The 124,483-nt window shown below is 44.0% G+C and overlaps 2 protein-coding genes across 10 annotated transcripts; both read left to right on the forward strand.

The window, feature by feature from the left end:
- Positions 1 to 9,047: 9,047 nt before the first annotated feature.
- On the forward strand, positions 9,048 to 105,883 carry Sytl2 (synaptotagmin like 2). 9 transcript variants are annotated; one of them, XM_041640126.1, is made up of 20 exons: positions 9,048 to 9,382; positions 47,004 to 47,476; positions 56,777 to 56,928; positions 58,821 to 58,953; positions 67,789 to 67,870; positions 69,105 to 69,219; positions 71,597 to 72,397; positions 75,839 to 79,567; positions 82,137 to 82,238; positions 84,560 to 84,613; positions 85,809 to 85,856; positions 89,436 to 89,530; positions 92,250 to 92,369; positions 93,613 to 93,782; positions 97,285 to 97,387; positions 99,164 to 99,334; positions 101,438 to 101,516; positions 103,044 to 103,143; positions 103,600 to 103,805; positions 104,896 to 105,883. In XM_041640126.1, the coding sequence occupies exons 2-20, from the start codon at positions 47,376 to 47,378 to the stop codon at positions 105,039 to 105,041; spliced, it is 6,507 nt and encodes a 2,168-aa protein (XP_041496060.1). In that variant the 5' UTR covers positions 9,048 to 9,382; positions 47,004 to 47,375; the 3' UTR covers positions 105,042 to 105,883. The 9 variants fall into 9 exon arrangements, with proteins under 9 accessions (XP_041496060.1, XP_041496125.1, XP_041496482.1 ...); XM_041640191.1 differs by lacking the exon at positions 85,809 to 85,856; XM_041640419.1 differs by lacking the exon at positions 9,048 to 9,382 and having other exon boundaries at positions 47,283 to 47,476; positions 75,839 to 75,910.
- Positions 105,884 to 114,198: 8,315 nt separating this feature from the next.
- On the forward strand, positions 114,199 to 115,335 carry Ccdc89 (coiled-coil domain containing 89). The gene has a single exon (XM_041658615.1). The coding sequence runs from the start codon at positions 114,199 to 114,201 to the stop codon at positions 115,309 to 115,311; it is 1,113 nt and encodes a 370-aa protein (XP_041514549.1). The 3' UTR covers positions 115,312 to 115,335.
- The last annotated feature ends 9,148 nt before the right edge of the window (positions 115,336 to 124,483 follow it).

Genomic DNA, 124,483 nt, shown 5'->3' on the forward strand with positions numbered 1-124,483 from the left:
TCCAGGAAGCTCTGAGTATTTCACACCACAGGCAAAGACTCCGGAAGTCCATGACAAAAGCTTTATTATGGTAAGTATGACCTCAGCGAACTTACCTAAGGATCTTCAGGGAGAGGCCTCCTTAAACCACAAATTCTTAAATCTGGGATTTTGAGCTACAAGAGGTATATGAGTATTTGTGGCCTTATTTCTTTTTTTCTTTTTCTTTTTTTTTTAAAGATTTATTTATTAATTATGTATACAGTGTTCTACCTGTGTGCATACCTGCACCCCAGAAGAGGGCACCAGATTTCATTGTAGATGGTTGTGAGCCACCATGTGGTTGCTGGGAATTGAACTCAGGACCTCTGGAAGAACAGTCAGTGTTCTTAACCGCTGAGCCATCTCTCCAGCCCGTGGCCTTATTTCTTAATTTTAGGGATAAGGACACGGAGGCCGAGAGGCTAAACGGCTTCTCAATACCCGCATCCACCGTTGTTAGCAGAGTCCAGGAGCCAAATCTCCCAACGCCAAGCTAGTCTCTTTTAATAAATAGGAAGCAAGACTCTGCTGACCATCATTTTCATAATAGGTAAACAATATTCTCATTCTTTCCAATTTTATAGATGAGCAATCCGAGATGTGGAGAAGAGACATTTTTATTTCACACAAAATCAGGACTAGATCTTTGGCTTTTTAATCCTTAGCCCAGGGCTTTCTCAGTATTTATGCTTCCTGTAGCATTCCTTTAGAAAACAAGGCAACAAATATGTTTTTGACAGACTGTCAACCGTAGATGCAAATCTCATTTGTACTTGAAGTCTTCATATTGGCATAACATACACAAAAGGTCACTCAAGCCGTGTTCGTAATATGAAATGGATACACGAGGACAGATGAGTAGCTGAATAAACAAAGGATGGAATGGAATTATGTTCTGGTCTCAGCAGGGGATCCATTCTGCAAGTGTATGGTTACTCAAGACTCCTTTGTACTGGGGGGTTGACAAAGCGCAAAGACCATCTGGGTAAGAAGGCAGATGGAATACATCTGGATGACCTAGCGAAGAAGCGTCAGGGAGAGAAAACAGACTCTGATCCAAAGAGAGAAGGAAAAGGGGCCCTGCGCACTCGTGAAGGAGTGACGGGACAGCTGGACCTGGCAAGGGAGAGAGGGTAGAGCACTGAGAAGAAGCAGCCAAGCGATGGGAGATGGCTGGCTTTCTGCACAGGCCCTGAGTTTGGGTTCCTAAGAGGTCTAGAGTTCCCAGCACCCACATCGGGTGGCTCACGGTGGCTTGCAACTCCAGTTCCTGGGAATCTGATATCTCTGGCCTCCATGGGCACGTGCGCTCCTGTGCACAAGCCATACACAGACATGTAGGCATGAACCAAAGAGCTATGGATAGGGGATGACATTCGGAGCCGACCATCAAGAAGGAAGAGTTCACCTTTTCCTTTTTTTTTCTTTTAACTTTATGTGCATTGGTGTTTTGCCTGTGCGAGGGAATCTGTTCCCCTGGAACTAGAGTTACATGCAGTTGTGACCTGCCATGTGAGTGCTGGGAATTGAGTCTGGGTCCCAAGGAAGAACTGCCAGTGTTCTTAACCCCTGAGCCATCTCTCCAGCCCCAAGAGACAATTTATTTAAGGATTTGGCTCCCAGTATCTAGCAGATTGCTCTATACCTAGAAGTACATGAGTATATGAACAGTACAATTGGAGTCAATGATGGGGGTGGGGAGAACATGAAGTTGAGGATAGTAGAGAAGCAGGAACAGTTCTGAGAGGAAACAAGGGGAGACATTAGAGGGGACCATGATTAAAATATATTGCATGAAATTCTCAAGGAACTAACAAATATTAAATACATCTTTAAACAAGAAGGAGGAAAGGAATTAGGAATTAAGAAAAAAAGTATTCTTGGCCCTTGGCTTCCACATGGGCGTGTGTGGGCAGTACACTCCCTTCACGTGTGTAAAATCACACACACACATACACACGCAGCGCACGATGCCCGTCTGCGCTCTATGCGCTACCATATAGTTTGTGAGCTTCCGAGCTTTGGGCAAGGGGCTGGAGGTTGAAACGCGCTAACACACACACACACACACACAGAGAGAGAGAGAGAGAGAGAGAGAGAGAGAGAGAGAGAGAGAGAGAGACCTCTATCCACTGGTAAGAAGCCCTTTATTCAATAGTACCACAGAGGCTTATATATACCCAACAGTCAAGTGGGCCAACAGGTGAAAACCTTATCCTCTGATCCTCAAGGCCGAGGCAACACGTGCTTGTGAAGCAGAGCTGGTAAACAACTTTGACACAGCTTTCAGTAACTCAAATCAGAAGGAAAGTAAAGATCTCTAGCAGGGAAGAGCAGCTGGAGGCCAGGACTCCACACACACACATGCACACACACATACACGCATGCACATACATGCTCTCGCATACACGAACACGCACACACACAAATTGGATGCAGTTTTGTGGATCCCTGGCAGAGTGGGGAAGAGCAGCCCCACCCACAGGACGAGTACACACATCTCACAAGTCTCGAATCCAGTGTGGTCTTGCCAAGGAGCTCACTCCTCAGGTGAGTTCCCTGTGCTCAGAGATAGAGCTGTGATCAGGTGCCGCCTTGGGAGGGAACACATTATTTAAGTCAGAACTACCCTGAGGACCCAAGAGCAGGATAGAATCACAGAGACGGTTGTAGAGGGGTGGATACTGGATGCCCGCTGCATGGTGACAAGCTGAAAACAGCAGGTAAGAGGAAGGTTGGACGGGGTACTCTAGTGTGTACGCTAGTGTCTAGGGGCAGACTTCATCTACTGAGGTTAACTCTGGAGTCTCACAGCCGTGTGTCTAGGGTTAGAGGGTCAAGGACCTAAGGATCTACCCACCTGTCACACAGTTCACAGCTACTAAGCTCCGAAGCTCCGGTAGACGAGGCAAACATCCACAGGCGCATCCTTCTGCAGAGCAGTTAATGCTATAGGTTCTGGAAACACAAAGACAGCTCTGACTGCTTCTCAGTCCCCCAGCACTGTTGGGAGACACCCCTACATCTGGAACATCCGCTGCGCCAGGGGTGCAATCCCGAGGAGACTCTGGAGGGTGGGAGATCCTGTTCAGCTCACAGCCTGCAGAGGTTACACATGAAGTGTGCCGGGGCTGTCTGCAGGAACCTGTCCAGTACAGGCGCAGCACCAGCACACGATGGAAAGAGGACCAGAGATTTCAGCTCACCTGACCCCACCCCCACCCCGGCAGTCTGTGTCTTTCAAGAGTCCACACACAAGTTGATTCAGGGTTTTACCTCTTTCTTTCCTCCTTGGTTTCTTTGTAATGTGCTTGGATAGTATTATTACTTTATTAAACATGGAAACCTTAAATTTTTCTACATATATTTATCTAATCTTGTTTATATTTTTTCATTAGGCATTTATATTTTTGTTTCCTCTTCTCCTTTTTAAATTTGTTTTTAGCAGTATTTTGACTTGATCTTACTGATTTTAAAGCTTTTATATTTTTATTTCCTTTCTTATGTTTCTATTTGGTTATAAAATATCTTACTGGGAATTTTTTTCAACTTTTCTTTTTTTAATCTGTTCTTTTCATTTCCCCTTTATAGCATTCTGATCTACTCCCCTTCTTTCCTCCTTTATTGATTTAACCTTGCTTCTATCCTGCTTCTCCCTCTCCTCAACTTCTTATCTATTTACTATCTCCATTTTATTAGAAGTAATTCTTAATTTCATAGGACAGTCTTCAATGTTTTTCCATATTCTGTTTTAGGATTTTTGAAGATATGCTAGTGTTAATTAATAATATTAATTGATTTAAACATATTTTTATGCTTTGTATGGTTTGGTGGTGTTAATCATAATTAAACAGTCATCAAGATTGAAAGAATAATAAAGAATCTCTCCATAGACCAGGTAGACTCGTGGAGGATGTAAGCAAAAATATCAGTGCCCCAGCCTCACGATACCTGACCTCACGTTACACTGCGGAGCTGTGCTAACAAAGGCAGCAGGGTGCCGGCAGAGGAACAGACATATACACCAATTGAACAGTGGACTCAGAAACACACTCTCACAGGTACAGCCTCTTAATCTTTGACAAAGCAGTCAAAAGCACATATCAGAATGAAAGACACTGTCTTCATCAAACGATGCTGGAAAATCTGAATTTTCACAGGAATAAGAATAAAACTAAATCCACCACTCTCACCCTATTCTAAACGAGCTCTAAGTGGTCTAAAGATTGTAATGTGAGATCTAAAACTTGGAAAGTGCTGGACCAAGCAGGTGGACTACCTGAAGGCAGAAGCAAAGGTTTTCTGAATAGAGTTTTAACAGCAAGGGATATAACTCTTCGAATTGACTAAACTTAAAAATTTCTATACAGTGAAGGCTCCATTTTGGAAGCTTATACCCTGAAATAACAACACACAAATTGTATTCATTTAAACACTGCCTGGCCCCTTAGTTCTAGCCTCTTATTGGCTAACTCTTACATCTCGATTCAACCCATTTCTAATAATCTGTATGTCACCACGAGCTCGTGGCTTACCGGGAAAGATTCAGCATGTCTGACCTGGCAGCTTCATGGCGGGCGGCTCTCTGCCTGCCTCCTTCCTCCCATCATCCAGTTCTGTCTACTCTGCCTGCCTAATTTTCTTCCCTATCAAAAGGCCAAGGCAGTCTCTTTATTCAACCAATGAAAGCAACATATAGAAAGAAGATCCTCCTACACCACAGTGGAAGCAGGGACTGTTTCTGCCTCTTTTATTGGCTTTTGGGACCCTACTCCTCATACTGGGTCACCTTGCCCAGCCTTAATCCATGGGAGGTGCAAAGGTTGGTCCAGTTGTATGAAGCCTATTTTCTTCCACTGGACTTGTAGAGGGCCAGGTAAGTAAGATGAATTCCAAAAATTAATAAAGATGTTGTGAATTATGATATAGCTAATATGCTAGAAAAATGTTTAAACAAGATGGTCTTTCATTTTTTTTATTATTAGAATGAAATATATAAGCCATACGCTCTTCTAGTTTAACTCCTTTTTAGTGTACCATTCCATGGCATTAACATCTGTCTTGCCCTGCAGCTGTTGCCACCAACCATTTTCAGAGATTTTCCATTGTTCCACTCTGAAGCTCTGAGCATCCTCAGCAGCTGTCTTTTGTGCCCTGCCCCCACCATAACTACAATTCATTTTCCATTCGTGTCTGACCATTTCAGCTGCCTCGTAAGGACAGAAGTGTAGTAATTGGAGCGGCGGGGCTGCGTCCCCAGCACCCCGCTGCCCGCAATAATTACCCGAAATAATTACACGGACACTGTATTCTTTTAAACACTGCTTGGTCCATTTCTATCTAGCCTCTTCTAGGCTAATTCTCACATATTAATTTAGCCCATTTCTAATCATCTGTGTGTAGCACCCCAAGGTGCGCTTACCGGGAACATTCTAGCCTACATCCATCCTGGGTTGGAGCTTCATCGCGTGCGTCCACCCAGGAGAGGGTAGCATGGCGTCTCTCTGAGGCATCTGCTCCGGAAAGGAGAGCTGTTGAGTCTGAGCTCACTTCCTCTTCCTCCCAGCATTCTGTTCTGTTTTCTCCACCCACCTGTGTTCTAACCTATGAGGGCCAGCCAAGCAGTTTATTTTTTTAACCAATGACCTTCCTCCATCACAGAAGTCTTCTAATTTTTTTTTCAAAGTGACATTTTTTTCTTTACCCATACAACTAAGAAAAATCTTGCTTTAAATTGTTAGAGGAGCCGGAGTGATGGCTATGCAGTTAAAAGCATTTGCGGCTCCTGCAGAGGAGGCCAGTTTGGTTCCTAACACCCACAGACTTACAGCTGCATGGAACTCCAGCTCCAGGGAATTCTTCTGGCCTCCATAGGCACCACACACACTCACGCACGCATGCATACACGCATACACGCACAACGCACACACATCTATTAATAAAATGACAGACAGTAAATCTAGAGACTTAAAAACATGCAATTAATGTTAGAAGGAAGTTGACGTGCACAGATGAGGATCACTGGAGTCATAAGTAATGGCTGTACACACACACCTTCGAGAGGTATAATTATGAAGGTGTGAGAAACATATATGCAATATAAACTGATTCACATCTGCATATGTTCATTGTTCGCAAAGATGATAATAATGATGCCACAATCTTCACGGATATCAGAAGCTTCTCCTGAGTTTTAGGTCCCTGGGAGCTTGTACCTTCTTTGTATTTGGCTGAGGCCAAAGGCTTGGTCCTTTCAAGGCCTTCTTATCTTCATCCGTAACATGCGGAGAGCAGTGTCTTATGTTAGCGCTTCTCAGGGTTGATGTGAAGACAGAACATCATAACAAAAGTGAGAGGCCTTTGAAAAACACAAAGGCCCGTAGCAGTGGATGCCAAGCCTTGTTAGAGGCCGCCGAGAGGTCGCCAGCAGTGTGATTCAAGGTCAAGTTTTGCATTTTGAAAAGATGTGCAGTATTTACAAATTATTCAGAAAACCAGATTCTTGCTTTGGTGACCCAGAACCATGACTAAATTGTCTCCGAAGCGCCGCACATTTGATAACCCCTGCTCTTAGTAATCACACCACATTCGGACCAGATGGTCATGCAGCTTCTCAGCAGAATCTAAAGTTTTTAGTGGGGGAGAAATTGTAAATTCACATAGCACAAAGGCAAAAATCACATCTCTTATCAGCAGGCTTTTTTACTTTTATATAGTGGTAAAAATGCTGCCCTCTGTAACCCATCCACTAAGAGAACCCTGTTTGTCAATGCAATTTAATGAGCATTTATTGAGTACTCATGCTGTACAAGGTAGTTCAGTTTTGGTAGAGATGGAGAAATGGAAAGGATAAAAGTGGTGGGGGAAAAATGAGAGATTGTTTCTAAAGTGGCTGAGCTTTAAAAAAATATCTTTGTATATGTACAATGTGTGTGTACATATTTGTGTGTGTATCTGCAGGTATGTGTGTGCCACACATGTGTGTGAAGCTAGGGTGAACATCAAGTCTCAGGCCTCGTCTTCTACCTTCTTTGAAGCAGGACTTTTTGTTGTTTTTCTGCAGCATATGGTAGATTGGCTGGCCAAGAGGTTCTGGGGATTGTCTGTGTCTCTGTCTCTCATATCCCTTGAGTACTGGGATTGGAGACATGAGCTCCACTCCTTCACAGGGTGCTGGGGATTTGAACCAGGTATTCACACTTGTGTAGCACTTGTTTTACCCACGGAGCCATCTATCGTCCCATCCCAGAAGTGAGGAAGCTTTAAAACGGAAGGGAAGCGGCAGATCCTCTGACCGCCAATTATAGAAACACAAGGAAACCAATGACAAGAAAATGATTGGGGAATATGCCTTGGAGTTGGAGAGGTTGCAAGAACGGAACCCATTCCATGTTGGAGACCAAAATCTGGTGACATTTTCCCCAGGCCTTGGCGATTCCTTGTGTTGGGATTAGAGGCAAGACTGTTTAAGTCTGAAGAAACCTAGCCCATCCCATCAGTAAGTGTTTATCTACACTATGTGATAAAGCTCATGCTGTCACTGTGGTACTATGACAAGCACCACCATGTTTAACCAGTGGTTTTCATCCCTTCTAGCTGACCTAACTGTGGGCCCTCTTTTAAGAACTACCTTGGTCACATGTGTATTTCAGCTTTTATTATGACAGTCCTCCTTGTGTGGGTGTTACTTTTGCATACCCAGTTGCATCATTTATCCAAAATTGAAATTATTTGCAAAGTAGCCTCTTTAAAGGTAAAGGGAGTAGCCTAGTCAGTTCTCTTTTGTACCCTAATGCTCTCTCACAGGACCCATGAAACTGTTCAGTGTTGAGAAAAAGCCAGAAGATGCTCCTTAAAACCTAGTTCAAGGACTCCTAGGCCTGTTCGTAGGCCACAGCAGAGCTGAGGCAGGACAGAAATACAGGGAAAATTATGGGGATGGAAGGAAGAGGAGACCCCACCCTAGGTTCGGGTTTGACGCTTCTTTCCGGCGGAGAGTCAAGGATCGCTTCCAGGCCTTCTCCTTTCCCCACCAGGAACCTGCATTTTCTAGGACTCTTCCCAGCACCCACACATGAAGGCCTAGTGGCTCAGGGTTCATCAGATTGCAAGCCCATCTCGGGCACCTCCAGAGTCACCCTGTAATCTCATTTATAGAAGGAGCATGGAGAGAGAGTCCCGGAGGGTCCCTTGGAGATCGGTCAGACAGTGAAATTCCAAAGGCTTCCACCATCCTGGAACTAGTACACTTCTGTCCTTAAAGGTGTGCCTGCCTTGGCCAGGGCCTTCAGGAGCAGGGACCCTTCAGTGCTTCGGGGCCTGCGTGACCCTTTCACTACACATCACAGTCACTGTGTATCCAGTTCTACACTGGTGTGTGTGTGTGTGTGTGGGGGGGGGGGGGGGGGAGAGAGAGAGAGAGAGAGAGAGAGAGAAATTCTCCTTCCATGGTGGAACGAGGAATTACACTCAGGGTTTTCGGATTATGTGGAAGCTGCTTTTACCGCCAAGCCATCTCACTGGTCCTGTATTAGTACATATTTTTTAATATACTTTTTAAAAAAAGAGTCTCACTCTCTAGTAAGGCTAGTCTCGAACTCAAGGCAATCCTCCTGCCACCCCCCTCCCCGTCTCCCAACTGCTACCTTTAACCATCATAATTATTTCATCCCGACTATCCCCATAAAGAAACTGACCTACTGCAAGACATCCCTTCTCCCCGCGCGATGGTGACAGTCTCTACTTTTCAGATGGAGCGTCCCCGCGCTCCTTATTCTTTGGATTTTTTTTTTTTTAAGTACCGTTTCCTTTATTTGTATCAAAAACTGATTATTTCCCGGACAAGTAGAGAAGGAGGCCTGGAAGGGAGCGCAGGGACTGGCGCTCAGCAGGCGGCGCGGCAGGCGGGGCGGCCGGGGCGTGCCCTGTGCTCCGGGGAGGGTCCCGCGCTGCCCTCGCCCTCGGCCCGCCCCGGACAGCAGCGGGCGACACCTGGGCGGTGCAATTTGCTGCCAGCCCCGGTCGCGGAGGGCAGGCAGCTCGCAGGCAGAGGAGGTATCGCGGGCAGCCGGGGGCGCCCACTCCAAGAAGCGGCCAGGGAGATTGTGGCGGAGACGGAGCTCGCGCTCTGGGTCTGACTTTTCTGCCCACTGGCCGTACCACCTGGACTAGTTTCTGGGTCCCCCCCGGCCCGGGTCTTGGTGTAGCTGGAGGGAGTTGGTGTAGAGAGGTTTTTGTTGTCCTTTCTATTCTGACCTCGCAAACGTGAACGGTGCCGGCCACCCGCAAGCTTCATTCCTGAGTTTCTCCAGTAGAAACTCTTCTGCTGTCCTCGCAGCGTCCGCGAAGCTGGGGACCCCAGGTAGGTGGGACTATGCTGGGCGGTCGCGATGAGGAGGGGAGGGGGGGGAGGACTTTGAAGGACTGATCCCAGACCCGGGGCTGGAGGCCAGCAGACCTGGCTGCAGAGCAATCGCCCCAAGGTGCTCAGGTGAGGACCAGCAGAGGGTATATCTTTGCACAGGTGCTGCGAAGGGACCCGCGAACTCGAATCTGAAAATTAGCAGATTTGTTTTGGGGCAGTTTCCCCTGCACCCAACCAGATCTCTTCTCTTAGCGAGTTAAGTCACAGGGGTGGGATTTGCCCGCTTCAAACTGCAAAACCGAGGGTAACAGCGTGTGAGGCTCTATCCAGCAGTGGGGTAGGAAGTGGGTCTCTGCTCTCCTCTCATCGCGCCTCCTCCCTTTCCCCTCTCCCCTTTCCTCTCTTTATAAGTCGCCGTTGCCTATGAGGGGCTCCATTTCCGGCATCATTGAAAAGTTCTTATTTTTACCAGGGGGCTAGTATGTGACCAGCAGCCCCCGGGACTCCAGGCTGTGGGCTCCCCGTTCAGAAGGGACTCTAGACAGACACATGCTTTGAATCACAGCCTTCTAACGCTACAGCGTAGGAACAGTGTGCAGAGGAAGGCTGATGGGATCATACAGACGCTGGCGGGTAGAAGGGGTCCAAACTGTTGTCCAGCCTTCCCTTCCCCTTTGGACAGCCCTTCGGGGCGAGCTAGCATGCTGGTCTCTGTTGTCTGAAGGATGGAACAAGGAGTCAAAACAGGCTCGCTGAAAGTAGCTGAGGGCTTGAATCCGTTTCTGTAGCACATGCCCCACCCGCCCCACAAACAACTTCCTGCACCTCTGTGGCTCTGCCCCCCATCACCCCCTCATCACCTCTGGAGTGACATTCATTTGAAAGCAGATTCTAGGACCCCACTGTGTCCAGAAAGAAGAGAAGGTCTGGTGAGGAGGGAGGAGCGATGCTGAGGCTCTTTACTGGACGTTTCCTGTGAGTCAGACTCACCGCTCTCTGTATAACTTCTCACAAAGCCTCTCCAGGTTGGTACATTGTATCTCATTCTGCAGTTGAGATGTGGAGGCTGATGAAGATTGTTCCTCTTATTCTAAGATAGCTCATCGTTGGCACAGCTGGGATTGCAATCTAGTCTCTAATTCTAAAAACTTTTTACTTCGTTCTCTTCTGTAAAGATAAGCTGGAGCAGGTAAAAACCAAACAAACAAGCAACCAGCTCACCCACCCACCAACCTCATTATGGAGCTCTCGCTAAGTGCCAGGTACCGCTAAAGCATCTCAGAGGACTCATTGGCATCTTTGGTCAGGGATGTCTATCGTTCTGGGGGAAACAGCGACTGACCTTGCCCCTCACAGAAGCCCTGTTCCAGAAGGCTGTTCAGATCCACTGAGCTGCTACTGTTTAGGTGGGGCTGGAGTTCTGTTTGCTTTATCCTAGAAGTGGTTTGGGGTCTAATGAAAGATCGATTGTCCGAACCTGATCCGTTAGACCTGACCGTTGGCTTGTGAATGATCCCTCTGTCCCCTAAGAGGCCCGTTCCAGGCTTTTGCTCAATAAACACTTGCGGGCGGAATGAATGAATGAATGAATTAGCACCTTGTATGGAGTGATCTGCGACCCCAAAGCCCATGACGCCAGCCATAGGGTGCTGCTTCTTGGGCAAGGGAGGTTAGGGTAGCCTGTGCCTTTGTGGACTTCCAAAATTCCTCAGCTAAAAAGTTCACACCCGTTTTTTAGAATTTTAAAAGATATGGCTCAAAAATAAATATCTGACTTAAAAAAAAAACTTACCTGAAAAGTGATTTGGTATTTAGTCAGGTTGTGATATGCTTTCAGAAAGCAAGGGGCATGTAAGATGCTACTGTTTGCTTTAGAACATCCAATTTTTTCTCATAGAAGGATCCCTAATGGGAAAGAAGGCCAAGTGCTCTTGGGAGATGGCACAGGTCAATTCCAGCAGGCTTGGTCATTGCCTCAATGACTTAGAATGTTTTCATCATATATGAACCCCAGCTTAACTGTATATTACACGTTTCCCTGGGCCAGTGAGATGACTTAGCCTGTAAATGAGCTTGTCATCAAGTGTGAGTTTGAGCCCCGGAACCCGCATGGGGGAAGGGAAGAGCTGACTCCTGCAAGCTGTCTTCTGACCTTCACAGGCATACTGTGGCACATGTGTACACATGGACACACACACACACACACACACAAATGCAGCAAACCAAATGAATTTCAAAGACTTTTTTCCTCCAAAGAATATTTGAATAAAATTAATATTTAGGTAGAGCAGGGCTTAGGAGAACCCAAAGAATCAGGCAATCTCTGGTCTGGTGGCTTAGAGAACAGTTTTCCACTCTCTGTCTATAGAATTGAACTTTTTAACTCCCCGAAAGAGGCAATTCCCTTTTCCCATTTTCCAGAATGAAGAATATGTGTTAAGGCCGGGCGATGGTGGTGCACACCTTTAATCCCAGCACTCGGGAGGCAGAGGCAGGCAGATCTCTGTAAGTTCAAGACCAGCCTGGTCTACAGAGCTAGTTCTAGGACAGGCTCCAAAAAGCCACAGAGAAACCCTGTCTCAAAAAAAACCAAAAAAAAAAAATATGTGTTAAAAATACTTTTTTAATTGTTTGCTTTTTATTACCTAAACTATACATATTAATTGCAGAAAAGATAAACACAGAATACTACTATAAATAATAAAGAAAATATGTATCTAGGCTTGGAAGTAGCAAATGTAAAACTTGGCATATAGTTTTCTAAATCTTTTCTCCACATCTATGAATAAGTTAGAACACACACACAGACACACACACACAGATAAACCTTAGTTTTGGTTGAATTCCTTTCAGAGTTTAGAGCCACCTGAATGCTTCTAAAGAAGACAGAGAATGAATGGTAAACACTTGAAGAATCACAAAAAAAAAAAAGTGCAGTGTGAGCCCCAGTGTATATCACCCCACTGTATAATTAATTCTCCTCCTTCATTCAGTTCCTAGCAGAGAGTCCGGCAGTGGGGCTGCTGGAGAAGTCACAGGGTCAAGCTATGCTCCTCCTCGCTCAGTGTCTCAAATGCAGCAGGAAAGCTCGCTCTTCTCTGCCTCAACGTGAAGATCAGGGCAGAAATTCAAAAGCTCATTTGCAAAGCTAGAAGGAAGCCTCTCCCCCACCAAAGGTCACTGCCAGCCAGGGCATTTTCTCACCTGCCTGACCTCAGACAAGGCAGGTTACTTCTGTGCGGTTGCCCTTTGGGAAAAGGAGATAAGGATCCTCCTTACTTGAGTCAGGGTTTGTCAGGGTTTCCTCACCCTGACAAAGCACCTAGGACGATCTGCTGTTAAAGAGGTAAGGGTGTGTTTGGCTGTGGCGTCAGCCCAGGTGGGCTCTGTTGCTTCCAGGCGCACGCTAGGGCGGTGGGAGTGTGTGGCAGAGGGGAAGGAACCGGGGCCTCAGTTTCCTTTGTGAGTGAACGCCTTCAAGGCCTTACATTCCATCTACTGCCGTCTGCTTCCTTTTTAAAATAAAGATTTATTTACTTTATTTTATGTGTGGGTGTTTTGCCTGCATGTATGTTTGTGCACCACGGGCATGAAGAGGGGGTTGGGCCTTCTGGGAGAGGACTTACAGAGGTTGTGAGCCACCATGTAGGTGCTGGGAGCCAAACCGTGCCAGCTGGAAGAGGAGAACTCTTCCTGATTTTCTAAAATTAATGTAATGTGTATGAATGTTTTTGCATGAAGTATGTCCATGTGCCACATTAGTGCCCTTGGAGTTCCCAAGAGGCTGTCAGAGCTCCTGGAACTAGAGTTACAGATGGTTGTAAACTGACCTTTTTTAAAATTTTAATTTAAAATTTTTTATTAACATTTTTTTCTTTATTTTGCACTCTGCCCATGGTTTCCTCATCCTCCTCTTCTAGATCCTGTGGAAGAGCAGCCAGTGCCCCTTAGCAGCTCAGGGCTTAGCCACTGAGCCATCTCTCTAGCTCCTCTGAGGGCTCTTATCCATAGAACCATCTTAATAGTCCCCTTGTCCTTCTTAAAGGTTCCAATACATCCCAGGGGTGTCACCAAACATCAGGTCCTCCAGGGGACAGCTAGGGACCAAACTGCACCACTGCTCCACTTTCCTCCGTCCATCACCCTGAGAACCAAATGTGGGGCGTTATTTGTTATTTATCACTTGAGTTGTACACAAGGGTGTATGCTAGTAACACGTTTAAATGCAGAAAGTTTAGAAGCTTTGGCAGACCTAATGTAGCGGTGGGTCCTAGCTTTTGACCGAATAGACTTAACTATAATAGAAATGTTTTGTGGAATCCGAGTCCACGTTTCATTTTGTTCCTTTTCCTTTCTCTTTCCTTCTCTCTTTTCCTCGCTTCCTTTTTGTTTTAAAATTAAGAATCCAGGAATACTCGGTGGCTAATAGTTCTCCCTCTTAATCACAGTTCTGAGTAGAAGAGGCGGGTGGACCATTTTACAGTGTGAAGGCAGACTTGACCTTCTAGGGAGCTGTGCACTTGCGTGGGTCATTCTGGGCGCTGTCTCAGGCAGGCGGGAGCATGCTAGGCAGACGCAGTACGTGTGGCTCGAAAGGCGGGGGCACACAGGTGAGGACCGGGAACCGGGAGTCACGATTCAAGGGGGCTTCTCGGGCATGCGCCTGACTGCCCTTCACACACTGTCTGGAGGGCAGTTGTTTTTAGTCATTGAACTGTAAATTATTAATCTAGAACCTCCTACAGGGTTGGGAGAAGAAAACAGTTTGGGGGTAATTTGGGAATGGTAGGGTATAGAAATACAATAAAAAAAACCAGGGTTTTTAAAAATCATAATGAAGTCATATGGTTCATTAAGTACTTGCCGCTTAAGTTACTCAGTGTGGCGTTTTTCCGTAGCGGCCCCTTGGGCACTTGGTCATGTGCTAGAACTTTTGCAGAGTATGAGCCAGGCACATGACCCCACTTGACAAGCGCAGCACTGGAGGGGTGAAAACAGAATACAGAGGACAAGAGAGAGGGGGGCGCACAGCTGTGGTCAGAATAGGAATGCAATGAAAAGACCAGTGTAGGGAAAGATGGAGGCCCCGAGGGCTCAGACTGGGCTGTTCCACTCTGTATCCCAAGGCTGGTACTCCATAGAGGTTTAGTGAAGTATTTCCAAATAGACTAAATGAACAAGTGAAAGAATGGATGAACTACTCTGTTGGCGAGAAGTCTGCCAAAGCGGGTGCTGAGCCCCTCTGACGCTTACAATAACTTCTCTGTGCATCTAGACCTCCAAAAACACATCCGTAGGTGTTATAGGGTTGGGTCTCAGAGGTGAAGGGATTGCTTAGTACTCCCAAGACCCCAGCATGTCCAGAAGGCCCACGTGCATCCACGGAAAGACCTTGTAAGCTAGAGGAGAAAGAAAGGCATCAAATGGCCTCTGGGTGAACAGGCTCTTCTTTTCCTTATGGAAGCATTGTTTCACTGTGAGGTTTTCACAGCACCAAGCTGACACCATCGGCTTCTGATCAGACAGATGTGTTTTATGCTGCCATTACTCATGGCCACAGGCGCCTGGGCTTTGCTGCCGCTGCCTGAGTCACTTGGTTAAAACACAGGGCTGCGAGGCTGAGGGCATGAGCTGGAGCCCAGGCCAGAAAGAGCTGTTCAGTCAGAGCTGTGCTCTGGCTCTTTCTGCCAGGGATCTTCTGGGGAAGAAGGTAGATGTGGCGAGCTGGATTCCTTGAGGCAGATTCATTACCACTGTGGTTTCTAGACTAGTCATTTGAATTTTCGAAGTAAAGGGTTCGGATTTTCAGTGTGTTGTTTCCCATATGTAGGCTAAGGTTGGCTCGGTTTTGTCATTGTGGAAATGTTCAGGGATTGCATCTCAAGAACCCTGTTATCCCCAAATCCTAACTTGTTACCACATCCTATAGTCTTTATGTGTCCCTAAGATGGCTACGGTCCTATCTGCCTCACCACGTGGCAAAGAGACTTGGATAAGCTTGTATATTTAATGAAAATCAGTCAAAACAGACACTGTTGCTGAGTGGTTGGCCAAGAGTCATCATTTAAAGACTTGCTGGTTCATACCTATCCCGAGCCATTCTGATTTAACTAGTTTCCACGTGACGTATTCAAGGCAACTAATGAGCAGTTAAAACCACAGACATTCTATTGGCAAATGCAATAAGTCTTTTGCGTCAGTGTTTTCGTTGGTTATATGGGGTTCATCTTCCTCAGTTCCTTTAAGAGCATTTGATCTGAGCTGGGGTGCGTTTGGTTGCTAATGCCGCATTGACTCTGATCTCTCCTGGATCCCCTTCTCAACCCTGTGATGCAAGCAAATGATGAGAGTGGCGTCTGACATTTATTTAACACTTATTATGTATCAGGTATTATTCCAAACACTGTACCTACAGAAATTTGTTAATTATTGAAACAGTTTGTTACTGATGCTAGTTTTGGTTCCTCTCAGGAAACTGAAGCACAGATGCATCATACAAAGTCAACTGGCTTACAAGAGAGCAAGCAGAGATTTGAACTCTGGTATCTTGACATCAGAGCCCATGGTCCAGACCATCAGAATGCCTTTCAAAGTGCCTGTTACCTGCCAGTATCAACTGGCATCCTGTCCTCTTGCTTGTGAATGCAGGATACAAGCTGTAACAGACATTACAAAATGAGTTCTAGGGGCAGAGGGAGGGCTCATAGCTTGGACAGTGTTGAGACGATACAAAGGAACATTTGAAAATGGGTGTATTGTAAAACTTTGGAAAATTTTCCTATAGAGAGATAATAATAATGGGAATAAATAGTTCAGGGAATATCTAGGGTGACAATAAATCACAAATTATGAGTCAGTAGCCTACCAATACAGCGCCCCGAGAGATGCCTCAGCAGGTAAAGTTTGTGCCAGTTCTGATGATCTGAGTTCAATGCTAGGGACCGCATGGTAAAAGGAGGGTGCTCACTCCCAGTAATTGTCCTCTGACCTACATATGTGTGCTGCGGCACGTGCCCGATCTCAAACCAAACAGACTCTTAGAAAAGGATCAATAGTGCTGTAATGTAAGGTAATTCACATGCAGTGCTTACAGCACGAAAAACCAGTGCTGCCTACGTTAAATAAATCATGACATTTTTGGTCTTTAGAAGAGGAGACATTGTTTCTTCTTTCCCCCTTTCATTTGGGTGAGCTATAAATAATGACCGGAAGAAGGTGATAGGCAGGATATTTCTTTAAGATTTATTTATTTTTATTTGTGAATGTGAGTGTTCTGTCTGTCTGTCTGTCTGTCTGCACCACAGGTGTGCCTGATAACCATGGCAGTCAGAACACGGCCTTGGATCCCCTGGAGTGGGAGTGACAGATAGTTGGAAGCTGCCATGTGGGTGCTGGGAGTAAAACTTGGGTCCCCTGCAGGAGCACAAGTGCTCTTAACTGCTTAGTCACACTCTGGTCTCAAGAAGAGCTATTATTTACCGAGTGCGGTATTTACTCCTTATCAGCCTTCTGCTTATCTAATTGGAAGGGGAGCGCTCAGAAATTATATACACCACTTTCATGAGAATGTAGTCATTGTCTTGTTAGAATCCTGGGACACTTTGTCAACTGATGGTTCATGACAGACATCTTTTTGAGGCTCACCCATAGATAGTTTAGAAGCTGGTATCCAGCGACATGATAGGAGAAAGGTTCCAGTAAAGAAGGCATTTGTGGTTAGGTCTTGGTCAAGTACGGGTCTGGAAGCCGGTGTTTCCCACAAAACCAACTGGCAAAAGAGTAAACTTGGCTCTGGAGTCAGGTTACCTTTTGGATCCACTTAGTAGTTGGTTAAATTGAGCAGTAACTGAGTCTCTCCAAGTCTGTTTCCTTTCTGAAGAGCCACTTCATGAGCTCTCGGTGTAAGACACAGTAAAGTAGCTCTGCACCTTCCTTGTAGAGTGCGCATGGGTGGTGCTTTTCTGTCATCACCCCGAAAAGCCAAAAGAAGCCAAGAGAAAGGGGAGAAGATCGGACAGAGAAGAGAGAAAAGGATCAGGAGAGGGGTGGAAAGGTAGCAATGTCGGCGAGTGTCAGTTCCCTTCTGTTTTCTCATGTGCATGTATGTTCATATGTGTACATGCATGTGGAAGGACATGCAATGTGAAGCCAGAGGCCAACAGCAGGGCTTCCTCTATCACTGGTCACTTTATTTCTGGACAGGCTCTCTCACTGACCCTGGGGCCCATTGGCTGTTCAGCAAACACCCGAATCCTCCTGCCTCCACATCCTCAGCCCTGGGGTTATAGGTGCGTGTTGCCACACCCAGCTTTTTTATGCGGGTGCCCAGACTCTGAGCTCAGGTCTAGGTCCCCATGTTGCCGTGACGCTCTACTGATGGCTTTTCCCATTCCTTTCACCTCTGCCCTCCTTCATTCCTCTTGGCTTCTCTTTTGGTTCTTTTGGGTGACAAACATAGAGGAACAGTCATGGTGCAGGTGGTGAGCGTTTTGGTAAAAATAAACATGGCTAGCTTACTGTGATTGCCGAGAAAGCAGCTACCAAGGAAAGTTGGAGTGTGACGGGTGAAGCAGAGCTACAGGAGTGGCATTTTGCTAGGTTGGGAAGGGGACAAAGTGGGGGGACAGGTAGAAAGACATGTGACCTTCAAAAGCATAGAGACAGAAAGGCCTGAAGACGGGACCATGGAGAAACTCCTATGTTAGACCAGCACTCCACCACTGAACCCTTATTTGCTATTTCAAATAAAGAGCAAGGTGTCCTTTTGGCAAAACTGCTGAGGCTTAAACCCAGAAAGAGTAGGCAAGGACCCTTTTTATACCTCCCAAATCGAGTTTAAGATTCCAGGATTAGATACCCACTGCGTGAATTTGGCCGGTGCACTGTTTGGTTCCTTGTGCTTAGTAGGCACTGTTGAGGCTAGCAGCGTCTCTCTTCTTGGCAGGAGGAACAGAGAGACTCAGACTCTCACTCGTGGGAAGTTATAAGAACCTGCGTGGCTCTTCTCCGCAGGCAGTTAGGACCACACTCAAGGACATACAAGTGTATGTTTGTGTGTTTCTAGGACCGTGTTTATATTTTCCAGAGTGTTGTCTGCTCTTTTCAGACCCTGGGGAAAATCTGACCTATACCTGGAGCTCCTTAGGGAAAGCAACTGGGGAGTTGGCCTTGGTTACTTGAGGCCTGGGGAAAGAGAATCGCTTGCCTCCTTACAGGAACCAAAGTATGGCCAGGAGCCAAGGGTGTGGAGGAAGTGTACCGCCACCTGTCAGATCCTGCCAGAGTCAGATGCCCTGCCACGGAATTGAGCACAGCTGTTTGCTCGGGGAGTGAGGAAGCGAGGGATGGGCGGAGCCGTTTGTTTTTTACCTTTTTCTCTCATTCTCTTCCCCAAGACGGCTCTCAGAGCAGGCAGGAACTAAAAGCAAGCAAGCTTTAGGCTGATATTCAGTACACAGGGGATATAAGGCATCCACTTTAAGCTTCTAGAGGCACCCAAAAATTTAACTGCTGGGACACTCAACCTTTTAACCCGACCTCTTTCTTGGGCCGAGGTCCATGATCTAACGGTGAATCAAGCATAGGCTTGGTCTGTGATAGATTCTGTGTTGGTCTCTTTCCTTGGAGATCAACGCATTATGAATGATGAAATTCCAGTAGGAACACTCAGGTCCTTGAGGGTGTGTGGCAACTATGCATACAATTCTAGTTTATTTATTTATTTATTTATTTATTTTTACTGAGCTATACATTTTTCTCCGCTCCTTTCCCTTCCTTCCCTCTCCCATTACCCCCATGCCCCCAATTTAACTCAAGAGAGCTTGTTTTTTTCTATTTCCTATGTAGATCCATGTGTGTCTCTCTCTTAGGGTCCTCTTTGTTGTCTAGTTCTCTGGGATTGTGATTTGTAGGCTGTTTTTTCTTTGCTTTATGTCTAAAAGCCACTTATGAGTGAGTACATACTGTATTTACTTTTCTGGGTTTGGGTTACCTCACTCAATATGATGTTTTCTAGATTCTTCCATTTGCCCGCAAATTTTAAGATCTGATTTTTTTTTTAACCGCTGGGTGGTACTCCAATTGTGTAAATGTACCACATTTTCTTTATCCATTCTTCGGTCGAGGGGCGTCTAGTTTGTTTCTAGGTCCTGGCTATTAAGAATAATGCTGCTATCTATGTAGTTGACCACATGTTCTTGAGAATGCTCAAAATTCTAGTTTTACATACATTGGTAATATTGGTCGTTCTTCACTGAAAAAAAAGTGGCATCTCATTGAAGCTGCTATTAAACTATAAAGATGTGTGATAAAAGGGTATGCCTTAGCCTAGTGGGATAAATATCAGATTAAGGGATCTACTAATTCACACAACAAATACTGTTTTATAATTGTTTGAGGTCAGAGTCCAGTGGGGAAGACAGATGTCCATCATTATTGTGCAGAAGCTAGCAGTGGTCAGGTGGCCAGATGGAAGAGAGAATCAGCGGTAAGGTAAGGGTCTCTGGAAGAGAAGACTCTTGAGGAAGAGAGACTTGGATGCACAGCACACAGATATTTCACATATTCTGTCCCCATTCGCCCTGTGCCCTACATGTCTCCTTGGTGAGGACCTTGGAAGCTCAGACCTGTTTGTTCCTCCAACTTTACCGAATGTGCTTTGTCTTTGGCTGACTCAGCTGTGTCTCTGTTCACTGTGAGAAATTCATAGCAGTGACTGTGACTTCATGTTGAAACCTGAGACTGCACTTGGCCATTCCTTCAAAATAACACAGATTGCCACACAGTGCAGATCCCAACCATTTACTAGGTTTCAATTTTATTAGTTATTTAGTATTCATTTTCCAACCAGGGCTTTGTGGATACACAGTGTCAGAGAGGTTACTGGTCCTTCTATAGAGATTAACTCATGGGAAGAGACATGCTTTCAAAGCTTTCATGGCATCCTGGCATTTTATGAGCCAAATCAGATTTCATCCTTTGGAAATAAATGTCAGGCTTTGAAACACCAAACTCTGAGAACATTGGGGTCTCTGATAACTTTTTGTTTGTTTGGAAGCAGAGCGAGAATGGGAGGGTTCACAGACACAACACCCACCACCAAAGCCGGCCTGGAGTCAGCGTGTATAGGTTACAGTGTGGTTTGAGGTTGGGGGCCTGAACAAGTAGAGAGTAGCCACTGGGGAGACTTACACATCAGCTCAGGAGCCTTAACTTTTGGGGAACCAACACAAAGACTAGCATCTTCTAACATAATATTTGTATGGAAATATACAGCTTTCAAAATGCCTTTGCAAGTTCTATCATCTGATGCCAAATTATCTTTATGTGTGTGGGGGGGAACATTATTAGTTCAAAGATGAGGGGACTGAGAAAACAAAACCGAGTGTCTTGTCCAGATGAACAGGGTTAGCTTCAGACAGAACAATCCAGCTTTTCTATTTTAAATTTAGATCCAGAGAAGCTTCAGCTCTGCGACGTCTCCTGGAATACTGATGGAGTCCATCTCTAATGTATCAGCCAAGCTTCAGAAATGAAGGGCCAGTGAGTAAGTGAAAGCTTTAAGGCTAGGTTTCCACTCTTGCTGGGCACCATCTTGGATACAGTTTACTTTTAGGGAGAGAATACAGAATGCAGGTAGCCTTTCTGGTTTAGTACCTGGGTAGAGAATTGGACAGAAAGAGAAAGAGACAGAGGACCTGGGAGGATGTGAGCTACGGTTCTGTGCTCGTGGTAATTTGTGGGAAAAGGTGGAAGCCTTCCTTACCTCTGGTTCCCTACAGATCTAGATGAGAAGGGAGAGGGTTTGGTTGTCTATTTCACAGCATCTCAGAGGTTAAAAAATGACAGTAGAATTAAGATATTAGACAAATTAGGGTCAATAATTGCTTTCAACTTCTCATTATTTCTGTATTTCTACAACAGTGAACCCCTTGGGGACAATCATTAATTATATTGAGTTTTTACTGTGTGTCAGGTGTCTAACATAAAGCATTTCTTTAATTCTCATGAAGATCCTCAAGACAGGAAATTTAAATCATATAAGAGATAAGCAAGCTGAGACTCAGTGAAGTTTAAATATTTGCCAAGGGTGACACAGCAAATTCGTGGCCGTCAAGGAATTCAAACTTGGGCCTCACATCCACGTTGGTGCTCTTTCTTTCCTTTGTTCCCTGAGAACAGTAGCGCGACTTCATGCAATAAAAGCTATTTTTTCATGTTGTTTACAAGTAGCTAAACCTTGTGTTGTTTTTATTTTTCGAGACAGCCTTTCTGGTATGTCTAGGCTGTCCTGTTCCAATTCCCTCAGCAACTGCTTCTTCTTCTTCTTCTTCTTCTTCTTCTTCTTCTTCTTCTTCTTCTTCTTCTCCTCCTCCTCCTCCTCCTTCTCCTCCTTCTCCTCCTCCTCCTCTCTTTCTTCCTTCCTTCCCTCTTCTTCCTCTTCTTTTGCCTCCTCTTTCTCCCCCACCCAGTGTGTGTGTGTCTGTGTGTGTGTGTGTATGCATCTATGTGTGCAGGGACACTTACCAATATGTAAAAAGTCAGAGGTCAATATGGGTATCCCTATTTTTTGAAACAGGGCCTCTGACTGAATTGGACCTCACTGTTTTGGCTATATGAACCAGTGAGCTTTGGGGAATTCTTCTGTCTTTGCCACCCCCCACAATATTGTGGTTACACATAGGTGCCACCATGTCTGGCTTTCTGTGGGTGCTGGGGACCCAAGCTCAGGTCCTCCACTGAGCCATCTTTCCAGCTCCTGCCTCAGTTTCTTGAGCACTGGAGTGGCAGGCAGGTGCCACCATGCCTTCGGGTACAATGGAAAAGCTGACCATGGGCAGATAAATTCTAGGATGGTTTACTTCCACACACTGACTAGGGACACAGTAGTGAATGACTGCCACCAAGACTCCTGGGCACGAGCAACTCTTCCAAGAGCAAGGAAGCTCAGGGCCTGCTAGGGTGCTCTGGCCGCAGGTGACAAGGTTCAGCTTTTCTCAATTAGATGGTGAACCAGGGGCCAGGTCACCACCATTTCAGGAACGGAAATGCAAACATTCTTTTGAGGGTAGGGTGTGATTTTATTTGGGGTACTGAGAACACAGCACCGTGAGGAGTCAGATCAGCTAATAATTACACAGTGAGCCCGTGTTTGACTAAGGTCTCTATGCATAGACGCTCATCTGACTTTCACGCCATGATTTCAGGTAGATGTTCTACCGATGAAAATGCTATCTTGTGGTTTCTGTTGCAGTGATTAAAAACACCATGACCAAACCAGCTTGGGGAGGAAAGGGTTTATTTCAGCTTACAGTTCCATATCACAGTCTACCCCTGAGGGAAGTAAGGGCAAGAACTCAAGCAGGGCAGGAACCTGGAGGCAGAAGTTGATGCAGACAGAGGCCGTGGAGGGTGTGGCTTATTGGCTTGCTCTTCTTGCCTTCTTACAGAACCCAGGACCAAAGGCTCCCCTGCCCACCTAATCCACACAACGACCTGGGTCTTCCCACATCAATTCAGAAAACGTATTATAGGCTTGCCCACAGGTCAATCTGGGGTGGGGCGTTTCCTTAAGTGAGGTTCCCAAAACGACTCCGGCTGGTGTCAAGTCGAAATGAAACTAATCACCACAGGTGTTAAGTAATTTGCCTAGAGTCGCTCAGAAAGTGGTTGTTCTTAGATGGACGTGTCAAGCCCACAGTGCAGCTCGTTACTATTTTAGAGACACTGCTAAGGAATTAGGACCACGATATTTAAAAGGCACAGCTATTTCTTGTGTTGTTATTAGTAGAAGAAGCGGTGTGAAATGGCTCCACTTTCCGCAAACTCACGGAGTGATTCCTAGGAACCCAGCTTTTCTCTCATCTCCTTGGGAACAAATGAGAATCAGGGTTTGAGTTGATTAATTAATGACAGATGTTCTTCTACATCATCCTCAATCTACTGATACACATACATGCTCACCAGAGTCCTGTCGCGGACCCTCTAACCTTTCATTTAGTAGTGCAGTCTTTCACTTGTGCGGAACTAAGTTGTGTGACAGCTGGGAGACCTTCATCGTGGAAATGCCAATTTCTTTGCCTGTTGAAGCAATTTCCATGACAGGAAGTGTTGAGACCGTGGCCTTGATTTCTAAGGACAGATGTATAAAAGCTTGGTATGAAATCTAGCAGTTTAGATTTCATGGATAGGACAAAAGTTTGAGATGGCTGAAAATTTTCTCTGTGCGTGTTTCTGAGAAGTCCCCAAGGAAGAAAAAGAAAAGTGACTTTATAACACAATACTTGGCAGTAAGCATGCTCAAGTCTTTTTCCTTGTGAGTATTTGTGTTTTGTAATGAAAAAAGCATAATAAAATACAAAAGTAGGGTTCTTAGGGCAGGGAGATCACTAGCAAATAGTTTGCTTTGGGATTTCTCTTATAGAATTATTTTTAGCTTTTGGTTGTTTTTAGACCATGCTTGTTTGAAGAAGACAAAAAGATCTCCAGGAGACTGCAAGGCCCTTAATGTGACGCATCCCACAGGATTTAGAGATATTTTGCATTAATCAAGCTAAAAAGGTTACATGTGGAGAGACAAATGTTTGGCCATGCCATGAAATAGAGCAGAGAAAGATAAATGAGATTTGACACTCTTTGCGCCCACCGCTCTGCGGTCTGTTCTGAGCTGTTCCTGGCAGTTAGGTTTGAGGAGCTAGATGGTTTGAGGCCAGACTTACCCCTAACTTGAAGTTCCATGGCCACTTGCTAGCGGCTACATTGGTGTCATGGCTTCCCCGTGAGTTCTACTATGTTGAGTAACTTAAGAGTCTAACCTTCTAGAGAGCAGCGGGCATTCTCTGGGCCAGACTCTATTCCTCATCTAACCTTTCTGCCCGATTTCCTATGACTCATGCTGGGTATACATTGTAAACTTAACACACAACAATAACCTGTCCTGCAGAATCCGCCGGTTACATACTGTGTTTAGTTTTAATTTCCCTCCCTGTATTGCTGATATACAATATCAAGGTTACTAATTCCTCTCTCTTGCAGCTTTTGTATCCTCAGAGCAGCTGGTAGATTTTCCTGAGAGTGGGGTTGAGAATCACGTGTGACTCTCAGTTACAAGAAGTTCAGAGGCTAGAGGATGGCTTAGTGGCAAAGCGATTTTCTCTCCTGTGGTCCCGTGTTGGATCCCCAGGCTTTCTCCCACAGCAAAGAAAAGAATTTGAGAAAGCCAAAGGCTCTTTACTGTGTGCATTCCCTAACTCATGATTTCACTGTTTAGACACGAGTCCATAGGAATTAGTTACCACACCCTGCTAAAGACACAACTCCATTCAGGATTTGGATTTAGGCTACAGCAGAGAGAGCGTGGTGGACATGGGGAAGGATCTCCCAGGACGTCTCTGAAGAGCTACTGTTGGCGCTTCGGAAAGCAGCTGTTATCTGCGTGCACAATGGACAGGGCAGCAGGGAACCACAGGTGGCCAATTAAACCATCAAAACGTGGCCATTCGAGGACTGGTCTTTCTTTCAAACAGGAAGGGTACTTAGAGATCACCTCTCCCAGGAGGGAAAGTTTTGGCATGGCTGCCTGTGGAGCCGGCATCTTGGGGGGCTTGCACTTTGGTGGTTGCTTGTATTCCTTGGCCCCAAGTCCTTAATCATCAGCCTCTAGTAAATGGTCACATGATCTGCCAAGGACAGTTTGAGGGCTCTTGCTTTCTGTTATTTGTGTTTCAAGGCTACATAATGTCCTACTGGAGAAGGATAAGCAAAGGAGATTATCTGGGAATTCACGACAAGAATATTTATGGAGACCTCTTTTGCTGAAACACACACATTTGTTTCTTTGAGTGTTTTCTCTGCTGGAGGCTGTTTTCTCACCCTAAAGTGACTTCTAGGTACCTTGGTCCTTTTCAGCTGTAGCAAGAATGCTAGGGTGCATCTTAGATTCTTTAGAAGGGAGGTGGGGGCAGGGGCGTGGTGGGAAGGGGATCTTTAAAACTTGTTCTTTATCTGCAGCATCACAGGAGCGCAGAGAACACAGGAAGCTCTTGGGATGGAAACAAATGCAGATGAGCTTAGCATGGCAGAGAAGGCCCAGGTTTCTGCAGAGCCTAGTTACTTAGCAAAGGGTTGAGGAAATAAGCCGTAGTTCTCATGTTGTTATAGAGCTGGAAGGGGGCTAAAGACAAATTCTAGTCAACCTTCTTGGTGAAGCAAGCAAGACAGAGATGCTAAGTGACCTGCTGAAAGGATACAGTTACTCAGAAGTGGTGCCGGGTCTAGGGTCAGGTGCGTTTGCTCTGTGGCCTAGAAAACTGAATTGAGGAAAATGGCCAGTTTGGTGAATAAAAACCATTACATTACATCGACAGCTTCTATGATGGCTCAGCCTAATTCAACATCGTATGTTTTAAGGATCTATACTATATATATTTATTCTAGGAATGGCTATAATGACATTGTCTTCCTTCCATAATCAAGTAAGAAGACAGTAATGTAGAAGTGATTTTTGGAAGACTAATTCTGAATCCGTAGCTCCTAGGTTCACATCCTTGTTTTTTCTAAGCTGACTATATATATAAATATAATTATTAATACATTTATTATATAAATACATGTTATTTATATAATAAATAGATGATATATAATAAATATATTATTTATATGATAAATATAATTATGAATATATGCATCCCTCTCAATTTATTAAATTGTATCACTTTGTGTATATACATGTATGTATCATGTGCGTGTACATGTGTGATGGGCATGCAAATGCCATGGTGTGCATGTGAATGACAGAGGACACCCTTAGGGAGGTCGGTTCTCTCCCTCCACCTCATGTGGGTTCCCAGTATTGAACTTGGGTTGTCAGGCCTGCATTGCAAGTGCCTTTTCCTCCCGAGACAGCTTGGTGGCCCTATAACTTTGCTCCTATCTCCCTATTACTTTGAGTTTTCTTTCTAATTAACTGATACGATTCTTTGAGGGTTTAGTATATGTAGGGCCTGGCTCGTAGTGAGTCTTAATATGATTATTCAGTCCCTAACTGTACTAGTGAGGAAGAGAGCAAACCCATCAGCTTACTACAGATTATGAGGCATCTACAAAGCGTGTCCACCTTTCTTGATAGCGGAAGCATGGACCACACCTACAGGGACAGCGTGGACCCATCCTTCTGTTATTTCCTGTGCTAATCCTACATGGAGGGAACATACTTGGGGAGGTATTCTGAATTCTGAGTCTGCTGCTTCTCTGCACATCTGCGTGCCGTGCAAGCTCACGAAACAGGAGCAAAGCAAACAATTGGGGAATGTGCAGAGAAAAGCCACCCGTTCCTTGTGGGAGGGGCCTGGTGCGTGGCAGTCACGGATGGCTCGTTCTCCATTATGAGCAAAGGTCAGGTGCATCGCTGTGGCCCAGATGTTGTTGCTTGGCCACATGACTTAATGTATTCTTTAAAAACTGGACCCAGGATCATGCCCCATGTTTGTCTATTCCTGCCTCACGGATCAGCTAACGTCTCCACTGCTTGGGCTCAGAGATACCCATGTGTAAAGTGTCAGAGAATTCCTCATGACCCATAACACATCAAGAGCAAATATACTGCCAGGCATTTCTACACTTTGGGGAAGAGTTACCACCCTGGGGTAAGGATAGGTTAAGGCACTCCCAGTCCTAAGAACAAACAACGTCCCTAGCAGGAAACACTGGAGTTCCCCCTCCTCTCTTTCGGTATCTCCCGTTTGCCTCCTTTCAACTTGGTAAGTGTCTCTAATTCTCACTTGTTGTCAGTGGTCTCTGCATGAATCTCTCTATGGAGGAGACGAACGAGTCCCGGACAGGGTCTCTTGTGGCATGGCTTGCGGGGAGCCGATTTCACAGTGTCATCCTGAGTGCCCTCCCGTTTATTTCGTCATATTTCTTGACGTTTTGGTTGTGAGCCTAGACTTTAATGACAGCCACCTCTCCAGCACTTCTTCCGCGTTGTACATTCAGTTTATCCAATGGCTTGTGTGTTATGGATGGGAGCAAATTTTAATCTTTAGGAGAGAGTACTAGCCTCCATTTATAGCTATGGTTTCTATGGGAGGGTAAAGATGTTTACGGAGAATAGGGTGAGATTGCATCAGTCACAGGCTTTTACAAACCCCATACCATAACCTTCACCCAGCAGCTTTGCAAAGTATTGTCCTCCATTTAAAAGGAAGCGCGGAGATTCGAAGATATTAGTCAGCACGAGATCACACAACAAATGACTGATGTAGCTCCCTGTCTTTTATTAAAGTGATTTGTGCTTCCTCTACTGCACATGCTCAGATGAGACGGCCCTCAGCTCCTTGGGGCCCTGTGAGAAAGATGGGCACAGCTATGATTGGCCTTGGGAAGCAAAGAAAAGCAGCACAGGCATTTTGACTTCATAATTTATCGAGTTTGTGGTTGGGGAAGGGGTGCATTTATCCGTCCAACACTTTCTCCAAGGTTTTGCTCAAGGCTCAGCTGTGGCATCCAGAGAAAGGACGTGAAAGGGCTTGACCCTGGGTTGGGGCTTCTCACATATTTTCTGCCCATGAGTTATTTTTGCCAGCAATTTTTTTATGAGACCCCAAATATATAAGCTATATAAAGTAGGTATAAAAATCAAATACTTACTGCTAATAAATTATAAGGAAATTTATGAAGCAAATTTTTGTTATACATATAATCTTATCATTTATTAAAGAATAGCATAGGCTTAGATACATGTGAGATGGATATGCTTGCTTATTTTTTATAGAGGATTAAATCTTGGCTAATATTTGATACTAAAGGATGTAAAAACCTTCAACCCTATTCAGGATTGACTGGCATTTTAATTTTGTAAGAATCGATGATATCACTGCCTCTTTGCATGCATACATTGCTACAAGATGGCAGAAGTCTGTCTAGGACCCTCTCAGAAGCAGTTGGAAATTCAGTCGTCATCCCAAAGCAAAGTTCACTGGACGATGTTTTAAAATGAAGCTGAGGTCCGCAACTGAAACATCAAATGTGCTAACACACTACAACCCAGAGACATGCTAATGCATACTTATGTGTAGAGAAGAGATGGTATCTGGAAATCTTTGTGTTCTGTAAATTATGACAATAACATTACTGCCTGGGAGGAAACCATTATGTTTCTATAAGATCGGGAAGTTGCTCACATTACAGTGAAAACACCGTGGTTGGTGACATACAGTCTTGAGTCAGAGTGGAAGTGTTTAAGACTGCCTTTGCTGGTCTTTGGTGGCACGGCAGGATGAGCAATGCAGACTGCATATTAAACACATAGCTGCAGTGACATCACAGGGTACTGTGTAAATATAAGCACTACCAGAAACGCATGGATTCTGTGCACATTTGTTCTGAATTTCTGGTTGTTGTGTATTTAAAAATCTTTACAGTTGCTGAATTTTTTTTGCAGCCCCCCTATTCATCCGTTTACATCGTCCTATATGGGTCACAACACACAGTCTAAGAAGCCATGCTCTGAATGAGGAGAGGCAAGTGCCCCAGTGTTTGTTTTTCGTGTTAGAGCAGGAGAGAGATTACATGAGACAAGTCATTGGTCCACTGGTGAGCTTAGAGCTGGGGGAGACTTGTGGAGACAGAAGAGGCGTTGTGTGTGCTAAACACTGCCTCCTCCACACTCCATGAAATGAAGGCACTAGCAGCGGCATGGAATTGCTTTAGGGGGTTTTAAAGTTAATTTTTCCATTTTGGGTTAACTATAGATTTGCATGAGGTTAAAGGAAACAACGCAGGGAAATCCATGGACCCTTCGCTTAGCTGTGAGGTGAACAGGTGAAGATTCCCAGAGCTGATCGAAACTGGTCTGTAAACCTAGATGATGGAGGTGCGTTTTTGTCACCAGCTCTGTGGATCTGTGGAATTATGGAAAGTAAAATAAGATCCAAGGTGACATAGAAATGCCACCGCTTCTGCTCCTCATCTTCCGCCGTCTCGTTCTTCCTCTCTCCTCTCCCACCTTCATTATTCTGTCTCTAATGGCTTTCTGAGCAGCTTAGCAATTATCCAACCCAGTCCCTCTCTCTCCTGTCTTTTGGTTAATTTTTAAAGATACACAAAGCGATAGGTTTCACTGTGGTATTTCTATACGCTTAGTGCCATTCATTACACTTTGTTCTAGTTGGTTCTCCTCTCTTTCACTGTCCTCCCCTAGTCCCCACCCTTGCTGGTCTTTCCACCACCCACAGAGTATATAATTCTGGCTTTCCCGTCATGTATATTCTATTATCCCTTCCCTTTCCCATCTCCTGTAAGGTGTCTTCCTTACCCTCCTGGACTGGTTTTTATGTTAGGATGGTACAGACACACACACACACACACGCACACACACACACGCACGCAGAGGAGGGTTCCACTGGGTCAAATAGGAGCTCTCCTTTCAGTTTGTTGAAAAGATAGCTGTACCAATTCAGAACCCTACCAACAGGGGACAAGGATTCTTCGTTCCCCACCTACTCACTGCCATTTTCTGTCATTTGTTTTATTAATAATAGCTACTCTGACTTGGGTGAGATGAAATCTCAAAATAGTTTTAATATGCATCTTCCATATAGCTAAAAGTATTGAACACTTTAACGTATTTATTGGACATCTGAGAACTATTTATTCGTGTATTTATTGATTTGATGTAAGTTTGTGTGTGTGTTAAATATTTGGAATTCATTCTGTGTCTTAGACATTAATCCCCTGTCTGATATACAGTTGGCAGCATTTTCTCCCATCCTGTGCCTTGTCTCCTCACCCTACCAATCCCATTTATCAGTATTTGAGGCTATTTCTACCAGAGTCCTTTTAAGAAAGACTCTGCCTATGTCCATATATTGAAATGTTTTCCTTATTTTTTTTCTTGTAGTTCAAATACACTGAGGTATTTGATTTATTTTTAATTAAGTTTTGTACATTGTACAGGATGAGAGACACAGCTTTACTTTCATGCTTCGACCTGTGAATATCCAGTTTGACCAGCAATGTTTTTTGAAGGATCTGATTTTCCCCCCAAGTGTATATGTTTGAGAACTTTGTTGAACATTAGATGGCTGTACCTGTAGGGTTTATTTCTGGGTTTTGGTCTCCATGCCTGTTTTTGTGCTAATACCACACCTTCTTTGTCACTGTCTTGGTTAGAGTTCATATTGCTGCAATGTGATACCATGATGAAATCAGCTTGGGGAGGAAGAGCTTTATTATATCACAGTTCATTGTCAAAGGAAGTCAGAACAGGAACTCAAGCAGTGCAGGAGCCTGGAGGCAGAAGCTGATGCAGAGGCCATGGAGGGTGCTGCTTTCTGGCTTCCTCATCATGGCTTGTTAAACCTGCTTTCTACAGAACCCAGGGCTGATGATTATAATTGCAGTCCCTAAATTAGAGATGAAAAAGCATTATAGCCTCAATAGTTATTCTTGACTTTTTTTTGGTCATCTGCTTTTTTCTTAAATATAGGACAGAAAATCAGTGGAACATAGAATTTATGACTTTAGACAAAATTTCTCTTCAAGTCGCTCTCAATTTACTTATTCCATTGTGCAAGTTGGTCATGGGCTTTCTTTCCTCTTGGTGGCTTTGGCTCTCTAACGGAGAATCAGGCTGGAGGAATCTGAGGCATTCCGTGGTTCAGCAGCCCTGAACACTCAAGCTGTTTCCATACCGTTGTGTTGCTCCATCTCCACTGTCCAGCTTCTGCAATCTGCTGTCTCTGTTTATGAGTTCGTCAAGGTCTTTCAACTAGGAAAGGGTCTTCCCTCCCAGAGTTGGTCCCTAGACAAAGGTGAGAAGTCTCCTTGGGTTTATGAAGGGAATTTCCAACTTGGAAAAAATAACAAACCACTGCAGTTACCTTGTAAAGGTGTCTGCAATTAACACATAGATCTTGTGGCTATGTAGTGTCCATTTGTAGTCAGTAGGGGTGCGGGGGGGGGGGGGTCCTAGGGACTCCATTCTTTGGGGTTTTTGAGGATTTCAGTCATATTAAGGAAAAGACTCTGAGCTAGACATTAGACAATGAATCAAGCAATGTATGGAGTCCTTGAAGGTCATCTCTAAGATGAAGTGCTTCAAACAGTGTCTGGCATATTCTGAGCGCTACGCAAGCCTCATCGTTCTTAATTAAATTAACTATTATTGTTATCAGTTAATATTAATGCCTTAGTTATCGTCAAGAACAATGTTTTAAGGATAGCAGTGTACTTTCCTAGTCTCCTCTCAGCACAGCACAGAACAGTTTTGTGGCCCCAGATTTTGTGTTTGCCACATAGAAGCCGAGCAATTGATTCTCTCAGACATTATTTGGGTATCATCACCTTCATGCTTTGTCTACAGCATCAGCTCCCACAGCTTGAAGGACCCTGTTCCACAAGACCGCCTTTGCTTCAGATGATGTTTGCAAATAATAGGTTGCCACTTACACTTCTGATTGTAAGGTGGGGTCCCTACTCCTTTCTACTTGGTCTTGACTGAAGTGTTAGAGGGCCTCGTAGAACTCCAACAGGCCTGTGCGTCAAGGGGACAGCAAACACATGGGATCATTTAATTTACTCAAAATAGTCCCACTTTATGGAAGACTATCAAAAGAAAGACTATGGAAATTCCTACAGATTTAGGGGTGGCTTTCCTCTCGCATTTGAAATGGAATGAGTGTTAAGCTTGCAAGTTGCTGTGGCATGGCTTGTTGTAGCCCAAATTCTGCTGTAGCTTGAATTGTGTGTCATCCCCCCACCCCCAATCCCAGCAAGAGCGCCTGCTGCTGGCAGGTCGCTCTGAGAGAGGTCATCTTTTTCAATGACTTCGTTTTTGAATGAGGAGGTAGATGCTTTAGAAGGTTAAAATTGACTTTGGTTTCGTATCGCACACCCGTCTTCTGTGAGAACTAAGGAGAAAGCAGGGGAGAGGGAAAGAGGAAGAGGGAGGAGAGAAGGAGAAGGAAGAGGAGAGAATTATGTCACTCTTCAGAGAAACTAGAGGAAGATTGGTTGAAACTTATCATACTTATTAGAGAAACATAAGCACTGCTGAACGAACATACACACTGCACACAGACACATGCCCCACACACACTACACGTGCACATACATCACTACACGCACTCAGTACACACACAATACACACATACTACACAATACACTACACATACATCAGACATACAATACACACAATACATACACCCACACACAATATACATACACTACACACACATACACAAAGAGTATAGTTAATATAGTATAGTACTGTGTGTACATCTTGCTTCTTAAGTAACATTATAATTATTATATTTATAATAATATTATTATTATTTTACCAAGACAACCCTTCGTGCCTTCATCGATGTCTCCATGAAGCTCGATACCTTCACATGAGGTCAAGATGCCAGAAAACCCTGAGGGATGTTCTAGCAGTGGCCCCTGCTCTAGAACTCCCTTGCTCCTTGCATCTGCTTCTCTGTTCGCTTCACAGCTGATGTGGAGGAGGAGAAACTTCCTTTGTCAGAGTCGCTTTCCAAGATTAGTTTTTGGGTAACGCAGTCACATAACACCGGTCCCCACACTGGCCACCCTGCTTGCTAGCTGCTTAGGGATGAGAGAATGAAGAAAGAGTTTCTTTTTAATTTCATCATGCTCTATATTGTATGAATTATACCTGTGAATTTCACCCAATGATTCCTGACGAAATAGATATTATTTTAGGGTTCCTATGTGAAATAAAATGATGAGAATTCTGTAGGGTTGACTCAGCACTCTCTGTAACCTAGACCTGTCATTCTGCTAAGAGTACATACTAGGATTGTTTTTTAGGTTCCCTTCCAAACACGGGTCTGCAGTTAACAAAGGTCTTGCTCTCCTTTGTGTATGAGGCTTTTTCCTTCAGCATCTCCAGTTATTCTACAGCACCCCACAACAGCAGTTTGGATGATATTCAGAACGCTGTCTGTTTTATAGAACCGAGCCTGCTTGATTAAACCTCCCTGTGACTTCGAGGCTCTATCACCACCTTGAAATCTTTCCAGCCATTTACCTCCACTCCCTTCCACCCTCAGAAACAGTCAAGGTTGCTCATTAATTGCATTCTTGAGGCTTGGTAACAGCAAATGCAGTCTGGGAAGGCAGGCTTGCTGTTCAGCCATGTGACTGGTCACATTCTCAGATGGGAGCATTTTGATGGGCAGGGCTGGCTACCTCAGGTAGTTACACAACAATCAGCAATGCCAAGGCCAGATAATTTTATCCTCAGGAAGGGGTTTAGATCCCACCCCCTTAGCCCTCCGTAAGTCCTCTCACAAAACCCACTGTGAGAGCCAGGGGAAAAACCAAGCCTCAAGGATGCCTGTTTCTATTCTTGGGAAAGATATGTATGCCGATTACTTATGGTGGCAAAGAAATGCCCACTTCTTAAGTAAAGGGCAATGTGCTTTTCTGTATATAGAGACCTAGGCATCTCCTTTTCTGTACTCCAGCCTCTCCAAAGTAGTTCCAGGGTCTTGTCTTCTTCCATGAATTTCATGAGTTGACTCAGGTTAGTCTTAAGCCCATCTCTGCTCAAACCCACCCTCAGCTCTTTCTAGTCTTTGCCCTCACCCCTCTTCCTCCTCTAACTACACAACTGACCCTTAAATACACCCTGATGTCTTTAGTTATTTATTCCCCTCCTTCCCAAATGCAAATGCATTTTATTCTCAGTTCTTTCACCGAACACCTGTATAACCTTGAATGAGCCAGCTGAGAGCCAATATCCTCGGGTTTCACATTGTGACACCTGGTCTCCCTCCACATTGTGACACCTGGTCTCCCTCCAGCATGCTTGTTCTCAAAGCCATGCAAGCCCTCAACACTGTGCCAATGGGAGCACGCAGTACAGCTCTGAATCAGAGTCTTCTGCATGACTAAAACTGGCTCTTCCTGTTTAGGACTTATATCAGTTGTGTGTTGTCCAATCCCAGCGAGAGGGCATTCTCTGTAAAAAAAGGAAAAAGGGAAGGGATGCATAGAGAAAAGGAAAGGGGGTCTGGGCTGTAGCTCTGTGGGAAACGCATGTGCAGGGTGTTTGAGGTCCTGGCTTTAAACTTTAGCAACACCCCTTCCCCCCCCCCCCCTCTCTCTCTCTCTCTCTCACACACACACACACACACACACACACACACACTTATGCACATACACTCGTGCATATCCACACACTCAACACACACAAATACACTGAAAACTGTTGTTCATTTTTGGGTCCTGTTTTCCTAATTACTCTTCTCTCCTTCGCTATCACCATATCATATGCTTAAATTATTTTTTTTCATGATACAGAAGGAGGATGTTTTGTTTTTCTTGAGAAGTTTAAATAGTCTGCCTCTGTAGTTATTTCTTCTCTCAGCTAACTCGAAGGCCGAGGTAGCATCTGATTTGTTGTTTGATTTTACATGTGTAAGAACAAGTAACATTGGTAGGTACACCTCATTTCACAAGAGTGGTCAGCCAGCCAAGTGTGTAAGCGCAAGGTCGTTAGTAGTCAAGCAAGGATGAGAACCCAGATCTTTATTCTTCTAGGCAGGGCGTAGCTGACCCTGTAGATACAGTGTCAGTAATCAGTTACTTCTTCCTGCCTTTCAGGGTGCTTTAGAATTGACTAATACCATCAAGTTCTTTCCTAGGTCAGTGCAAAGGAAGTTTTGTTTTTTTATAAAGATTTAGGGAAAATGCTGCTGTGGCAACCTCACCACCACCCCCCTGGACCCCAGACTCGGCGTTTCTTTACAGACATTGCTACATTGGAGCCACATGCAGAATGAAACTGACTACATCACGTGGCAAGTTTAGCAGGTGTGTGTGTTAGGCATTCCGAGAGGCTGGGTAGGGAAGTCCAGCCCTACAGGCATTCTGCAGGGTTCCATGGGAGTTCCTGTGCAGAGCCCCACACCCCTACCCCTTCTTCTATCTTTATTTCTTCTCTCCCTGATGTATCATATAGAACTTTGGCGCTCCAGCGATCTGGGTGCAAGTTCTGACTTTATTGCTAGAAGTGTATGGATGCAAATTAAGTTCCTTAATCTCTCCAAACTTCAGGGACTTCCCTGGAATATGAATGATGGTGATCTGTTTTTTTTTTTTAATCTATAGAGCATGATCTATATACTATAAGATAGGACTCGGGAAGGGATTTGAAGAAGATGAAATGGCTATTTCTTTTTAGACTCTTCCACCGAATGCACATCTTGCCAATGGACTGCCTTAATTAACTGTTTCTCTTCTATAGCACACACATACTTCGGTGTTATTAGTGGTTAATAAGGCGCTTCGATTTTCCTGTAGAAGATTGCATGCCATTTGTTATTTAAGTTTCCAGCATCTGGTTGAGAAATCTTTCGAAAAGGAAGTGTATAATTATTCCCTCGGGCTCAGCAAAAGAAGAAGAAACCCACCAAGCTGGACCTCATTTTTAGCTTCGTGTTGCCTTTTTGAGAACTGTGGTTCAGTTGGTTTCAAACCAGTGGAAGGTTCTCGGGGATAAATGTAATGTATATTTTCAACCCTGGCAAAGATTATGTCATAGTTCTGAGCAACCATATACGTTTTTTTCCTAATAGGGCAAAAGCTTGGAGAAAAGTTTCTCACTTTTTGAGTAGAGAAAACATTTCTTGGGAAAAAAAAAAAAGAAGAAAGTGCTGATCTTTTGGAATAACATGGAATGTGTGTGGTACTTTGGTGGAATTTGGTGCAAAGTCACAGAATATGGAGTGGCAGACACGGGTCTGGCGCTGGGGGATTCTGGGGAGTCAAACCTGATATCTCCACTTGCAGGGGAGCTTGGGCGAATGGAGACAGTAAGTAAACAGACAATCACTCTATAATAAAAGCTCTAGGGACCACAGCAGAAGAGATGCTAACGTAATTTGTGAGACGGGCTAGCCTCATCTTTCCAAAGAAGGCAGGCATGCTGAAAGATACATAGGCATTTAAGGAAGTCTGGATGGGCCTTGCAGTAGAGGGAGCTAGATATCTCAAAGGAACAGAAGTAGAGAGGTAGGTTTAAGGAACTTCACAGAATCACATAAGGAAAACGCAGAGGAAGGCTCAGGGGCAGAGGCGGGGTCCCAGGGTACCACTGGAGGCTGGACTGCCGTTTTGAAGCAGTGAAGAGTCATCAAATGTACCTCCTAGGAAGGAGCCTTAAACTGAGAGAGGACCCTAGGCCCGAGCCCACCCCTTTATTAGATAAAGATGGAGAAGAGGTTTCTCATGGCTACCCAGGTCATGAAGGGTTGATGGTATCCACATGTCTTTATATAGTGGAGTGTCGGGCTGGGTGGGGGAGGGTGGCTAACACAATGAAATGCAACGTTGACCCTTGGAAGGCAGATTCTCATAGGAACGCTTGGCCAGAGATTTATCACGGGGACTGTACTGTTTGCGCTAATGACCCCAGCATGCCTCTTTGCATATTATTGCCTTTAAAGGAAAGGCCATCACTCTGTAGAACATGCTCTTTGGTTATTTTTAAACTGTGTGGTAGGGGGAATTAGTGGAATTCCTAAGGTCATCTCCAGCTGTTTTTCTCCAAAAGACCAGCTGAATATTTCATGAGATTTGCTCATTAGGACTTTCATCCTTCTGTGAAGGATCTTACTGGGTCTGAGTCAGGGGAGACTGGGGAACAGGCAAAGGGAGGGAGTTTGAGGGATCTGAGCTGCTGCTGCTGCTGCTGCTGCTGCTTTTGGCATTCAATATTAACCTTAAATGCAGTTCTGCATAAAGGCGGCTATTTCTCTTACCTTCTCATACGCAGGGGGTATCTTTCTGGCAAATGACCTCTTCCTTGAAGGATGGCTGGAATTTTGAAGGGTCAGGGACCAGCTCAGTATGATGCCAGAGCACAAGTCCTGACCAAATCACCAGATAGTTCACATCACGCAACAGTTACCATTAACGCAATTGCACTTCTGACTCAAGAATGTTCCTCAGATATTCCTTAAGACTTCTAGGAGGTTTCCAAGTCGTGTTTGAGAAGATCTATGGCTATAACACTACTCCTTTTGGGAGCTAGTTGAAGGCAGATGAAGAAGGTGGTCTTCATTTCCTCTACAGGGCACTGTGAACCCTTCTGTTAGCCAAACTCAAGGGCATCTGCTTGATGCTCAAGCTGCATTCGTTAGGAAATGAATAGGTACATATAATTGTGCAGCCTTTTGTTTACAAAATGTCTTCCGATCTGGGCTGTTGGCTTCCTGCAGTGTTTCAGCAGGGGAGCCTGGCAATGGTTTATCTCAGCTTTGCAGCGGAACAAATGGAACCTTAATCCTGGTCAGAAAGCTCGTTAAGTGAGTGACCACATTTCAAACAATATGCTGTGGATTTAAATCTCACGGTTTTCCTTCGTGACACAGCCAAATAGATTGGGGAAGTGGAGGGGCGTTTTCTTTTTCACCGTAGGAGTGGTTTAAGGTTATGGTTAAAGGAAGGAAATTCTGCTGCTCATATGCCTGAGCATCCATGGAGAATTCATCTCATGGCTTTTTAAACATGACCAATCAAAACATCTTTGTCTTCCCGCTTCTGGAACAATGGCTATTGTTTGAGGTAGTGTTCAATGATGTCACAATAGCAATGCACAACCATGCTCATGAAAACAATACTTATTTATGGCTCAGCTGAGGTAAAGCTTGGGTTAGTAGCATTAGCTGAAGATGGATTCCGCTAAGCGTCCGTCTTAAAATTTCTGTCAGGGAGAAGGAGGAGTTGGCTCAGTGGGTAGTGGGCTTACCATCCGAGCATGAGGATCTGAGTTTGAATCCTCAGTACCACAGTACAAAAAAACAAAACAAAACAAAGCTAGGTACAGTGGCCCCACCTGTAATTGCTGTGTGGGGAGGGGAAGACAGGCAGCTAGCTGGAGCTCACCTGCCAGCCATTTGACTAAAACAGTAAAGTCAGGAGCAGTGTGTGACTCCATCTCCAAAGAGTAAGGAGGAGGGCGATGGAGGAAGACACTTGGCATTGATGTCTGGCTTTTCCACACACCTCTACACGTATGCATATGTCCATACATGTGTGTCTGTGCATATAGCTACATACATGCAAAAGAATTCTAACACCGAGGCTGAAGAAAGATCCAATTTCCTTATCCTCTGCTCTGAAACATCTGGAGGTGAGGTCATCCTTGTCCAGGTGGGCAGGAAACTTAGAGGAATGTTTCAAAACGTTTAGTACCTTATTTAGCACTTAAACGATGTTTTTTTTTCCCCCACTACCATGAACAAGAAGCGAAGTGGTTTTAAAAAATAAGCTAAAGAGAGCTCGTCCCTTAAAGAGCGTGAGCGTCAGAAGTGCACTTAGAAGTGATGGTACGGCCGATGCAGCCATTAGTGAGCAGCTAGCCTTCTGGACACTGTTGGCTTTATTCTTCTCAGCAACTTAGTAGGATTGTTATGATGTCCATTCTACAGGCAGGTCTGAAGCTCAGGGAAGCTAGGCAGCTTGTGCCCGGAGAGTGCACACGGTTTGTATCCGTCTACCTGACTCCAAAGACTGCCTTCTTTCTCCCTAGATGAGAGGCAGCAACCCAAGGGCTTGGCGAAAGAGTTAATATTGCCGGATTGTGGTGGGGGTGTTGGTGAAAGGAAGTGGGTTGGAGGAGCAGTTTTGTGGGGGAGGTGTCATTCAAGCTGGGACTTGAGAGAGGGAGAGAGAGAGAAGGTTTGACTATATGAAGATGCTCAAGGAAGGTATTCTAGAGGGAGGAAGCCACATAAACAACCACCAGGCGATGACAAGAAGGGAATGAATGAGGAGTGGGTTGGCTGGAATTCAAGGGCTACGAAGAGGCCTATGGGAAAGTTGACTGCCGGCCTTAGAATAAGGATGGCATTAATATTAGGATAAAGAATCTGGCTTTTGCAGCAGGGAAGCTCTGAAGGGGATGTTTAAGTAGTGGTATAGCAGAACCAGAATGATGGCTCGGAATCTACTGGATTACTTAATAATCCAAGACCGATGGAGAAGGAGGCTGGAAGTAGAACTGGAAGGAAACCTCAGAGTTCAGTCTGCACGGGAACTATTGGACATGGAGGAAAAAGTGCTGTTTGCCACCCATAGTTACTTTAGAGACTGCATTTAGTCAGGGTGCTGGGGAGGTGACTTAGTGGTAGAACGCTTGCCTAGAACGTGTGAAGCTCTGGGTTTTATCCCCACTCCTGCAAAACAAAACAAAACAGGACAGAACAACAACCAAACACTAAACACAAAACAAAACAAAAGCACAGGAGCCTAGGCAGCTCTGGGGATCCAGAGATGTGCATGCACGCACATAGTGCTGCCGTGCTCAGCTGGGTGATGTAAAACACCTCCAGCTTGTGAATTACAGGAGTCGTGGAAGCTAAAATCAAGGGGTCAACGGAGTTGAGTTCCTCCTGAGGATTTTGTGGAGAATGTTTCCCCATTTTCCCAGCTTCTGGAGGTAGTGTCCCTGAGTTCTTCCTCCAACTTGACAACCCAGCTTTCCAACTGTGTTCTTCAGGATATCGTGCCCCCCCCCCCCCCGTTGTCCTCTGCCGCCATTTGGAAAGTTCTTTTTGCTACATGTTTACAACATATTTACAGTTTCTTTAAAATAGCATGTGGAAATATTTGAAAGAACATCATTCTGCCTACTGTAGAGTTAACAAATACATATGTGGACGATAACAGGAACATTTTTATATGCCTCTTGTGATCCAACTTGGTGTGTATGTGTGTGTGTCTTTGAATTGACTTGATTTTCCTCTCTACTCTCTTTCCCTTTATCCTTCAATTATACAATGAATGAGGTACCTGCTATGTGTCAAGCAGCATGCTACACCCTGGGGGCACAGCAATGCCAAGTCCTCCGCACACTACTGAAAAATAAAACAAAATGGTAGAATCACAGTGAAGTTTAAAATGTAGAACCATAATCCAAGATATCATATTTTTGACTTATGCAAAAACCTCAGTGGTGGGGTCTGTGTGCGTATGCCCATAGAAACCAGCAAATTACTCCCTAAAATGGGTAGGAGGGTGGGAGAGGGAAGAGCATCCCCTGAGGTCAGAGGAAAAGCAGTGGCAGTCATGTTCCAGCCTCAAGGCAACATGGAAAGGGGAGAGCTAGGAAAATGCCAGAGCCTCCATGCGAAGGGCGGTTGACAGGGCACTCACGTGTTCCGTTTTACCTATGACCAAATGTCAGCATCATGATGACCTTGTCCAGAATGCTGACTAACCTGAAGTACAGACGAGGAAACTAACCCAGAGTCCTTAAACGAGTCTCCAAAGACTCACAAGAGGTCAGTCGTCTTCCAAGAAGAACGAAAGTCAGTATGTTCAGCTATAGCCCAGCAAGGCTTTATGGCAGGCGCATAGAGAATGCTCATGGCTGGATTGCAAAAGCATCTGTTTAGAAAACTAGAGGGCGAAGGGAGACCTTGCACATTCTGGTGTATCTTTGATGGGATGATTCATGGGATGAGCAGAAATAGGAGCTGCTATGGGATGAGGGTGAGGAGCTAGGGCATCATAGCTTTTGAGGCAAGGGTGCTAAGTGTTACTGTTGTACTGGTAACATCTTCAGTGTCTTCTTAAAACTTGTATCCCGGCAGCATCGCTCTTAGGGAGACATTTATTCTCAGGGTGCTAGTGCACGATGCTGGACTCAGGGGCATTGCTTCATGTTTTGTGTCTTGGATACTTTGCTTGCTTTATTCTTTCATACTGGATTCGAGCAGGGTTTAGAGAGAAGAGACAAGTTAGTTCAGTGGTCTGATCTTGCACACTACATCATAGTCATCTGGAACCTGTAACAAAAATCTCCCAGGTGAGGTCCTACGTCTGACCTGTTACAAGAGACTCACTTGGGGGTGGGAAGGAGCAGGGAAAGAGAGTATAAAGAAGCCTGAATGTATTTCTTTCTTAAAAATTGTAAAATTAATATACGGAGTGAAGGGTCTCACAGTTGCAGTCTTGTATGTGGGTCTTATTGATCTTTGTTCCCGATTTAGCCATTTCTCCGTTGCCCGTGTCCATGTCTCCCAAGCATTCTTGATAGTGCCTTGCCTTCCCCTGGGATTTTTTTTTTAAAAAAGCTTTTCAGGTGATGTAGTGGCAAGCTTTGGGAACCCCAAGTTAATACATATGGAGAGGGTCCCTCAACTCCCAACCCCGGCCTGGCTGGAAATGGACATAACTCTACCCAAATGAGGCTTTTAAAGTCCCAGCTATTGACAGCTCCATTTGAGTGAACCTGATATTTCTGGGCTAATTCCCGTCTAGTTAAGGAATCAGCTGGCTCCTCCACTCCCTTCCTTTAGCTATGAAACCTTGGAAATAATTAAATCTAGAATGTGTCCGTAGTTCCTGCGTGCTCTCCGTGCGCGGGTTTCAGGAATGCTGTGAAAAGCAGGCCGGCTCATCTACTCAGCCGTGTTTCCGCCGGAAAGGGATACGGCCCTGTAGGAGAAAAGTTTCCTTGGAGAGAGAGGCCTGGCTCTGATGCTAGGCAGCTGTGCGGCCCGAAGCACGTGTCTAACTCATCCTCTTTGTCTCAACTCCCTTGTCTGCACAGAGAACTCGCGAGGAGGCTGTGACGCAGCTGTGACCGCGGGGTGGGCGAGGGCGCACCCTCTGGCCGCAGCTGAAAATCAGTCGACATGTAAAGGGATGTGTTCAGCTTTTAGTAACTGCTGAACTTTTTAGCTGGTAGTCAGCTAAGTTTGACCTCCTGGGGGATCTTTTATAGTGATCCCAGGCCTGGTCAGACAGACACAACATGTGGGGACATCTTAGAAGCTGCGCTTCTCTGGACCTCGGCACCTCCTGTCGAGTCTGATGATCTGATTCTCCCTGGCGGAGGAAGCGAACTGACTTCCCCAGGTTGTCTTCGACTTCTACATACGTGCCTTGCCGTGCTCTTAGGCCCACGCACGCACCCACGCACGCCCACGCACACACACAAAGAGAGGGAGAGAGGGTTTAAATATATAAACTCTGCCAGCTGAGCGACTGAACTGGAAATGCTCGCAGAAGCCGAATCCGAAAGCGATGCTGAGCTCTAAAGGAAAAACCGCTCCCAGGAAAGAGCTCCAGATAAAACCCAAATGAGTACCCAGAACAGGGGCTGCACAAATCTCAACACAGAGACAGAAGAAGCTTGAAGAGACAAGCCGCGTGTCTCCTCCGAAAGAGGAGTTCCTTCACAACAGAATTCAGAGATACGAACGTGGGTTAAATGCCAGATTCAGAATCTAGACGTTTACGTGGGAAAATGGCCCAGAGGTTACAAATAGGCAGATGAATAAAGCTGAGGGAGCCAATCCGGGACCCGCAGAAGAGAGCCAGAGACAGAGGAGAAAAGCAGCAATGTGGATGTGAAGGAACGCTGAGATAAATGTGGTTCCAGATGGCAGGGCGAAATGAAGCCGACATTGTAGAACTGCAGGCTGGCTCCACCTTGGTGCAAGCGTTTGTGTTTATGCCTGGTCGCACACGCCTGCGCTGTAGGATATTCAGGGGGGCCTTTCTGCTGGGAGGGAGGCAGGCAAGGACTCTGAGGGTGCTGACTCATTCCTCAGTGTCCCCTGCAGCACCTTTGGGTTAGTCCATGAACCCTTCAACGCCAGTGCGCTTTAGAAAGGTTATGAGGCTTTTAGCTCTGTGTCCCATGGGGCTTGTATTACTACCAGGAATGAGAGGTGACTGGGCAGAGCTTTTCTTGTTTTTGTTTTATTTATTTTTATCATGTTTTTAGTGAAGTTCCATTCTCTCCTGCTCAGACACGTCTGTTTCTGTTCCTTTTCGATCATCCAGCGGGTTCCCCCCACCCTTCTTTTTAGCTCTCATCCTTAATGTCATGGGACAGCCAGAACTATTTGCTTTTCCTCTGAATAGCTCATCATGTGAGAGTCACTGCTGACGTGAGTTTTCAGCCCCTTGACAGGGCCTTGTTTGATACACCACCGCCAACAGCTCCCTTCTTGTGGCAGAGCATGCTGGGAAAGAGAGTCTTTAGCTACCCAGGCTTTAACAGGAGTCAAATCAGCAAGGCGACTGAGGTTGAGGCCGCAACTCCCCACCCCCATTTCCTCTTTGCTATCAGCAAAAGCAGGTGCTGCTGTGGTCTAGTTTCTCTCTCAGGCTCAGTTTTTTGATTGCTGATGGGAGGGGCATGCCCTTTTACAGATGAGCCACAGCAGAGATGACACACAGAAAATGTCACACAGTCCGCATTCAGAGCTCTCCAGTTCCCCTTCTGTATCGCTGGGCTTCTTTCATTCCTATTTGGGTGGCAGTTGCTGAGGACACAAATCTCTCAGAAATCCAAACCACACCTCCAAGCAGGTGGGTGGCAAATGAGCAGCCCCGAGTTTGAAGTGTCACCGTAGATACTCTGAACCAGATGTTGATAGAGCACGCAGAGGGACGCCAGCCTGGTCTAGAGCTGTTGGAGGTGCCTAGTGCAGGAAGTGGCGTGGAAATCAGGACCGAGAAAGACAGACTAGACTGCGCGAAGACCCAGTGGCCAAAGGAGCTATAGATGCTCATCAGAGCTGGTTCAGAAGGAAAAGAACTCAAGGAAGAAAGAGGTGTGATTTCCCAGGCCACGTTGAGGCCTTTTAGCTTCAGTAATTGGACCATGGAAAGACGGCCAAGGGTTCTCAGCATCACATATGTTTTTGTTGGATCTGAGTCATACACAGAACAATCACTTGGCAGCATGCTGAAGATGAGTGGGAGGCTGAACACAAGGGGAACTCTTTGCTCACCGCTGGGCTACTTCTGGGGATCACGTGAATTAGTGATCCCCATGAATATAGGAATGCTCCTTTTTGGCTTCCCCTCCTTACAGTTATTGCTATCCCCTCTTCACAGGGAGGGTGTGGAAAGAGAGTTAGGCACTTCAGGCAACATAATACTTGCTTATAGTCATGAGCCTTTGTGTTTGAAAGGAATGACAGTCTACAGGCAGATAAAGTTGATTTTTTCATCTCATTTTGATGAGTCTGTGTGGAAGTGGGCACTGAATGAGATGCCAGCAACAGGGTCATCTATCATGATAAAACAATTGGCAAATGCCTGTCTCACTTGATGACGAAAGCCTTATTTTGGGCTCAGGCTCTGTGAAAATACAGGACCAACCTCAGCATCCCTCTATGGAATGGGTACCAGGCATGTTGGAGGCACTCAGCATCATCCTATGAAGAGGCAGAATGGGTACCAGGGATGCTGGAGGCACTCAGCTCCATCCTATGGAGAGGCAGAATGGGTACCAGGTATGCTGGAGGCACCAGGAAACATTCGTTCCCTTCTTCCTTTATCTGCCTTTTCTCAACACTGCTCCATTTCAGACTGCGAGCCGGGACCTACAGTCCTTACAGCACCCAATGCAGTCTGGACTATTTCCTCTCTGACCTGCTCTTCCTGTTATCCTTCCTCACTCTGTGATGCCCAACCCTAGACAATCTGTGGGTTTCCCCTCTCACCTCAGGGCGCTCTGATATCAGCATGGCGTATCTCTTCATCTTTTTCAAGTGTTGTTCAAATGTCATGTCAGTGAGGCCTACTCTAACCAAACCCCCTTCTCTCACGTGGTTACTGGACTTAGTAAAATAGGGGGTGGAGAGCAATTATAGTAGTGTATCTCTCTCTCTCGGTAACATAAAACACTCACTGTTGTAATTATATCTAGATAAAGGACATAAATATCCATATGTATTGATTAAATATATTTATATATGTATATATACACATATGTACACATGTGTATATACACACATATGTACACATGTGTATATACACACATATATTTGTATATGGCAAAGGGGGTGGCTTTTGTATCAGATAGGCTTCTGTTGCGAATGTGAAGCTTTAGCGGCTTCTAGTGATAAGCATTTGTTTCTTTCTTCTGTAGCTGTGGGTCTGCCAGAGTGATCTTGACTCAGGCGGATCAGGCTCAAGTCTATTACAGGGAGGGCGTGAAAAGTTAGGAACAACAATAATTTAATGTATTCTAGGTTTTATTCCTGGCTATGGAAGTTAGTGAAGGCTTCATGGAGGAGATAACTTTGATCTTCCTGAAGGATGAGCAGATTCCAAGGTAGACAGGGAAGGTATAGCCTATGCAAGTATATGAAGATTTTAAAAAGAGACTTTTAAAATAATGTATTTTAGTTTCTGTGGCAAAATAAAAAACTATAGGAAAATGAAACAAAGTTATCAGTTTCTGTTTATGAATCTCAAATTTTATGTTACAAAGACAATTGGAAAACAGAGCCAAGCACAATATTGGTGTGTGTGAACATTTACTTTCTCCTTTAAAAATTTGTATTAAAATTGTTTTCATACCATATGTTTTTATCATATTTTCCCCTCTCCCTATGCCTCACAGATTCTCCCAACCTCCCTTGCTACCCAACGTCATGTTCTCTCTCTCTTTACCAAAGAAGGAAACAAGAAAAACAACAAAAAACAAAAAAATGGAAATCAAAACAAATTAAAAATAATAAGAAGAAAAATACAAAAACAAGCAAAAAGTGGAGTCAGATTTGACCAAGCATGCTCTTATTTAGCAACAAAAGCGTGGGCTCCAAAGGGAGGCAAGAATGTCTTTTTAGTGGCTACTTTTTGTGCCGGGTGCAAGAAGTGTTCTTTTCCTAGCCACCGCTTTGCTTAGCCAGTGCTGTCTGCATAGGACATCCTAATGCTGAGTATAAAGGAGCGTATAAAACCCGGGGTAGAACAACTTGATCAGTGGCTTCTAGCTAGCAAGCCAGTGCTTATGGTAGCTGCCCGGTACTGTTTTGCAAGGCACCTATGCATAAAGTTCATTCTCTTGTGTACACATTTCCTCCTCTTCTTAAGTAGGGGTGCTTTAAGGATGACTTAAGCCCGTGGCTTTGAGTGTCTCTTCTACATAGGCCGCTCTAGACTTGTTAAAAGGAGCCATACCCAAGTAAATCATCTCTAAGATCTTTCCTTGTGGCATTTCTTCAAACTTCAGCCTCTTATTTCACCCATCTTTTGGATGCTTCTAGCAAAACAGGATTCTTCCCTACCTTGTGACTCATGAGTGCTGACCCGGGAGGGTGGGGGTGTATTGGAACTGTATCTCTTTCTTCCTTTCCCCCAGTTTTATATGTGCCTAGCATTAAGTGTTCAGAAATGAAGAAAGGCAAGCTTGGCAGGTTCCTCCAGGCCCTGTGAAGGTCAGGGGAGCAGTTGAGCTGACAGTAACTATAACATGCTGTAGATTTGACCAGGGTGAGCTCTGCTGCACTGCCGAACACAGATCCATGCCAGCGAAATGCTCCCATCTGCAAAGTGGCCAGCCCTCAGACTCTCCATTTCCCATAATTCCTTGGTGCCTGAGGTGGAATCTCCCTGGGCCTGTTGAATGCCAGCATCACGTGTTAGGCAGGAATTTCTAGAGAGGGGATTCCTGCCGCTCAACCATTGACCTTGAGCTCAGGAGGCTAGCAGAACTGGTTTCCTCCTCTCCGAAACCATCACCTCTGGTCATTTTAAAATGTACCACCGAGCGGCGGTTACAGGCAGGCATTTCTTCTCATTGATTGGTGTTTGCTGTCTCGTCATCCTCCAGGTCAGGAATGCCCCAAAGCGTCTGTCACTCAAGATGGTGATGCTCATGGAGCGTTCATATCTAAGACTGGTACAGAGAGGGTGCACTCCAGGAATGTTGACGAAGGCACACACAAGGAGTGCAGCATCTTCTTGAGACCTGCTCGTCATCCCACAGACTGCTACTACCTCGAGGGACCTTATTTTTAGGATTTTGATGTCATCTGTTTAAAACTTTTGTGGAGCACAGACGAGACTTTTTACCACCATAAGACAATATTTCATTTTCGTATCCTGCAATCATCCTGGTTATAGTTTTTCTATAACTGTTTTTCCCCTGAGAATCCCAAGCCACATTCGCTACAATTGTTTCTTTTCCTGTGTGTACTTCAAAATGATTGACTTAAGCTTCCTAACAGAGGAGGAACAAGATGCCATTTTAAAGGTTCTGCAGCGGGATGCGGCCCTGAAGAGGACTGAAGAGGAGAGAGTCAGGTAAGAGTCCACAGAAAATAGGGCTGTTTCCTTTTCAGCTGTAACTGGTAGTTTGTATTGCAACGTAAACGCACCCATTCCAATTTTAGGCTAACTTCCTGGACAGAACTTTTCTTTTTGTTTTGTTTTGTTTTGGTTTGGTTTGTCGAGACAGGGTTTCTCTGTGTAGCTTTGGGGCCTGTCCTGGAACTCACTCTGTAGACCAGGCTGGCCTTGAACTCATTGAGATCCACCTGCCTCTGCCTCCCAAGTGCTGGGATTAAAGGGGTGCCCCACCACCACCCAGCTCCTGCTGTTTCTTAATTTACCTACTATGTGCCTGAAGAAATAGGATCTCTTGAAAACTTTACCCAGGCATGTGGTGTGGACCTGGAGTTCAAGCTACTCAGGATGGTGAGCTGGGATCTCTTCAGCTCACTGTTTGAGATCAGTATGGGCAATGCAGAGAGATCTGACTTCCCCAAAAAGAAATGCGCCACGTATGCCTTTGACTCTGTTTAAAACGAGGCACAGAACCAGGAATGATGGCGTATGTCTGTTCTATAGCCTTATAATTTGAGAGGTTGAGTCAGGAGGATTGCCTGGAGTTCAATGCTAGCCTGGGTTATTATATAAAACCCTATCTCTTAAAAAGCAAACAAATAGCTGGGTGGTGGTGTCTGCCTTAAATCCCAGAACTTGGGAAGAGAGGCAGGCAGATCTCTGTGAGTTTGAGGCCAGCCTGGTCTACAAGAGCTAGTTCCAGGACAGGCTCCAAAGCTACAGAGAAATCCTGTCTCAAAAAATTAAAAACAAGTAAGCAAGCAAAGAGACAAACAAAAAACCAAAAATTAAAACCCAAACCAATAGAAAAAGGTGCTGGAGGGATGGTCAGTCATTCAAGTGCTCGCAACTAAGCATAACGACCTACCAGGCATGGCCACATGTGTTTACAATACCGTTTTGGGGAGGCAGAATTTGACAGTCTCTGAGGCTTACTGGCTACCCCATATAGCTGAATGAGTGGGTTCCAGGTTCAGTGAGAAACTGTACAAAGAAACAAATTGGAGAGCAGTTGAGGACGAAAACCTATTGTCAGTCTCTGGTTTCCACGTGTTTCTGCGTCCGTGCAGGAGCATGAATGCCCCCCCCCCCATACTGCACATACAAAATAAGGGGAAGATTAAAAAGCAGAAAAGGAGAAGAAATGTAGTTGGTAGTTGTGTGTGTGTGTGTGTGTGTGTGTGTGTGTGAGAGAGAGAGAGAGAGAGAGAGAGAGAGAGGGAAATTTGAGATTGAGACAGTGTTGCTATATAATCCAGTCTAGTCTCAAACTCAGGATCTTCCTGTCTCAGACTCATGAACAGGGATTTATGAGCATGTGTTACTACAGTAACTTGGCATGTATTTTTATATCTACTATCTTATTTTTTATTTTTATGTTACCTGAGTTAAATTTTAATTTTTAAAATTTAAAAAAAAATTACGAGAAGTAGTTCATATTTCTGAATCCTTTGCGAATTGCTCGAGCTGGTTCTCAGAGCAAAGTGTAAAGTGCTCTCCAAACAGGTCAGGTTTCCGTTTGACTTGGGTCCTTCAAAGAGAAGTGCCAACTTGACCCACTATCCCTTTCCAATATAACGCACATGCTCCCTGTCTACATCCCTACCACTTTCTCCGCGGTAGAGAGAACCCTAGAGCCTGGTGCTGCATGACGGTTCCTCTCTGTCCCTTCTAGGGTCTGGGTTCAGTCTCCTCCTGTCTCTGTAATCATGGGCTTTGAAAGCAGTGAAAGCGTCCCTGGAATCTAAGTTCGCAGTATTAGCTTAACAGCACCAACCCCGGTCTTCCAGAAAGAAAAATAAGCCGTGCTCTTATTTCCTGAAGGGCTACAAAGGATGATTTATCTGTGTTGACTCTGAACACGAATGCTTTAGAGAACAGCTCAGTTCGGGCACTGCGGCATGTCTGATGACTACTACCGAGGACAGTAAGCGAACGGTGATTGGCCAGTCACAAAGGGCTTCACTTGCTCATCCTTCCTCTTGATCCTGCACTCTTTTGAGCCCTTGAGTGACGGAGCGGGATATGAAAACCCCAGCTGACGACATGTGGAAATTTACTATGTGACAGGCGGGTGATTTGCCCAACTAGGAGGTGAGAGTTGAATCCTGGTGGCTACCGACTTCTCTCCCCGAGACATGCCGGTGGAGAATGGCGTGTCAGTCGTGACACGGAGCTGTAATCCTGCAGATGGGATCTCCCATGTCAGCTGCAGCTCTCCGTGGCATCTCCCCAGAATTGTAGAGGACTGACATCAATTCTGCCGTTAGAACTTTCCAGTAGCATGAATGCTCCACCCATTCACAGTTTCCAAGCCTTTTGCTAAACTTTATCCTTTGTGGTACTCGAAACAGCCCTGAGCTTTGGCAAGGCAGGGACTGTACCATCCACTTAGGGCCAAAGGACAGCTAGGCCACAGTGTCTGCAGGAGTGCCGTGTGTCATGGGAGACCACCCTTGGGGGATGCTGTTCCGAAGGGGCCTGGCAAGTTTCTGGGGGTTCCTGGCACTGATGACTTATTGTTGTTATAAAAAACATGATAGGAAGAAGCCTAGAGGTGACAAAAAGTCTTGTGTCAGCCCTAGTTGCTGACACTTCTTGGGCATCTTTTTTACCTAGGAACCAGGAATTTCTTGTGGACTTGACCACAGGTGGGACCAGGACCTTAGGACTAGTGACAACATTCACTAGAAAGGCCAGACGGTCACAGGACTGGATTCTACTGGAAGAGCCCATTTGATGAAACACACAAGAAGATTCTTGCTCCCCAACCAAGCTGCTTGAGGACCAAAGGGGCTTTTAGGGGTGGTTCTCGGTCTCTGCCCGGACAGGGTCTCCAGTTTCTGAAAATCATCCTCCTAGGGCTTTGGCTCAGCAGCCCCTCTGTAATCTGTCACCGTCTGTCTTCCTTCTTTGGTAGATTATGGCTTGATAGCTCTGGCAAGACATGCTGTTGTTAATCTGCCTCAGTCATTTCATGGACAGGCCGGATGGCAAAGCAGGCGGCGGGGGGTAGTGAATTGCCAGGATCACACAGCTGGTCAGGGACAAAGCCACGATCTTGGTCTAGCGCCTTACGCCCGTCTCATGCTACTCGTTGAAAGTTTTCTTTCGGAACCGAACAATGAGAGTCCAGTCACAACACAGAAACCATGGAGTCAGTCACATCCCAGCGCCGGCAGTTGACCAGCTGTGGCCAATTGGGGCAGGTCTCTGAGCCTTCTTCTGAGCTTCAGCTCGGAGGCTGAGCGTGACCAGATCCTAAGTCCGACTGTAAGGATGCTTCTTAATCTTCCCGGCCTGCAAAGGGTGATGGGGACATTTGAATCCTCCTTCCCAGCACTCAGCTTGTGCCTCTCAAAAGACATAGAGAATGTTGCCTAATAGTTATCAGGGAATTACTCCTCAATGTCTCAACTGCCTTTAATACGGTGACATTTAATTGTTTATCTTATAAGTAAGAGATTGCTCTGGACAGGGCTGTATTGATATTTGAAAATGATTGCAGAAGGCAAGATTCCAGCCCTTAAGGAATTTGCTATCCTATGACCTTTATCCATGTAAAGGATTATGGATTGGAAATTTGAAAATCTAAATTTTGTCCTCCTAACATGATTTTACTGTTTCAGTTATTTTTTCTCTTGTCTAAGCCAAGCTGGTGATATATTAATTATAGTTATTATTAGAAAGGCAAATCTGCCATGAATGTCTCTTCTCCTCTTCTCTCTCTCTCTCTCTCTCTCTGTGTGTGTGTGTGTGTGTGTGTGTGTGTGTGTGTGTGTGTGAATGCAGGCAGGTATGTGTCTCATGGTATACATGAACAGGGCAGAGGGAAACCTTGGGTATTGGCCTCGCACTTCCATAGTTCTGCAAGACAGTCTCTTTTGTTCCCCACTACAGGCATGAGGCTGTGTGACCTGAGTGATTCTCCTGTCTCTGCCTCCCACCTCGCTGCAGGAGTACAGAGATTGTAGATGTGAGCTTCTGTACCCCGCTTCCTGCTGGTTCTGAGGATTGTGGGGAAAGCATTTTTCTCACTGAGTCATCTCTCCATCCCCTTCCCCAACCTCATTGTGTAGCCCAGGCTGGCTTCTAATTGTGCTGTTCCTTCTACCTCAGCTTCCCATGCGCTAGGGTTTCAGTTGGGAATGACTTTCATATGTTAATTGTTTGGGTATTGGGAATAAAGTCCTCCGGTAGCCATGAGGCTGTCAATGGAGGACTCTTGCACTGTTTTCTACAAAGCCCAGCACTGATTCACCATCCTTGTCGGTGGGGCTGTAGGTAAGGTTTATATCTCAGTGAAGCTGGTTTGCCACTTTCTGTACATCTGATGCTTTCAGTTACTCATGTTCAAATCCACGCAAGACACTTTGGGGATGACGTAGGTTGTATGTTGCCTTCCGCCCTGACTTCATGGGTTATAAAAATGAGCATTAAGTAGGAGACTTGTTCACTTCCTAAACCTCCCAAGCTGTCAGTGGTAGCATATGAACATGGACCCAGGGGAATATCTTCGCAAGGTCTCTAGGGTGCACATGGGGAGGCAACAGCCCCAGGCTACCCTTGACGCTGCCTCTGTCTTCTGTGCTACACGCATTGGGCTCAAGTCATCCTGTGTCCCTAACTCTGTCCTGAGTGGAGATGTTTAATAGGTCAACAGAGAAGCAGACATCAAGTTAGATGTTTTCCTCTCTTCTACCCTGGCCCCTTTCCACCCTTGCGGGGAACATCACTACACACACGCGTGTGTAATTTTAGACTTCTATGGTTTGAAAATGACATGCTGCCGAGGTGGCGTTTCCTGGGCTTTGCGTCACCCTGCCAGCAGGAAACTGATGCACACATCTGTCTGCTCACCACACCAGCACCACGTCCCGGCCCCCACATGCATATAACCACATCTGCAGCGATGGGTGTGTTTGCCGGAGATACCATCTCAACCACCACCACATCTGATGATTCTCAGCCGCCTCTTTAGGACGTTGCTCCCTTTTAAGTGAAGGCAGTTTTTACTGAAGGACTGGCTTCCAGGACCTCTGCCGGCATTTTCCATGAAAGCAATGCAAAAAGAAATCGGGGTTCATCCCCAGGACTGCAGCATGCAGGGAGCCTCGCGTGCACTTTCCTTTTGTTCTCAGAGCAGTGCAGTTCAGCCCCCTCCAGTGGGTGGGGAAATAGAGCCTGCAGGGGGACACTTGCTGCTCTACCTCCAAAGCCTCAGGAGATGTGCCCGCATCTCGGAAAAGCATTTCTTATCTTCAGTTCATTTTCTTTCCAGGTCTGGTGGTTTCCCGATTCTCCATCAGTGCTTGAGAGAAAGAATGGTAGAAAGAATGACTCGTGGTAACTGCCTTAGAAACCAAAAGCTTGCTAGGTGTCACCAAGCAGGGTGGAATTGCTGAGGGCCAAGCTAACTTCTGGGTCCGGCTCTGTGTTACCCTGGGCACATCTCTTACGTTCTCTGGGCCCGCATTCTTTCATTAGACAATGAGGCAATTTTTCAAATCACTCAATCTTATCATCTTTCCCAGAAGATACTGGGGGGGGGGGTTTGGGAGCGGGGACGGGACTAACTCTGGAGAATAAAGAGGAACATCTCTTTGGCTGATCTACTGAGATTTCCTACCCACGTCTGAAAAGGTATTATTGATCAGGTCTTGTCTGTGATGTCAGGCCTTTATCGATCACGCCAAGAAGCTGGAAGTTGGAGTGCATGTGTGCAGGCCGTGAGAAGGAGGTTCTGGGGACAACTTTGAGTCCAGTCTGGAAAATGCCTTTTTTTTTTTCTGCTGTAAGTCTGCATATTCCTCACACACTGAAAAAAATGGCCACTGGCCATCAGGGCTGTAGAATGATTTTTTATGCCCAATTCCCAGAATGTGCCTGGCATATGTTAGGAAATTAAAGAGTAAGTGAACAAAAGATCATGAAAGGTTAATCATGGCAGGGCATGATGGCCACCCCTTGCTATGGACTAAATCATCTGTAGTGAAATCAGAAGGATGAAATGCCGGGCACAGGTTGTGTGCTCACTCAAGCAGAGGTTGTGCAGATGTTGATGGACAGAATGGGGGATTGTGCAGCATCATCACTGGGTGCTTGGTCTGGAAGGCTGATGGGACAGTGGCATTTTTGGACTGGGTGATGTCTTGCTGCCCACCAGGGTTGACCCGGTGCTCTCTTTATGCTGTCAAACATAACATGCGTGTATAGGACCAACAGTGTCAGTCCCAAGAAATGTACCATTCTTCACAAGTCAGTGCAACAATGAGAAAATCCAGTGCTAATACGGCTCACTCAATTTTAAGTCTGAAGAAAGGAGAGAACTATTGGAAGAGATTTTAGCACCCACCACGGGGAGATTATTCGAACTATTGATATCTTTACAAACTTGGTCTTCCATGTCACACATCATCTGCAGAATATGACAAGTGACCAAGGTATAAAAATCAGAGGTTAGTAAACCCAGCAGAAATAATCATATTAAGAAATACCCAAATGGCCCTCACTACATTTGAAAGAATTGTCATTCATTTACCGCTTTCAAACAAAAGACTCAGAAACCTGTTCTTGCCACAAGGCTTCCCACCCTCCTCCGGGGCTGTGCCTCTCCACAGGCATGACTCAGTAGCCTGTGCTATTTGTGCGTACACCAGGGCCTTGCAGGCCGTTATTAAGATGAGAGAGGCCAAGAGCTGCAAAGACCTCCAAAGGATCTATTGCACAGTACTTTCCAGCTAACAAAAACAACCTCACGCAGAGAAACCGGGAGTAGCTCGGCTGTGAGGGTTTGTGGTATGCTGACAGGTAACCATATTTCATGATCTGTTTTTTCCTGTTCTGATGAGAGATGAGCAGTCCTGCCTCATCAGAAACCCTCCTACGATGGTGGAGTCTGGTCCCCCTGAAACTTGGCAGTGGTGGGATCTTCATTATCTCTTCTTACTCAGACTAGGGTGGCTGCCGGGCACATAACTGCTGGATGACTTACTCACTCAGCAAACAGTTACTGGGTATCAGCCCTGTGGCAGTCTCTGTGCTTCATGGTAAGACTATAAATGGTGATAAGGATGTAATCCTTGTATTCAAGGAGTCTGTAGAGTCCACAGCTGCCTGGGCAAAACAGATGTCCAAACAGAGCCTTGGGATCTGCGGGAGCGCGAAAGGGAGGTTTAGTGGGAACAAGGACAAGGGAATCACGCCTTTGTGATGCTCAGGCTAGGCCTGCAGCAGCAGGAAGAGGAATGTGCTGGGCAGAGAAGCCAAGGGAAGACATCCAGAGGTCGCTGGTCTCTTTATAAAAGCTGGGCACTGCTAAGTGCTTCCAGGCAAAACACTTCAATGAATTACCTCAGAAGTCTTCAAGGGGAGGTCTTACTTCCTCTATCTTTACAAGCAAGGAGACTAAAGTACAGACTAGTTCACTAACCTTTCCATTATCATGTTTAGGCAGAATTCAGACTAGGCTTTGGCCCTATTTAGGAGAGCCTCCGGAGCCCATAGTCTTTCAGTCAGGATTTCCTACCTCAAAAACCTACAGGTCACAGCAGAGCAGTTTCGAGGGCAACACAAAGTTGAGTGTGCCGGTGAGTGGGGTTTAGGAGCGTCTGCTGGGGAACAACCCCGAAAAGCCAATCTGAAGGCAGGAGGTCAGGGCCTTGTACAGCATCCCTTCACTCTTTGAGCACAGTGTTTTGTACAGCACTAAGCAAATATATATGAAATGAAAACCAACCTTCCTGGAGCCCCATCTGACCAAGGAGAGCAGTTGCCCAGCAAGGACTATCTGCTTGGTCAAAAGCCTTAGGCAATGTGCAACGATTAGCAGCGTTTAATAAGAGTCCCAGTCTCGTGGTGGCCGAGGACTCGGAACCAATGATGCTGGCCCTGCCAGGATTTGGACACAGGACCACGACGAGCACATTGGGGACAAAATCACTTCTTCCCAGGTGACTGGGAGAGGATGGGAGACTGGTGAAGTGTTTGCAAACGACAGACAAAGAAGCTGTCCCCTCCTGCATACTTAGGGAAGAGGAGCGGCCATTGCTGGGCCTGGGAGACTGCCCCTCTGGCTCCTTCTCCATTCCCGGATGTGCCTGTGTTCAGTGCTCATCCCCTGCCTGGCCCATTCACATTCTCTGGCTAATCCAGGCTTGCCACATAGACAAGGAGCATCTCAGCTTGAGTGAAAATCGTAAACCCACTTGGATTTGACCAACATATTATCTGGGGAGAGTTCAAAGTTTCCCAAAGGCTTTTTTTTTTTAAATCAAATTTTACTCTTGAGTGTTATCTCCATGAGTAAGAAAAGATAGTTTTGAGACTCTCATTTTATTGCCTAGGGGATGTGGTGGTTAAAAGACTCATTGGTTAGAACACCATTTTCCCCAACCAGTCTCAACTAGGGATGTTTTAGGAGGGCATCAGTTGGTATGCTCTTTAGGTTTTAGTTTTTCACTAAGCATGAATGATTATGGAATTCTTAAAAGCAGTCTCGGCATTGATGGATCTTGCCTGTACCTCCTTGCTTTAGCCTGCGCTCAGCACACAGAGTGTCATGTCCTCTTCCTGTACAGGCTTCCAGTAAAGTCTCTGATAAACTCATTTCACTGAAAAGAGAAGATCCAAGGAACTGCTTATCTCACAGATCCATTAAATGCCTGATAGGCCCTTGGCATATGCAGAGGGTGGTTTCAGTGGTGTAATCTAATTCTCAGAGAAACCCTCTGAGATGGGGTGTTTAACCCCATTTTAAAGAGGAGGAAGCTGCCAAAGAGACTCTCCGTCGTTCCTCTCTGCTGTGCACATCTGAATGGTGGACATAGAAGACTTCAACCAAGAAGTGAGTCTGCTCTTGAGAAGTTTCAGACAGAGTAGTTAAGAGCACTTGCAGGTCTTGTAGGGGACCTGGTTCAAATCCCCGCACCCACAATTCATGACTGCCTGTAACTTCAATTCTAGGGGATTCTGATACTCTCTTCTATGGGCAATGCACGTTCGTTATGCATTTACTGACAGACAAAATAGTCATACACATAAAATAAAAATAAATAAAACCCTTTAAAAATCATGCTTGGTATCACTTGATTAGCTTTTCAGTCAAAGCAGATCATTTGTTAGACATCTAGGAGGCTTGTGACCATGAATTATTGAGAGCTCCATTTTGCTTGCATCTTTACAAATTTCTTCAGTGTCAAAGTGGACTTGTTTATTTACTGAGGGTTCTTGGCAAGTAAAGCTCTTTTCCTTTTGTAGACATTTGCCTGAAAAAATTAAGGATGACCAACAGCTAAAGAATATGAGCGGCCAATGGTTTTACGAAGCTAAAGCTAAAAGGCACAGGGACAGAATCCATGGCGCTGATATCATCAGAGCATCCATGAGGAAGAAGAGGCTCCCCGTGGCAGGTGAGGTCACAGCCAGCAATTGTTTGGGAAGAAGGGAGGGAAAGGGTGGGAGACTCTTCACTGGACTCTGCTGAAGGACATCATTTGGGGATACGTCACATTGTGTGTGTCCTTCTCTCTCAAAATCCTCTTGCCTTGGATTTGGATGGGTGAAGATTGGGTTAGGCGACTGGCTGTAAATGAACACAACTCTTAGGCACCGGGCGTAAATGTAGTAGTGGTTGTGGTTGGGGATTGTGAGGAATGTGCATATCTTTCTTTGGCTTTCTCGGTGTGTGTATATATATACACACAGGTATATATGGATACACATGCAAGTATATGCACATGTGTAGAGGGCAGAAGTCATCCTCAGGTAGCTCTTTTAGAATAGGTGCTGGCTATCAAACTCAGGTTAGGTCCCTATATTTGCATGGCAAACTCTTTATCAACTGAATCCCCTCCCCGGCTCCTTCTTTGACTTTTAACTCTGGAAATTCAAAGCCTACTGAATAACACAAAGGTTTAGAGAGAAATCAGGTTTCATGTTCAAGGCTCTTAACATGCGCTTCTTCCATTGCCCAGTGCAGTACTTCCTGGACTCTAAGAGTTTATTTACGGTTCTTTTTATTTTACCACTTCGTTTTTGCCTTACAGATTTCTATCTGACTCCTTTCTAATCAACTCATGACTGGTCACTATAAACCTCTAGGTCTAGCTTGCAGATGAAGAAGAAAGACTATCTTTAAAGCATTTAGTATACAGCGAAGGTTAACTATCTATTTTTAACGGTAGCAGCATTTTGTAAGGTAAGTTTACTTTCCCTATAAGCTTTATTGGGCACCCTGAGTTAACTTGCCCAAGGTCCTCTTATTGCTAAGCAGCAAAACTGGGATTGCAAATCTTTGGACTGCATCACACTTTTGCAGATAAAGGTTGACTTCTAAGCATGAATGGTGCATTGCCTCAAGCTCTTTTGGTTTTCAAATGTGCCCAGGCCTTAAGAAATCTTGGGTGATACTGGTTAGTACTATGGACTCCATCTGCAACTGAAGATACTTGACTGATGTGTGCCAAGACCAGGAGGGGATAGGTTCCATTTGGCAATGCATTTAGAAACTGGAAGCCCCCATGTTGCCCATTTAATACCGATGAAAGCATTCTTGGCACTTATCATGTGACCTTAAGCAATTTGCTTGAACTTTTTGGTTCTAAACTTCTAAGTATAAACATAGAAAATATCTCTCACCGCACAAGACAGTGTCCAAAAAGAGCTCAGCGTAGTTCTTGCTTGCTATTCACCACTCAGTTGATGCTAACTGCGATAGAGATGCAGGTAAGGAGAATGCTGGGTATTCAGAGGCAGAAGAGATTTCTGAAGACACAGCACAGAGGCTTTATGGGGGCAATGACACCTGAGCAGTGTGTTGCAGTGAATTTAGAATTTGGCACTGGAGGGGGACCTCCTAAATTAGGATTGTTCCGTTGTACCCCAGAGTTGACCGGTTTTTTTTTTTTTTGCCCATTGTAGGCTTTTAGTAAATGCTTGGTAAGGAACTCAATGCTTACTCCCTCTCCGAACATCTCTTGACTAAATGGTCCTGACTCCAATGTAGGTCAGATTAACCTAGAGGCAGTTAGAACTTGGCTTCAGCCATCTCTAGGGTCACCCGTATCTATAAGGGTACACCTATTCTTTCAGGAAAGTGGAAGGCAGGGATCTGAAATCAAGCAAATCTCCTGTCTTCTCTCACAGCTATAATTTTGATTCTGAGACTCAGTTGTCGGTAACCTTGGTACTTACAAGGCCCAAGGTTCAGATCTAAGCCCTTACTAATGGGAGCCAAGGAGAAGGAAGGGTATAGATTGTAGAAGTGATAGATAACCTTTCTGTCTGTTATTTCCTGTTTCAGCCGAGCAGAGTAAGGACACAGCAATGAGGGCCAAAGAAAGCTGGGTGAATAACGTCAACAAAGATGCTCTCCTCCCCCCAGAGCTGGCTGTTGTGGAAGAGCCGGAAGATGACACAGCTCCAGCAGGCCCAAGGTAAGCCAGAACGGGTGGGTTTGGTGGCCTGCTGTGCTATGTAGGCAGATGTGGGCTTGGGGTACAGATGAAGGACTGGAGTCACCGATGTGGAGATTGGTAATGTTTGGGGGAACTTCTGAGCCCCCGCAAGAATGGAGCCTGAACCAAACTCTTCCCTGGCTTTCAGAATTTCCGACAGATCTCCACTGTGGTATCAAAGTATTAAGTGGTTGTTTCTTCCAGCGCCAGGAGTGGTGGTTTTTCATTGGCGTGTAGGCTTTTCCTAGAGTAGACTGAAGAGGTCTGTGCGGGTTACCGTTCATCTAAGGGGACAGATGAATGGCAATCATACTGTTATGTCTAGTGTGATGGAAGAAGCTCAAAGATGGACGGGAATGATATAGACCGGTCAGAGCTGGTTCTCATGTATGCAGGACAGTGAGCACATCATAGGTAGCAAGTTGCCTCATTAAAACGCAGGGTGTCCTCTGTATTTTCAGTTTTGACCTTTTGATGGCTTAAGCGTCTATTTGTCCATCCTTTTCAAGAAGCAGCCAACTGGGAGGCTGTGTTGTTCCACTTTTGATGCTGAATCAGTTGTTTCGCGTCCTTAAAGATATTCTCGTTAGCGCCACTCTCTTCAAGGGACACTTACTGTCTTTTGGTGGGAGGAGTGCCTCAGTGGAGACAACTCACTTTGGAACCTACTACTGGCGCGAAGTCAGTGTCTTTGACTTCAGACACACTGAGTCTAGATCCAAGACCAAGGCCACATGGGAACAGAGATATTTCCAATGTTTATAGGCAAGGAAGGGTCTATATATAACACAGCTACCGACAGGCATTTCGGAGTCAATTATGAATAAAGTTATGCCAAGGGGTAATGGCATGCTGACTCTAATAAGGTGTCTGCTAACTGCCTACTTCTCATGAGTGGTGGGTGTTGATTTTCCTCCAGGACTATTTGTTGCAGCGTACAAGGCCTGTCTGCGCTCTATGCACTACCATACAGTTCCCAAGCTTCGGGCAAGGGGCTGGAGGTTGGACCACACAAACACACACAGACAGAGACACATACCTCTAGTCACTGGTGAGAAGCCCTTCATTCCATTGCACCATGGAGGCTTATACACCCAACAGTCAGGTGGGCCAACAGGTGAAAACCTTATCCCCTGATCCTCAAGGCAAGGCAACACGTGCTCGGGAAGCAGAGCTGGTAAACAACTTTGACACAGCTTTCAGTTACACAAATCAGAAGGAAAGTGAAGATCTCTAGCAGGGAAGAGCAGCTGGAGGCCAGGACTCCAAATGGTCCAAAATATTTGTAATGTTCTGTTTCATCTACGCTGGTCTGCCATGTTGGCTCGAGGTTGAGGCACCTTGTTAACCGCTGCTGGTTGGTATCGTGACCGTATAGTAATGACCACTTAATTTCTTCAGACTCTACTTCCACAGCTATATGAGACTGATAATCAGCTAGCAGAGTTAGTAGGAAGCCAAACAGCTAGTAAACATAGAATTCTTAACATAGCTCATAGCACTACTAGGTACTAGTAAGCAGAGAGGTGGACTCTTGAATGTAGCATTTCGAGAAACTCAGGACACTCTGTCATTCCTCTTGGTGTCCCCTGCCCCTACCCCCATTGCCTGCTCTGCCCCTGATGGGTAAAGTCCTTATTTTAATAAAAAAAAAATAAAAAGATGAGGCTGAAAATATTAGAAACCCAAGTAGAAAAGTCATAGCCATTAAACAGACATGACCAAGAAACTGGGCATAAATCTTAGAGTCTGTGCGTGATAGGGGCTAAGGAGCACGGGGCATTAACCAGCAGGGGGAACAAACACCTCTGTAGAAGAGGCAAGAAGACACATTGCAGACTCAGAGGCAAACACCTCAGTTCACAGTTTGAGCAAGCCCAGACTTCCCATCTAACCCCCCAGGCTCTCATTCCATCTCAAAGAACTTGAGAGGCAACGGTGCCCGACTCGGCTTCCTCATGCCCGCCCCTCCGCCCCCCAGGCTGGTGGGCATTCCTCAGCCTTCCTTCCTTCCAGGCTAATATAACATCTGGGATTTGAATATGCACTGTCTTCTGTGTGACTCCTTTTGATCATATCTGTAAACCAGACCGGGATTGTCTTACTAGGATGTTGTGAGGTTAACTGAAATTCAGTGTGGGAACTGGTTAGCATTTCTCAGGAAGAACAGAAATGGGCAACTTCCGGGTAGCATTACAATTACACTATTATATTACACGGACTGTGTGGTTGGGAAGGCAAGCACACAGCTGTTCGTCGTATCAAGCAAATGCTTTGCTCAGTGAAGGCCGGTTCTGGGAGGCGTGGCTCGGGTGGTAATCAGTCAGCTGTACAAGGAGTTATTTTTGACTTCCCCCTTTCCGTGTCAGAGGCCGCCATTTCTCTTGGTATCAATCTCCTGCAATGCTTCTCACTTATGCTTTCATAACCTTTGCGAACTGGGTGTGTTAAGTGTGTTTTGGGGCCCGTCCTTCTAGACGAAGTTGTTTGCTATCGAATGACTCAACACCTGTCAATATTTTCTTAGCCAGGAATGAAAACTGGGGGGATATGAGGCTGGATAGTGCAGTTTCTTAGGTAGGCATGGTGGCAAGGTCTTTCATTGGGTTATAGCCATGAGACCGTGGGGGGCTCGCCTATAAATTAAAATGCTATGGGTGATCGGCAAGCAGTCAGACATGGGCAGCCACCGCCGTTCCTTCTGAACTCACCGTTGTTTACAGCTGCAGTGCTGGGAAAGGCAGGAAGGTTTATAAACAGAGAACACTGGTCCCTGAGGGCAGCGGACAGAAATCTGGTAGCCAGCAGCTATAGTCCTGATCACTAGCTTAGCCGGATGGTCTCTGCTGAACTTCATAAACTAAGACAGAGGACCTGCTTCATTTTGCTTTACACTTAGATTTTTAGATGTCTCAGGCTGATGCCTTCTGTGAAACACAGAAATGAATACAGAAGGGAAAAACAGCACACAGATCATTGTCTACTGAGCATCCTGACAAAGGGCTGGAAATGGTCCTTCGCATATGCTCTTAATCCCTGTACTTACATCACCACGGATCAGTGATAAACACTTTATGGATTGCCACTGGTCCATGAACCCCACACTGATAACGTATCGTATACCCTCCTAAAGTCCTCATTGAGCATGTGCACAAAAGGCTGTAGAACGTGGCTTAGTCAATGTGGGGCTTACGGAATGCAGACCAGGGATCTCTTCCCTCTGTGTCAGGTGGCTACCCACAATGAACTGCAGCACATCTTGTCTGGCATGGGAAACCACCCTTTGTTATCTGAGAAGCAAGTATGAAACCCTGGGTACCATGGAGAGTCTAAGAGGCATTTACTGACCAGGCCTTTGATGTCTCTGCTATGGTGCTTCTTTGGCCTGGATGAACCTAAAAAGGATGGACCTTTAATCTGCCTCTGCGTGTCTGTTCCTTTGATAGCACTGTTCGAGACTTACCCTCTGGTAGCCTCTATTGTTTTATCTCTGGAATGGCAGAGAGGGTGGCAGAAACATCTAAAATATCGATACTCACCCGGGTGCATTGTCAGCTTCCAGTCCTTTCTCCATTTTGTCCCTTCTCCTCTTCTCTGTCACACACCGTACAGATGCCTGGGAGTGCCATCTTTTCTCACGAAAGGCTGTAACACGAATTAGATAATAAAGAATACTTTACTATTCCCCAAGGACTTAGCCTATGTACTTGGAAGTTTCAATTCTTTCGTTTGTTTTTTTTTTAACCATCACCTTCCTGAAATGTGGACCCAAAGGTATCTGTGCCATCCTGACAGGTAGGCCAGGTGGTCCCCGGCTGCGATGTAGCACAAAGGAGGTCTAGCCAGGCAGGGATCAGACATTTGTTCCCTGTGTGCTGGGTACTATGTAAGCTCTAGTAGAAAACTTATTAGGACTGATGGCTTCTAAAAGTTATGAGTTACTTTGTGATGAGCATCCTCATAAGGCTCGGAGTCTTCAACCAAACTAGTCAGGAGGGTCCTGGTTACCTCAGTGCCTTGGTAAGAAAGGGACCTAAAAATTAAATGTTATGAATAGAAGTCAGTGACTTCATGAGATCCAGGGAAATACTTCAACAAATCTAGACCACAGAGAAAGAGTTAGAATATATAAGAGTGGGAAGGTGAGCGAATGGAGGAGTAAAAGAGAATAGTTAGTAAGATCATGAATGGATAAATAAAGAATAAATGGTGAGGGAAGAGATGGACAAAAAACAAATCAGGAAATAAATTAATGAACAAATGGATTGGTTTGGACTCCAGGGAGTAAGTAATAAAAAAGAAAAAGAAAGAAAGAAATGGAAAGAAAAAAAGTCAAAATGGAACCAGCAGCCTCCAGATCCCAACACTTTGCTTCAAGAATTTCTTTCTTGAGAAGTGGAATGGAGAGAGGGTCGAACATGAGACCACTCTGAGTCAGCTAGACAGACACTGTGGTGCTGGTAAGGATGCAGAGATGTCCGATAAGACAAAGTGGATGGGTTGTTTGGATGCGTGGGTTCTCAATCACTGGTGACCAGAGAAAGGTGGAGAAGGCTTGGAATGCTCTCCCCAATTAACAGAACCCCGGGATTGGAGCATTGGGGATGGAAATCAGGAAGGCATGGCGCAGGAGGGAGGCTGGCCGCTGTCAGGATGTGTACTGTCCGCTAGCTAAAACCTCTCTGGGGCACCTTTCCAGAAACTAAACTCTTCACCATGCTATTTCATTCCCTGATGCTGCCGTATTTTTTCCTGAAATGGTGGGAAAATGAGGAGGTTAACTTCCCAGCATCCCATTTACTGTTGGTATGGGAGGAATTAGATGCTCTTTTTGTGTATCAGCGTAGGGAACCAAAATGCCACTTCAATACCAGTCAATCACTCATGCTTACTCTATTACCAGCCTCCTTCTTGCCCTCTGTGGAACAAGAACCAATAAATCCCGACTTCATCTTGGCCTCTGAAATAGCATGGCTTTTTATACCAATGACCTCTTTCCCGGAAGGCTTTTGTTATATCTGTCTAGCGTGCTCTACCAGAAGAATCGGCTATTTGCTAGGACCCCCAGTAACAGGGTCAGTGGAAGCTACAAGCTTGCCCTGGAGGAAGATGGGGTTGAGCCAGTAAGTGGGACAACGCATTTGAGAATTGATAGGAAATCCGGTAATAAGGATTAATTTCATTTTTAAGATGTCTGGCTCACAATATCATTTCTGTTGAGCTCTCAAGAGGATATCTAATCTTATCGGATCTTTAGATTTGTTCCAGTCGGTTATGGTAATAAAAATGCTCTAGGCGCTTCCAAGTGCCTCCTGCTTGGATGGGAACACTTGTGCTCAGGGGTCTGTAGTGTCTCAAGAAGTGTGTGTGCTCACGAAAGTACTGCTGACTTGAAAGGCTTAAAGTATGTTTTCTAATTCACCCCGTTTCTTTTTCCTCTGGGTCATTTCTTCCTGTTTATTTGTTGAAGCGCCATGGAATACCGCAACATGCTGAGCCTAGAGCCAGACTATTGGGGAGAGACACAGCGGCAGCCTCCAACAAACTTAACAGCCCTGAAGGAGATCAAAATAATTTTTTAAAAACATAAAAATAATTACTTGGAGAATTTCCTTCTGGTTCTAGAACAGTATTGACATCTAGTGTTTTAGTCATCTTACTCTGCCTTAGTGTGACTTCTGATATCCCAGGTCCTTTTTGGAGAATGTGGGAAAGAAGTTACAGAGCACAGGCTCTTCCCTTTTAAAAAATCTTATCGTGCAACTCGGTGTGGTGGTGCATACCTTTAAATCTAGCACTTGGGAGGCAGAGGCAGGTGGATTGTGAGTGCAAGACCAGCCTGGTCTACACAGAGAGTTCCAGGACAGCCAGGGATACACAGTGAGACACTGTCTCAAACACACACACACACACACACACACACACACACACACACAGTCTTGTCATATAGAATATATTGAGCATCTTTTATTTTTATGATGCAATCTACCTCCCTCTGGAAGGAGTGGGATTCTAAGGACGAAATATCTGGCCATAAAGAACTATTTCCAGAGGAAAGATACTGCTTCTTTGTAAAGATCTGCTGTCGTGATAGCAAGCAGTGCCAGGCAGAAAGCAAATTCTCAATCCAAAGGACTAATAAAAAGTGTCGTGATGGGAGGGGCAGTTTAGATTGGACTTGAATATGACAGTACTGATGTCAGCAGACAATGAGGTGGGGGGTTGAGTGGAAACAGCTAAGAGTCACATGATTAGGCCAACCACTTTGTTCTACTCGAGAACCCTGGAGCAGACTTCTGTAAGGGAGAGACAGGTTTCATCTCTAGTGAGGACAATCACAATGTGCAGTTTGGGCCCCTGGAGCCTGGGGGCATAGGAGCTGAATTTCCAGGTGTGGAGGGCATATAGTATCAAGCTCTGCTTTGGAGTTAGGGAGTGGGAAGGAGCAAGATGGCAGGAAACCATGACTGTCCCTTGAGGAGCCCTAACCTCTGTGATTGGCTCAGGTCCTCTGATTATCCCGCTGCTTTACTTACTAAGGGAGCTCATTTATTCTGAGCCAGGCATCTGCTCTATACAGTTCATCATAGTACCCACTGGCTCTTTTTATAAGTAATTTCAAAACATTTTTCAGATTATAATATAATCACATTTACTTTCCCCTTTCCTCCCTCACAACCCTCCAATGTAACCTCCTTTGCTCTCTTTCAAATTCATGACCTCTTTTTCAATTGTTACATATGTGCCTGTGTTCCTAAACACATAAATACACCTGTTCATACTGTTTAATGTTACCTGTATGTGTAAGTTTTCAGGGCTGACCATTCAGTATCGGATAACTAATTGGTGTACTCTTCCCTGGGGAAGCCTATGCCCCTTGCTCTCAGCATTCCTTGGCTGCCTGTAGTACTTTGTGTAGGGCAGACTTTGTAGGGATGGGCTTTCCCTCGTCCATGCTATCATGTCTATTGGTGCTGTTCTTGTTCAGCACGTGTTTAGGCATCAATGCTGGTGAGACTTCATGGGTATCATATCTGACGTTTCTAGGAGACAGAATCTCATAGCAAGCCCCTCTCAGTCTCTTACAGTCTGTATGCCCCTTCTTCTACAATGATCCCTGATCACTGATGTGGGAGTTGTGTTGTAGACACTAAATTTTGACCTGGTATGGTTTCCTGTAATGGTCAGTGTTGCAAAGAACTTTGCTTCCTGATGGATGAATGCACTTACCTTGGGGTATGAGAACAAATGCTAGGAACACAGTTAGGGATTGATTGACACAGCGGCAGCTGTAGCTTCTCCTCCAAGATCCAGGACTGCACTAGTGCCGGGTAGTTGGCTCCGTTTCCCCTACTGGCCTCCAAAACTGGCACTGGAAAGAAATGGCTTACTGGTTCTGAGCTGTTGGCCTTCACTGTGTGGACACCAGGTTCACTTGGTGGCCATGCTTGTTTTTGATACTTTGCTGCTGCACAACTTGATTTGACTTTGCATTTATCTAGTGCAGGGATAGATTTCCTGTAAGGACTCTCTGTCCAAATTGTGGTTCCATTATAATGTCTTTTCTTGTTTTCTGTTTCATACAACCCTCCCTTCCCTTTTTTTGCATTCATGCGCTCAAGCTGGAAATGACACCTCATCTGCCCTACTTTACCTTTGGATCAGTAGAGAAGGTGATGGAAGGAAGAGAATGGCTTCCTTAAGAGATTAACGGTTTCCGGGGACTTGCTGTGAAAAAAAAAAAAACATAGCAGTTCAAATACAGAAATAAGAACTGGAAAGCATGAAGTATCCAGCCATGGGGTTTAGTGGCAGTAATCTTGGGCGAGGTTCCATGGCTCCAGGGTGAAATGTCTCCTTGCTGGGCTTTCTGTTCCTCGGCCACGTGGTGAGAAGCCATCACCTTCAGAGGATTTTTCCAAGCTCTTGACTCTGATGTCACTTAGAGTTGGTGGAGATTAACAAAGGAACTGTGGTTCCAGCCAACAGTGACTTCATCTTTTATGTCTAAGGCGAGGCTCCTGGAGCGGTCTTTCTCAGCAAGCTGATTTTCTTCCTCTCCCGGGATTCTGCGACCTACTTTTCTTCTTACTTATAGCCAAGGGAATGACCTGATCAACTCACTATTTGCTGTGACTGCATTTGACTTTTACCTTGGGACTGCCCTGCCTCTGGATAGTGCATCAGGCTTTAGAGAATCCTCTGCTCTTTAAACCAGCCACAGACATCTCCTCAGCCACTTCTCAATGCCCTTGCATTTGTCTCTGTGTCTGTGTACGACTGCACCTATTAACATTTGGATTGGAAGGTCATAGGGAATTGCCACAACACATCAGTCTTTGTGTCCAGCTATCTGACCTGGTCATACTGTCTCTTGGCCAGGTTGCTTTGTTCTATTGAGCGTTTGCTTCTGCTATGTCCCATATGCATTAGGGGAAACTCTGCTATGGAATCAGGATTTTGTGACTTTATTTCATCCATCTGTATCTGACCTTAAATTTAAGTGTGAAATGGGTTCATTTTTGCAAGTTTAAATGGCGAACCTCTTGTGTGTTTGTACCTTGGATATCTTCAAGGGTCCTAACAGATGGTCCTTTTTGTCCTTTCTTATGATGCAATCACATCTTTTGCTCCATCATTTCCTTTGTTTTTATACCTTATCATGGCCGGACCCCAGTTTCTTCTCCCTTCCTGGTGGCTGGATCTTATAAACTCCCTTCCTTCTCCTGCTTTAAAAGCCCTTGACAGTGAAGCCATGATCTATGCTTCCTCCGGAGTGAGGTTTTATTCTCTGAACAATTGTTTCTTTTGCAGTTCCAGTGTGGTGGATCCAGCTTCCGTTGTGAGTGATATGTCCCAGCAAAATACAAGGAATCCAGCTGTGTCTCTGCCCAAGGTAGACTGAGCCTAGATGTTTAAAATTCTCATGATTGGCAGGAATGCCATTTTCCTCATCATAGCAAAGCAAAACAAACACAAAGAATTTTGTGATTCATTTTGTGTACTTAATTTGGTTATTTAATGTAAGAAGTCCCTCCTGTGGTGGATAAAGTTGATAATTATGTTGGTGCTGCTAAAGACCCAGATGTCTTTTTGTCCTTGAGAGTTAAGTGTCTAAGGACTGGAGAGATGGCCTAAGTGTTTAAAAGGTTTACTGCTCTTTCACAGGACATGAGTTTCCCAACTCCAGCTACATGGAGATCCAATGCCTCTGGTCTCTGTGGCCACGTGCATGGTCATATACCCCCAAGAACAGACACATAATCAAACCTTAACATTGCTTTCAAAATAGCCAGGTGGTGACCTAACATTTAATCCCAGACTTTGGGATGGAGGAGAGCAGAGACAGTAGGGATCTCTGTGAGTGCCAGGCCGGCGTAGTCCAGAGAGTTAGTTCTAGGCCCGTCAGGGCTAGGCAGGGAGACCCTGTCTCAGACAGTAAAAAGTAGAAAGCCTGTATGGTGCTGCCATTCTTAGGCTACTAAACGCGGCTTGTTAGTTCTACCATAGTCTTTACTTTTCGACATAGCTTCTTGTACGAAATTGCCAATTTGCAAAACAGCAAACAGTAATCATTGCGAATAGGTCTTGCATTAATATGAAAAATCAGTGTCAGGAAACGTGTGAACCCTAAGCCACTCTACAGACTGTGTAGGAAGGCCCTGCTTCAAAACAACAACAAACCCGGTCTGCCTGTACTTATACCTTTGCTGCCATGTTAGGATTGGCCAGAACAACTGCCAAGCACTTCACGATGATGGAGGTCATTGCAGACAGCTGTAATCTAGTATAGCAACGAGTGTGGTGGGAAGAGCCCTGGTGGGTATGTGACCTGATTACGGAAACTTGCCCTTGGCCAAGTCTTTGCTCTTTATCAATGAAATGTGCTTCTGATCCAATTTCAAAGGACTTTGGTAATGTGTATACTTTATATAATTGTATCTCTGCTTTTGTATGACATACACTAATTTTATGCTAACCAAATTAAACAGTTTCCCTGGCCCCAAACATGCCAGATAATAGATTGGGCTGTTTAAAGCTATCAAATATGCGAGATCTTAGGCATTCGCTAGTGCTGGGCTGCTATTATGACATTTAAACCAAGTTTAATAAACATTATTTTTCCCCAGCAAAGGAAGAATCCATTTAACAACTCTGAGCTGCCAGAAGATCACTCACCGCCACAAACCAAAAATGAACAGTCAAAAACTGGAAAAGCTGCTTTATTTCAGAACTCAAAAGAGGGTAAATATTATTTTTCTGGACTAGCTATTTTTATCTTTGTTATCCGTGGACTGGGGGAAATACTCAGAGTTCCTTTCACTAAAATAACTCCCTAGAGAATGCGAGAAGTCCTGATGGCTTTCTTCTGCGGCTGCGTCCTTGGTCTAGATCTTAGGAACTGGATGTGTATGCATTCCAGCCCCGGGGCTGTCAATTGTTTCGTGACCTCTGTGCTCTGAGTTCCCTCATCAGTGACATGGGAAAAATTCAGACCAGAGGCGTGTAGTCTTTTCACAGAACAGGGTTTCTGGCAAGTCTGCCATGTGCTGGTCCAGTTTTCTGTCTGAAATTCAAAGAGGCTGAAAAACAAATTTAAAGTTACCCCCAGGAAGAAATGATAAGGCTTGCTGCTCAGAAGTATTTCATCCAGTGTGTCGTTGGGCGGATTTAAGCTGGTCACTTATGGAATTTTACGGGCCAAGAAGAGGAAATGCCAGATAATTCTGTCCCTTCAAAAGCAGCTCTAAGAAGATGCCACTCACTAAAAATTAGCCTATGATGAGAAGCAGTTGGACAGTGATCCGGGGCCTTCGATTAGCCCACCTTAATAAGTTCCCCTCAGGTACACTTTATAGTACACACAAATGTAGGGAAAACTCACTGGGACCTTTTAGCTGTTCACTTTTCAAACTTTTTTGAGAAGATGTTAATTTGGATATTGGGATTCTAATTTTAAACATAGAATTACTTTTTACTGTTTTAATATATGATTTTGAAAGGCTGTGTTTGTGTTTTGTCTTCAGCCTCCTTTGAGGATTTTTTTGAAGACTGTTTTTAGATTGTTTTATGCATGCTTAGTGCCCTCAGAATTCAGAAGAAGGTATCAGATTCCCTGGGACCTGGAGTTACAGATGGTTCTGAGCCACCATGTGCGTGCTGGGGTTTGAACCCAGATCCTCCGTAAGAGCAGCAAGGGTTCTGAACTGCTGAGTCATCTTTCTAGACCCTGAAAACTCTATTTTAAAAGTTTTTATAATCATTGTAAAATATCTCAAAGCACATAAAGCACAGCAATATTTCCAGTAATTTTTTTCACATACAAAATAATGGATCCTGATGTGACATTTTATACATATATACCATAGTGACTTGCTTGTATTCTTCCCCACTACTATCTCTCATCCCTCCCTCTCTTTGTTAGTCCTCCTACAGATGTAAATAAACCCCTTTCAGTTTCTTGTCACACACACCCCTAGATTCCACATAAAAAAAAAAGTGACATTTTTTTTGCTTTTCTTCCTATTTCTCCGTTGTTTTTTAGCCTTTGTCTGCTTTATCTTTGAACCTCTCCCTATATGCTCTCAGGCAGTGCCCCTTCTATGTTCATATCCTCTGTATGTGCATGTATATGTGTGTGTGCACGCATGCCATGACACACCTGTGGAGATCAGAGGGCAACGCTGTGGACTTGGTTCTCTCTGTCTACTTTTTTATGGGTTTTGTAGGATTGAATTCAGTTTGACAATGAGTGGAAAATGCCTTTACCCTCCGAACCATCTTACCAGCTTTCATGTATCAGTTTTAAAAGATGATAAAACTGTTTTCACAACAATTCTGAACAGCAGTATATAGAGTATCTATACACACCCTATCCTACACATGCAGAGCCTCTGTCATGATTAGCATCTGCCACCAGTGTGGTAGGCTTTTGATGACTATAGAAGTACGTTTACTTTTCTATTGCTGTGAAGAGACACCATGACCAAGGCAACTTATAAAAGAAACCATTTAATTTGGGGGTTTGCTTACAGTTTCAGATGGTGAGTCCATGACCGTCATGGCGGGAACACAGCAGCAGACATGGTGCTGGAATAGTAGCTGAGAGCTTATATCTTATTGGAAAGTAGACAGCAGGGAGAGAGAAAGCTAACTGGGAAGGGGGGGGGGGCTTTGAAACCTCAAAGTCTACTCAGTGACGACACACCTCCTCTAACAAGGCCACACCTCCTAATCCTTCCCAAACAGTTCCACCAAGAGGGAACCAGACATTTAAACTACCGCACAGATGAACTACTTTGTGACATCTCTGTTATCCACAGTCAATAGTTCACATCAAGGGTTCGTTCTTGGTATTCTATATTCCACAGCTTTGGACAGATGTGCAATGCTGTGTTTTCGCCATTGTTGTATCACTAAATAACATTGCTACTGTAAACATCATCTGTGTACCAACTTACGAGCCTGTGCCTGCTCCCCTCATGAGGTCTGCGATTATACAGCTTCTTTTGTTGTCTTTACTGTTTCCATAGTGCTTGCTGAATACAGACTAAACTTAGTGCTGCTTTAAAGTGTAGTTCCTCTCCACTTAATATAGGTCTTAATATGTTTTGATTTTCAGATGAATTGTCAAAATCAAAAGAAAAGACTTATATCCCAGATTCAAGTCAAAAGGTAGAGAAAGCAATACAACCCATGTCCCTGGCACCTGAAAATGGGTCTCAAATCAAACCTCCAATCCCGAAGGCCAGAAAATTGCTCTACAAACCGAAGGACCTCAAGACAGATGATGACCAGTCTTTTCCTAGACAAAGGAGGGACTCCCTGAACGCGAAAGGGGCGCCAAGGGGGATCCTAAAGCGCAACTCCAGCTCCAGCAGTACGGACTCAGAAACTCTCCGCCTAAATTACAGCTTTGATCAAAAGAGCAGAAGCCTATCCCCTGGCCTAACCATCCACGAGAGGATTTCCGAGAAGGAGCCGTCTTTAGAAGATGACTCGCCCACAAACTTGCTGGAGCCATTCAAACATGTGAGATTCTCTGCTGTGAAGGATGAACTTCCTCAGGGTCCTAGACCTGTTCTTGGCCAGGAAGTAGGAGAGTTCACTGTTTTAGAGTCTGACAGTTTGCAAAATGGAACAGAAGATGCTGGGGGCCTAGACAAGTTTCAAGATCACCAAAAGCCCTCCCACAGGAAACCTTTGTCTCCTTATCAGTCAGCGTCAAGCCCAAGTGTTTCAGAAAGGGAAACACACCAGCCAACGTCTTTTGGGTCTCTTCCAAGTGATGGGTTCCCTTGTCACTCCGACTTTCAACCCACAAGACCACAGCCTGTTGAGAATTCACCCATCATCAATGATTACCAAGATAAATCACCATCGCTAACAAGACTGGAATCAGAGTTGTCCAAAAGCCCTGCGGGTAAGGGTTATCGTTGCGGGTTACAAAAGCTGTCCCCATAGCTTGAGATACCCAGACCAGTTATCCCTGTAGAAGACCAAGGTATTCTTTAAGCATCCCAGCTAGAATTAAAAAAGCTGCTGTGGTACATGGATTTGGTGATGTTGCCAAAAGAACCAGAATAGCACAGTGCCTAACTTATATTTAATATGAGTTCCCTTACATTTGATCCAATGATAATGATGATGATGATGATGATGATGAAATCAGCCAGGTGTGGTGACTCAGGCCTTTAGTCACAATACTCAGGAGACTGAAGCAGGAGAATCTCAGTGAGTTGAGGTGAGCCTGGTCTACGTAGAGAGTTCCAGGACATCCACAGCTGCGTAATAGAGAGAGCCTGTGTCGAAAAGACAAAATCAAACCAATCACTTGTACAAATGGCAAAGTTTTGAGTTAAATAAAAGTTATATAGATGGTAAGAACTAAATGAATTCTAGTATGTTTGTGTAGAGTAAATATATTATTATTCACCTGCCATTAGGCTGAAAAACCAGACTCTGAGTCCTTTTGAGGGAATATCCTTCCAACTACCTTCTCAGGTCCCTTCTAAGTAATTACCACTTTCTTGGACCCTGAAAAACAAATTGGAAATATAATGTTGTGCACTTTCTCCCATCTTTTTTTGTTTTGTTTTGTTTTGTTTTTTGAGACAGGATTTCTCTGTGGTTTTGGAGCCTGTCCTGGAATTAGCTCTTGTAGACCAGGCTGGTCTCGAACTCACAGAGATCCGCCTGCCTCTGCCTCCCGAGTGCTGGGATTAAAGGCGTGCGCCACCACCGCCCGGCACTTTCTCCCATCTTAAATAAACCTTCATTCAATCCTAAAATAAGTTTTTAATGCCATAAAATTTTAAAATAGCAATAATCAGGTTTCTAATTCAGTTACCTCTCTCTTAGTATTAGGTTAATTCTGAAGTAGTTCAGCTTAGCTTAGCTTAGCCCTACAGTTCGCTGCTCTTTAGGAGACAAAGCTCTTTGCATGTTTAAATTATTTGAATATTACAGAACTTCTTTTATAAAAAGTAACAAAAGTGCTTCTTCAAGTGATGAGAGAATTCATGTGAAAAGCAGTTACTAACGATAGACCAAACATTAGCAAATAATCAGGTGGCTTTTACTTAAACCAGTGGTTCTCAACCTTCCTAATGTTGCAACCCTTTAATACAGTTTCTCATATTGGAGTAATCCCCCAACCGTCAAGTTGCTACTTCATAATTGTGATTTTGCTTCTGATTGTAATATAAATATCTGATGTGCAGGATATCCGCTATGCAACTCCCATGGTGGTCATGACCTTCAGGTTGAGAACCACTGACTTAAATGTTTATCTTAAGCATGAAAAAAAACTTGGGGGATAATATTTTCCTTTGTTGTAATTTATATGGAGGAAATAATAAGGCTTTCCTTGTTTTCAAACTACATCTGCCTCTTCACAGAATGTCTTTGTAATTTTGTATTTAAGTATCGGTCCTGCCAAATTTTAAAATCGTGATTGATTATTTACGTTTTTGGAAGAAAATACTGTCAGCATAGCTCTTTTGATTGGCTCCTAGCTCTACTAGATTCAGAGAGCGCTTAGTGTGCCCATTCACTAAGAGCTCTTTTTGCCGTTTGATTACTGAAATAACATATACAAGAAGGTTCTGGGGCCATCAAAGAATCCTTCAGACATGTGATTCATAGGGGCTTGGCTTTAGCTGTGAGCTTTGATGCAACCAAGACTCATTGTAATTTTACAATGAAAAACAACACAAAGAAATGAAAGATGGAAATATTTTAAAAGAACTATTCTTAATTCTTGATGTAACAACTTTATATGTAAAATACTTAAGAATCACACACAAAATTTTAAAAATTCTCGTCTGTGATATTGCTGATCAACATCAACTTTTGTTAACTTGTCATTTTATAACCTGCCAAAAATTTTAGGCATGAATATAATTCATAAATTGTATTTATAACACCCTGGCTTTTTAAAATATTTTCTTTTGTTTTATGTATATGAGTGTTTCACCTGTTTCTTTGTCTGTGTACCAGGCTGTGCAGGCCATAAGATAGTATCAAATTTCTGAACTGGAGTCACAGATGGCTTTGAGCCACCATGTGGGTGCTGTGAACTGAACCTAGGTTCTCTGGAAGAACAGTCAGGGCTCTTAATCACTGAGCCATCTCTAACCCTACCCCCAAGACTTTTGTTTTTGTTTTTGTTGTTTAGTTCATTACAAACATTTCCCTCATTATTAAATAGTCTGTACAACAGACACATAAATTTTATGACTTTCCCAAGTATTGACCTATATCTAATGAGACCATATGCATTTAAGTAAGGAAGCTAATATCTACTGTATATCAATATTATGCAAATCTCTTACATTTTCATATTTAGTCAGAGTTGATTAAAATTAAATATTGAATTTTATAAACTGGTATGATTTTATTGGGTCTGAAAATGTGGCTGACTTCATAAAAATTCAGCCCTTCTTGTGTTAAGCATACGCCTCTCCAGGTACTGTGCAGCTTAGCATAAAAACAAAAAGGATCAGAGTCTTCCCTAGTATCTTAAATCAATACCTTATGAGTTTTTATAAAATGCTTGTGTTCTTGTGAGTGAACATTCTATGTACGTTGTGATTCAGGCTTGTAAAGAACGCAAACACACTTCTTTAGACCCCTAGCTGTGGGTTACCTAATAACAGTTTGATTGGCTTGTCTTACAGAAGTAACTCCTGACTCACAGTTGAAACGGTAGAAAGAAAACGGGAAGTGACGGAGGAGGCTATTCTGATTAGATTTCTGAACCTCCAGCATGCAGACTAGTCACCAGGACAGATATTTGAGGAGTCAGGCCCAGGAATGCAGATATTCCCCTTTTCTTATCCAAGTGCTCTGGAAAGAATTCGTTGTTTAGTCTCACTTGAAAGTTGTTTGCCCGACTCCTGAAATGACTTCAGCTTGTGCCCCTCAAAGCCTCCTCTAGTTAACGGCAACCTCCCGTGGATGAAGAAAGCCATAAAGCCAATATGACAGAGCTTTCTCAGTTTTTGGTTCTAGGCAAATATTTGAAAGCTGGAGAAGATTAATACTTAAAATGTAACTTGGAGCAGAATGTAAAACTCACATGGTTTTAAAACCATAAACCATGCACTCCAAAGTAATCACCCCGAGTACTTCTCCACATGACTTTGCGGGTCTACATCTGCCTTCCTGTCCTGTTTCAAGGCACTTTTGACAGAGTAGTCAGTTAGACTATCTTATACCAAACTCCCTGGAAGATGCTGGCGTGAGCTGCTAATATTGTAGAAAGGGCAAACCAAAGTGCCCATTGGAGATGCTAGAATAAAGGATTAAATAAGGGTCCTGTAAGCAATATCTTATTCAGAAGAGCACTTCTGTGTTGCAGATGAACTGACACCTTGCGCTGCGCCTGAGCCTTCTCAGACATCAGATCACAGCTTTAGAGACCATCAGCAAGGTAAGCCCCTTCTCCTGGCTCTCGGTGCCCAGACATCCTCGCGCTTGGGTCCGTGTGCTACTGAGACAAGGAAGACAACCGACGATTCCATATCTAAAGTTCTAGACTGGTTTAACCGAAGTTCTCACACAGAGGGCAGTATGTCGTCCCTCCAGAATCTCCAGGGACTAGATCCCAGACAGCAAACAGACTCAGAACCACAGATTACTGTTCCCTTGATGACGGACAATACCTGTGTAAAAGGCGACTCAAAGATCCTGCCGTCCACTAAAATTAAACGGAAGCCTGTGAGATTGGATTCGACGTTCCAAGAGGAGGGACATGTGGCGGTTTCTGAAGCTTGCCAAGATGCTGATGCACTTCTCAAATCTAACTCTGCAAATAGGTCCCAACAGGGCACCCCAAAGGAGGGTCCGGACACACTGCAACCGTTTGAAAGATACAGAATCCCAAGTCAAAGGAGTGTCAGTATGGTTTGTAGCCAAGGTTCAGAGAGTACTGGAGAAGGATGTGGGACAGTTAGTCCAAACAGTAGCTACCTCCTCAGTGCTCTGAAAAGATCTGAAGCAGAGCCCCAAGTTCCATGGAACCCAAAGCGTACTGGCAGCTTAGGTAAAGAAGAATCCAAATTTCATGTGCCCCAGAAAAGCAAAGGGAACACACATGTGAATGTTGGCACTTCTGCAATTGTTCTAGACTATAACTCGAAAGATGATCTGGAGGGCCAGAGCAAAACCAGGAACACTTCCATCCTAAAACCATCCCTAAAGCCAGAGAATTGTGAGTTGCCACTCGGTGCTGCTGACAGTGGATCTTCTTGGAGGAAGCCTGAAGGCCAGGTGGTAGCAGGTGACGGTACCCAAAACCAAGTGCTGAGAGAGACATACAAGAGCGTGAGTGATAGAATATCCTTCTGGGAAGGAGAAAAGGTTGGAGCTAAGATAAAGACAAAAGAACCCACACCTTCTTGTGGCCAGGAGCCATCTTCTGCTAAAGCACACAAGCCTGCAAAGTCACAGGTCATGTTCACGGGCAGTTCAACTCCAGGCCAGAGTGAATTTGATCAAGTCACTGCTAAAGAAGTGGTCCTTGATGAGAATGACCAAACACCCCACCTCTCCTGTTTTTATCCTTCAAATAAACCTAAAACAACTAGACCCCCAACATCAGGTGCATCCAAAACCTATTCTTCAGCTGACCAGTCAGATAAAGTGTCTCCTCTTCACACTGCTGGTGATGAAATATGTCATTCTTCGGAGAAAGACAGATTTGTATTTGATCAATCAAATGCCAGCTTCAAAGTTCTGTCCCTAAAAGAAAGAATGGGTGAACCCAATATGGAACAAGCCTATCATCATTCTCAGTTTGAGAATTTGAGAAAGTTTTGGGGCCTGGGAGCCAATGTAAATAATACAGATAATGATGAGACTAATAGTTCAGCACATACACAGAAATCCGTGCCATTTGACAGCCAAAAATCCAAGGAGTTTGACAGCATGAAATCATCGAGAGAAAACACCCACGTAGAAGAAGGGAGACATTTAAGACAGAGACATATTACGGCAGCTGAAGAGATGGAGACATCAAATTCAAAGGGCATATTCCAAGCACCGCCAGATGAAACCGCAGTTCCACGAAAACCACCCAGAAAGTTCACCTATCATTCAGCAGGAAATGATCCTTCCAAGGAAAATGTGGGAAAAAACATGGGGTGTTTTGTTGCTCCAGTAATAGAAGAGACAAGGGATTGCTCAGATCAAGAAATTCAAGAATCCATAGTGAAAACAAGCGTTTTGCCTCCTGTCTCTAAAGACACGTTCAATCACAGGCTACAGAAGTTGCTGGCAGAAGGTGCTGTTTCAGCAACCCAGACTTCTGGCAGGAGCGTTCAAGAACAGAAAGCCCTCTATGTAGGTGTTTCTGAAACAGGGTCTCATAAAGCAGGTATTAACGAGGAAAAGGAAGATGTCTCAGGGCCCAAGAAGACCCTTAAGGAGCGTGTAGATGAAGTGGTAGCACTTCCACAGATTCAACAGAGCTCCAGTGTAGACCAACTCCTGAAGGAAGCAGCTAGATCTTCATCCACTCCCTTGCCATCCCCATTGGAACTTGCAACCGCTAGGCCCAACTCCCCATCTAAAGATGACAGGTTGTTTGAAAGGTGGATAGAACGGAAGCATAGTCCTTCAGGAGATCAGAGAGGGCTAATAGGTCCCTCTCCACAGGGTGTTGAAACTTCGGAAGATACAGCTCTCACCCAGAAGGCTGAACGTTGGAACCCAGAAGGCCAGCCTCAGCCGGCTGCAGAAAGGTCTTTTCCCCAGGCTCAGCCTTTCCGTTTTTTTGAGGGCGTTTCCAATTCTTCAGCAGCTGTGTCTTTAACTCGGAATACTCATCTTGTGTCCCAGGATGGCACATTGCCTTCTCAGGGGGAAATTTCAGAGGCTATAGAGCAAGTTGTTCTTCCCTCCAGACCAAAGGAGACGAACATAGATGCTGTCTTACAGAGGCTCCTTAGAGAAGCTGGAGAAGTGAAAACCACACTTCCTGAGAGAGTGCAAACAGCAGATAGACCCTCAAGTTCTCAGAGAGTGAGTCCCCCATGGACTGCTGTGGATGCTGTTGTTCCAGACATGGACTTCCGTTCCTTTTACACAGCTCCTGATACAGTTCATGAAGGTGGATCTTACTTATCTGCTGGAATGTCACGGTCAGAACATCTCGTTAGGTCATCTGTCTCTGCTGTCACTCAGCAAGTCCACGAGCCTCTTCAGGAAGTGGTAAAGACAGTGAGGGAAACCCTTATTCAGCCCAAGTTGGAGTGCCTTGAATTTAGGGCTGGCTTGGAAAAACTACTGAAGGAAACATTAGAAAGTTCCCTGTCGAAAGAAGAGGATACAGAGACTATTTCTCCATCAGCTGTAACAGGCAGGTGTGAGATGTCCCAGCAACTTGCTTCTGAATTCTGTCCTAAAGAAATCCAAGAAACTGTAGAGAAGGCTGAGGCTCCATCAGTAACTCAGAGTGCCTTTGATGATGGTTTTGAGAAACTTCTTAAAGAGATGTCTGAAGGACCTTGTCAGCTCGGGATGTCAGCTAAAGAAGACAGTAAGAAGCAGCCTTCACAGGCAGAGCAAGACAGGTTCTTGGGGAAAATCCCCCATCTTTATCAGAATGCCCCAGGAACCTCTAAGATGGAGGTTAAGTGTAAAGGGTTGGAATCTGAACTCAACCTTGGTGACAAATTATTAGGAGGAGATGAAGCTGTGATTGGTCCATCAGTAGATGTTCGGGGTTACCCACATGGGTTTGGAGTCCCTGAACACTCCCAACTTTATGGAGACTATGAAATAGAGACCATTGAAACGGTCCAATCTGTAGGGGACAGGGGCAGAGAAAGGGCTGTTACAGAAAGCTCATGGGCTCCCCAGGAACCTGACTTTGAAGAAGCTCCTGAGGAAGTTAGCATGTCCAGAAATAAGCAACTCATTGCTCTTCTGGAATCAACAGGAAAACCTACAGCAATGAGTAAAGCTGAATCCATCCTAGCAATACCACATAAGAGACAAGATAAAGAGCAGAGACTAGAAGCAAGCTCTGAATCTGAGTTCTCAGATGGGAACACCAGCTCTGACAGGGAGAGCTGGAGAAATACCAGTGAGTGTCTGGGAATTTTTACTCCATAATGAGTCTGCTTTATGGGATCTGTGCATGAAGGATGAGTTTTTAAAGACTGGGGTCCATTTGGTATTCCACCTTAATGATATTTTTGTTGTTGGTGTTGTTTGGTTGAGTTCTCCTAAACTTTTCTTAATTAGAAAAAGCCTTTTTGCCTATACTCTTTATTTGGGTAGTTTGAAAAACACAGCTTTCTTAGCAGGCTGTGTTTCAGAATCATCTCATTAAATCTATAAAATGTTTAGAGCCCAACAGTATTTTTTAAATAACTTGTTAGGGGATTAGAAGAGTCTTGAAGACACACACGCCATTTGTTTTCTTGGGAATAATCAGGATTTCTCAACTGACACTCCTCCAGGAAGTCTTTGTAGGAGTCGCAGGGGGGAAGTTCCACAAATGGACCCAAACTCACCCTGTAGGATGGGTGTTTTAGCATGGGTGCAGCTAACACCCAGGGCCAGATGCAAGGCCTCAACTTCCCTTTTCTCAGATGCTTTGTGCTGAGGGTCTCCTACCCCATATTTCTTCCTTCTCTCTTCCCGCGTATCTACAGAATCATCTTCCCCTTCTCAAATACGTTTTCAGTCCACTTGAGGGCGTTGCTTGGCCCTGCTGCCTTGGCTAAGCTGTGAAGGCTCTTTACTCAACAGCTACATTCATCTCAGCGCACGGAGGGCTCTGTTTTCAATCAAGCCATAAAACACCAAGCTTGCCTTGATTTGATGTTGATCAACTCTTGGGCATTTTGGCAGAAAAAAAAGAGAGCAAACTGGAATGGGACGTTACCCGATGAGGCAGGGGAGGATGCTCTCTGACTGGAGCGTTTTAACCAAAGCTGCTTAACCGTAGTTGAACATCTTCTTTCTGGTTTGACAGTGGTGGAAATACAGGGACTCTACTGAGTGGCTGGCTTGTGAGATCTGAGTTCTTTGACAAGTAGCTATAGCATCTTCTCTGGACCACCAACCCAAAGATCCGTATGGGATCCCAATCAGTCAAGATTAGTCTCTTTTAACAAATGTTGCTGACTAAAAAACTAAACAAGAAAAGTGAAATGTTTCCTAAAACCAAACATTCATGAGAATAAAACCATCCCACCAACTCTGTTGAGGTGTTCTCTTACTAATCTGCCCTTTGAGTTAGGTGGGTAAACTGGCCTAAAGAGGGTTTGTGAATCTGCACTCCGTATAGAAACTCTTGTGTAATGTGTATAACCATTTTTGTGGTACACTAGCGTCTTACTGACTGAACAGCAATAACCCATCTAAGTAAGAAACAAGTACTGATGACAGGCAGAATCAAAAAGGATATTTTTAAAATTATGAGTCCCTCATGGTTTTTATAGCCTTGAAAACCAACAGGCAGGAAGCAGTGGAATGCATTGGGGAAGAAACTTTCTTCAAGGTTCCTTAGTTTTGATGAACAGCTTAACATGCTGGCCTTGTGGCTAAGTTCTTAACCACGAACCACTTTAATATGTTCCTGATGGTGGCAGGGACGCTTGTCCATGGCCAAATACTTTTGGAAATGCTGGGTAATTATGTACAAGAGGCATCCTGGATTTATTTTGTCTTAGAACCCATTTGCTGAAGGATGCATATTAAGTACATTAGGTAGACTGGGAATGCATTTCAGAAAATTAATGCCTAGAATCACTGATTGATTGATTGATTGATTGATTGATTGATGGAATAATTTGCTGAGTCAGCTCATATTTTTGAAGTCTATATGAGTGTAAATCTTCTAGTCATGGATGTTAATACTCAGGACTTACCCCTGATGGAGTTTTCAGTGTTTAAGTGAAATCCTTAGATGTATGCAAGGACTGTTCTTATTACATGATGACCTCTTTTTTCTCTTAGTTATAAATGTATGCATAAATATAATACACAATGTGTTTTAAATTTAATAATTAAAAATGTCTTTAGATATAATGAAAATCAAATGTTTATAGATCTAGAGGCATTAGTAAATAATGAAATCCTCCCTACCCTTTAAAACGCTTTCGTCAATTAAAGAGTTGATTACTTTTCTTTTCCTTTTTTTTTTTTTTTTTACCATTTAGTTGGTAATTTTTCTGAATCTTGAAATCTAGAAATCCCACTGCTATTGGTGTGGAGAGCCCGCCCATCATGTGCTCGGCCCTGCACAGATGTGAACCATCTGAATCCTGCCTTCTGTAGTTTTCTGCTAACATTTTTTTAATGGCCCCCAAATCATTTCATGTCTGTCTTCAAAAACCAGAATGTGAAGTGTGAAGATCCAAGCTGTGACTCAATAAATTTTGTGCCTAAAATAGAGGTGTGGATAACTCAGAGAGGGCTTTTGTATTAGCGTGGCAACCTCACTGTTATTGGGCTGTGCTTTCTCACGACCAGGAGAATTATCTCTGAGAAGCGTGTTGATGGCAGATATTTTAGTTTCTATTGTGATGTAGGGGAGGCTCGATGTACAATTTCTCTTTTCGCCCTGTGGTTTCAGTGTCCCCTGGTGAGAGAGGCTTTTGCTCTTGTCGTGTGCAGCCTTCATCGTTTTTGTCTCGTAACAGGTTCAGAAGAAGAGCACAGCCCTGTTCTGAGAGCTTTGGGAAGGAGCGCGGCTAGGACAATGCCTTCCAAAAGTCTCGACGACATTTCATCAGACTCAGCAAGTGAGAACAAAGTCTGCCCACTGTCCATGTCTCACCCGAGCTTAAGAACGCTTGTGCGCTCTTCCGTGGCCTCACTGCATGCCTGCATGCACCGACCCCCCAGTGCAGGTGCCGCCAGACTAGACTAAAGCATACTTTCCCAAGTGCACTCAAACGGCTTGCCCTTCGGTGTCTGAAACTTTGCTTTTAAAATAACTCACGATATTTAATCTTGAGAAAATCAGATTTCCTTGGGTTGCTACATCCCAGCTTGAGGATGGGAGACTTAGTGGTTAAAGAACTTGAGGTGCAAGCATGAGTGATATATATATATATGTGTGTGTGTGTGTGTGTGTGTATACATATATATAAATATGGAGAGACAAGGAATCCCCAGGGCAAGCTCACTAGCTAGACTAGCCAAATCAGCGAGCTCCAGGTTTAGTGAAAGACCCTGTCTCAATACATAAAGTAGAAACTGATAGAGGAAGAAACTCTTCTCAACCTCTGGCCTCCTCAAGCATGTTCATACCTCAGGTATAAACGACACATGTATGCATATGTGACTATGCACGCACACACACACACACACAAAATTCAATAAAAATACAAGTAAAGTGGGTTTTAAAGAACAGCTGTAGCTAATCATGCCAGGGAAATTTGTACTAGTAATTAGCATCTACTGAATAGTCAACAAGTTGTCTAAGAATTTTCCACAAGCTCCTACCTGCCCATGAGAGGCAAACAGTTATCTGCATATTATAACTGAGCAAAATGGTCAAATAAGAGATCAAATGCCTTTCTTAGTATTACACAGTAGACCAGAGGCTCAAAATAGACTACTGTCAACAGTGTTTACAAAGCGACCATATTACATATGACAGTGTTGGGTGCGTAATGCATTTTTCCTTGATATGAATTTGGATTAGTCCTTGACTTCAAGAACCTTCCTTTCTCTTCTATCACTCTCCTGCTACTCAGACACTTCTTTTGGTACCGGCCAAAGACTACCATGAAGTGGTATGTCAGGTACTGTTTCATGCAGGCTGTTGCTTCCCTGGTGAAGAGGGGAGGGCTTCGGATGTGACAGCATGCACATCGGGACTCATGTGCCAGACCAGTGGACTTAGAAGCCGCGGCCTCTGGAGTTTTGTTCCTACTATTTTGAAGCGATGATCTGTCCTGGGGTTGCTGATGACCATGAGAAAATTTATTACATAGAAGTTAACCCCTGCCAAACTGAAATGATTCCTGACATTGTTGGGCTTAGGATAAGTTTTAGGTACTCACAATTTAAGATTTTAAACAAAAATCAGGGTTTAGATAGAAAGGGAAAAGAGCTCTGTCCTCAAAATGATCCATAAATTCAGAGATTCCCAGGGCATAGAAGAAATATCCCCAGTTCAGATTGCAGCTGTAATCCTCCCAAGGATCTTGGAATTTCAGGGTTGGAGGGGACCCTGAAAGTCATTCATTTCAACCTCTCTCAGCAGCAGAATTCCCACTAAAGCCTCCTCAACAGGTGGCCAGCCCCCACATCCGCCTGAATGCTTCCAGAAAAGGCAAGTCTAGTCCTCTGCTGGACAGCTCTGATTGTCCTTCCTTACGTTAGTGATGGGCACCAAGGCAAAAAGGAGAGAAAGGCAACAATTGTGCTATTTAATAAAAAAACAAAACAAAACAAAACCCCTCTTGTCTGAGAAGTATAGGGTTATTTCCATGGTGCAGCTTTAAAGTGCTCAGGAATGTGTAGGGTTAAAAAAAAAAGTGAGCTGCCCGTATGCGTATTCCTGCGTGCTCTCTCTCCCAAATACCGATACCCACTCACACACTAGCCTGCCAAGATTCCACTCAGCAGCTGGTCCCCAGTTCCATCTCTTTGGTTGGCTTCCCATGCGAGCCTCCCAGAGGCACATGCAAACGATGATGCACATACACAAATATTTGCTAATGACCATAGGTTTGGGAAGGTGTTAGTCATGGCCAGAGTCTTACCCTCTGCCGCAGAATAGAGAGCCTGCTTCAGCCCTGCGCTTTCCCCTGCTGTCAGCGGATTGCTTGCTGTGAGCTAACCCTTCTAACCCATGGGAGTCAGTGCACAGCCCTTCGCCGATGTGAGCCGCATCGGGCTGGAATGGAAGCGCCGGCTAAGACACTGGCTCAAGTAGCTAATCTAAAAAGAAACTGTTTGGGGAAAGACATCTTGGTTGCACCCCCTTACTGCATCTTGACTAATTGCTTCCCACTCCCAACGGTGGCTTGGAGCTTCCAGGGACGATCTCATTGTTCCCTTCTCATCAAGGCTCAGCCACATTAACCATTTGTTAATTTTTCCTGAACAGATCAAGCAAAAGTAGATAATCTGCCGGAAGACTTAGTACGTAGTGCTGAAGATGGTAAATATCTTTATGTATTTGCATGTTTGTTTGTGTGTTGAGTTCTGGGGTGATTTGGGCAGTCACGGGGATGCAGCTGCTGGATAAATAGAAGAACGTCATTTTCCAGTATGTACCGGATAGTGCGTAAGTTGTAAGAGCATACTGACTTGGTACATTTAATACTGCGTGTATTCTTCAGGCTTCTGCTGGTGATAACATGAGGATCTCATCAGATGCACCAGAGAAGCAAGGATTTCTATAAATAGGAAATTATATTTCTGTGGGTATGAGCTAATTTGTGTTACTCCGACTTGCAGAACTCTCCGAAGGCAGAAAGAGTAGAGAAGGAACCTGGGTTAAATTGTTCGTGTATTTGATTCCCAAATCTTAGCAGTTAGGATTTTTCTGGGCAAAACTAATAGTCTTAACTTCCAAGGTCAGGGCTCAGGACTAGAGTAGGAAAACCTGCCCATGATTATATAAGTGAATAAGGGTTGGAGGTGAGATGAATTGATTTCAACTATTAAGGAACCAAAGCTCTTGAAGTATGTATTACATTTGTTATCAAATTAACTGTGTAATAGAGCCTTGATGGGGGAGGGGAAGAAAGGCTGGAAACGAGTCTGATTCTTGCAGTTCAGCAGCTGAGCAAATGAATGATTTATATTTGCCGACAGTTCCTAAGTTTTGTGAGCTGCTTTTGCTATAATCATAAAAATATGTACTTGAACTATGCTAAATGCACCACAAGAGCGTCTCGGAGGTAATATTTTTCTTTTACTTTTATGTATAGTTTCCTTGTTTTATATTTACATCCCCCTCATTGAAATAAATGAGAAAATGGGTTTAGTCTTTATTTTGAAGATTTAATAAAGAAGTTCAGAGAAATAAGGTGACCTTTCTGCAGTCATGTAGTGCTTCAGTCAGTGAGAGAGCGGAAGCGTCATCTCAGATGCTCCTGGCCCGGTTCTTCCCTGCCATGTCCATGCAGTGTTGGAGTGGCTTCCAGGAATGAGACCTCAGGTCTCCTAGGCTGCATCTGAGACTTTTAACTGAGCAGGAGGCTTTAACGGGGTTAATGTAGGATCAGACTGGGGCACGACAAACTGAAAGCCTGTCGGATGAACTCTGCAACTTCGGCTCTGATACTAGCCTTTGAGTTTAATCCTCAACTGAAATGCTGTTTTATTCTCGATGTTACTCTTTCGGGTAGATCAAAAGGCAGACCAGGAACCAGATACAAATGAGTGTGTACCAGGAAGTGAGTAGCAGGACATTGCTCATGGATGACTAAATGTTTCATTCTACGTAACATTAAATGTGCTAATGAACTAATCCATTAATACCACAGCACTTATTATTACTGTATTTCTGAAGCTTGCAAAAAAACTATTTCATTCTGATAAAGGCTTATTAAGCACAGTTTACTCCTGCCTATACCAAAAGAATGTATTGTCACTAAGAAAGAGTTGTATAACGTGCTTACATAAATTGCTATTGATCAGTTATTGACTTCTCTCTGTTCTTTGACTTTGCTCAAAGTCAAATGGGAAGATTTTTATTTTTTTTTTTTGCAGTTAAGTTTTAGGTTGCATTGTGGTCAAGCATGTCAGGTCTCTATAACTTTTATACAACAGTAGTCATAAAGCAATTTATTGCTTATTAGAATTCCCCCCCCAAAGAACTGTGCTTTGGTAGTTCATAAATAGTATGGTTGGATATATCTCCCTACATATCTATAAAAGTAAGATTTCTTGTATTCAGTGTTTAAATTATAAGATTTGAAACTGGCTTCAAACAGTAAATAGTCTATCTAAAAATGGTGAATATTTGAATCTATACAAAATAAATGTTTACTTTTGCTACTAATGCCCATCAACTAATTTATATTCACTAGACGACAAGGATGTTTGTTCCCAGTTGTTGGTATCAAGATTATCTACATAAGTCTGGCCACAATCTTAAGGGCAAATTATGTATTTAAAGTGGTCCTCTGGGGCCTTATAAAGCATGGTCATTGGCGCCCCTCTTTCACGAATGTAGATAGACACTGTCGGTCTGAAGCCAGTGCTACCCAAGACTCTCTCAGGTCCACAGTGTTAAGTATAGTAACCCCCAGCAGCCTTTGCTAATGGCCTTCCTGCAGAGAGCAGCCAAGTGGAAGAGACCGAAGATGGAGAAACAAAGTGCTGATGGCTAACATCTAGCTTGAAATCCGAGCCTGCTCCCAGGTCTTCCTGCCAGGGAGAAAGGCACTTGAGCTCTGGCTCATGACTTGACAAATTCTTAAGAGCCGCCTAGGAAAGGAGGCCGCTCTGTCTGGCTGCTGCAGACGGAACAAGTGGCCGCCCCAAAGATGCTTATGGCTAGAGACTTTTCCTGTTGCCTTGGAACTGGGAGGTGCTGAAGTCTGGGCATCTGATTTTATGTTTGCTGTGTTTGTTTAACATTTTGTTTGAGGCATGAAAACAAAACATAGGAAGACATAGGCAGCAAATCTCTGATTTCATTCATAGCCTAATAGACCAATTATGTGCTGTTACTGTAGGTAAATTCTCTTCTTCAGCAATTTTTAAAAATTGGTTCTTACTGTCTTTTTCTTAGTAAATAACATATTCCTACCATAAGACAAAAATGAAATGTATGATTAAAAATACATAACTGAAGCTCACAAATATGAAACTGATTACATTTGAGGAATCTGACCCATCTTCATCATCCAACAATATACTTTGCTACAATGAAACAACAAAAAGATTTTTATAATCTTATGAACCCACACATAGGACATGACCTAATCTTGAGTTGTTTCCACTGTAACTTACCCAAAAGTACACACACACGCACATGTACACACACACTCGCATACACACATACAAAAATGCAGATGTGCACATACAAACACACACGTGTGCATGCTCACACCCTTAGTTCTTTGAGAAATGATAAAGTGGGTGTTCTAATAAGACACTGTATGGTTTGGTGTATGTATTTACCTTTGTGAGCCTCAGACTAGATGAGAACTGATATAGAATATGCATGTATTTAATATTTGTAGCTCAGTTTGTGTTCCCTTCATTAGATTTGTTTCAGCTAAAGATGAGATAAGCTACTTTTTTCTTTCTTTCTTTCTCCTGTTTTTTTTTTTTTTTTTGGTTTTTTGAGACAGGGTTTCTCTGTAGTTTTGGAGCCTGTCCTGGAACTAGCTCTTGTAGACCAGGCTGGCCTCAAACTCACAGAGATCCACTTGCCTCTGTCTCCCGAGTGCTGGGATAAAAGGCGTGCGCCACCACTGCCTGACCCAAGATTAGCTAATTTCTTTAAGGCTGGATTTGCGCCTTTTGAGTTATACAGAGAAATGCAATTTGATTTGTATCTACTTCCTAATGGCAATTTGAAGAATAAAACCAAATGAATATATTCATATTGTGTTCACGACGTAATTTGAAGATGATGTATCATAAAAACTGGTGTTTTAAAAAATTACGTATACAGCGCCCAGGCAGTGAAAAATATCTTGAAATATAAAACTCTCATTGTAATAGCTATTACTCACCATATCAAAAGCTTACACATTATAATTCATGTACAAAAGAAGAAAATAGTTTCATAGCTAGAGATATGCAAATTAGGGTCCAAGCCTTCTTTACATATACTTAGTGTATTAGGAAGAAGTCATATGTTATCTTTTCTTAGTCAGAGTATATTAACTTGATCCATTAAACCAGGCCTCGGTATATTGAAGATTCTTTGACCCAAATGGTGTCTAAATATGTATTTTTGATGATTTCTTTTTTTTTTCTTTTTTTATTTTTGAGACAGGGTCTCTTTTTATGTAGCCTGAGCTGGTGTGGAAATTGTCATGTAGACCAGGCTGGCCTTCAATTCACAGAAATCTACTTGCCTCTGAATTCAGAGAACTGGGATAAAAAGACATGTTTTATCACACTTGAATAAAATAGTTTATTTTAAAATTATAGCTTCTCATAATTCTGAGTGAGGACCATCATCAGATCCATGGTATCACAATGGTATTACCTCTTTCTCTCTCTCTCTCTCTCTCTCTCTCTCTCTCCCTCCCTCCCCTTTCCCCCCCCCTCTCTCTCCCTCACACACACACACACACACACACACACACACACACACACACACATCAGGAATGTTCTTAATCACTAAATAAACAAACCTGGTCTTAGGCACTGCATAGTCAAGGATCCTTACTGTTGAATTGTGAACATATATCCTTATTGTCCAAATGAAATAGTTTTTCAGCCTGCAGCATGTCATAAATCTGGATCTGGTTGGTGAGGGAGGGGAGGGGAGATGAACCAATCCATCACAGCACTTAGGGTTCAAAGCTCTGATGTGGAAAAACATAAGTAAAATCAATTCGCATTGACGGGCAAGGGTCTTTTAGGGACTGTGGTCTTTTTCATTTTGCACCGAAGAGTGGCCTGGAACTCACTATGTAGCCTACGATACATGAAGCCTACAGCAGTCCACTGGCCTCAGCCTCTCCTGTTGCTGGGGTTATAGGCCTGAGCCACCACGTCTGGTAAACAATATAATTCAAGACCAACAGGAGTTGAGTAAGAATTAGTGGGATTTTTTTTCCTAGTTAGTTTTCCTTTGGTATTTGGTTCAGCTCCCTTGTAGTTCTCTCTGAATGTGACTTATACAAACCGCATGCCACTTAACCCATGACTCTATGCATGCAAACGATTGCACCTTTAACCTTCATACAAAACAGCGTTTGTAAACGAAAGCAAAGTGTATTTCCATCTTGTGCCTGATGCCTGGTGGTTGTGACCAATTCTGAACTTGAAATGCTGCTCTTCAGTTTCCACAGCGCCTTCCCCGCCTGACAATCAGTTTTCCCACCCTGACAAACTCAAAAGGATGAGCAAGTCTGTTCCAGCGTTTCTTCAAGATGAGGCAAGTTCATGTTTTGCACCTTTGAGAAAATGGAGCCCAGTAAGTGGTTTCTCTCTGCCCACCCTTGGGCTGTCTGCACTCAGCTGTAGCCTAGACCAAAGAGGTCAGTGGGGCTGGTCCCTGCCTCCCAAGTCAATGGAAGCAGTGTTGTTGTTGATCCAGGAAGAGGGCAAGGCATGTCTCATTTCCCTCAGACAGAGGTTATTTTGGCCACTGAAACCAGATTGCATAGATTTGGGGATGTGTTACTTTTGTTTCAGAGTAGGTACAAAATAAGAACTCTGGTGGGGGAAGTGTGTGGCATAAATTAATTACGCATAATTAATGCAAATTAATTATGACTACTTCCAAAGCCCTTGTTAGAGTAATAAGGTAATAATGATACAAACTTTCAAGAGGATCTACTGGGTTCCATGAACTTTACACTTCTTATTTCATCTAAATCTCCAATGACCGCGGGACGTAGGCATTGCCATTGTCCCCGATATTACAGGTGAAAAAGCAAAGTCTCTGGAGTTAAAGCATCATCACACAGACAGATTGTGGGCTAGAGTCCATATCTGACTCTCATGTGGGCAACCACTCCGCCACACCGTGCAGGAGTATGGCTATGCTCTACAATTCATCAAGTCCAGAGTATGTACTTAATACTCCCGTTCCTTTCCCAGTGCCCAGTTCCCAGTTCCCAGTTCCCACCACCAGGCAGACCTCAGACTTTGCCTGAGGTCTTTTGACTTAGTATGGTTCCAACTTCTTGCTGCCACATGATTGGGAGCCTGTGGTCTGTGGTAAGATATTTCCAATTCTAGCTATGAAGCAAAACTGTGGTATTATTACCAGGAACAGGCAAATTCTTTGGTTTCAGTGAGACTGGTTTTTTTGAGCGTCTACTCTATGAAGTTCTTCAGGCAGATTGAGCTAATGCAGAGAAAACATAAAACGTGGTCCTGGAACACAGCGAGCAGGCAGTAAAAGCTAGCACCTGCGATTCCAGGTTCTGCTCTGGTTTCTGAAGGAGAAGCGAGAAGCTTTATGCTCAAGCCAAAGTTCTTAGAAGGTAAGATGTGAGCAGAAGTCTGGGGGAGATGTAAACACCACCCTGCTTCTGCCCTGTGTGTCTTCTGTTCACTGGGGACTTTGGGTGAATCGCACCTGCAAATATTTGGTCCTTGCCGGTGTTTAAGAGCCCCACACTACAGTTTGAAAAGAAAAATTACTCATGGGAGGCAGTAGTTAAACCATTGTCTGGAAGCTAGCCAGCATAAACACCACATGACTTCTGTGGTCTTAGACCTTTGGAGATCTGCTCAGGCCTTGTAACAGGGGTGGGGTAGGGGGATTATAAGAGTGAAACATAATTTGAGAGGTGAATTGTATCATTTTTTTTTTAATTTCTCCTTCAGTTGTAACCTGATGTCTCAGCCCTTAGCAGGCAGATTGGATTTGTATACCAGAGATGCTGGAATTAAACTGTATCACTTTACCTTTCAAAGCAGGCCGGCTTAATCTGGACATTAAAGAATTCAGAGATGAAACCAGCCCTTGCCCTTTTGCCAGCTGGCCCTTTGAAACTTAGTAACTTTTGTTGAGTGCCGGCTATGTGAAAAATGCTGATTCAGGGCAACATCTCCTCCCAATAACTACAAAAAATCTGATGCGCTAGGTAGGGCATCCTAAGAGAGGGGAAGGGATTATAACATCAAATATATTTAAAAGGTACGGAGTTTTAGAAATTCATGAGACAAGATTGTTTTTTTTCTGTGTAAGGCATTAACTTCTTTCTTTGACTCCTTCATTAATCTGCATTATAACTGGTATTCGTGAGGTCGATGTGTAATTGCATGGTGCTGGAATATGCTGGCATGAACTAACTACTCTTCATAACCCAGGAGCCGCTGCACTGCTCCGCAGATCCTGCAGTTCCCAAATGAAATTCTCATGAATAATGAACTTTATGAGAAAACATCTAGCAAACTTTAAGAATAAACACAGTCGAATTTGTCATTGTTGTTTTTCCTCCTTGTCCCAGATAAATGTTGGGACATATTTAAAATAAGTATCCCATTGCTTTCTAACTTTTAAAGAAATATGTGGAAATCTGGCGAATGGCTAATTTAACATACTTTCCAAAAGCAACAAAACGTTAAGTACAACAATAGGGTCACAAAAGGGATGTTTATATATATATATACTTTCATTAAAATAGGTCAGACTAGTTTTTATTATTCCTAGTTTAATTGTGTCTTAAGTAAAAATTTGATTTTTAAGAACGATAAAGCAACAATAATAACAATGGAAAGATGGAAAGAATTAAGCATGGATCTTAGTGCTTTGGTAGGATTTCACAGATGTTTTATTTTATGATATATACATATATCCTCTAGGAAATGTGCGTGTATTAAGAGGGACAAGAAAGTCCACAGTGGTGCTGTTTCTGTAGCTCCTAAGGGTCACCCTCTGGCAGAAAGATCACTGCATCATTCTCTTAGCCAGGCACTGCCCCCCCTTAGGTGAGGTCCACCGTGGACCACTCCATCCTGAGTCCCCAGCAATGACCCCTTGCGTCCACCGCCTTTTGGCAATGTCAGACACCAGTGTGTAACAAGACACCATCCTTGCCTGAACATACTTCTAATGCTGACTCATTCCGAACTTCGAACACGCTGACCTTGCCTCGTTCTGGACTGAAACCCTGTGTTTGTGATGTGATGTTTTGTAGAGTGATGACAGAGAAACAGATACTGCATCCGAGAGCAGTTACCAGCTCAGGAGATACAAGAAGAGCCCGAGCTCATTAACCAATCTTAGCAGCTCCTCTGGCATGACGTCCTTGTCCTCTGTATGTAAATGACGGCTCTATCTTGACCTCCCTGCTGCTCTAAACCTTGCTCTTGTGCCCCAGCTCGCTGTAAAGTGGCTGCCTGTCTTAGCTCTAAAACTCAAAAAGTTATTTTTTTTTTATCATTTGTTAATCGCTTCTGGCTAGCTATATCTTCCTTTTCTCACAAAATAAGGGGTTTCATGTACATTATAAATTAAAGGAAAATTTTTTGATATGCTTTAAAATTCTAAATTGGCAACAAGATAAACCGCTCAGTTTTTCTGTGAAACAACAAATGGGGTAGCTTTAAAGATTCTGTTCGTCTCAGGCGTGGCTTCACACACCGCTTACAGGCGTAGAATTGTACACCATTTAAACAAACCTATCGAAACTTAGATTGAGACAGATGAGGAATGGGATCGTAATTCTTTGCCTTCTGGAAGGATCCAGAAGAGGGTCTTAAATGGGGCTTTCCCGAAGCACAGTTGTTCATCTCTGATTAAAGCGAATGTGATCATATGGAACTTTCCCCATAACTTGAGGTAGCTCTGTGTGCATGTATTGCACGCATGGACATATACACATGAAATGGCATTACCATACACACATTTAAATAATTTTCTACCATCCATACACGTTTATATAGCTTAGCACGTACACTAGAAAAACGACACTGTGCTTAAATTCTTACTAGCCTTGTATTTCTGAAGCCCTTAAAAAGCTGTTTATATTGATTTTTTTCTTTCTGGTAATCTGTGTATGCCCTTGGGAAGGCTTTAAATTCCCTTCATATATAGTCTACCCTGCTTGACCTCTAAAAATGCATGGCTCAGCAAGCGGTTTCCTAGATTCGGAGGATGAGAAACATGGCAAAAGTCCTTTCTCGTGCCATGGAGTCTTAAAGGACATACCGCTGCGATTTGGGGCCGTAATCTCTCACATCCCTTCCCGTCACATCCCTTTAGACACTAAGCATGGCCGACAGCGAATGCCACCTAGCATGAACCCGCCCTGTTTTGAGATGCACTAGCATCTAAAAGACTTTCGCGTTGCGCTATCGCCTGCCATTTAGGAACAAGATAAATCGTAGTCATATCATATCCAGTTATCTGTGTTGGTATTATCTTGTGCCACGTTAAATTAATTGCTTTCGTGTGCGAGTTAGAGAAGCGATGCCAAGCAAAGACTGTGTCTGGGATTCTTGCTCGGGGGTGTCGGGAGTGAGCCGCAGGCAAACACCGCCTGTTTCTGGTGCACCCAGGTGAGTGGCAGTGTGATGAGCGTTTACAGCGGAGACTTCGGCAACCTCGAAGTAAAAGGAAGTGTTCAGTTCGCCGTCGACTACGTGGAGTCCCTGAGAGAGCTGCATGTTTTTGTGGCCCAGTGTAAGGACTTAGCAGCAGCTGATGCTAAGAAACAGCGCTCAGACCCGTAAGTGCCCACCCATTTTCTCTTGGTTCTCAGTTAATCTGCTGGGACTCAAGGAGTCAAAGCAATCAAAGGGCGGGTCTGGGTGGGCTCCGTGTTTAAAGGCGTGTTTGGAAAGTTGGGTTGGGGGGTATGACTGCACTGGCTTTATAGATCCATATGCCAAACATTAAATTATAAAAAAAACACAGAAGCACCAAACACTTTGGGGGGCTGGTAAGGGGGTCATCTTGCCCTGCTTATTCGTTTTCCAGATAAAGAGACAAGAATTAGAGATAAGCAGCCCATAAACATGGATTTAGAAAGCGGCAAAATCCGGAATAAAACCAGATCCCTGCTCCTTCTAACTGACTTCCAAACCTTTCCTAAGATTGGAGGCACAGGGAACAGATTTCATAACATTAACTGTTGTGAAATACTAAGGCAGTTTCCGTAGACTGTGTCCTACATAGCCAGGTGTGGCGGTGCACATCTATAATCCCAGCACTCAGGAGGTTGAAGCAGGAGGATGGCGAATTGGACGCAAGCTTCTGCTGGATAGGGAGATCCCCGACTCAAGGCAAATGAGCAATAAATGAAGTTAAGTCTTGCATAAGAACTTTATGAAGAACTGTTAATTCACCTTTTAAGTCAGGTGTATGGTTGCATGTTAGTTTATTTGGGAGTTAGTTGCTACATTTTTCTCATAGCCTTTGAAGAAGTCTGATTTGTGACCATTTTTCTGGGTCAATATGAGGTTTTTTTATTTTATTTTATTTTAAAAGCAATGAACTATTTTATTAAAAATTAGAGTAGATAATCACAATCATTCCAAATACAACTCACTAAAAGTTAGAAGGTGTTTACACACACATACATATATGTATGTATATATAATATATATCTTTTTTAAGTTTGTTTTTACTTTATGTTTCTGAGTGTTTGGCTTGCATGTGTATGTCTGATCCAAATGAGTGTCTGTTGTCTGCAGAGGCCAGAAGAGGGCATCTGATCCACTCAAACTAAAGTTAAAAATGGTTGTGGGGTGGCCACATGGTCCTGGGAACCAATCCAGATCTGCTGTAAGAACACAAACGCTCTTAACCGCCGAGCCATTTCTTTTTAAAAATAATTTTTCTTTATTCTTTGACAATTTCACATAATATTTTTTTGTCTTCTTCTCCCCTCCCCTTCTCTTTTTCTTTTCCCACTCCCCCTGGAACTTTCCTTTATCCCAACAAAACCCTTTCACTTTTGAGTATATCTAAAAAAAAAAAAACAAAACAAAACAAACCTACAAAGGTTTAATTAGGGTTGCTTGCATGTTTATGAATGTGGGGTTATTTACTGGATCGTGGATAATTCACCAGTGGCTATCCACCTGAAAAAAATTACTGCAGCTGGGGTAGGGCCTCTTGTATTCCTTCCCCCATACATTGTTGAATGTTCTTGGTCTCCATCTAGTGCAGAAGCCCACAGCTGCTGTGGCTCCCTGAGAGGACTCCCATTTCACAGGCTCATCTTCATTCTCTAGCTCATATTCTTTCTGCCCCTTTCCCGCCATGTTCCCCGAGCTCGGGGCCGAAGAGATTAATTGACATGGCCCATTTAGGGCTGAGCACTCAGAAGTCACCTGTTCTCAGCATTTGGACCAGTTACGAGTTTCTGCACTAACCACTGCCTGTGACTAAAAGAAGCTTCTCTGACCAAGGCTGCGGGCAGCACTGGTCTATGGTTAGAAACACAAATATTTGATAACTTGTTCATTTAGCAAAATAACAATAATAGGTTCCCCCATGACTTCTCTCATGGGCTTTTGACCAAGTTTATAGTGCCCAGGCATGAACTGTGTCCTGTGGGAACAGACCTCCATACCCAGCAGAAAGTGGTTGGTGACACCTGTGACATCTTGGTTGCCATTGCTGCAGTGGGCATACGTGCCTGGCACATCAGTATTGTAGCACGCAGAGTACGCTACTCATAAGACAGCAGATTAGCTTTCTCTCCTGGTGGCTAATATAGCACCTTCCCACGCTGCGAAAGCTAGCCAGCAAAGTAGATTTCCAGGCCAGCGTCAGCTTGATTCCTCTATGTCCTGCCACCAAAGTGTGTGGTGTGTTTAGTCAGCTGGGTCTTCGCATATGGTTCTAGCGGACAACCAAGAACAATGATAGTAGCGTATATTATTCAGAGGGGCGGCTCTGGATCTTTCTGACCAGCAGTTCATACAATTTCCGTTAGCAGTGAGATTTTCTCTTAATAACTTGTGGCTTCCAGGGGGTGGTATTATAAGCTCATACAGGATACCGTCATTAAAACTCCCTCAAAAGTTCTTTCTTTTTCATAATTTTACAAAGTAACAGATACCCATAAGGCTTTGCATATCCTTTAGACTTTCTGTACATCCCTATTTTTGGTTAACCCTCTCTCCACCCTGTCCTCTCATTTTTTTATTTGTTTTTTTTATTTAATTGAGTATCTGCGTGTGCTTGTGCACGTGTATCTGTGGAGGGGTGCTGTATATTGATGTGTGTTAATGATGTGTATCTGAGTGTGGGGATACTAGTGGGGTGGCATATATGTGGTGGGCAGAAGGTAACCCTAGTCACTAGGCCAGTTCTCTCCTTCTGCTTTGCTTTGAGACAGGGTTCCTTTTGTTGTCTCTGCTGCTCCATATATACCAGGGAACGTGGCCATGAACTCCCAGGGGATTCCCCTACCTCTTCCTTTCACCACACTGTAGAGTTCTGGGAGCACAGTGCACAGTACCCTATCCAGCTTCTGTGTAGGTTCTGGGGAGCCAAAGTCAGGTCATCGGATTTATGCACCAAGTCCCCCTCTACCGCCCACTGAACAATTTCCCTGGACCTCCTTTTTTTTTTTTTTACTTACTTAAACAAACAAAAAACCCAGAAGAGCTTCATTGTCATCCTTCATTGATTTTGTACCAAATACGAACCAAGCAGATATGTGTTAATATCAATTTGTTCATAAGATAATAACAAAACTGTTATTTTTTTTAAAAAAAAAAAGCAGTAGCATACAAATTCCACAAGCACCAAAGCCTTTTCACAACAGGAAACAAAACAAAAAGAATTAAGCACTATGTTAGAAGTCTGTGGCTGGCTTCCCCTCACACATCAAACACCAGAAAAGTCAGTGGAAATAATGAGGAGCAGGTGTGGCGGCTCACACCTAGCAGCCAAGCACTTAACAGATGGATACGTGAGAATCGTGAGTTTGAGGCCAGCTTGAGCTACACTAAGACGCTGGACTTAAAAAGATAAAAAGGAAATTTTCTTTTAAAAAAATCTTAAAATAACGTTGAACAATCCATTCTTCTAAATTTTCTTAATCCATTTAAACACTTAAAAATACAAAGGCGTGGACAACAATTCCTTTCTTTCCACGTTTATCAGTGTTCGGAGATAGTCCTGCTGCCAGTTTCAATGTGCTTTAAAAAGCAGGCATGAAGACTACCACTCTTCTCTCCTGACTTTCGTGTCTATCCACTTTTCTCTTTTAGATACGTAAAGACCTATCTGTTACCAGACAAAGGCAAAATGGGCAAGAAGAAAACCCTCGTTGTGAAGAAGAGCTTGAATCCTGTGTACAACGAGATATTGCGGGTATTTCTAAACTCTAAACCACAGATAAAGTTTCGGGGGTTCTGGGTATCGAAATAGCCATGTCTGCCTGGATGGTGTCTGTCTTGCAAAAGTCAGCACTCCTGCCTCAGCTTTCACAATCTTTGTTCCAATCACGTGTGTTCTGTTTGATAATTCAGGAGAAATGTATCTTCTCACAGTCCCACAGTTTCTTATTCTTCGGGCTGAATAGTCTTCCTCCCAACCCTTCCTTAACTGTATCTGAAGCTACTCTTCATCACTTCTTCCTTAGCTACCAGAATTCCTCTGATGTCCACTGACTCTGTAACCTTGCTTATGATAGGCTATCCCAACACTCAGTACCTTGACACTAAATGTTTAGGTCCATGAGGGCAAGGACTAATCCTGTGATGTATATAGACCGTGTATCTTTGGGCAAATAACAGCACTGCACCTCAGATCTGAGAAATGAGGCTAATGGTAATCTTGTATTTGCAAAGGGGAACTACTGATACTTATCTATCCCCTTTGGGAATCACAGACTAGACAGACATTAAATGAGGTATTGTCTCATATTAGACATTTGACACAGACTGATTTGCAGCACAGTGTTTGGAGTACCTACATTCTTTGTCTCCCTACCTGTGATATCTATCACAATTAACAAATCATCTAAAGTTGACAACAAGAGACATGTTCATTCTCCGTTTTTGAAAACTATGGTATTTGGTAATCCTCCAGGAAGAGGGGAAGAAGCAGTTAAGTGACGCTGCCCATCATCCACGGCTGAATTAGCCATCTGTGGATCCAGGCAACAAGCTTGTAATTATATTTGACTGTGACATGTCCCAGGACCCCTGGATATTCTGGGTTAGCTGCTTCAACCCTATACTCAGCAAAAGCCGGCTCACTTTCATGGTGAATTCAGGGAATGGTAGGCCTGATATAACCAAAGTGGTCCTTCAAGGAATATGTCACAAAGTCAAGTGGAGATTATTTATAGATTGGAAGTACTATTTATTCCTCCCATGATTATATATAATCAAGGGTTGACTTAATTTGAGATGAAAACATGTTAGGTCACTAAACCCTTTCTACTTAGCCATGTGAGGTTGGGAAAAAAAAACAAATTTACTTTTTTAAGAAAAAAGAACTTTTTATTTTTTTGTCTGATAACAGGGGACGTGTGTTTGTCGGGCAGATGGTATATGGGACTGTACTTTGTGTGTGATTTCTCTATGACCCTGAAACTGTTTTAAATAATGAAGCCGAGCAGGGCGTGGTGGTGCACACCTCTAACCTAAGTACTTTGAAGGAAGTGAAGAGGAATGTAAGGTTATGATCAGTTAGGAAGTTCTGGACAGCCTTGGCTGAGTGAGACTCTATCTCAAAATAACAAAAGGAAAAAAAACGCAGTCCTTGTCCTTAGCTAGAAAAACCGAAGTAGATTCGATGTGGCTGCATTTTTAGAATGAACCTGATTTATGCTGTATCAAGTGGAAAGGCATCCAGCAAGGCTGAATAATCGACTTCTGTTTTTAGAAAGCTATTTCTAGCTATGATATTTGAGCTGCGGTTCGCCTTTTCCAGCGGAGAGGAACGCATCCGCTTTTGTGAAAGATGGAGTTGTAGCTCTTTGAAATCAGACACATGGAGTAAAATGGCCTTTGTAAGCTTTTGAGACCTGAAACCAAACAGAGGAGAAATCTGGATCCCCACAGATGACTTCTCTCTGTGCCATAACTTTGGCACAAGGCAATGCTAGTCATCATTTTAATGTTCTCTTCTCCCCTGCAGTATAAAGTTGAAAGGCAAGTTTTAAAGACGCAGAAGCTGAACCTGTCCGTCTGGCATCGGGATACGTTTAAGCGCAACAGCTTCCTGGGGGAGGTGGAACTTGACTTGGAAACGTGGGACTGGGACAGCAAACAGAACAAGCAGCTGAAGTGGTACCCTCTCAAGAGGAAGGTGGGTCCAGGTTTCCTTCTTTGTGCTGTGGGTCGGTTTGGGACCTGGTCTACAGGGAAGAGCCTGGTGGCATTCACTTCACAGTGCCAATGTGGAGCTCGGGGTCATTTGCAGTGAGGATTGAATTTTCTTTGTACATTTAGTAAAGAAAGAGTTTTCAAAAACTATGTGGAGAACTTAAGTCATTCAATGAAATATTTGATGCCAGTCTTCAAGGTCATTTAAATGCTCCAATCCTTTGAGATCTGAGACAGACTTTTAGCCTAGCATATGATCAGACTGTCCCTTGAAAAGAAGGTGTCTTGTTTAGAGATAGGGTCTTATTATACAGCCCAGCTTTTCCTGGAACTTGCTCTTTAGCCTCAGGTAGCCTCAAACTCATGGTCCTTCCAGTTTAGACCCTAATTATCACCATTATGATCATGCTCTACCATATCCAACTTCCAATATGCCTTCCAACTTCATTATTTAATGTATTTGTAGTTAATATAATTATTAATATGATAAAATAGAAATCTAATGTCTTAATATTTATGTTATTTTTTTCTATGATTGCTTTTGTAAGGATTAATCAAGTATCATATATTTTTCTCTCCATTAATACAGAAGCCATATTTTTCATTAACAATATTTACCCTTGAATTTAAAATGCCTACTGTAGGGTTGGAGATGCAACTCATGGGTACAGCACTTGCCTATCCTACACAAGGCCCTGTGACTGATCCCCAGCACAGGAACAAAGATGTGTCTAATAGATATTAGGGTTTCTGTCACATCCAGACCAGTGACAAGAATCAAAAGTCTTTTACTCCACTGATTCAGGTTCTGATATCTTTAGTCATATTTTAATTATCTTTGTATTTAAATTTCCACATTATAACTCTTAAGTGCAGAAACATTCACTTAGGTTTGACAATGTTTACTTCCTGTTTCTCCTGACCCTTTCACTGTGTCTTCCACCCAAGGCCTCATAAGACCCAACTCTGATTAGTTTCTGAGATCAGACAAGAGTAGACACGTTCAGGGAGGGATGACCACAGACCCCTTCCTGTATCTAGAGTTCTGTTTTGTGCCAGGGACTTCTGTTACTTTCAGTTTTCTTGGTTATTGACTGGCAAGTCGAAGCCTTTCTAGCTTTTTTTCTGCTTTATGACATCCCCTTCACATTTCTTTTTGAAGGATATTTTTGTTCAGTTGCGAGACTGAAATTGATCTCTGTGGGTACTTTTAAAATGCCATTCCATTGTGTTCTGACCTATGTAATTTACATCGCAAAGTTGGATATTTATCTATTTTTTTCTTTTAACTCTTTAGAAGGTGATGTCTTTGCTTTTTCGTTCAGATTTTAGTCTTTTTTTTGTCTTTGACTTTTGGCAATTTTATTATAGTGAGTGTTAGTGTAGTTTTCTCTCATCTCTCTGAGGTTCACTTGAGCTTCCTGCAGGAACTTGAAGCAGAAGCCATGGAGAAAAGTTGCTTACTTTCTGGCCTACTCTTCCTGGACCTTGATTAGGAAGCCTGGGGCCACCTTCCTACAGATGGTACCATCCATGATGGGTGGGCCCTCCTACACCAACCATCAATCAGGAAAACCCCTCACAGACTTGGACATTGAAAAATCCATTCAAAGCCATTCTTGAGTTGAGGGCTCTTCTTCCTGAGCTACTCTAGGTCTGTGTCCAGTTAAGAATAAAGGTTAGGGAGCATACATCCATGGTTTCTAGTTCAAGTTCCCACTGTACGGAAGTTCCTGCCTTGACTTCCCTCCATGATGTACTGAAACCTGTAAAATAAAATAAAGACCCTCCTCCCCAAGCTGCTTTGGGGGCAGAATGCTTTATGAGAACAGAAGAAAATCACACTAGAGCAGAGTTCATGGAATGTTTCATGAGTTTGTTGCAAGGTCTTCAAAGATAGGTAACAATTTTCCTTACTTATAAAAATAACTGTGTAGAATAAGCAGAGGAAATACAGAATTCAGAGCAGACAAGTGATCCATTTTCCCAGACATGGGACAGACACGGTCCTGTAACAGCGTGTTCACTAACCGGAGAGAAAAAAGGATCTGTTTCTTACACCTGCTAACATTCCTTTATTTTTCAGACAGCACCAGTTGCCCTTGAGACAGAAAACAGAGGGGAAATGAAGCTAGCTCTCCAATATGTTCCAGAGCCAAATCCAGGTATGGAAATGACTTAGTCTTCAGATCCAATCCCTCTGCTTAGTGCTTTGCCTTCTAGAAATGACTTGAGCTCTGTTACATTTTTGAAGATGAATTCCTGAGCAGACATATTAAGTTGATAGCTGTATAGACCTAAGGAGTCAATCATGGTTTGAAACGAGAAAAACCTCCTTATTTCTCTTATGTTAAAAAATATGTAATCCTTAGCATCTTAACCACTGAAGTCTACAGACTGGTAATATGAACTATACTTACATTACTGTACAGCAGAGTCCCAGGACTTTTTCCTCTTTAAACAGCACTGTGCCCTTTAAATAGCAGCCTCTCCTTCCTCCACCCCAGAGCGTAAGAAATACAAATTCACTTTCCATTTCTACAAGGAAATTCTCTGTCCTGTCTTTTCCAGCCCTGTGTATAGTCCTTGTTTTGCCTTCCCCTTGTTCTCTGGGAAACGTTCATGTTTGTACCACGTGAATTTGGGCCTCTGGACAGTGTGGTGATAAGAAGGAGACTCAAGTGTTATTTTCCCAGGTGGGAACTAAAAGGGTTCATAGAATGTCCCTAAGAAATCAGAACTCCATGCTTGGACTTCCCTTCTTAGTTTCACGAGGAGATAACGCTTCCTGTCTTGATTACTGATTGCAGCCTAGTCACCAGGACCTTAGGTCTCTAGCCAGTTCAACAAGCCTGAAAAGCTGGTAGGATGATGTCAGACCCAGCCAACAACTCATTTCCCAGGCAGACTGTCTTCAAGAAGCTGTAGGAATGTTGTCGTTGGAGTCAGGAGCTGCAGACTCTTATGCTCAATAACCAAGCCATGAGGCTACTAAGGGGCAATGGCTGGTGCAGGCATGGAAAAAGACAGCCTGTACTACATATGTTAGGATTTTTAACAGGACGGGGGAAAGGGCTATATTTCAGCCAGCATCTAGTTTGGTCACGTTCCACTCAGATCTGCACTGGCAACGGTGTTGGAAGGGCTGCACACCGTCTCAAGATGTTTGGAGTCTAACTCTGAACAGATGACCCACACCCCTGAGGTCTGATGTTGCCGAAACAACTGGAACCCTAGGAGAATAGCAAGTGCTCTGAACTTGGAAGCAGCATGAATGTTTCCTCTCTCCAGAACTGTTTCTCTCGCTCTATTAGTTCTTAGAGAATATGACACAGTGTATTTGAATTACATTCACCTCCCTCCCAACTCCTCCTAGATCCTTCTCTGTCCACATAGCTTGACTGTGTGGCCTTTGAACCTCCAGAATGTGGCCAACAAACCAGAGCCACATCCTTGAACGAGAGTGACTCTCCCTCTCTGAGCACCAATTGGTTGCCAGTAGCTCCTGTTTTCATAGACCTGTCTGACCTCAGGACAGTCAGGCCCAGAAGCATATGGTTGAATGTCTATAAACTCTAGTCAACTTAATACCAGCATGCATTAGCTTGTTGCCTTGTGGTATTCCATAGGCAAGGCAATATCTTTTCTGAAAAGAAATAGCAAGACATTTTGTTTTTCTTGTTCAATTGCAGGCAAAAAGCCTCCTACAACTGGAGAAGTCCACATCTGGGTGAAGGAATGCCTTGATTTGCCACTGCTGAGGGGGAGCCACCTAAATTCTTTTGTTAAATGGTAAGAACATTCATGACTCGAATTTCTTAAGTTCTCCTGCAGTCTTGTCTTTGCAGGCTGGTATCAATTCTCTGTGTCAGCGAGGCTAACACTCATCTGCCATAGATTAGTAGGTATATCAAAGTCTTAGAGTCTACAGCATCGACTCCCAAGGCTTTATTCGGTTTTAAGATCAAGCCCGAGAGATCATGTCTGCAGATGACGCTAGATGTTTTAAACTCATATTGTGCAAAGTCTTCTGGGGTACATCTGCTGCTGAGGGGAATTCTTAGTACAAAATAGCTTAGTAAAATTTTAATCTGGATGTCACACAACTTGTGTCCTCAGCGAACAAGGGTAGATTTCTCTTGTTTCCATACTTTTCTCTCTCATGGCCCACCTGACAGTCGTGCTGGGACAACATAAATGCTCACTCTCTGAACCACAATGCCCTAACATTACCTTCTCTTTTTATAGTACCATCCTTCCAGACACCAGTAGAAAAAGTCGACAGAAGACTAGAGCCGTAGGAAAGACCACCAACCCCATCTTCAATCACACCATGGTGTACGACGGGTTCAGGCCTGAAGATCTGATGGAAGCCTGTGTTGAACTCACAGTCTGGGACCACTATAAACTAACCAACCAGTTTCTGGGGGGTCTCCGGATCGGCTTCGGAACAGGTAACAGTTGTGACAAGTTTACATCTCTATGAGCCAGAATGCGAAAGTCCTCAGGGTAACTGAACCAGTTGATTGAGAGAGACCACTGGGGTTGTAAGGGCTCTGGATCAAGAGGACCAGCCGAGTCCAGGGAAGTCCTGTGGAGCTCAAGATACTACTGGTAAGTTCCAAAATCTGAGCTTGGAAGTTCCTACTTCGTGACCAAATATCCCTGCCCGGTGCCACTAAAGAGCACTCTGCAGCATGGCCAGGTCAGTCTGCATGCATTTATTTGGTTGCACGGCTCAAGAGAGCTAAACAATGATAAGATTATGATGCAACATTCAAGAAGATGTTTGAGCAAACTAGGGAAATTCTATCTTCCCACAAACAACATGGCTAAGAGTCTGCTTTGAACAATGATAGCGACTACCATCTCGTTGCTGTAGTAAATGATTTATCTACATTATTATACTTACTCCTTTTAACAGTTCCATGGGGCAGTTAGTAATAGTCCCAAGGGAACCGATATCCCCAAATAATAACAATAAATAAATAACAGCTAATTACAGAGGCAAGTAATAAAATTGAGTCTTTCAAGCAAAAAAAAAAAAATTAGCCAGTATTCCCAGGTACTCATCTATCACATTGGTTCTCAACCTGTGGGCTGTGACCCCTTTCACAGGGGTTGCATACCAGACATTAATTGTTATGATTATAGCAGTAGCAAAATTACAGTTATGAAGTAGCAATGGAATAATTTTATGGTGGGGTCACCATACCATGAGAACTGTATTAAAGGGTCCCAGCATGAGGAAGGTTGAGGTCCAGCTTTCTAGTGTTGTCTCTAACCAATACAGTCCTCCTGACTCCTAAGAAAGTTACCATGCAGCCTCCACGTTTCTGTGAAGAGCAACCATCTGGGAACCATGAGGAACTGAGATAGTGAAGCTACTCGGGTAGTAAAATGTTCTTTCTTACACCTTAGATCTGTTCTGCAGGTGTGTGCCAACTCTTCCTTCTCCACGGTGGTTAGAATTGGGGGATGACAAACTCCCTTTCTCCCCTGCCCACAGTGGGAAACGATTGCAAATGGAAAACTTTCTTGCAGGAAAAAGCTACGGGACTGAAGTGGACTGGATGGATTCTACTTCCGAGGAAGTTGCTCTCTGGGAGAAGATGGCAAATTCTCCCAACACTTGGGTTGAAGCTACGCTGCCCCTCAGGATGCTTCTGATTGCCAAGATTTCCAAATGACCCTACTCAGCCGATTCCGCCGTCAGAATCAGATCCCAGGTGGATCTGAGCTTGAGCGTTCTGACTCTGTGGACAGATCTCCTCCCCCCCTTATCACTAACGATTACTATGCAAACCCAAGTCAGCCTGCATGCATTTCTTTGTTTGCACGGCTAACAGCGGACAGGACCTCTGCCCAACGAGACGTGTGAAGCAACGTTCAAGAACGTAATGGAACGAGCCAGGAAAATTAAACGTTTGCTTCCGCACCAAAGAAAAAGCCACCCTTAAAGGTTCCACGCCCCAATCTTGTGCGGCAGTTCAGGCCTGCAATTCGGTTATTAAAATGCTTGCTGGGCATACAAATAGGAAGATTATCGGCAAAGCGACAGAAAGATACTCCCGGGATGGAGTGGAGAGAGGAAGAACAGCAGTGATGACAAAGAACTTCATAATCAGACAACTATTTACTTGGAAACCTCTAATAAGGCATTGAATTCCATTTCAGAGCAGTAAGACTCACTTTCCTGCTCATAAATCTGCCCGGAGAAACCCCGCCCCCTTCTCAATCTCAATTGGACTTTGGTGCCACCTACTGGTCGCACATGGAATCCAGCTCGTGGCTTATTTTGACTTAATTTCTAAGGGATGGCAAGTATGTATTTTATAACAGTATGCTAAAATATTGTGTATAATTGATTGTTTTTCTTATAATTTTACGATACAGAAACAGCATCAAGGTAGTCATGGATATGCTTTACTACAAATTTTAATTAGAATATAAATTGTCAATTTTATGGTACTTCCTATGTATTATTTTCATAAGGTATTTTGTAAAAACCCTTAGAATAAATTATCATGATTTAAATGGTACTCACAGTTTAGCCTGATTTCTTATATTAAAAATGCTTCGTATAGGGAATCTTAAAATATAAATTCTTTAATGTGGCTAATTTCTCTATAGTCCTTATAATACAGCTCTAGGCATTGTTTCATCTAAACGAGCAGCTCTGGTTATTATGAAAAGCAGAATTTTTATTTTAACAAGACTTGTTGAAGACTTGCAAGTAAGTCAGCATTTATTATTGACGATAAGTTAATATTTCTTCCTAATCCCCCCCCCCCAAAGATTTCTTTGGGCCATTCTGATGCATGAAACATTACTCCAGCTTAAGACGCCACTAGTTTTCATTTCTCAAAACAAGCCCTGATTTAACGTGGATTTACGGAAGTCTGGTCAATGAGTGAGCATGGAATCTTATAAAGATGCCTCATCATAGATATCATCAAAACCACGAAAGAAAGCACATGGCTCCTGCCTGTCATGCCCCATTTAATAGACTGAGGCAGGAGAATTGCTTTAAGGTTGAGGCTAGCCTGGGCTACAGGGTGAGACTGGTATTATAACAACAACAACAACAACAACAACAACAACAACAATAGCAAACCAAAACCAAACAACTCTCTCTCACACGAATAAAAGCCTAAAAGATTATTTGCCTCTTTCCTCAAACGAACACTGTAGCCTCGAATCTACTAGTGAGCACTAATGTAAAGATTCCTTCCCCTTTTTCGCCGGGTCTGTCCTGGAGGTGATTAGCGGTACTCTCGGATGCTGAGGAAGGGAATGATGTGTTAACTGAGCCATCCAGTTGCTCTGCACCGAGGTTGCTCTGGGACGCTGCGTCATTGCAAGCCCTGCTCTGGCTGGTGCCACAGTCCCAAGGCAATTGCCTCCCTGCATCCATTCATCTCTGAAGCTCTAAGCAAATCAGCTGTGCTCCTCCAACTCCAGCCAGGACTACCTGCCTCCTCCCACCCCCACATTCCTTACCTCCAAGATACCAGTGTGAGCAATGGAACCTCCCATTCTCCACAAGGAAACGCAGCACGATGGTTTTGTTTCATTTTGTGCCTTTGTGACTTCTAGGCCAAGACTGTCCTGACTTAATCTGGAGATGTGTTGCGAATGCTTGCTGACTACATCAAGGATTTTTTTTTTCAGTTTTCTTGAGTGTTGCACTAGAATTTAAATATGTGTTTACTACTTATTGTAAATCCCTGTCTCTGGCCTCCGTCTTTGGAGGCCCCGCCCCGTGCCCCTTGCACCTCGCCACCTCCGGAAAGAGGGTCAAGGTAGCCCGCCAAACCTGACTCCTCCCCAGAGGAGGTCAGAACTACTCCCCCAGTCTAGTTAAACTGCTCCCCAGAAAGTCGACTTGTGGTCTCCCCTCTTTCCCCCTGGTGGCTTCCCGGTTCCCATGGGGGGGAGGCATCAGAGAGCGCAGGAGTCCTATATAAACCTGCATATCTTTTAATTCGTCTTGCTTTGATTCGGCATGATTGGGATTATTGTGTCGACAGAGAGCTCCTGTTAGAAAATATGGAGGTGGGTGGTCCTTGGACTCCCCACAGGTCAGGGAACCCTGATTGCTCTTTGGGCTGACGAGGGAGGTGGACTTGATTGGGGCAGGGGGAGGGAAATGGAAGGCGGTGGTGGGGAAGAGACAGAAATCTTTAATAAATAAATAAATAAATAAAAGAAAATATTTCTAGCACTTATTTAGTCACGTGTCCAGTTAGAGGTGATAGTCTGCTTCCAGAGCAGATATTAATTGTGTAAAGAGTAGGAATGATAAGGTCGACCCTTGGTCTTTCCTATTGAATCAGAATTGAGGTAGGTGGGAAAGGCTTCACGTGTGGTAAAAATCAGAGGCTAAAAGGTTGACTCGTGTCAGAGGGACTCCATCTATTTCTTCACCTACTTTTCCTTCATGTTGGATTCATCCTTTTTTTAATGTCATATCTGTAAACAATGTATTTTGGCCCAAATCACCCCCCCCCCATCCCTCCAACTCCTTCCAGACACCCCTGGCCCACCACATCTCCATTTCAACTCCCTGTCCTCTTTATTTAATCACTCGGTCTAGTTAGTTCTTCTAGTTTGTGAACGTAGGTGTAGGGCCATCAGCCGGAGCATGGGCAGGGTAGCATCCCGGAAGAAAACTGGTTTCCCCTCCCCCAGGAGCCATCAATTGCCACTAATTCCTCAGCTACGGATGGGGTTTCACTCCCACTCTGTTGTGCAACAAAACTTTCTCCGGGGAGATGCAACATACCCATCTCCTTACCCAAGAAGAGGATCCCATGACACACTAAAGTATGGATACCCCCAAAGTCCAACTTGGTGAACCAGTGAGTTTTATTGGGGTAACTTGATGGAGGAAGGTCATTGGCTAATAAAGGAACTGCCCTGGCCCATTTTATTGGTTAGAGGATAGGTGGGAGGAGTAAACAGAACAAAATGCTGGGAGGAAGAGGAAGTGAGGTCAGAGTCGCAACAGCTCTGCTCTCAGGAGCAGACGCCTGAGAGAGATGCCATGCCCCGCTCCTGGGATGAAGCTCCGACCCAGGATGGACATAGGCTAGAATCTTCCTGGTAAGCGCACCTTGGGGTGCCATACACAGATGATTAGAGATGGGCTAAATTAATATGTGAGAATTAGCCTAGAAGAGAATGGGCCAAGCAGTGTTTAAAAGAATACAGTGTCCGTGTAATTATTTCGGGGCATAAGCTAGCCGGGCAGGCGGCTGGGGTGTTGGGGACGCAGCCTCGCCGCCACTCTTATTACTACATATGGCGCCCAACGTGGACAACTGCTTCCACATAAAGCCTGAGACAGCTTGGGAAGTAATTCTAGAACAAAATGAAAGCATTGTGCCTGGTTTCTTGGTAGCAGCAATTTCTCGGTTCTACTCTGCTTGCTAGAGGCAAGCAAGCACCTCATCTAAGAGAGGCTTCCTGACTCAGCTTTAGCTGCAAAGCCTGCAGCTCATTAAGAGGTCCTGCCACGAAACACTTAAATGGTGTTGACGAAAAGCTGAACGCATGCTTTTCGATTTTCAGCCGTAGCAGGAAAAAAGCTGCGCCGTTTAAAAATGCCGGCTTTCTGGGCTGTCCTGCCAGGGCAAACTCTGACTGTTTGAGGCAGGAGGGCCGGCTACTGAGAGAGGACTTGAGTGTTGTCTGTTGTAGCTCACTTGCTGGCAGGGACCTTGAAATGCCATACAGTTGTTGCAGTAAACATGGCTACAGCCTGTATATCCGCCATGAGGCTGGAAAGCTAAGGAATGGACTGGATCTAGCTGGCAAAGCCACGCCTTTAATCCTACTGAGATCGCTTGGTAAATTAAAGATTCATGTGGTCAGAAAAAGAGAGATATACAGTAAAGAGAGATTCAAAGACAGAAAAAATTTCTGAATGGTTTAAAGTGTGTTAAAAATATATGCAGACTAAAAGTTGAAGTTCTTAAAATAAAAAACAAAAAAAGGAAGAGAGTTGTTGTGTGTGGTAGAACACGCCTTTAATCCCAGTGCCTAGAAGGCAGAGACAAACAGATCTCTGTGAGTTCAAGGTGTAGTAATGTACACCTTTAATCCCAAATGCCTGGGAGGCAGAGACAGGCGGATCTTTGAGAGTTCAAAGACAGCCTGGTCTACAGAGTTACTTCAGGTCAAAGATACAGAGAACCTGTCTCAAAAAGCAAAAAGTTAAAAGTAAAAATAAACGAAATAGAGGTTAAAATAAAACGAACAAAGATACTGTATGCTATTATGCTCTCTTTGAATCGTTTGAATGCTGAGGAAGGAGCAACAGCTGCTAAAAGATATTTATTTATAAATACTGCTGAACTAATCCAACATAGATATTTTGAATTTGTATCTAAGGATATGATACTTTGGAAAGGAGTTTCTTATTTTGTTTTCACAGAGGATGAGACGCTGTTCATTTCTTCTATTCCGATGTGGTATGATGGACCACGCCCTCCTGAAGGGTTGCAGTGAACATCTTCAGAAAATTGCTTCGCTCAACTGCCAACTGAGATGAAACTAGCACACAGGTTATACCATGAAAGACTTAATTAACGACGCCCCCATTCAGCAGGAAGCAGTTTGGAGAGAAATAACTGCGCCCATATTCCCAAAAAATGTTTATAAATGTTCTTTTACATTTAAAGGGGGATATGATATAGGTATGAATAATTTGCATTAATATAGATTTTGCTTTATTGATAGAGATTTACGGTCAATTTTGTTATATGTATATGTATTTCTGATCTTTATTAAGGTATTGTGATTGTGTAGTTCATTATTAAAATGTAATGTATAATTAGGAAATATAGGTTGTTGATAGATAATCATAATAGTCAAGTTTGTAGTCATGTTAGTTAAGATTTTCTCGATATATAGAGATATATTTTAGATAGACATTCTTCATGTCTTTCAAAGATTACAGAATAGGACATTTAATGTTTTAATAACTGAGGACTTTTCATGACAATGAGACACTCTGCTCCTGGCAGCACCAATCTACTTCAAGAGGAAGATGGGCATCGAAGAGAATCCTTATGGAGTTTGATAGCCATTTGGGGAAGAAACTGCTCATACCTGGACTATTGCATAAACTGGACACAGAGAACCCACAGAGAGAGGACTAATGAACTTGCCTAAGGTGAGATGATCTTTCGGGGTTCCTGATTCATGAAAGAGTCTGCGAGACATTCTGCAGGACACAACAGATAGTGACTGAACTGACTTTGAATTTTCCTGCTTTATGGAAATGTCTGCTGGATAGCATGGGCCTGAAGGCTGAAGATGGATGCCCCAACGGTACAGAGGAACTTTGGGTGACTGTCCAGGCAGCGAGATGTCTCTGTCATTTCTAGAGTTTTAAAAGTTGCTTTTTTCTTGTTTGCTTAGGTAGTATTGTATCTTTCTGGAGTCTTTGATGGAGTTAAGAATAGTTAGTTATAGTTTTCCTTAGTTATGATAAAGATTATTGTAACTTTTACTTGATAACTGTTTTGTTATATGTAATTTTGCTATGTTAAAGTTAAAGCCTTTTTTTTTTTTTTTTTTGTTTAAACCGAAAAAGGGGAAATGATGGAGGAAGGTCATTGGCTAATAAAGGAACTGCCCTGGCCCATTTTATTGGTTAGAGGATAGGTGGGAGGAGTAAACAGAACAAAATGCTGGGAGGAAGAGGAAGTGAGCTCAGAGACTCCACAGCTCTCTCGGGAGCAGATGCCTCAGAGAGAGACGCCATGCCCCGCTCCTGGGATGAAGCTCCGACCCAGGATGGACTAGGCTAGAATCTTCCTGGTAAGCGCACCTTGGGGTGCCATACACAGATGATTAGAGATGGGCTAAATTAATATGTGAGAATTAGCCTAGAAGAGAATGGGCCAAGCAGTGTTTAAAAGAATACAGTGTCCGTGTAATTATTTCGGGGCATAAGCTAGCCGGGCAGGCGGCTGGGGTGTTGGGGACGCAGCCTCGCCGCCACTCTTATTACTTCAGTAACTTACAGGAGCACGGGTGACAGCACAAAAGCACACAGTCCACAGCCTGCGAGCAGCTCAGCAGGTTGAAGAGTACCCTTTTCCAGGTGCGTCAGTTGATCTGACCCTCTTCCAGGCGGCCGGTCTGGCCTCAGTCTCCTTTGCAGCTTAAATTTGCTGAGAGTCTTTGCAGTTTAGCCCAATTGGGCTGAAAGGGACTCTCAACTTTCGCTGCTTACTCTGGCAGGGAGGGACCTGGTGGATCTGATCAGTTTCATGTACTTCCTGAAGCTATTTTGAGTTGTTTGTCATCCTGCTTAAAGAGCTTCCCTGCAGAATGGACTGTTTCCATGTCCAAGAAAACCACAGCAGGACACAGCCATGTGGAAATTTTGACTGGCTTGATCCTGTGGAGGTCATGTGCATAGACTCATAACTACAGAATTCACATCCAGAATGGGCCTTGTGGTGTCCAGGAAACAGGAGTTTGGGGTGGAGCTTGCAAAGCTCTCTCTTTTTATCTCTCTATCCCTTCTTCTGTGATGATCTCTGGGCTGTGTGTGTGTGTGTGTGTGTGTGTGTGTGTGTGTGTGTGCGGGGGGGGGGATGACTGGATGGTAACACAGATGCTCCATTGAGAACTGAATACTCTGGTCATTTATCCTGTGAACTTTGACCAGTTGTGACTCAGTTTTAAGCACCATCTACTGCTGAAAGAAGCATCTCTGATGAGGGTTGAGAGCTGCTCTAATCTATAGGTATAAAGACAAGTGTAAGAGGGAAGCTCAATCTATGTCCATTTAACAACACTCCAGAGGTGGATATGGGAGGATCAGATGTTCACAGTCATGCCTGGGTACATGGTAGGTTGAGGCCAGCCTGGGCTATGTAAGACCCTTTCTCACAGCAAGAGGGAAGGAGGGAGGGAGGGAGGGAGGGAGGGAGGGAGGGAGGGAGAAGAAAGAAAGGGCCGGGTGCTGGTGGCACACATCTTTAATCCCAGCACTTGGGAGGCAGAGGCAGGCAGATCTCTGTGAGTTCGAGACCAGCCTGGTCTACAAAAGCTAGTTCCAGGACAGGCTCCAAAGCCACAGAAAAATTCTGTCTCGAAAAACAAAAACAAAAACAAAGAAGAAAGAAAGTGATAAAAGTAAAAATGTGAGGAGATATATTTGATCTAATCAGAAATGTGTGTGTGTGTATATCTGATCGAAAGTGTGTGTGTATACATATATATAAAATATTGTACAGTACCCTTTTAATCTGATCAGAAGTGTATGTATGTATATATATGAAATATTGTACAGTACCCTTTTAATCTGATCAGAAGTGTGTATGTGTATATATACATATATATGAAATATTGTTCAGTACCCTTTTAATCTGATCAAAAGTGTATCTATATATACATATATATGAAATGTTGTACAGTACCCTTCTAATATGTATAGTATTTATACTTTTATCAGTTAAAAAAGTTTTAAAGTCTGAAACAGCCAAATTAGGAAAGTTCATAGTCCTCAGCCTTGTAGTCCATGTATAGACAAGAAATTTGTGATATGGAAAATAATCTCTAAGATTTGAGACCAAGGGGAACATCTCAACCCCTTTGTCTTATGTTTTGTGCCCAGTGAAAGCTGAAGTATTTGAACATCCCCCCAATAGTTACAAGGACACATAGATATCTTTGTATGTGTGTTGATGAAGTCTAACTCCTCAACACTGTCATTGTACAAAGAGCCGACTATTTCTCTCTCCCCAGGTTTGCCAATACCAAGTTTATTTTGAGCACTAAATTCTGTACCTTTCTCTTCTTCAGTTATCTTTCTAACGTAAGTATTTCCTGTGCCATGAGAAACTTCCTTTGGACATGGTAATGATCAATAGCTGCTTCTTTTGGATATTTAAGTTCAATCTTTTTAATTATTATAGGGCAGACAGCAAAAACCATGCACAAAATATTTTCTTCAGATTATTATCCCAAGAAAGGGCTTCTGACAAGGGCAATTCCGGGTTCACAATACAGCTTACTTATTCTGTTTTTTGATGAAATTGTTTATTTTTCTTTTAACATGATGTTCTAATAATCCCTATAAGCTTTATATTAAAATGTCGGTGTTATCTGACAAGCTAATTAAAGGCATTCGATTTTTACCGTTGGCCTCTGTTCAACATATTTATCTCGGTTTCTCCAGGGAGGGTGCTAGGCACACGTGGAACTATCATTTCTTTTTCTTCTTTGCGGATTTGATCGCATCTATATTGTTCATTGTGTCTCCTTCTGTAAATTTATTTTCCGAATAGAGAAAAACAGGAGTGCTGAGTGTCTAAGGGTATCCGTTCCCAGACAGCACTAAAGAAACAAAAGAAATTTCAGTTAGAACAGCTGAGCTGAGCACTTGGGTTCAGACTGTCCTTTGTTGAACAGGGCAACTGTGCCTCTACAGACGGCAGTGCAGTGTCTTTTCAGGACCAAGAGGAGGCCTAGGTCTCTGGGGGCTTGCTTTGTTTATTCTTTCCAGAAATCAGGCGGGGGTCACAGCCCCGTTGTGCAGAAAAAGCCGACTATGTGGTTGCTTCTCGGGGTTGCACAGGCAGAACCGTGGCAGGGAGCTGTGAGCTGTGATTGGTTAAGAACAAAAAAGGGCGGGCCGTAGCCTGACCAGATTGGCTCTGGAAGCCCCCTGTTACCTCACTGGATTCTGAAGGTCTGCCCACCAATTACATGACTCCTTACTGGAAAAACCAACTGCTGGAGCGTGCCAAGAGTCCATAGCAACGCCCTTTTGAAATCAGAAGGGGGAAAGACTGCAGTCAGCTTTCAGGCCGAGCGTCTATGCCTCAGGACGGGAAGACGCTTAGGATGGATACTCCACCCGCCGACGAGCCCCTAGGGAAGCAAAATGAAAATCTGCAAAGCCAGGATGAGGAACTGGGGTTTAAGGAAATGGACGGTCTGAGAGAAGCTTTGGCCAACCTTAGGGGACTGTCTGAGGAAGAGAAGGGCGAGAAGGCAATGCTCCGCTCCCGCATCCAAGAGCAGTCCCAGCTCATCTGCATCCTCAAACGCAGATCCGACGAGGCTCTGGAACGCTGCCAGATCCTGGAACTGCTCAACACTGAGCTGGAGGAGAAGAGGATGCAGGAGATAGAGAAGATGAAGGTCCAGAGTGAGCACGTCCAAAAGCTGGAGGGTCGCTTTATGACCCTCGCAGCCAACCACGAGCTGATGATTCGCTTCAAGGACGAGCACAAGAATGAAAACATCAGACTGAAGGAGGAGAACGAGAAGCTGAAGCGGGAGAATAGTAGCCTCTTCAGTAAGGCTCTGAAAGACCAGGAAGCCAAGGTACTGCAGCTTACCGCACACAACAAGGCCTTGGCGGAGGAACTGCAGGTCTTGAAACAGAGATGTGCTCACGATGCCAGCCAGGCTCAGGCCCGAGAGAAGGAGTTGCTGGGTCTGCAGAACCAGCAGGCCTGTTCCCATGCCGAGGAGAGAGAGCAGCTGCTCAGCCAGCTGCAGAGCCTCAAGCAGCAACACCGGCAGGCCACCGAACAGATGGCGAAGGACCAGGAGGCTCACAGCAGCCTGAGCCAGGAGCTGCAGGCTAGGCTGCAGACTGTCTCGCGCGAGAAAGAGGAGCTGCTGCAGCTGTCCATGGAGAGGGGCAAGGTTCTCCAGAACAAGCAAGCAGAGATCCGCCAGCTTGAGGAGAAGCTGGAGACGGTAGCCATGGCCAAGAAGCATGCACTCGAACGCTTCGAGCAGGAGGCGGTGGCCGTTGACAGTAACTTGAGGGTTCGAGAGCTTCAGCGCAAGGTAGACGGGATCCAAAAAGCTTATGACGAGCTCCGTCTCCAATCAGAAGCCTTCAAAAAGCACAGCCTGGATCTTTTAAGCAAGGAGAGAGAACTTAACGCCAAACTCCGCCATCTCTTCCCATAAGGGAAATTCTGCCTCCCGTTGCCTGGGGTTAATACTTCAGATATTGTGCCGTAGCTTTATGGCAAAAGCAAAGATAATTCATTTACTATACTTTTAAGTACAAAACCATTTTACTATGACACTGTTGTTGCTGCTGTTGTAAAATTATTATTAATGTTCAGTTCGACCACCTAGAATACATTTAAGATTAACCAGAGTCCCCACTGTGCCTTTGAAATTTTCTCTTTTTGTTTGTTTTATTATTTATTATGTATATAGTATTCTGTCTGCATGTACACCTGCAGGCCAAAAGAGGGCATCAGATCTCATTACAGAAGGTTGTGAGCCACCTTGTGCTGGGAATTGATCTCAGGACCTTCAGAAGAGCAGCCAGTGCTCTTAACCTCTGAGCCATCTCTCCAGCCCGGAAGTTTTCTTAAGATTATCTGTTTCTTCTACCTCACAACTTACTCATCTTCAACCTCAGATGTCTTCCTATTGCTTAAGATTTATGATTTCAAGGATCCCGAAATGAATGTGCTATTGTGAAAAGAAGGAAAACGTAGCCCCATTGACCGTTGCAGAGAGTTAGGCCTACTGTAGCACTGTAGCTAAGATCATAAACAGACATTAGCCCGATTCGCAATGAAAAGAATCTGATTTGGTCTGATTTTGTATTAGCTTGGCAAACCAAAAGTTTGATCGCTCACTGGCTTACCAAAATATAAAAGCCAGCTCTGTTACACTCATTCTATTGAGCATTGAGATTCAAGTTCACCGAGTCATTAATTTTAACATTTCCTGTAAGTTTAGCTTACTCCCACTTTCGTGGTTTTTCTCCTGAGTCACAGATAGGATTTAGATGTGCTGTATTGAGATTCTCAATGGTTTCTTTTTCTATTTTTCAGTATGCTAATAGGTAAAAGCACCTCAGTTTAGGGAACCAGCGATAGCAGGCTGTGTTTGTTTTTCCAGTAACTTATATACTGTTTTCTGTCAATACATTTCTTGCAACTGAATTTGCATTTCAAAAGTCTAAGCTGAGGGGGCTGGAGAGATGGCTCAGAGGTTAAGAGCATTGCCTGCTCTTCCAAAGGTCCTGAGTTCAATTCCCAGAAACCACATGGTGGCTCACAACCATCTGTAATGAGGCCTGGTGCCCTCTTCTGGCCTGCAGTCATACACACAGATAGAATATTGTATACATAATAAATAAATAAATTAAAAAAAGTCTAAGCTGAATGTACAGATATACATACTTAGGAATTTGGTAGGAATAATTTTTGTAGAAATAGCTATTTAATATGGCAGTTAAATATAGACTTCTTAATGTTCTTAAAGAAGTAAAGTCTTCAAGTTAATTACCAAAATATAATTTATTTCCCATTTCCCCCATTCTTAATCATTTTATATATGAAATTATGAATACCTGTAAGGTAGACTATAGATAGTAATTTTTCTCAGTCATTTGCTGCCAAGAACACCAATAGTTATATAGCAAGTTTTATTTACTAAAAAACTATTACGTGCAGGCTTTCTTTTTGCTTGTTACTTTCCCTTCCTACCTTCCGTCCTTCCTTCCTTCCTTCCTTCCTTCCTTCCTTCCTTCCTTCCTTCCCAGAGACAGAGAAACTTAGCCTACCCAGGTTGCCCTTGAATTCCCCATGTAAACAATGTCACCCTGTAAATGAAGAAAGAATGAGAAAGTGGGATTGTTGTATATCAAAGAATTTTATTTACAGATGTGTTTATACTTTTTGTGTGTGAGTGCTTTGTCTGCATGTGTGCGCAAGTGCTTTGTCTGCATGTGTGTGTGTGTGTGTGAGTGCTTTATCTGCATGTGTGTGTGTGAGTGCTTTGTCTGCATGTGTGTGTGAGTGCTTTGTCTGCATGTGTGTGTGAGTGCTTTGTCTGCATGTGTGTGTGAGTGCTTTGTCTGCATGTGTGTGTGAGTGCTTTGTCTGCATGTGTGTGTGCGCAAGTGCTTTGTCTGCATGTGTGTGTGTGAGTGCTTTATCTGCATGTGTGTGTGTGTGAGTGCTTTGTCTGCATGTGTGCGTGAGTGCTTTGTCTGCATGTGTGTGTGAGTGCTTTGTCTGCATGTGTGTGCGTGAGTGCTTTGTCTGCATGTGTGTGTGTGAGTGCTTTGTCTGCATGTGTGTGGGAGTGCTTTGTCTGCATGTGTGTGTGAGTGCTTTGTCTGCATGTGTGTGTGAGTGCTTTGTCTGCATGTGTGTGGGAGTGCTTTGCATGTGTGTGCGCGTGAGTGCTTTGTCTGCATGTGTGTGCGCGTGAGTGCTTTGTCTGCATGTGTGTGTGAGTGCTTTGTCTGCATGTGTGTGGGAGTGCTTTGTCTGCGTGTGTGTGTGTGTGTGTGTGTGTGTGAGTTCTTTGCATGCCTTTGTTCAAGGGGGTTAGAAGGCAGCATCAGATTCTCTGCAGCTGGAGTCATGAGTGGTTGTGAGCTACCATGTGGGTGCTGGGAACTGAACCAGGGTCCTTAGCAAGAGCAACCATTGTTCCAGTCCTCTCTCCATCCCTCAGTGTGTCAAACACTTTTCATTCCACCCTGCGACAACTCAAGAGAGGATGTGTTGTCCCTGTTCTGTGAATGAAACAGTGAGCCTCTTAAGAAGGTAGTTTGTCTAAAGTCACGATGCTCTGGAGAAGCAGAAATGAGGTCTACACTGAAGGCTCTTGGCCAGGGTGCCATGGAATTCCCTGACTTGCTTTAATCCTTTATAGTCACTGTCAAGCAATTAATGTTTTTTTAAAATTTTTTAATGGTTTATTTAACTTTATTTTATGTGCATTGGTGTGAAAGTGTCAGATCTCGTGGAACTGCATTTTCAGACAGTTGTGAGCTGCCATGTGGGTGCTGGGAATTGAACCTGGGTCCTCTGGAAGAGCAGTCAGTGCTCTTAACCACTGAGCCATCTCTCCAGCCCCCGCAATTAATGTTTTAACGAAGGATGTCACACTTCTATTTTTGTGTAGGGCATTGCCAATTAAGTAAACAAGTCTGTTTTCAGACTCTAAAATTCATATGCTTCTTCCCGGTATATAAACTACCCTTGAAACACACGGCATGCACATGCGAGCGTGCACACGCACACGGGGGTGGGGGTGGGGGTGGTATTTCTTGCATGCTCGACACTTTGTATTTAACTTCTGACCATTCAAGAATGAGCATCCAGGATAGAGTGTTCTCCTCTATAAAGTAATAGTTATCATTGGAACATGTAGGTTCCAATTCCAATTGTGTCATCGGACCAAACCGACAACATGTCAGTTGGCTTATTCTAAGCTATTACCTTGAGAGGGAAAAATTTTAAAGCAAAACAGCAACAAAACTCTTCTAAAGCAGACTGAATCTTCACACTCACCGTCAGTAACCCTAAAATGAATGGCAGCAGAGTGGAGACCCTAAAACTAAACGCTGTGTCTGCTGCATTGCAGAACTACGCGTGACCTCTGGAAGAGCACAAACTCATAAGCCCTTGGTGTGCCCTGAAGGAAAGAGTCTAGTCCGAAAGATGGATGAGAATTTGCAAAGAGAAACATTGATGGACGGGGGATCTGCCGTGTTTTCAGAGCACTGTGCCTGCTTCGGGGAGTGAAAATGAATTCAGGCTAGTTCCTAGTAAGGGATGGATGGAAAACCTAGATCTCCACAGCACCGTTCTATTGAAGTTTTTAAAAAATGATTTAAAGACTTGAAAGGAGCTCTGGCACCCGCGCCTGTGATTCTATCAAATCCTACTTCTACCAAGACACCTATGGAGTAGCTGTGGCTGGCTGGGTCAGGGCACTGACCAGATAAATTTACGAATTACAAATTGACTTCCCTCCCCACTATGAGACTGAGCAGAACTTTGAAACCTTGCCTGTTAGGCCACCAGGAAAGAGGACTGTAACTTGGACTTCTGTCCCTAAAACCTAGGCTACCCAGCCAGATGGTGTCTCTTCCAGCACCCATTGTCCCAAACTCAGCCCTCTGGAAATACTTCAGCCTAGTGTTTTCAGAAGGCAGGTTGCCATGGATGATTCAGACGAACCAGGCTCCACCACTGTGATGGGAAAGCGGTCAATCTCTGCTGTGAGATGGGGAGAACTAGAAGAAAGGGGCATGAGTTTTTAATGGGTCACTAGGTGTCTGCATTGCTATATCTACTTAGTTCCCAAGTCCATGTCAGGTGGGGAGTGGGTGCTTTTTCATTTCTTCTCTCTCTCTTTCTCCCTCTCTCTCTCTCTCTCTCTCTCTCTCTTTAAAAACCTTTATTTTATGTGCATTGGTGTTTTGCCTGCATGTACATCTGTGTGAGGGTGTACAGATCTTAGAGTTGCAGATAGTTGTGAGTTGCCATGCAGGTGCTGGGAATTGAACTTGAGTCCTCTGGAAGAACACCGAGTTCCTAACTGCTGAGCCATCTCTCCAGGCCCTAGGGAGTACTTTTTAAAGAAGTTCAATCATGAGTCTTAGAAACATTGCTCAGAATGTGGAACACGGGCTAAGAATAGGCTTTTGCAATTATTTTCCGTCCTCCTAAGAACAAATCGATGTTATCGTCTAAATGCTAAAAACCTGTCAAGCCTAATGGCCCAGACTGTACAGGGGAGTTTCAAGTGCCTGACGCGCGTGACCCAGGCTGCACAGGGGACCTCTAGTACCTGATGTGTGTGGCCTGGGCTGCACAGGTGAGTTCCAGTACCTGATGTGCGTGTCACTTGGGAAAAAAAAGATATCAAGAACCAAGCCCTTTCCACTCGGAAAACATATGAAGAAAAACATCCCCTTGGACCATGTCAGCCCTGTCATTCACTACACATCTAATGAACTATAATATCCCGCCAGCCCTAACTCCCCAGGTCCATAAGGGGACGCTGGCCTTTGCTAGCTGCCAAGTTGTTCTCATCCGTGTTCTGATCCATTCTTCTCTGTACTCATCTACAATAATTTTCTCTTTCATGTTAAAGGTTTGACACAGTTTGGATCCTAAGTGTCCACATGCCCACATGTCCTGGAGGGAACATCACTGGGAAGTGTTAAGAGTTGGGGCTTAATGGAAGGTCTTTAGGTCACTTGCTGCTGAAGAGGACTGAGAGACTTGGATCCTTTCTTCTTTCTTTGCTCTCTGACCATGAGGTGGGCGGTCTTGTTCTACTCTCTGATCCAGACATGATGCCCTCCCAGGCCCTAAAGCAAGGGAGCTAATTAATCATGGACTAAAACTGCAAAACAATAAGCCAAAGCTATCTTCTCCCACTTGTCAACTGTATTTGCTGTAGTTATGGAATGCTAACACAAGATTATATATTTATTATATCGTTCTAATAGCAGAAGATTAGAAATGGCTCACAGCATTGAAGAACACCCAGTTAACATTTCCCTTTGTAATTCAGCACAACCATGGAGAAATAGTTGATTATCTATTACACAATAGTATCTTCAGGATGTATGTAAAAAGGTGAAACAATATAATATATGCTTTTTCTCTGGTCCTGGGCAAAAGAGGAGAGGAGACTATGAGTAGAATTTATGTTTAGAAATACAAATGAATGTTGAAAAATGCTAGGGAAAGGACTTGTTAGTGGTGTTGTTGGGCATAGGGAATGAAGTTGTCAGAAAGAAGATTTGAAATGACACTTCTCAACATGGACAATTTTTTTTACGTCATTTGATTTTTGAGCCATACACCATCGTAATTATTTGAAAGACAGTAACATTCAAAACAAAATGAAAGAACCTTCCATGTGTCTGCTTAACTTCCAGTAGGCTTCATTTCTGTGTAAATTATTTAAAGCCTGCAGACTTCTCTTTCTCCAACCAGGCAGGCAGGATCTATTTTGGGGCACGCTAAGCATGGCCTGACAGATCTGGGTCAGGTCATTCAGCTGGAAGCGGCTGCGCTCACGCTCACACATGTCCAGTAGCATATGGCAAGTCCCAGTGTCATTCTGCACCCCAAAGACTGTCTCCTAACAGCTAGCATTTCTCTCTCAAACTTAATGATTGGGGTAGTATTACCTTTTCTCATGGAATTTCAGATTTTCTTAGATCTTAGATTTTATATGTTTGTTTTCATTATGTATCCACTGTACATAATAATATATTACAAAAAGTATTTTTTCATATAGGTATATAGTGTTCTTCGAGCACATTTCCCATCTCCCCAGCTCTACTTCTGTTGGACCCTTTTGTTCTCCTAGACAGTTTCACTTTATGTCACATGTATGTATGTAAATTGTTTATGTATGTCTATGATTTTGTGTGTCTACATAAAACCTAGAAACGGAAAATGAGAGAAAACATGTAATGTTTATCTTCCGGAGACTAGCTTTCTTTGCTTAATATATTAGCCCTAGTCATTCCCATTTCTCTATAAGACAAAACTTTGTTATTCCTTATGGCTTACAAAAGTTACATTCTGCCCTGGTGTTGGTGGTGCACACCTTTAATCCCAGAACTCAGAAAGCAGAGACAGGTGGATCTCTGTGAGTTCGGGAACGCCTTGGACAACAAAGTAAGTTCTAGGATGACCAGGAAGGTTACATAGAGAAACTCTGTCTCAGCACACACACTCATGCACGCACGAAAGAAGAAAAGATCCATTCTGTCCATATATATTACCTTTTATTCATTCTTACACTGCGGCACAACCTGATTAGATCTATAACTTAGCTATTGTGACCTGTGCTTCAGTGAGCACAGATGTGAAAATATTTCTGTGATAGGCTTACTTGGCGTCCTTTGATGAAGACACAGGGACGGTGGTCCATAAGGCAGAGCTGCTTTACAGATTCCCGCGATGGACGGGCCAGAGTGCATCCCCACGAGCAGCAGATATGGGTTCCCTATGGTTCACACTCTTTCCCAGCACTTGGTGCTGCTCTAGCGCCCGCCTTTCTGATGAGAAGGAAGTGGATTTTCGGCTGTAATTTCAGTCTACATTTTCTGATGGCTGTTGAGACAGAGCATGGTTTTACAGGTTAATTGGCCATTTTCACATCTTTTTTTGAGAACCCCCTGTCTATTTCATTAGCCCGTTTATTGATCGAATTGTTTTATTTCTTGTTATTTAGCTTTATGAGTTCTTAATGTATTCTAGATGTTAATCCTATGTCAGACACAGAGCTAACAGACTTCCTCTGTTTATGTAGGGCGTCTCTTCACAAGACTGCTTCCTTGGTTAAGAAGACATGTTCTGATTTCTTGCCATCCCATTTATCAATTTTTATCTAATCATTTCCTGAACATCTGGGGTCCTTCACAGAACGACTGTACACTGAACATCTGGGGTCCCACACAGAACGACTGTACACTGAACCTCTGGGGTTTCACACAGAACAACTGTATAATGTACACTGAACAACGGGGGTCCTAACAGTCCTAGAACTAACTCTTGTAGACCCGGCTGGCCTCAAACTCACAGAGATCCGCCTGCCTCTGCCTCCCAAGTGCTGGGATAAAAGATGTGCACCACCACTGCCTAGCTCTTTTACATGTTGATAACCTGTTTTCTTAGCACCACTTTTTTCAAAAGAGGTTATTTTTTTTCTAATTCATATTTTTGACATCTTTGTCAAGATTCATGCGGCAGAGCGACATGGGTTTAGATGTATGTCTTCTATTCTGGGTCAGTCAGGGTCCTCTATTGGTATGTAAATTAAGCTTGGAGATGGATTTATTCTAGTCACCATGTGCACTATGAACTGCGTTTTCCAGAAAGAAATACCACATCTCCATGTTAAAGATTCTGCATGTTTGAAAGATTGATCACAACTTGATTGTGCAGTGTTGTGATGTTGAAACTCCAGAGCGAAATTATCTTGGGCTATTTTGATTAGGCTTACCATTCATTGACCACCTCTATGCCTGACCTTATATCCTTTCAACTATTATGTAAAAGTGTTTGGAAAGTATTGATTTAACAGACCAGTAGCTCCGCCCCCCAAATCCAAAGCTAGGAATTTTATCAAAGATCTCTGAGAACAGTAACAGGGATTTCCTCACTTTGCTGTAATCTGCCTACCTGAAGTTTCCACCAACGTATTTGAAAAATGTCTTGCTTTGTGCCTTTCTGTTTGTCTGGAACTATTTCCAAATTGGAATATGTCATTCAGGGCACCCTCAATCTCATGTTCCTGGGCCACGGTCTATTCAGCACAGGAATAAACCATCTCTTCTTACTCCCTTTGAGGCGCAGGTAGTTTGCCTTGACAGTACTTTACACATGAACAAGTGGAGTGTGTTTAAAGGAGCCAGGAGGCAGAACCGAGCTGACGGGCAGACAGACAGGAAAAGGAACAGCACGTGATAATAAAGACTGCCAACTTCGGGCTTCTTCCTCACTGCTCTTACCTGTGACAAAGGCCTGGCATGCTTTTTCAGGCCAGCAGCTTGCCCTTCTACGCTTTCCAGCTTACTGGTCGAAGCTGGTCTGCAAGATGTTTGCCCAAAGCTATAGGCCTGTCAGCTCCTCTTTCTTTCCATAAATTGACCAACCCAAAATGGGAGGGGTGGGGACAGATCCTAGGCCACCAGGAATACCTGTGTGTGCTTTGTTTGTAATAAAATTTACCCGTTGCTGCTTGCTATGTTTCCATTTTTCCTGCTTTTAATTCTTTAATTATCAGAGTCAAGCATGACCAAGAACCCTAGAAGGTAACATTTCTGTCTGTCTTTCTCACTTTGTCTCTCTCTGTCTCTCTATCTCTGTCTCTTTTCTTTAATGCAAGCTTCTCTTTGGCAAACATGAGCTACGGTTTCATTATACTGTAGGGCATTTGTAAACACTTCAAGTCCCACATCCCTTAGGAAACTAGAGAAATAGCATAGACAAGCCAGAACCACAGATTGGGAATGTGGTGTTTTCTTCAAGACAGCTGACTTGGTCTTCTCAAAAAGCCAGTATTTGAAAAAGCAGAAGAAATTGCTAGTTTGACAAATGAAGAAAACATTACCAAAAAACATGCACAAAACAAACAGCAAAACAACAGACCAGTAAACAAACAAGCCACTCAGTCCACAGCAAACCAGCTAATGCTGTGAGTCCGTGGCAAAAACAAATAATGACGCTGATGAAGATGATAACAACAGTAATAATAGCTGTGGTTGTAGTATGAAAGATTACCTGACACTAAGGACTTCTGAATGTCGCCCAGAGAGCTATTACATGAGTGCGTGAGTAAG

This window comes from Microtus oregoni, unplaced genomic scaffold (assembly GCF_018167655.1).
Source record: "Microtus oregoni isolate MIOR12 unplaced genomic scaffold, Mior012 000000F_ref0000247, whole genome shotgun sequence".
In the NCBI taxonomy this organism is placed as follows: Eukaryota; Metazoa; Chordata; class Mammalia; order Rodentia; family Cricetidae; genus Microtus; species Microtus oregoni.

What these genes read in the sequence shown, in the direction of transcription:
- Sytl2 (XM_041640126.1), top strand. Translation starts at nt 47,376, where the DNA reads ATGATTGACTTAAGCTTCCTAACAGAGGAGGAACAAGATGCCATTTTA. An exon ending in GTTGTCCAAAAGCCCTGCGG is followed by an intron (nt 72,398 to 75,838) that starts GTAAGGGTTATC and finishes TCTGTGTTGCAG; the next exon opens with ATGAACTGACACCTTGCGCT. An exon ending in CCGGATCGGCTTCGGAACAG is followed by an intron (nt 103,806 to 104,895) that starts GTAACAGTTGTG and finishes ACTTTCTTGCAG; the next exon opens with GAAAAAGCTACGGGACTGAA.
- Ccdc89 (XM_041658615.1), top strand. Translation starts at nt 114,199, where the DNA reads ATGCCTCAGGACGGGAAGACGCTTAGGATGGATACTCCACCCGCCGAC.